Source organism: Culex quinquefasciatus, chromosome 3 (assembly GCF_015732765.1).
Source record: "Culex quinquefasciatus strain JHB chromosome 3, VPISU_Cqui_1.0_pri_paternal, whole genome shotgun sequence".
In the NCBI taxonomy this organism is placed as follows: domain Eukaryota; kingdom Metazoa; phylum Arthropoda; class Insecta; order Diptera; family Culicidae; genus Culex; species Culex quinquefasciatus.
Genome location: NC_051863.1, coordinates 106,501,741 through 106,623,515, shown reverse-complemented (window position 1 = coordinate 106,623,515; position 121,775 = coordinate 106,501,741). Strand labels below are relative to the sequence as shown.

Here is a 121,775-nt window from a genome sequence, read left to right as displayed (position 1 = left end):
CATTTTTCTAAAAACTCCTGGTTTTCAGCGAAATAAAATCCAAAAATTAGTCTTTTGATTGCATTTTGTTGGTTTATAGATGTACTAAATGGAAATTTCATGGATTTGCATTTTATCTTAAGTTAAGTATTTTTTCGAACTAGTGTAAGTTTACCATTTTATTGCGTTGCAACGTCACGAAAAAGGTACAGTTGTTTATGCCAACAAAAAACTAAATATTCAATCATTTTGATATTTCGGATGCTCTTTGTATTTGGAAAGAGCTTTCAAATGCAACCTAGAGCGACTAAATTGGTTGTCTAGATCCAAAGTTACAACAGGTTTAAGTTTGCGTTGCAACGTCACGAAATTTTAAATCATGTTGGTCACATGGCAAAAAAAGTGTATGCGTAGTTGATTGTTGAAGATAAAGGGCTACTAAATATTATATATTTTTTATATAATGTTTCCGAGCATATTTACAGAAGAATTGTACATGGGTCATTCACAAATTCCGTCACTTAAGTTTGTATGCAACTCGAAAAAAGAAGGTATTTTATGAAACTTGTTGAACAAATCAAAATAGACCAATGTTCACAAGGGGGAAAATTCTAAAACTTTCAAAAAGTAATCACGTGGTTACTGGATGGCTCCTTTATGATAAACTGATTTACGTGAGGGTTCATTCTAATACAACGCAACCAATTTGTTTTTATTCCAAACCCTTATGTTGGCCAAATTACAGTGAAATTCACTAAATAATAAAAATCAAGTGATTCTATTGTTTTTTTTACAAATTTTTGTCACTTTGTTGTTGGACGATCCCTTACATAAATAAGTTGTATGCAAAGTTTAGTTTTTCGAAATTAAAAATGTTATGTTGCGCAGATAAACACTGTTACTATTTCCTCAAATTTTATTTAAAAAGCATAAAAGTCAACAAAATAAGTTACGTTGTTTGCAGATCACCCCTTAGGGGCCATCAACAAACGATATGGGCACTTTATTTATAAATTTCAGCCCTCCTGAAAACTTGAAGCTCCTTACCTCCCTTCTAAAACTTCCACGTGTTTTGTGAATTGCTCAAAACTATTAAAATATTAAGGAGCGTTCTTGCATTACGTAACAAAACATTTATATTTTTAGACCCTCCACCCCCTGGTAATACATTTCCGATGCATTTTTTGGTTTAAATCATCGAATCCCCCTCCTCCCCCTTGATATAACGCCGTCACGTAATGCATGGACGTCCCATTACATGGATAGAGGAGGAGGGAGGGGTGTCCTTCGTGATAATGGAATAATACAAATATTTATTTTTACTTTGAAAGCCCTTTGAAAAACATCGTAAATCGTACTACTGCTGTGTGGTATAGAAAGAGGGGGTCTAACATGGGCGGGTCAATCAATTCACATGTCCTTGTACTGTCTAACAATGTCTTATAATAAAATTTTAACGTACAGTTGTTAAAACTAACAAAAACTATGATTTATTTTGAAACTAAAATTTCGTGACGTTGCAACGCAACGAAAAACCCTGTTTTCAAAAACAGAGCGTTGCAACGTCACGAAATGTAAGTGGTCTTTAAAAATCGGGGTTTGATTTTTTCGAAAAACTTATGATTGCATTCGATTTGTTGGCCAATTTTACATTAAAAATGGAAGAAGAACTAAAAATTTGCCGTTTAACAGAGCAGAGTTAATGGCGAAACATGAATTGGGTCAGGATTGTGAAAAAGTCACGCGTTTCAACGTCACGCTACATATTCCTCTCTCAAAAACAGAATATTTGCTTAAAATAATGTTTCAACACTGTTTCTTATAGTAAATTTAATGCCCTTTCCGAATCTGTAATCACATATATACCTTTTTTATGTATTTTTTGAGTTACAGCCGAAATACTGAAAAAAGAAAAGTCAAACCGTTGCAACGTCACGGCGGAATGTGTCTAGTAAACTATCTAAGAGCAAAAAAAACGAGAGGTGTATCGTTTTTTGACCCATAATCACCCCCACTGACGGTACACTATAGATTAAACGGCATCTTTGCAAGAATGCCAACATTATAGTCGATTCAAAGAAAAATGTCCGCACTCTGATAAGAAATCAAGGGTTGGCTTTAGACATTTTTCTCTGAAATGGCAAGAATTTAATGGTCGTTGAATCGTTAAGTAAATTTTTATTAGTGCCACAGTAATACAACTCCATTTTATCATAAAACTTAAGGATCTAATGTTTGCTATTCCAGTGACTTCACCCACCCACGGCAGAAAGGCACTCGATGTGCTTCTTATGCTTGGAAATGTGACACTTTCCAGCAGCTCAAGCAGTTTTCAACGACGACCAAACCAGCCTGCACCAAGCTTCCGGGTGGTTAACACTCTTGGTGGCAAACATAACGAAAACCAATTAATGAGTGAAGTGTGTCTCTATCCTGTCAGCCTCCACAGCGCGTATCCAGTTCTGTGAAGTGTGTACAAATAATGTTCAAAAGTTCGAAACCTCAAATTCCTGGCACATGTTTACGATGCACTTTTTTGCTCTCGACATCCTCGTCACTCGTCGGTTGGTTCAGCCGCTCAAAGATATTCAAAAAAGTATCCTTTCGACGGGATGCGGCAGATTTCCGTTGACAATTGAAGAAGGGATTATGTAAATAGAATGTGTTTTTATGTTTTCTCCCGAATCGGCCGAGTCCTTCCGCTAGAAAGAGAGAAGATTGAGTTTTTTGTTCCACTTGCAGCTGTATCCTTGTTTTGGCCATTCATGGTTCCTGGAAACGAAACTTTGAATCTCCGGCTAATCGGAAACGCTTGCCTAATGTGGCAGTTAATTGGAGATTAAATTAGGATGGACGAGAAACAGATGAAAATGGTATTTCAGGTTGGAACCGTGTCTCGAGTCGCTTCCTGTTCTTAGATGAAAGTCATGTCTGGCAACTCACCATGACTAGCTTTTTCATTGTTAAGCGAAGGAAATCTTCCTTAAATGCATTTTATAGAAATGGCATAATTGAAAAGTTTCTGTTTCTTTTCATTGTACTTTTTCTGCTCAGTCAACTTCGACCAAGTTGACTACAATCTTGAAAAGATGCTGCATCTAAAAATTTCGCCATTTTTTCCTCCAGTCTAATTAAAAATATCCTTGGACCATTCCACAGGAAAGAAATCCAAACAAACCCAAAACGTCCCGCTTTGTTTCCTGTTCCCGGTCGTTTAAGGACGACGAACAAATGAAAGGATATCCTTTACCTTTTTGCTTTCTGCCATCCTTTCTTCACTTGTATTGTTATTATGATAATTTTTACAACTGAATGCTGTGTGCACTGGTTTCATTCATAAAATCACGTCCTTTCTGCGATACGCACAAAAAAACAGGCCTAAACGAACGAACATAAAAACCAGAAGGAACATGGTCTGAGGCCTATTTTCCAGGATACTGAATGTTTATTTTTCGATTTACAGCACCATGCGGTGATTGCTGATTGGTTTCGTTTAGGTTTCGGCCCTTTTATGCCTCCATATGACCGACATCCCTGGGGTGGCTTAGAGCGAAACAATTGAATTGACACTTCCTTCGGGTCTCGAACTCGGAGATGGAAGATCCTGCCAAATTTGCATAAAAACAATACATTCGGGATTTTACCAAAGGTTTTGATTTTTCAGCATTGCCGGAGTTTGTGTGAAATTTACTTCCTCTTTGATTGTGTCTCGTTGCATCGGTATCCATTTAAGGACAAGACCAACTCTGGAAACGGATGCTGATAGAGTATTGAAATATTCAACATGTCCTGTTTCTTTGCGTTCACTTCTTGGCGGCAAATTGAACTGTCACGAAAAGGTCGATTGTTGTAAAAGCTAAACCTTAAAAAGAAATGAAAAAATCTATTCCGACAAATTGATATTGCCGTGGTGAATAAGTCGGAAGTTCTAACACGGGAAGTTGGAATTGAAAAGATCAATTTGGGATTCTATTTTGCTTTGACCATGCCAACAATACATCGGATGGGATCAGTATCTTGAATTGTTAGCTTGGAATGATCGAGGTTGACAAAATTTTAAGGTTTGTTTGATCAGTCGACAGTAAGATTCATTAAATTGCTTGCAGAGATTTTGAAATAAAAAAAACACCTTCTCTAAATTGCAGTTTAAACAGTTGCAGTTTTTTTTTAATTTAATGTATGACATCTAAAGTGGTAAGCAAGCAGAAAGAGGTTTTGTTGTAATTTATGTGATTTTTTCCCAAGGATTAACCAATTGATATTCAAGATTAAATTTGGCAAAAAATGTCTTTGTTCCATTCTGACCAATTTGATAGTCTTTTCAGAATAATTGAATAAAAACAGCATTTTCTTTATTAATAGTTTACCGGCCTCTGTTATCATAGTTTGATTTTTTTTAATACCGAAAATCATCATTAAACTGTTCTTTTTGTTTTACCAAATTGCCAAATCTGCACCGATTTCGATGAAAATTTTACCTGGGCCCTATTTTGATCGCAAAAGAAGCCTACTTTGATCGAAATCTAAAAACTCGGTAAAACACAAAAACGGCTCATAAAGGATTATTTGTTTAAAAAATCATATTAAATACCTTCAAAAAGCGAAAAAATGTAAGAACACCTTTATAAATAAATACAAAAAAAGTTATGCATTACATCGTCGGCTTTCCAAAATTTTAAAAATAATTATAAGATGCCTAGTCAAATGTGCAACCTATAATTACAATTTTTTAGGCATTTGAGAAATTTTTACAATTTTCCTTTTAAGTCTATGTTGATCGACCAGCTGATTACTGAGATAAATACTCATGGATTAAAAATTTGGTTAGGAAGAAGTTTTTCTTAGAGTCACTCAATTAGACCTGATTTTTCTAAAATTGGTTATTTTTCTATTTTAATCTTTATTCTTATGGTACCTAACTTACAATTCTGCCGAGGACACCAATCGATCAACGAATCTCTTCTCAAGATACGGAATCTCGAATATTCACATGCCTATTTTGTATGACAAGTAACGAAATTGTAGAAAAGTCCTGCCTTGTTGGTTACCACATCAAATCAAAATCAAATCAAGTAACAAAATTGTAGGAAAGTGTTTACAAAGAAAAAAATGCGTCAATAAAAAAAAATACTCCATTTTTTGCAGACTGTTGAAAAGTATGAAACTTTTGTACATAATTTGGTGCAATATTTTGTGTTGAAAAGATTTCTCTGTTCATCACTTTTCTAATCTAATCTAATCAGACCCTAGCGCAGCCAATCTTTCGAAGGGATCCTGGAGAGTGCCTTAGGTTAGATGACGCCTGGGTGATGAATAGAGCGAATGCGTAACGTGATTTTCGAATGATCCCACTTTGTTTACATCTACAAAGTAGGGAGATGTTCAAGCACAAGCATGACTTTTTTCTTACTTGTAAATGAGCTGTTTTATAATCAGTTATTTATATTTCATTTTGGCTAGTTTTCAATATTTTTTGCTGGAAAATTGTGTGTGTTTTTTCAAGTTTGGATCGGTTAGAAGAGGTTTTTCTTTTTTACGGATGACGAAGAACTGCGGCAAGAGTGTCATTCTGGGATGTCGCTGATTTTGGATTCCTACAGCTCTTCCTGGTCCAATGAAAAACGGAACGGAATCGACGTAACACCTTATAATGTGGCCCTCTTAAACCTTGCGGTTTCGTCAACGGATCCACAGGCGTGTATCGTTCTTTTTGCGACAAGACTCCGCCTCCCGGGTCTCCTAAGTGTGAAGGTATGGGCACGGGGAGAGGGCACCGAATACCTATATTTACACTTAGAATTTTTTGCGTCCGCCCCGGGATTCGAACCGGCGACCTCTGGATTGTGAGTCCAGTGCGCGGTCCGATTGATCCACACAGGCAGACAACTTGGTCCAATGAAACACATCGCTAATTCTAGTGAAGCTGATCCAACAAACAGAGAAGATTCTCACTAAACCAGTAGGTTTTCAAACGGAATCAAATTAAGATTAGGATAGTTTCTGGATGGATACAATCGCATCGACTCCATAAACAACATCCATTCATAATTATGAAAAAGTCACAATCTCGCCTTCAACTTTTTAAAGATTTCTTGACATCAACTCCAGTTCCTCAATAGCCACAAATTTTTCATTCTTGAAAAAAAAAATTTTTAATGATTGACAACAATACTTGTTACTTTTGGCGAACAGTAAATTGGTTCTACTTTGACAGTTCAAAATTGAGGCCGTTTTGCGAACCACTATTCAGCACCCAGGATGACGCCTAGCACTCTTCTGATCAATTATTAACATTTGTAGTGCGCCATTGCGTTAGAATGCATTGAAACATCACAAGCGTTAAAGTGGCCAGTCCTACTGCGTAAAGTCGTATCGCAGAGACATGATTCGTTTGAAGTGGGTTGAGTTTGAGCACTGAGTGTTCGAACATCAACACAATTCTGAATCGACAGGTGAGGAGCACCACGATACGCTCCGAGATTTGATTGTATTCGTTGGGAGCACCATGCTAAGAAGGTTTGGTACTCCGGGACCCTCTGGGATGGGACATTGTATTTGCACGAATGCCCTGGACACTATTTGCCTTGGTTATAGCGCCAAAGTTCGCTCTCTGTAACAGCATTTCTAATTTCAGTCCACGTTCATAAAGTCGTCATGGCCTAGTGGTTAGCATTTTTGCTTACCAATCCAAAGGACGGAGGATCGAACCCCGCCTCCAGCGACTTAGATTTTGCGTTCATATTCATCATTTCAAATCATTTCAAATCATTTGAATCCGATTGAAGGTGGTGAAAGGAACAAGCAGGAAGAGGAAGAATTAGTGTGATAAATGTTAAATTGTGATAATGTGGAAGCTAATAAAATCATTCAAACAACCAAATTTTGATTTATTCCTGAGACTATCTAAAAAAAAGGTTTTGCAGCATATGGATAGTTTTTATAATCATGTAATTTTACAATCTACAATGTGCACCAAATAAGACGGAATATTACATGACTTTTTCTTAGTTCTTAGAGCAATGCTTTTCTAGCACCAAGGCTAGAAAAGCATTGCAACACAGTTAATGACAACAACAATCCTTCGAATCCTTACAGTTTATCTCAGTCGCACTTCGCAATGGTAGACACATTTCTTCCTTTGTTAACGATATTGATATTTCCTGTTTGAATTACATCCTGTCCGAGACTTCCTGCCAGTTACACAAAAGATACAAAAGAAGGTCTGAAATGACGAACAAACCTTGTCATCAACGTAGCGCGCGTAGGCGTTTTCCCACACTTGTTCCGTTCTTGAAGAAGGTGAAATCCAAAACATTGGATTTCACAGGACACAGTCACTTCAGGAGGACGAATGGATTAAGCGTCATCGTCGGCCCTAAATCAAACCACTTGCGCACGACCGATGCCGATGACGGCCTGAAGAGAAAGGAAAAGAAGGTCTTCCCCATAATCACCGGAGGCATTTGCAGTGCCAACACTCGTTATAATTAGTCGGTTTTCTACCTTTGCCCGATGACATAGGCGAAAAAGGACACAAAAGAAAATTCAGGACTGAAAACGGAAAAGAAAGCACCTTGCCCCGGTAATCATTGTTGTGCGATTATAATTACTATGCTTAAGCCTCGTCGCTCACAATGAGAGAAGGAAACGAGGATTAAACCAGATGAAAAAAATCTCTTCCTGTTATATTTTATTCAAGAAAAAGTTGTACGAACAGGAAAAAACATCCCGTTCCGTTGAATTGTCTTTAAGCCAGCAGCTAATAACCAAAAAGAGGCAAAGGACGATGAAAAGATTATAAACTGCGTCCGTTCCATTCCGTACCCCATACAAAAATAGAGGAAGGAGTGAAAAAAAGTGACGCACATTTTAGATACTTGCTCACTGTTTCAGGAAGAAGAGAGAATGAAACAAGGATGCTCGCTCAGCTTCCAAGTCAGAGCCGCAGAGTGAACACGAGCGTAAAGCATCATGTGCTGTAGGGAAGAACATCATCCTGGATGCATAATCGGCAGAACCCGAGAGGATGCAACATAACAAAACATATCCGGCACACGCTCAACTGCATACATTGGTTTTTTGGGCATGTTGCTGATGCTGAAAGCTGATAGCAATCCAGCCAACACCACGCTGCTGGTGACATGTGCAGAGCACAAAAAAATGTATGACTATTAATTATTCCGGTCCGTTTTTAGCAGGACTTAAGAAGATGATTTGGGGATATTTTTGGGTTTTGGTTTCTGTTCAGAGGATTTCTTTACTTTTTTCAAGCTCGATGACAGATAACAAGGAATAGATTTTAATCGAGATTTCTTGTTTTTTTTCAGCTCCAAAATAGTCAAATAATCTGTTGTGTGCTATTTTGTGACATTTGGAACCATTTAGTACTATTCGAGAAAATCGATTTTTAAAGCTTGATGTTAAATATTTTCAAAACTATGAATGATAGAGCCAAGCTTTTTGAAGCAATTGGTTTGTATACTATCGCTTTACAAACGCTCCAAGTATCAACTAATTTGGGTACACCAGTTAAAAGCTGCAGTAAATTATGTAAACAAAAATCTGAAAAGCACGTGTCACAAGTTTGATTCCAAAGTAAAATTGTACTACGTGTCACAAGTGTGCACAGAATTCCCATACAAACTAAAATAGACTTAAGTCAATAGTTTAACTGACTTAATCAGTATATTTTCAAAATCATTGCCTTTAGAAAGTGTGTATCAACATAAATTTGGTAAAACAAGTAAAAAATGTGTCACAAGTGTGCACGATCATTTTGATGATAAATTGATCTATGCCACAAGCAGCCATGCCAGATATACAGATAAATCATCCTGTAGTTTCTGTTAAGTATAGCAAAACGTCATCATTAACTCATTTCCGACCAAAATGGTCAATGCCACAAGGTAGCACACAGCAGACGACATGTTAGTTATAAGATTGGAAATTACATCAGGTTTAATTTAAATAAATGCTGATAAAAGTCTTGAATTGATAGAGGCACATGATATTTAATGACAATTTTATTTATTTAGACATACTTTTAGACATCTTTATCAATATAACAGAAGAACCTGTCACCCCCACTGACGGTATTATATTTCAGTAAACATACTTTTAAATAGGGTTGACAGATCTGGGTTGACGGATCCGGTTTCCATAAAGTATTTAAATAACACATAAATGCTTGACCTTTTGATTGGGTTGTCAGATCTTCAATCTATTTGACTCATATGAAAGGTCTTTCAAGTGCCTTTCTTAAAATATTAATGGGTTTTTCCACCCATTCAACGTTGTTAACGTTGTCTTTATCCGAGTTTTTTTAGTAATGTTTTTGAAGCACTTGTACTTAAGATGGAACGGGACGCCAGTTCTGAAATCAGTTTCTGAACTCGACAGATTATTTGCTTTCGACAGCATCCATAGCTTTTTGCAGCAATCGTTGGTTTGGGTGCAGTATCAGCATGTAACAAAAATGACTTTTTGGCAGGCATTCAAGGTTTTGTTCCGGTGGGCGTATTGAGCCCAAATCCAAAATATGAGCTTGATTGGACGTAACAGCTTTGAATTTAAAGTTTAAATGAGATTTAACCCGTAAAAAAGATTTTTTTTTTTCAAAAAATCGCTGAGGCATATTGGCCACTGAAGCGTTCATATTCAACATCATTGGCGCCAGATTCTTGCGCATCTTTTGGTATATATGACATTGAAATTTGAAGCAACCTGAAACTCGGTACAGACCTTCAAAGTTTGGCATTTTTTATTCGAAAAATCATTAGTATTGGATAGATAATTCACCAAAAAAAAACCGTGCGTCTCCATTACAAAAATGGAGACGCATGGTGGTTATGGTTGATACCTCTTTAAAACTTTTTTTTCATAAAATTATTTTTATTATGTCCTTTTCGGTACTGGGACCTGGTTAGGACCGAGTCGGCTTTTGTAATTACATTTTTCTTAAAGCTAAGAGTCATTACAAAGGATCTTCTGTGTAAATGTTAGTGGGAGGGGAGCCGATTACCCGCGGCCTATTCGGGGTTAGTAGGGAAGGGGGATTGTGTGGGGGTCTTGGTTGGCACTGCTGGCCTTTGTTTTTGTCCTCAGCCTCAACTCGGTGTTCAGCTGCTGTTCAGCTGACGGCTTTGTGTGAAGGCGAGTTATACTAACTGAAGGAAAACTAACTAGAGAAAAACTAAATGGATATTTTGGAATCTAAGAGGAACTGATAGATCGGATAGAGAACATCAAGGTCTAGTTGAGATAACGTGTCTCGCGTCGGGATTTCTGGTGGTCTTCCTCGGGCCCTGAGGTTATCTTTCGATGTCCTGATAAGTTCGTATCACTCATGTTGATACGGAAACATTAATTATTTCTACCTTGGAAACCTGCGTCATATTCCATTTTTATCACAATACTGTCTGTCATTTTTCTGTTTTAGTTTATTAAGATATTTGATGCTGACAAAGGCCCTGAATTCATCTCTGTCTTTTCATCATCAGCTGTTTCAGCATATGTGTGCTCACAAACAGAACCCGAACGCACCCGAAGCAAACCCGAAACGATCGCCGAACCTTCAACGAGTCGGAGTCTCTTCTTCCTTCAACAAAACCAACCAGCAATCGAATACAGGTTTCAGTCGTGTCGAGACAACCGAACCGGTCAAACTCCTCATTCAGTTCTATAGCGCATCGTTTTTTTTTGAGCTTTTCTGTACAATTCGCGTGCTGCAGCAGCCCCCGTTTAAGGTGAAGGACAGCTGCAAGATTGGTGTCTGCTGCGTGTGTTGGACGCAGGCAACGAAAAGAAGGTCAGCAGATTAGAAGGAGAGGGACTCAAGGAAATCCAACGCATCATCATCAGCCAGCAGCCGTCGTACACGGGGAGAGATCGAGAGGCACACACTCAAATTGGCTGCGGTCTGGTCTCGTGTTACAAAAGATATTGAAACTGGATTTCGTGACATATGGAAGGTCTTCAGTGAGTGATTCAAATTGAAACTGTGTGAGGGAAGATAATCAGTGATACTTTGGAAGTGAATCGGCAAACGACAGATGTTTAGGCCTTAAGTCTCTAGTTGAACTAATTGATTGGCAGTGAATTGAATTATTCATAGCTCTTTGCGTTGTTGTTGAGTGTGCAACGGTTGAGAACGGAATTTGTGAACCAGAGCAGTTCAGCGCGCGCGTTTGGAGCCAGGAAACGCTGAAGGTGATTGCACTCGACTGACTGTGCACGAGAAGAAAAGAGGAATTCCTTTGAATTAATTTAATCGCGCCGGACACTGAATTCGCCAACCCAAAGAGGTGTCTGCTGCTCACCAGAGTGCGTCATAATTACATATTTATTCGTGAAAATTATTAAGCGAAACACCGGAAGCTATAATCAGCTTGTTTTCTCGAGATATTCGAGAACGAAAGAAGAACAACCTCGTCTCTTGAGCAAGGAAGTGTGAAGCAGAGCAAAGCGAACCAGCAAGGCAAGAACATCTGCCCCAGGAAACGTAAACATCGGAGCACACCACCGGAAAAGAGCCAGAGCGCGTCAGTCGGTTTACGACCTACTCTAACAGCGCAGAGCAGAGCAGCGCACGTGTGACGAAACGTCCTCGTCCGTGAGCAAACACACAGTCGAAGGTAAGGATTCATGTTCCACGATTTCAGGCGATATTTATTTACAAATGGGCAGGATTTGAAGGGATGCACCTTCCGTTTCGTTTTTTCGACCAGGTTAGGGTAATGAATTATTCATTTCCTTCTTTTTGTTTGCGGGATCATTGCGGCCCAGCTTGAAGGGTTTCTTGCGTTTCCTGTGTGTTGGTGGGTATCGATCGAATAGATTTTATGCCTTTTTATCACTGCGATAATCAAAGGCTTCCGGGCGTACGTGGTGGATGTTTGTGGAACAATTAGCACGGGTACATACACAATTCAATGGGCTAAAATATTAGGACCAAAGCATTATATATTTCAAAATTTTGAGTTTAAAATTTTAATTCATGGTTCATGAAAACTTGAATTTTAGCTAGGTATAAAGTATATATTGAAAAACGTTTTTTTTTTTGCAATTCCGTCGTGAAACTACTTACTTTTTTGTCATTTTGATCGATGAAAAAGCCTTCTTTTCTGTACCAAAAATAACAGAATCGAATAGTAACACTTTTCAAAATAAATGCTGAAAAGTTGTAATTTTCAGCACTGAAATGGATGCTGTAAAGTTGAACTTTTCAGCACTTGTTTCGAAAAGTAATACTTTTCAACATTATTTTGTTTTAAACGGTTAATTGACAAAATACATGAGCATTTGACTTATAATTCCACTCATAGGGTGTTTTTCGGAATTGCAAAAAATGTTGTATGGAATTCGTTGCAAAAATTGACTTTTTCAGTACTTGTCATATTTACCCAACTCGGTTAACCTCGTTGGATAAATGTATGACTCGTGCTGCAAAAATCTTCTTTTTGCAACTTATTGCATAAACTACTATTTTATGCGTTTTTAGTCAAGTAAGCTTGTTTTTATATTTTACAACATTTTAATCATTGGGACCGTAAATCGGAAACGAATCTTTCATAAATTTATTGATATTTTGTGATTAAAGCATTACTTCTCGATCATAACTCTGAAAAAAGGCTTGAATTTTAAAATTAAGTTTTTTTCCTCCCCCTTGACCTTGACTACAACTGAGGGGCAAAAACTTAAAATTAAATTTGCTTTGTAATCTATAATTGCTTTCATTTTCCAAACCAGACATTAGATTTATATTTTTCAAGCTGTTTGGTTACAAATTAAGCGTACAATCATCTAAAAAAAAAACAATAAATCGCATTTTTCAGCGTTGATAATAGCTTTGAGCATGATTAAAACAGTTTAAAAATATTTCGAAGTGTTTTTTTGAACTCAAAAGACTGGTTTTTTGAAAACTAATGATTGTAAAACAACTGTATCTATGCATTTTACAATATTTTTTCATTGAAATGTAAAAAAATAATCATTCAATTTAAATTTAAATTAGGCTGAAATTCAATATTTTTAAGACACAGTTTACAAATAAATAATACACTTTAAATTACAAAAAGAAAACACCGTTAGTGATCATTGACTTCAGACTGTAAATGACACTAGGGGAGAGTGGGGAGACTTGAATCCCGGGGACACTTGATCCCAAGCCTGTATCTCATCAGCATGTGGGTAAAACAATTAGCTTTCTTCTAGAAAGTTGTGCGAAATTAACTAAAACTCATTGTAGAAAACAAAGAAAAAAATTAAAAAAAAGTTAAGATTGAGTTACACACATTTTTCTAAAACGTGCTGCTAAAAACTTCCAAGAGATCTTTTTTTCTTTTCTGATATGCATAGAAAACACTAAAAAATTATTCAAAAAAATATTTTTTATATATGAATTGTTTGATAAACTTCTCAACTTCAAAACCCTTATGCATTTGATGTTAAATTTATCGTCATACTATTTTTACAATCAATTGTTTAAAAAAGTGCGTTTAGGGAGACTTGATCCCTGCATTTTTACAGTCACTGGAATCAGCCTCAAGATTAATTAATTGGGCTGGGATTTCATCCATAGTTTCCTTTAGTATAGTTGTACATAACTTACTGCAGTTTGAACCTTTTTTCAAAAGTTTTGTAAACAAAAATTTCCAGTTTTGTAAACATGCTTAATTTTGATCTAAAAAATAATATTTTAAGTTTTTAAATATTTTACATACTAAACTTGTTAAATTTCGAACACAAACGTACAGCTTTTATGTGAAATTGCTGTAACTTATAGAAAATTAAAAGTTTGGATGAATAAGAAACATTTTGCTTAAGATTTCTTCAAAATGTTGAAAGGGGGATCAAGTTACCCCTAACATTTTAAAAATGCCGGTTTAAAATATTTTTTTAAAACGCTTGGCATGATTCGAAGAGTTCATCTGATGAAATACCCTTATTAGCCAAACATAGATGAATGTTTAAGCTTTCAATTCATGCAAAAAGTTTATAGTTTTGTGAGTAATTGACAGAGTTATGTGCTATACAAAAAAAGGGGATCAAGTCTCCCCACTCTCCCCTACTCATCTGCTTTGTCATTGAGTAAATGCCCGACTAACGTGTGAACACCGTTTGATTGCACCAATTCCCAACCCAAGGTGAAAAGAAGACCTTTCAGACAAACGCGATGATGCGCTCAGACAAAAGATTAGCCAGACTCAGTTCTTCTGCTCCAGTAAAGCGACGACGCACCCCACCTCACATGGTGCAGCCTCGTACTCGTCGTTCGTTTTTCACACTCCAATTGCTGTCGACAGTCGGCAGTGTTGAGTCGTCAACTCACGACACGCGGCCCGTTGATAGGTGTGTTTCAAAAGAACGCGCCGCCGCCAGCGCACAGTGGGCAAAAACGGGTGAAAAAACGGATCTTTTGATGCCGTCAGTTTCTGCCTGTCAAAAGTATCATTTTTAATGTAAAATTACGAGGAATCGATTGATGGGCAACGATTTGGGAAGTGTCCATTTTACCCCATTTTGCCTTTTAGGTGTTTCTCGAATCCAACTGCCGTAGTTTGCCGCACTTCTAAAGTATCTTATTTTATGTAAAACATCATCGATTGGTGCCACGCAATGACGGCAGGGCCTGCCTCATTTACCCTGTTTTCATATCTTGAATTACTGTATTTCCTGTAGTTTTAAAGTATATTTTATGTAGAAATCATCGATTTGTTCAGTTTTATTGGTGATGCCCCAGTGGGTTTGCGAATATTCGCGATATCATTAGCTTTACTATTTTATGTTAAACATATACACTGGTGGCAACTGCAGCGGGCCCATTTCGCCCATTTTTTCTGTTTTTCGAAATACCTTGAAATTACATTATTCCTTACAGTTTCAACGTATATTATTTTATGTAGAATCACGAGGAATCGATTGGTGGTGTTCTCATAAACGAAAACGACGGCAAAGGCTCGTTTTGCCCCATTTACCCCATTTTATGTATTTTCTTTAATATCTTGAATTGCCGTGGTTTTCCAAACTTTAAATTAATGTTTTTTATGCAGAAAATCACGAGGAATCGATTGAGATCACTCTAATTAGCGGCAAATGGCGACAAGGGCCTATTTTCCCATTTCATGTGTTTTTAGTCAATATATTAAACGTGTCGTGATTTCCAATACAGTTTACAAGAATGTTACTGTAGTATGCACAGTACGTTCAAGATATTCACAAAAAACATCTCAAGAGGGAGTAATTGGGGTAAAATTGGCCCTTGTCGCCATTTGCCGCAATTTAGAGTGTTCTAAATCGATTCCTCGTGATTTTCTGCATAAAATAATATTTATTTAAAGTTGGAAAACCATGGCAATTCAAGATATTAAAGAAAATAGATAAAATGGGGTAAATGGGGTAAAACGAGCCTTTGCCGTCGTTTGCCGCTTATGAGAACGCCGCCAATCGATTCCTCGTGATTTTCTACATAAAATAATATACGTTGAAACTGTAAGAAATAATGTAATTTCAAGGTATTTTCGAAAAAACACATTAGAAAGGGGTTAAATGGGGCGAAATGGGCCCTTGCTGACAGTTGCCACCAATGGGAGTGTCACCAATCGATTTCTCGTGATTTTTAACATAAAATAGTATACTTTCAAAATGTAAAAACAATGGCAATTAAAGATATTCGCGAAAAACACATAAAATGGGGTAACTGGGGCAAAATGGGCCCATGCTGACATTTGCCACCAATAAAAATGTCACAAATCGATTCCTCGTGATTTTCTACATAAAATAACATACTTTAAAACTACAGGAAATTACAGTAATTCAAGATATTAATGAAAAACATATAAATAAGGGGTAAATGGGGCAAAATGGGCCCTTGCCGTCATTTGCCGCTATGGAGAGTATCACCAATCGATTTCTCGTGATGTTTTACATAAAATAAGATACTTTAGAAGTGCGGCAAACTACGGCAGTTGAAGATATTCGAGAAAAACACCCTAAAAAAGGCAAAATGGGGTAAAATGGACCACTTCCCGTCATTTGCCGCTAATGAGAGTACCCCCAATCGATTCCTCGTAATTTTTTACATTAAAAATGATACTTTTGACAGGCAGAAACTGACGGCATCAAAAGATCCGTTTTTTCACCCGTTTTTGCCCACTGTGCAGCGCCTGCAATTGAAACCAGTTTTGAGGTTAGTCAATTCATGTTGGCAGCTCGCACAAACTCAAATTATGAGCAGAGTCTTATTGATTATGGTAATGATCGCCACGACTGCGACGACTTCGACGACGGATCGAATCGAGCAGAACGGTGTCAACCGCTTCTTGCGACAGTTTTCAATCTCTCGCTCTCTTCTCGTTGACTTTCGTGGCGTGGAGACCAGAATTGGGCCGTCGAAACTGGCTTTCGAAAGAGATCATGAAATGCGAAATCTAGGTCAACCCGCAAAAGTAGCCAGCAACGGTAGCGCAGAATGGATGGTTAATTACCAGGCTGGGGAGGTGTGCAGTTTGGGTTAACGATCAGCTGCCGGGAAGTGGCCCGCACTGACCTAACTGAACGTCTGCCGGCCGACCGACCGACAGGAAGTGCACCATCGAGAAAACGGCCAAAGGTTTTTCCCGCTCGTACACATTGTATGCCTGTACGTACTGAACGACGTGTAATTCCACAACTCGCAGGCAGGTGCCTTATCGGCGCGCGCTTGGAACTTACGCAAAAGACAAACTGATAAAGAGCACGTCGAAGGGCATCACGGGTGAACTGAACACGACACACGACGACTTGCGTTGCGGTGGGAGAAGGAGAAGCACTGCTGCGATAGATAATTACCTGAGCACAGGAAGTGTGACTACCGGTGGTCGCGTCTTGACGACAACAATATAGTGGGCAGACGATGACAGTACGGTTTTCGTCAGGTTGTTGGATGATGCTTTGAAGGCAAACCAGAGCTAACTTAGCCTAAGCTAATACCGTGGAGATTTTCCAGCAAGTCAATGTTCTAATGCCCGTTCCATCCGAATGCACTTGCTCGTTCACGTTCTGTAGTCAAGCACGGCAAAGTAGTTCAACTACCTTTCCTCTTGGCTGCTTCTGCCAAGCTCTGTTAAGCTTTTTTGAATGAATCTTAAACAAACGTGTTAAATATTGTAATAATTTGTAAATCGACATGAACTGAAACGGGCAGTTAGAATGAGTCAATGGCAAAATTGCCTTTTGAAAAAAAAATTGAATGCAAATATTTACCTTTTTGCATTGCAGTTGAACGATAAAATCTTTGGTAAATACTAGTCTTATTTGGTTTAAAAGTAATTAAACTATTTAGGAGAAACATAAAAAACATGTCTTCAACAAATCAACTTATTTTACATCTTGCAGTTTTAAAATAGCACAAATAAACTGAAATTTTACGCGCAACTTTTTCAAATGTTTGGCTGGTTTTTTTTCGGAATTCACGTTATTTTCTCTTCAAAGGCACATTAATCACCTTTCATTTGGGTCCAAGACAGCTAAAATCGTTTTTTTAATGTGTTTCTTGCAAAAATTGACGAAAATTGCCATTTTGGGACCACCCTAGCAAGCTAAATGTTAAGCTCGACCGGAGAAGGTTTTTTTCGGTTTAGGCCCTTTTCAAATGGAATTGCTATATATAAATAATGCACTTTCTTGCAATATTTTAACGATCAGGCTAAGTTTTTTCCAGGGGGTAGCGAAGAAGCCACCATCTTGGAAGTTCAGATAACAAACACTAAGTACCATGCAAATGTGTAAAACCAAACTGAAAAATGTGTAATGCCGATTCTTAGTGTACGGGTCCAAAGAAAAAAAAAGTAAACAGAAAAATCACTTTTTCGATAAGAATTTTCAGCCAATATTGGGATGGAATCTCCAAGGATATGATAGAATTTACCATCAGCAACACAATTCACGTGTTTTTTCAGACATTTATCGTTTAAATTGCGGGAAATTTGAAAATCAAAAACCCAAACAATGATTTGTTATGGGCTACCATTTGACAGTTAGTGCTTTTGTTGTGGGCTCTCATTTGACAACCGTGCTAATGTCGACTGTTGTCAGTTTGAAAATTGGCTATAAAATTGTCTAACAGACATTGAACATTGGACCTTGGGTTGCTGAGATAGAGCGGCTTTAAGTACCGTAAACCGGGGTGACTTTGATAGGATTTCAATTTGTTTTTAGAATATTTTCCAACAGGTAAGGTTTTTCTCAAGATTATTATTTTTAAAACATGTACTGGGGTAGACTACACAATGTCCATGCACTGTTTCGGAAAAAAAAGTTTTTTCAATAATGTTTAGAAAAAAAGTTACGTTAAAAATTATTAGTTTTAATTCCGGGGTGACTTTGATAGTCATAGTTTTTCTTGTTAAAATCATATTTAAGATGTTCAAACTTTATTTGTACGCTAAATTTACCATCACAAAGTAGCTGATATAGTTTTTAAGAAAAAAATCAATGTTTATATTTAGTTAACTAAGTGTATAAGCTTTTTAGCAAAATACATATAAAATTTAGGTAAAATTGTTAAAAAGTCGGAATTTTGCCTGAAATTTGTTAAAACTAGTTTTGTTTATAAAATTATCAATTTATATTGCATTTTATACTAAATTCAAAGCCCGAATCACAAGTTTTCACATTTTACATGAAATTTGTTCAACTGAAATTGCCGATAAATTTGGAGATTTTTTTTAATTGTATTTCAAAAACACATATTATTTATTAATTTCAAACTTTTTATGTTTCTTCTAGTGGAAAATTCTCCAAAGAATCCAAAAATGCATTCCGTTTTCCGTTTGAAAATCATGTTCATTGAGAAAATCATGACACTTTGAGAAGTTTAAAATAAGGACTTTCATCAACATTTTCTTAACTATAGTTAACTAACTTTTTAAACTTGTCAAAATTTTATGAAAAGTTCTTCTTGAGGTACTTTGAACACTTCTCTACCACGTTCAGTATGTTTCTAAACCATTCCTTAAGTATTTTAATTGTACTCTTCATTTTGCGGAAAAATTGCAAAGCTATCAAAGTCACCCCGGTTATCAAAGTCACCCCGTTTTACGGTAAACGAAACATGAAAATTGAAGTTTTCTAAATCTCACCAAAACAACCCACCATTTTCTGATGACGATATCTCAGCAACTAATGGTCCGATTTCCAATGTTAATACATGAAACATTCGCAAAATTTTCCGATCTTTTCGAAAAAAATATTTTGAAAAAAAAATCAAAACAAGCATCTTAAATGTGCATAAAATTCAATGTTAGACAAATAATGTCAAACTAGTTTTTGCATAAAACTTCGTTTTTTCCAAAAAATTCTATTTTTTCAAAAATTCATAACTCGGCGGCAGATTTTTTGACCATGTTTCTCTATGGCTCAAAAGTTGCGGATTTTTGTCCCCTAAAACATATAAAAAAAATCTCGAAAATCAAAAATACGTATTTTGAGAAATTGAGTTTTAGTGAAAAAAAAGTTGATTAAAAAATCTGAAATTTTCTTTCCGTGTCCCTATTTTTTTCTCAAAAGTCCTCAACAATACCTACAACTTTGCCGAAGACACCAATATGATCAGAAAATTCACTCAAAAGTTGAAGCTGTTTGAATATTTACATACCATTTTTGTATGGACAGCAGCCAAAATTGTATGGAGACTTGTATGGGTGAACCAATGACACAAAAAAGCTTATTTGGTCATAGGAAAGTTTGAGCCAAATAAAACAAATACAAATAAAATCCACTTCCCGATTTTGGTAGAGAATTGCTCAATATAGTTTTAGAGGAAAGAGTTTATGTGACTTATTAATATCAAAATACGGTCAAGTATCTTTATACTAAAATAGAAATGAAAAAAAGTTTACTTAAATAGGCACGATTTAATCAAATTAAAAATAGTTCATCAGGCATGATCCTCCGTGAAGACTGTTACAGGTCGACGGCCACCCGTGGTCATGCTCCAGTGACCAACGGAACGGGTCATTCGCATTCGCCGAGAGAATTTCCCACCATTGTGCTGGGCTTTTTGAGGCTTCTGTTCCCTTCTCTATCACGTTGAACTACGTTGTCTATTATTTTCTCCCCGCGTACTTCTTCACCAAATCTCACCTGCTCTTCCCGAAGTGACCAACCGTAACAATGGTCCATTGTTTTACCTCTGGATGGGAGGTGCGTGCAGTGGTGGAAGCGTTTGTTTCCCTTTCCGACGAGGAGATTTTCTTTTTTCGCTAATCCACTTCCAGTTAATCATCTGCCCCATCATCATCTTCATCACCATCAGCTGTGAGTGGGATCTAATCGCATATGCGCTCCAGACCGGCGGGAAATGGGAGTCCGGCGGCTCCCATAACAGTACCACGACGCCGGTTTCATTTGAACCATTTCTTCGGAGCTCGCCGCCGCTGCGCTCTGGGAAAGCGGATGGAATTATTAAAAATTTACAGCACGTTGATGCTGCGCGTGGAGAATTCAATTTTTCTTCCCTGCGCTTTTTTTCCACAATCCGGTGGGCGACGGGAAATCTCATTCCGGTTGGGAAAATTCTCTCACCATATTGGGGCGATGCGTTAATTGTTGCACCACCTCGGTATTACCCACTCTCTTTCGCCAGCAGATTGCTCGAGAACATCTGGGAGAAAGCGATCACGATGCGATCTCTACGGAATGTTGGAGAAATGGATACCACTCTGGGAGGGAAGGGAGTTGGGGGCCTAATTTGCCAACGGGGCCCATATTCGCAGATGAGATGGGTCCGAGCCTAAATTGGATTCCCCCAAATAATTGAATTGAATTAGATGCGGATTCCTTCATTCCACGATTGTGAGCGATCTGTTCCGAGGTTCCGTTCGCAGATTCTTCACTCCAAAACGCAGCAATATTTGTGCCTCTACTTGAAACCACCTTGTGCTGATTGATGGTAATGGAGATGGGTTATTAATTCATTCACCCCTTGTCGAGGTACTTTGCAAACGTCTCTCTCGCTCTCTCACACTCTGTGAACGTGGCCCAGCACAGTAATTGAAGTTGGGGCGCCTAACGGTGCCCTGGATTCGTTTTGCTCGGCGTTTCACGTTATGGTCCATAAAGCTTCAGCTTTGGCTGCTATGAAATAGGCCCTGGCTGCTTGCGAGATGGAGTTATTGTTTTGTCAGAGTTTTACACGTCTTGCAATAAAGTTGATAATTCATTAACGATTTCGCAGCGAAGCATTTTTGTGTGATAGCATCTGCGTTTCTTTAAAAAGAAGAACTGTTGGTGCAACATGACTTCTAGAATTGATTTTTTAGATATTGGTAAATTTTCTAAAAATCAAAAGTGAGCATTATCGGCTGTTTAAAAAAAACCAATGAATAATTTCTTTTTTCTGTTAGAAAATAATACCATCAACTATAGAAAATCTTCCCGAAAAAGCACACCTCGCAATTAAAACCAAATAAATCCACTTTCCATCGCCACACGGCCTCTGTCCAATCGGAAGTGACCCCCCGGAAACAACCGGAATGGTTCTCACTGTGGTGGTGACCACCGCCATGATGCGTGCACCAAGAGCCCCAACTACACACAAGATTGCCTCAATTAGCACTTCCCGTACGTCATTCCGGCGTCATCACCATCATCATCAACCTAGTCGACGTGATCTTCGTTTTTCCATCAAACGCGCGAGTTACTCACGAAAGAGACGACGACCCCCAACGGGGTGGGGGACGATTTTCCCAGCATTTGTAGAAAATCTGCTGTGAGAAACAAATTTTCTCCACACGCTACCTCGTTCGACTAGAAAAAAAAACCTAAAATTTCACATCCGAAAAATGGGGAGGAAAAACAGAAGAAAAAAACGACAACAGAGAGTTCAAAATGAGAGGGGGAAAACGAGCGGAACGCGCCATATGTCGGATGACGGCTTCCTCGCCAGCCAGCCTAGCAGAGAGTGCAGCCAGTATTAGTGGCTTAAGCCGGTCGGCTAAGTCATTGATTTTGATGTTTTCTTTCCGTCCGCTGTCGCTTCTTTGCTACGAAGGAAACCGAGGCCGGACGTGCAACCCCGGAAGACGGAGACGGCCCATTGCCGAAAAATTTGTTACAAATGACATCGATTTGGTAATGGTGACAATGGGCTGGGTTATGGTCTAGCACGCACGTAAATGGTAGCGGTAATGATTGTAATCAGTTTGGGTTTTGACATTGAATGAATCACTAACTCGTAACTTACAGGTAAAACATTTTGATACTTGTTTAAAACAAACAAACAAAAATGATTGTGAAGTCGTGACAAAATAGAAATAAAACATTGCATACATTTTCTTTTTTTTTTTCGTCAAATTTTGAGTCAATGCGTTTTTTTATGATTTCTTGAAGTTTTTTAAGCATTTATGAACAACCAACCATTATCGTTTTGTGGTACTATTGAATAAAAAAAAATATATTTAAAAATTAAATAGAAGCCTTAACCTCAACACTTGAATGAAAAAAAATGTTTTAAAATGCATTTTACACCTGCCCAGTTGTTTTGCAAACATTACTTTTTAAAAAATTTAATATTTGACGAAAATAAAAAAAGAGATTTTTTTGCGGTACTGTACATCAAAAATTTACAAAAATCTAAAGAATATTTAACAATCCCATACATACTAAACATGATTTTAAATGCTGGGGAATGCATTTTTAATTGATTTCAGCTGATTGCACCAGACTAAACAAAACTATTAATCCTTACCCTTTTGCAATTTACATTTTAAACAAAGATATTGGAATGTTTATACAGTCTAGACTCGATTCTCCGAAGTTAGATTATACGAAGGTTTGTATAGGACTTTGGATAATCGAATCATGAACAAAAAAGATTTTATTTTCTTGCTTTTAACATCAAATTCGAATTCTGCGACTCCATTTTAGTTAAATTTGTGTAGTTAATTGCCTTAAAAAATTTGGCCGCCATCTTGAATTTTAACATTCTAAACCACTTTAGAGTAGCTACTTAAGCAAAAAAACGAAACTATTGGCACTACGCCCCCCGGGGCATGGCCTTCCTCTAACGTGGGATTTCTGTTCCAGCGCCTCTGACGAGACAGGAGAAACCGGAACCGACGTTTTACTTCACCATCCGATAGAAGCTCAGTGGATAAGGCTGGAATCGAACCCGCGTCTCATAGCATCATCGGGATCGGCAGCCGAAGCCGCTACCCCTGCGCCACGAGACCCACTTAAGCATAGTAATCAAATTAAGACAACGATTAACCGAAGTTCCGAAGTACTTTTCCGAGGCCTTCGGATAATCGAGTCTGGACTATATTTGATTATTTTCAAATGAAATTTTAAGTAATTTAAAACTTTTGGTTATTGAACACTGGTTCAGTTTCCTTAAGAATCAAAATTATGAGAGGTTATTGTTATTAGTTTATATTGTCACTGTAATCTTCAACAATTTGATTTTTTGCCTTCCTTACCTTACTGAGGAAAGGCTTAAAATCACTCAAAAATGAACTTCTTAATTTGACATCCTAGACTCACCTATAAATATCATCTCAGAACTCAACAACTCAGAATCAAAAACTGAACAAATGACTGTGTGTGTGTTTCGATGTGGATTTCAACCGTCTCATTCGATCCACCTTGGGTTTCCATAAGACCATATTGAATATTATGAATTTATATAAAGTATTTCAAAAGACATGCTTAGTATTAAAAAGTGCGGAAGATTTTTGAAAGGGTGTTTTTTGTAAGAAACTCCGTTATGTTATATATTTTCAGAATGGTATTTAAAAGACCTTTCAAAAAGTCCAAAACCTTGACAATCATATCAAAAGTTACAAGCAATTAAAAGTTATTTATTCACTTTTAGAAGCTGGATCTCAAATATTTTGATGAAAACGTTGTCCGGATCTGTCATCCGACCCACAATTTAGATGATTTATGAAAAGACCTTACCAATGCATCCAAAAGATTAAAGATCAGATGAAAGATTGTAAGATGATGCAGTTCTGACTGAAAGTATTCACTATATAAATGTGAGGAAGGCACTTACCACCTTAAGGTGGATTAAGTAACGTTTTTTAAATTAATTTTAATTTTTTTTTCTATGGTTTATATTGTTTTTTTTTTGCTATTTGCTATCATTCTTTAGGTAAGAAATGCGTATTATTTGTGGTTCTGGGAAAGTCGGGAATAAGTATAAAATTTTAATATGGGATTTAAGTGGCCACCCTGACAGGAGTTTCAAAACTTCTTATATGCTACAAATTTGCATAGTTCTATAACTATTATAATCTAAACCAACCTAGAAATTCAATGATTGAGTAAAATTCTGTTAAACTAACTATCCGAATCCACCTATAGGACGGTAATGATTTGCCAAAATAAATCAATTATTTAGTGAGTTGTTTTTCAAAATTAAATGTTTTATTTTCAATGTTTTAACTAATGCCATACCTAAAAATCAGATTTCGTTCGCAAAAAAATAACCTCCTCCCCCAGCTCGTCCCGAGGCAATAAACCAAAGCCAAACCCTCCAGTCATTCGCGGCCAATTCGCGCCGTGACTCCAAAAACATACTTTTGATGAGCCGGAAATCTATTATTAATTTCCGAAACAACCTTACTTACGGCGGGTTTAAAAGCCGCGCGCGCGGATTTCGGTGGTTATTCTCCGATACAAATAATGCTCTCCGGCGGCGGTTGTATTTTTTTTTCTTCTGTTGTGTACATATTATTTTTTCACTTCCCCACATCTCTCTTCTGAATGGTTTGTTTGTTGACTCATTTCCACAACGCATCATCCGCCGCCACCACTACCTCGCGTTTCCGCTGGGTTTACAATGTGCGGGTTTCCCACACCGCCTCCGTCGGTAGTCGTCATCCAAGCAAGCCAAACTGCCACCGAACGTCGCGCGACGCGCCAAAACCTTTGGAAGAGAGTTTTTTTTTTTTGGTTGATGATCGTTTTTCAGTGCTTGCTGCCACTCTTTTTTGGCGGATGTTGTTTGAAGCACCGATTCGGAAGCTTGCGCGGCCTACTGTTATTGTGGGTTGGGTGTACTTGGAGTAGTTGGGCATGCCAAAAAAAATCGTTGATGCCACGTTGACTGTCAGACCGTGTTTGATTGGGGTGTAGAGGTTGACAACAGTTTCATTTTTGAAGATCATCCTTAATAACAGCAATCAATAGTCACCTCAATTTCCTTTATCTGAAATCCGTCAAGTCAACACCTTTTCTGTAATCTTTTCCCGCCATCGGCCACGGAAACCGCCCAAAATCGTCACGCCAGATCCGCCCGGAAAGAAGCCCGGTGGGGGAAATCGATTTCTAATTTCACCGTTTTCTTGAATGAGCGCGCACTTTGGCGGCGCAGTCACCGATCGGTGGCGTCACGAGGAAATTGGATCATTTTCAGCTGGAAACTGTGGAAAATCAATTTCAAAGCCGGCGATTAATCGGCGGCAAGCGAAAGTTTTCGTCAAAGCGGTTTGTTTTGATGGACGAGAAATCGTTTGAATTGAACTTCTAAGAAAGGAACAAAACTCGAGTGAGTTTTCAAAAAGCCGTAAGAGCCACTGTTACCTTCGACACTAATATTCATTTTTATCCAAATTGTTTCAAAATTTGATTTATTTTTAGTTTGGGGCACTTGAAAGACGTGTAGATGAACAATCTTGAGCATATTTGAAATTGGGTTTTCGTAAGTAGGTTGAATATCGATGCAAAAAGGCTTTGTATACTATTGGCTCTTACGTCTTTTTGAAAACTAATCCGAAAATTTTAAAGGCAAAACACAAACACTGCACACAAATTCAGGAAGTGCTAATGCCACGTGATTCATTCCTCCTCCTAAAAATAGACACCGCCAGCGTTGAACCGGGAAAGGTTCATTGCAACATGAGTAATACAAACAGATAAGACCACCAAGGCTCTTATCATTGTCGCTTCGCTTATGTCGTCAGTATCATTCTGATATTTTCGTAATTTTTCAGGTCACGATTTTGCAACGTAACGCGTCTTCCAAGTAAAGATAGCTAAATATATCTACCCGCAATCAATACACGCTCACGAGAAAGTGTATCCATTTCTGAGTTTAAGCTCCTTTTGCTGCATGGGCAGCTTGCACTGGACTGCTTTGATTTGATTTTTCCACCCGCTCTACAAAGTCAAGCGATCGTGAAATCTCGGACGTTCCACTCTCCATTCCCTTAATTCGGAGTAATCTCAGCCGCCCACTCGCGCAGTCTGGTCTATGTCCGACAATTGTCCCATCCCATCGTTGCGAGCCGGAAGCCCAAAGTGGCTCTCTTGGGATCACGCGCGCGGAGAACGGAAGCTCGGCAGAACTTGTAAAGATCGCGTCGCGAGCAATCTCGGCGTGGCAGTGGAGATGTTGGGCTAATAAAATTAAGCAATTAGGGAAACAGGAAATCTAATTTGAATATGACGGCGAGTGTGTGTGCGGTGGATTGAACGCATAAACAAAACACACCGACCGATAATAAGCATCGTGTGATATTAATAACATCTTTCGCATCTTCGCTTCGCACCGAAGAAGATCGGTTCCGTTCTGATGATCTTGGGTGTGTGTGTGCGCGCGCGCTCGAGAATTGATCTTGCGCAGAGCATCGCCAGTAGCGCGTCGTCGTCATCGTCGACTGCATCCGATTTTATCTGTCTACTGTCTCGTCGTCAGGCAGCCAGACCCAGACAGATGATGATCACCTTTAATAGGGCCTGGCTGCTGCATTTGATTTATGGCCGGTATTTTAATAGATTTCCGCCTTTCGACCTAATCGAATCCGGCGTAGCTGGGAAGGAACGAGTTCAAGAAACAACCAGCAGGCTGTGACATCCGGAGATCGTAGTAAGCCACTGTTGTGTTGGACGCACTTCCTCCTGCTAGGAGTTACGATCTAATTCTCGAAGTATGGTCCCGGCGCAATGCATCCGGCACGCCGACATTCTTGTCCAAGGGGGACTTCCAGGAAGATAATTAAAACGCTTATAAATTAGAAAATAAATACACACAAAACCAAGCTGGATTTCCTTATTAACTACTGTATTACTGCCAGCGTCTTTCCCACTTCCTTTGACCGCATTGAGCTGGCATTGTCGTCCGTTCCTTCTTGTTCCTTTTGCCCGCAGACGGGATCTATTGTGCCGGAGTCGTAATTCCCCGTACATGTACAACAAGACTTCGTAGCAGGAGGGGGTTTCATTACAAACAATTATTCCGGTGGGATTCTCCACGGTTGGCCGCCGCGGAATGAATGAGCATTCGGCGTTTCCGCCCGTCGCGCTTCTTCCTCCCGCAGAGAGCGTCTTGGACGGTCGACACCAATGCGGTTGGTTGGGCGGACAGTAGAGCGGAGACGTGCAACGGGGCGGGTAGATTTGCCTGGTTGAAGTGTGAGTGACTTGACATCTATGCTGCTGGCAAAATGTTGATTATGCAAGACCTAAACAGTGATGTCAAATCTACGCCAAACATTTAAACTCATTCATAAAGTCTGCATCGATCCGTTCCAAGTAGGCGAGCGCCAGACCTGTACACTGCGACAGCGATTTCCGCTCCTGCGTTGCGCGATCGCCCGTTGGAAGAAGATCCGTCGATCAAACGTCTTCGCCACAAATTGGCCTACTACGATCAACTTCCACTAGTGTGCTTCTTTTCAATGTTGCGACCATGGGGTTTCCTCTCCGCGGTCGATTCTAAACAGGTCGATCGTTATATAATTATCCTATTAAAAAGCGTCGCTTCCGTACCTATTTTTCTGCTCCTCTTCGGTTGTATCTTTTGGATGTTCTTTCTTCTCCCGATTCTTTGGAGTTTTTTTCCCTTTTCAACCATACAACTCAAAGTATGTTTTCATTCATTTCCTTGTAGTGCTCCCCTCCTCCGCTCCCGCGCGGATTTAGGTGGTTACATTTAGGACGGTATTGGGTTAATTTCATCATATTTTTTATTCAATTTGGTGGTTTCGAGGCTATTAATGTCGGCGTCCTCTGCGTTTTTTTTTGGTTCGCTACCGGATAATCGTTTTGACCAAATTTGGAGGCAGCCTGCTTCGATTCGTTTCGTGACAGACAGGATGTATGCGTTTGAGCGCGTTCAAACTTCAAAGACTTTGGTGAGATCGTCACATCCGCCAAGTTTTTGAATCCAATCATTCATTGCCGCACTCACCGGGTTGTTCATCAGCACTAAAAAACAAGCTGCCTAGAGATGTAATTTCCTGTCTGCGCCAAATGGAGCCAACAACAAACACGCTACTATTTATCCGCGCGACATCGGCAAAACATTTCGGGAAGAACCGAAAATAGCGTGTGCACTTTGCGAGAATTTTCATCTCTGGGGCGCCATGGCGGTTGGCGCGCGGGAAAAAAACACGTTTTCCGGCAACTCTTCAGACCCATCGCAGAAGGCGGGCGCGCATCCCGGCCTACTACGCCGTCACGTGCGCGTTCGTTCAGTTTGGCAGTTTGTGAAGGGGGAAATGATCGAACAAAAACACGAACGAAAAATACAAAAACAAAACGGAAATCCTTTAGAGAGAGAGAGACTCGGTCTTCCCGGAGGTTTGTGTGTTTCGATGCGATAATTTCCCACACAACACAGCAAGAGCACGCCGGGAATGACGGCGGCGGCGATGATCCAGTTTATGTGGCTTCGGATGACGTGATGGCAGTATTGTTCCCACACCGCGTATGACGGTTTTGTGGAACCACCGCCAGATGGAATCTAATTGTTGAATTCCCACTGTGCGTGAGCGACTGTTTTTATTTTCATCTCATTTCATGACACATTGTAAGAACAGGAAAATACTCGCTCAATGAATGGATAAAAGTCCATTCATGTGGGTTTGTTGTGGGTCGGATTGAACTCACGCGGTTTTTGGAAAAAGAAATGATGGTAACGGTCATTGACGAGTTGCATAAATTGAATGTGTGCTATCTTGCCGCACGTGCATTTTGGGCAAAATTAAGTTGATAATTTGTGTAGCTTTCAATGTCATTTTGACATTTTTGATCCTCAAATTTGATTTCAATCCTGACATATTCAATAAGAAAACAAAAAAATGCAAAGTAGACGCTGCAATTGTGACAGCTGGACAAAGGGAATTTTAGTCAGATGCTGTTTTGTCACTCTTGCATGCACGCCTGCTGTTTACTTTTTTTTTGGTTACAACTCGGAACTCCGGCAACCGAATTCAACCAAATTTCAGGAAAATGTATAGAACGATCAGCCTAACAAGGCATGTTTGTTATTGTTTACATTGCGTTCTCTAGTTTTTGTTTACTCAAGGTCAAACATCAAAACGTCCAAATTCAACATTCTACAATATAACACGATCACGTCGTAGATTGTTCACAATATGCCAATCTCAAAATTGCATTGAACTCTATTTCCAAGTATTAAATAATATGTTTCTTGTTCAGGAAATTGAATTTAACAAATTTGACTTTTTCAATCAGCCAAATATAGCAACTTCATTGACCTCTCAGCCAGACAAAGCGATAAAAAAAAGAAGGAAATCCGCAATTTTCTGCAAAGCCAACATCTCTCCGTCCGGAAAACCACGTGGCGTTCGGCGCCCATCGTGATAAAAGAGCTCGCGCCGTTGACATAACGTTCTCGTTCACCGCTATTATTCCACCAGCAGTTTGTGGCCTATACTCTCATCCGGTCACACTAAGCCACCCAGCTTAGCGGCAAGAGCAGTGCTAATTTGGTGGTAAAATGAACAAAAATCGCAATTTTTAGGATCGTATTATGATCAATTTCAAGTCATTACTCAAAAACATGAAAAATAAAGTTTGAGCAAAAAAAATCAAAATAGGTTACATTCTGCCCGTTTTACCCCAACATCCGGGGAAAATGCTTCACATTCAAACAAATAACGGAAAAACTTGCAGTTACAAGGTCGCCGGTTCCGATTGCGCAAAATGTGGATCATTTCAACGAGCGCGCCGCGGTGCACCGGAAATCCCACCGCGATCGGATGTTATAATTTGGCCTCCGGCTGCCACCGCACCACATTCCTAACGGCCACGGCCCGGCGGAAAATTGCGTTCTGCGCGTTGAATAGTGCTTTTCATTTCCGAGCCGATGAAAAATTGAAGCAATTTAATAACGAGTTTTTTCTCTTTCTCTTTTTTCCCTTCCAGATTCCGGCCAAAATTAAAACCACGATGCAGGTAGAAAGCGCAACCAAATGGCGCGTCCCGCCGCTGGATCTGTCCGCGGTCAGTGTGCTGGCCAACGAAAGTGACCGCCGGTGGGCGCACGCCCACGGCCTCCATCACCATCACCACCACAGTCAGAGTCATCATCAGGCGGTGCCCACCACGATGGTCACCCCACCAACGGCGGTTCCCTCCAGCAAGAAGATCCACTACGGTGCCGACGGACTGCCCATCGACCCCCGCGACTGGACCCGCGCCAACGTGTGGACCTGGCTGATCAACCTGGCCCAATCCGAAGGCCTAGACATCAGCCCTGAGCTGGCCCAGAAGTTCCCGATGAACGGCAAGGCACTCTGCCTGATGAGTCTGGACATGTATCTCAGCCGGGTTCCGGTCGGCGGCAAAATGCTCTACCGTGACTTCCGGGTGCGGCTGGCCAGAGCCATGAGCTTGTAGACCCATGCCCCGCCCCCTCTCATTCGATCCTCAATTAGTGCTAGATTATAAGCGAAATTATCAGTTAGCCCAAAACACGTTATACTCTTTTTATAAAAATATATAATTATATATATATATTCAGACAATGCATTATAAAACATAAACCATTTGATTATCTAGTAAAGTAGTTACCACTCTATAGCTGACTTCCAAAGTGTCTCCCCAATGTTGTATTGTTACTTCATCACTCGAACCGACTTAAGCTGGTTCGCCAGCAAACAACAATCGTACCAATCAGAACACAATTCTTAAAATATAGCATTTTTGCGGCAGCGCAGATAGATGAAACAGTATTTCTCACGCTCTCATTTTCCGACTCCTTTCGAGGAAGTGAAGGTTTGGTTGTAGCTTAATTTACCTAGCTTAAGAACGGGATTGTTTTGTGTACATACATTTTTCTTATAGTTTTAAGTTATCTAGTCAATAAATGATTTGAAAATAAAGGCAATTTTGTTTTGAATAGAAAGAAAAGCATCGTAAACGATTCACAGTTTAACACAGTTTTCAATTGATATTTTCTGATTTTTCTTTTTTAATTTCCCCCCGTTTCATTATTGTTAGTCTTGCTTTTCAAGAAATCAGTGGAATATATTTTCCTTGCACCACAAACCATAGATCCAGGACTCAATTAATAAAAAAAAATTGGACGTAGAATCAAATGACGTAGTCAATTTCATAATTGAGAGAAAACCATCGAACCATCCATATCTAGCCGCTTACAATCTCCATCGTAAACCAGGGAATAAAATTAGGGGTTTTGGAAAACGGGACCGGGACTGTGGTGTAGGGGTAATCGTGATTGCCTCTCACCCAGTCGGCCTGGGTTCGATCCCAGACGGTCCCGGTGGCATTTTTCGATACGAGATTTGTCTGATCACGCCTTCGGACTAACCTAAAGATTAGGTCGTTAGCTCAGTCCAGGTGTAGGAGGCTTCTCCCTGGGTCCTCTCTCGGTGGAGTCACTGGTAGGCAGTTGGACTAACAATCCAAAGGTCGTCAGTTCGCATCCCGGGGTGGATGGAAAGCTCAGGTGTAAAAAGAGGTTTGCAATTGCCTCAACAATAAAACCTTCGGACACCTAGTTTCGAGTAGGAATCTCGCAATCGAGAACGCCAAGGCAACGCTGTAGAGCGCATAATTTGATTTTTTTTTTTTTTTTTTTTTTGGAAAACGGGAATTATTGACGCTCTAGTTTTTTAAGAGGATAAGGGAAATTCTCCACGGTATACTCCAATAAGAATCATTTTTCTCAGAAAATTTTACTAGATCTTCTATTTTTTGGTTAAGGTGGTTGGTCTCATTATAGAGTAATTCCAACCCCCTAAAGTGTCCACATGGTTTATGGATAGTCTCTAATGTGATCGCAGCACCAAAGAGGCCATAATAAAAATATGTAATGAGTAAAAACAGACTGCCTGCAGACTTTTTGTCAAGATTGTACATACACCGCCGTGGGAAAATAGATTGAGGTTATGTAAATTCAGAGCATTTTTTAAACTGCTTGTAATTTTAGATAGGTAATTCATATTTTGAAAATTCTTAATCCACAAGGAAGGTTATTTCCGAACCTTTCTAAAAATATATCATGTGGCAGGTTTCCATGCAAAAACCGCCCTTTTTTGCAAACTGTGAAATTTATATGCAGCAGTTTTGTAAGCATAACTTTTGATGTGCTTTACTAAATCTTATAAATTTCAAAAGGGACTTATGGGACGCCAAGATGAATCGAATGAGGCCAATACGGTCAAAATCGGCTCAGTCAGTGACGAGATATTCCAGTGACATTGATTTAGTACACATGTCTACATACAGCCAAACACACAGGCATTTGCTTAGCTGGTGATTTTGAGTCGATATGTATAAATGACGTTAGGTCTAGGAGGTCTAATTGAAAAGTTCATTTCTCGAGTGATTTTATAGCCTTTCCTTAGCAAGGTGAGGACGGCAAACCCATCTTGCTTGCTTGGTTACATGGGCGTCGCGACTAGAGAGCCTATATGGAGAGGCGAAATGTCACTCTCAGGGTTCCAACCGAACTGTCAAAACGGGGTTCCAATCGAGCAACAAGATCATGCAAGAACAAGGTTGGAATCAATTTAAAATAATTTTGGTAAAAAACGAGACTTATAACAATTGGGTACTAAAGCCCTATGTAAATTTTTATGTACAACGGTAAAAAACACGATTAAAAACCATTTCTGATCACTTTCTTTTCATTTTAGTGCAAACAGGTTTTTTGACCAGCCAACATTTTTTCGATGGATCAACTATGGTCCCCTTGGAACGAGCTGTCAAGTAGGAGCTTTTCTGTCAAGAAGGACCATGAGGTTAATTTTCCAAAATTGATTTAAAAATCCATTTTAAACTCTTTGTGGTCGTACAAAGGGTCATTGTACTCAGAGAAATAAGCTTTATCGCTGTAAACAATAATATCAGCAATCTAAGCTTCATTTTAGGACCCAATTACAAGTATTGTAAAACTTTCGTTGATAATAATCTGATAGTATTTATTACGTTTTTGCTTGTTCGGTACAATAAAAGTGCCAGCACCAAAGAAAAACTACAAGTTTTTCAACCTTACATTTGAATGACTTTGGGTGTTTGAAATTTCTCCCAGAACATTTCATTTCCCTATGTAGGTCCCTAGTCGCGACGCCTGCCTCAATCTTTTCTGCAGGGGCAGCAAGTGCAAGACAAGGAAGAAAAAAATGATGTTTTCATCGGCGGTGATAAATTCCGTAACATTTTAAATAGTGGACGAATCTTTTCGCACTCTTCGGCAAAGTTGTTCCCTGGAACACGGTTTATGAGATTTACGATTTTACGGGTTAAATATAATTTAAAATTCAAAGTTAAAGCGCCAGGTCCTATCGCAACCAATCAAGCTCAAATTTGCGATTCGGGCTCAGTACACCTAGGGGATCATGCCCTGAAATGGAAACTTTACGTCTATGTTCCTTTAATAATATCAGACGAGTTTTGTTCTGTCTTTTTTGCTCGTGGACTCGCACTTAAAAGTTATGCAATTTTCGCTATTTTTTCAAAAAATCTCTTGTTTCAAATTGCCATACTGTATAATTCTGGATTAATTTCGTCAGCTTCATCAGATTTCTATTGGAATAAAACTGAAATAACAAAGTTTACATGCAATTTTCTCAATATCTATGCGATTAAATTTAAAATTAAAAGTCATCGTTTTGATCCCCAGACGATTTTACATAATAATCCCTTTTTTTGTTGTTGGGCAAATTGAAATCTATTGAGATAAAAAAAAATCGTTATCTCAAAAGAGTTCAACTTGCTCAACAAGAAAATAAATGTTTCTTATGTAAAATTTTCTGGAGAACACGATGATGGGGATAAATTTTAAATTGAATTTTGTGTACCTATACATATTGAGAAAATTGCATGTAATGTTTTCAATTGCGCAAAATAAACCCATCTTTGACTCATTAGCGTCTTTTTTCCTTAAATTATAGCAGACGAGTTTTGTTCTGTCGTTTTTGTTTTATTTTCCAAAATATGGCCATTTAGAAATAGAAGTTTTAAATTGGCAAAAATCATAAAACTTGAGCGGCATTTTTTTTCTGAACTGGCAAAACTTGCAAAGCTACCGTGGCCGTAAGGTTACGGGTTTCGCCTTGCAGGCGGAAGGTGATGGGTTCGATTCCTGTCTGGCTCGGCAATGTCAGATCCCTTCAAAGAGTAAATCTGCTCACTGGGGTAGGGGACGGGTTTCGACTGGCGGCGTGCTGGATTTCTAATCCAGAGGTCGTGAGTTCGATTCTCGTACCAGGATGAAGTTTTTAACTTTATGTACCAAACGAGATTTCTAAGTACAGCGTGGATTCGCTAGTTCAAATTGGATCAACTAACAGCTGTCAAAAGCACGTGCTCGCGACGCCTGCCTCAATCTTTTCTGCAGGAGTAGCAAGTGCGGACTGTATGTACTCCATCCACGCCTTCTTGGATAACATATTTCCAGATTAATGGAACGTAAAATAATTAAGATTCGGGTTGAATACTGAATACATTTATTTCTGCTCTTATGCTAAAATATCTTATTTTTAATCACACTCACTTTCCCCCCATCGTCCCATTGATCATCCGATAGTACATCAAATATTCACTCTCATACTCGCGATAATTGCGCCCATTGAACAGCTTCTTCGGCGGAACGTACTTCCGCAGCGGATTTGCCAGCACAAAATCGTAGTAAACGCGACTCTTCTCAATGATTTGTCTCGTGTTGCCCGAGATGGCATCGATTTCGTCCAGCTGTTCGCAGATCCGCTCGTGATTTGCCGCCCACAGCCGGCGGTACAGGTCCCCGTCGACGGACGCCGTGTCCAGTTCCGGCTTGGTGTCGCTGGCGAACGATTTGATGTGGTCGTCGAACTTTTGGAGGTTGCGCGCTTCGCGCAGGGACTGTTCGGCGGACGAGAAGCAGCCTGGGAGGAGAGACAGGATCGAGTTGGGTTCGGCGGAGGAGGACGACAGGCAGATGTGCGTTTCGAGGGAGAAGATTGGCATTTTGGAGGATTTGTTGAACTTGAGGAAGGGAGTTTGGGCGAGGAGGGTTAGTTCGTTGGCGTAGGGGAAGGGCTGCGGGGAGTAGACGGGACCGTTTGTGGTTGTGGTGCTGTTTTCGATGCGAGTCATGTTCATTGATTGCTCGCTGAGATTCATCGTCTGGTTGGGGTTTGTCTTTTGACGCATGTTGTGAACGGTGTAACGGCTGAAGCGCTTGAAATAGGAAATCTTCTCTTTGATTTGGTTCAGCTGCTGGATGTCGTCCTGCATGCGCTCGGAGTACGAATCAATTTCGCTGTAAATCTCTCTCAGTTGAGCCAACAACTGCTCGTGGTTGTCGAGCCTTTGAGTTTGTATTTTGATTTCTTGCTTCTTGCGTTCGATTTCCTTAAGCATAAAATCCAACTGACCCTGGTTGAAGTCCTTCGAGGTCGACTGCAGCATGTAATCCTCCAGTACGTCATCCGACTCGTCGTCCATCACATTCAACAGGTTCATTTTGGTCTCCAGCATCTGCGCAAATGGTGTGTACTTGGCCAGATAGTCATCCTTCATGGCTTGAACGGATTTCTTCATCGCCACCAAATCGACAAACTGATTGATGTGCGACCCGCATAGCTTGGCAATGTTGACCTGTAGCATGTCGTGATCGGACAACGTTCCATTCTTCTCCAGCTCGTTCTGCTTGCGATCCGCCTCGGATATTTCAGCCAGCTGTTTCTCCTTAATCTCCATGAGAACACTCCACAGAAGATAGTTTGGGATTCCCTTGACGGCCGATCTCATCGTAGCCCATAGAACCTGCTGGGCCTGTTTGCTACCTTCTTGCTTGAGTTCGCTGAACTTTGCATAAAACTCCTCCAATGCCTTCAAGCACAACTGGATCGCATCTACAGCGTTGGCCTTGGTTTTGGACGATTCGACCATCCGGGCTGGCATCAACTGCTCTATTGTTTGCTTGATTTCTACCTCCTTCTCGGACTGTTTCGTTAGAAAGCCTTCGATTGCTCGATAATAGGCCAGCTTGTCGTTCATCTCATGCAGCTTTTCATTTGTCTGGACCTTTTGAACATCTAAAATAGAAAAAATGTTATTAAAGCTAACGTTTTTCTTTATCTAACTTACTCTTTTCTCTTATTTTGCCCGTAACCGACTCAAGCACATTCTTCGAATTATGAATTCGCTGTTTAGTTTCCGCAATTTTTGCATCCAACTTTCTGACTTTTTGAAACCGCTGCAATTCTTCAGGCATTTGATTCAATTTCGATTTCTAAAAGTTAAAAAAACATAATTAACAAATTCAAGTAAATTTAATCCAAGCAGCCCATTTCAAATCATACCGCCAGCACTCCTCCCAGCTCCTGGAACTGCTGCAGCTTGGCCACGAGAACGTTGTTCCGCATGTGCACGATCTCCTGCCGCGGCCGGACCTGGTCCATAATGTGCCGGAACACGACACTCTGCTTGCCGCGGATGTATCTGGAATGAGGCACCGGGTATTTAATAATCTCAGATTTAAATCAAAAAACTACTCACTTTTTGAGCGTTTCATCGGCCGGAATTTTGTCCAACGGGCAGCCCAGCTTGGAGGCCCACAGTTTGAACTGGGTTATTTCGTCCATTTCGGGCTAGAATAGACACTATTTTGCACAAAAATGATTTTCACTCAACAAAAAACTGTTGGAAACAACTCAAACCAACTGAATTCTGGTCGGTTTCGCAATTCAGCAAACTGTCAGTTTGGGAGCGTTCTTTTATTACGTAACAAAAAAATGGGATTTTTACCCAACTGCGTTACGTAATAAAAGCATGCTCCCATTGTTTTGACCGCTAGATGTCGCTGAGCGCTGGGAAGGGGAGACAATCCCCATGACGATTGTGCTGCCACCTGGAGTCGAATTTTGACTAGGAGAGATGGGTCTATTTTGGAATAAATTTCGTACATAATTTACGCATAAACCTTTTTTTGCTTTTTATGAAAAATACAGGGTGGTTTTGAGGTCTCTATCACTCAAGTATTATTTATTCCCATCCACTTCCCCGTGACCCTACCACTGGTCGTGGCCGGCGCCGGTATTGATCAGCATGATAGGGGCATTTGAGAAGTTGCGAAGCGAGGAAAGATAGCTCTCACTCATCTTCCACGGTTCGTGGATGTAACTTCTGGAGGTCCTGGTCAATAACGGAGTAGCAACTGCGGGTGGGCACCTATGCTTATGCTTATGCTTCAAAATATGGGGTGGTTTTGAGTATCTAATATAATCTAATCTAACCTTAGCGCAGCCAGTCTTTCGAGGGCATCCTGGAAAATGCCTAGCATCCTCTTGTCATTATTAACAATGGCAGTGCCCCAATACAATAAATTACTTTGAAACATCACAAACGTTCAAGCGGCCAGGCCAACTGCGTAAAGTTTACCGCAAAGATGATTCGTTGAAGTGGGTTGAGTTTGAGCATGAATGTTCAAACCACAATACATTTCTGAATCTACAGGGGAGGAAGAAACGTGGGGATCCCCCGCTCACGTTCCTGTTTGTTTGGGCAATTAATCGTTGGGAGCACCATGCTAAAAAGTTTTGGTGCTCCGGGACCCTCGGGGATGGGACATTGTATTGCTACAAATGCCCTGGTCACTATTTTCCGTGGTTATAGCGCCACAACTCGCTACAAATATGGGGTGGTTTTGAGTATACTACCAAATCGAGCCTGCAATTTTGTCCCTTTGATACTAACTTCAATTGAACTTCAATCTCTCTGCTGTCTCGAGTTTCTTTGAGAAACGTGGCTTAGTGTAAATCCTGAAAAATAGAACGGGTTCTACCTCACCACCGTCACGAGATATCGAAATATAGATATCGGATTCGCGATCAAAAGTGTGGCCCACGGATATATGAAAAAGACAAAAGTGTCTTATTTCGGGCGCCTAAATAAGCACTATGGCCCCAGATGCCAGCCTAAAAATTTTGAGCGTATTTGGTTAAACACGTTAACCTTTTGACCTCCTCAGATTTCCAAAATTCGATTTCAATTTAGAGATATTCAACAAAAACCGTTCAACTGGTTCAACTTCAGTGCATTACTGTCACTCTTCATATTGCGCATTTCAGATATTTTGCAACAATCGTGAAAGTTGTAAAAAGCTCTTCAACAAAGTGCACACCTCGAACTACAGCAGCAAAAAAAAAAACAATCTAAGACACACTCACTAGTTTGAACCTGATCTAAAGTTGTCGAAAGCATCAAAGCTCAGTCAAGACACGCACCACTCTAGGCGAGCGGGGGGAGCAGGGGTATGATTTTCGGTGTGCAAATATTGTGTGTGCAGTTATTATTTGCACAGGTGGAGAATTTGGTGCAAAGTTTGCAATATCTTGAAACCCATTTTTTAATTGATGCATTCTGAAGATTTTTCTGGTTAGTTTGCAGTACGTCGTAACAGCCAACGCAACCTCCGAGACATATTTGATTTTTTCTCTGTAACAAGTCAAATTTTCATTGTTTTTCAGTAAAGGGCATTTACAGGACGAGTAGATGAACTATTCAAAGTATTTTTAAATTTGATAATTCCTAAATTGATCGTTCTCAAAAAATTTCTGTGTTTACAACTGGTGCTAAAGTCATAACTAATCCGAGAATTTAAATGTTTCAACTCAGTCAATTGAAACGGCTTTCGTCCAAACCCAACAGCTCGCGACAAAAAATAATGCTTTTATTGTTTTTTTTTAATTTTAAGTTGTGTCATTCATTGTATTTCATTGTATTTTTGGAATTATGAGCAAAAATTGAAATTTCTTTACATAATCACAGAAATTTTGATATTTGGAGGTTCTTAAATAAGGTTTCTGTACAGTTAGATAGGTTGAAAAATGTTATCGGGAGCTATTCTTAAGGTAAACAAACAACAACGAAACCTTCAAATTATTTAGAGGCTTGGTGGTGGAAGTGTTAAATTACAATCCACTTGGGGGCAGAATCGACCACTTTTTTCCTGCCTATTAAAAACTACCAAAAGTTACAAAATTTGAGCCAAATTGATTATTTCACTTCTGGTAGCTTCACAAATCACGTTAAAGGCAACATTAGTTGATTTTTTAGTTGTTTTGATGCTTATTTGTAAAAAAGTGTCTTATTTCAGCATATTAGCACAATATTCAAAAAGGTTTTTTTGGTAAAAGACCTTGTAAAAGACTATTTTTATAAAAGTGGAAACTATGTTGGAATTGAATTTCTTATCACCCTCCAACGTTGTATTAAACGAAATGGCATGTTTTCTAAGGTGGTCTATTCTGCCCCGCACCATGGAAAAGTAGTCGAAAAAACACATTTTTTAAAAAATGCATCAAACATAGTTTAAAGTATTTTTTTCATGAACCAAGCATACAACATTGAAGGGAATATCCCAAAGCATAAGCCTACTACACTGACTTCATAAATTTAAATGTAAGCGGGCCATTCTGCCCCTATTATCTCAGAAGTTTTTCAAACTAATTTTGTTGGTATTTGGGTAGTTTTTAAGTAGTTTGTAAATTAACCAAAAGCTTTCTCGATGAGCCCTAGAATGTGATGTCATTTGTGGATGGCACCTTATAACCCAGGTCTTGAATTGAACTTGAATAAACACACTTTTATTTACTAATTTCAGCGGCAAAAATACGTTTCAAAGATTGGACTTTACTTTGAAACGGTTAAAAACCATTCGTCTCCATAAAAGTTAATTTTTAATTTGCTGGGGGCGTTTAATGCTTGAAACGATTTTTGGAGTGCTCCAACTTCCAAGTATATAAAATTTTTGCTCAGAAATGTTTTTTTTTTTATTTCCTATACTAATAACTTATGACCTGTGAATGATGATAAAATGTGAACATTATATCAAATATCAATGACTACACGATCACTTAAATTACATCGTTTATATTCAATTCAATTCGCTTATTGAAATCATATTGTGCTAATCCAGTTGTGATGAAAATTCACAAATATCTCATTACAAATTGATCAAAGAGTTAAAAAATGTGAATGCCTATTTTTGAATTTCAATTTCTGTCAGAACATTTCAGTTTTTTATAGGTCATTTAAAAAAATGGTTTGATGATGCAAGTTTTTTTTCAGAATTTCAAACACAATTGAGAACGATTCTTACCAGGAACTAAATTTGGCTATCAAAAGCGAATGGTGTCTGGAATAATCTCAACCCTTTTAAAGATCTCCACAGTCCACGCACCTGAAGCTCCCCCGTAAACAGGTCAGAACCCTATTAACATGTATTAACCGTTCTCTTTAGTTCATCCTCTTGTTCGTATTTCTAGTCCTATTTGCGTGCGATGATGATCAGGAAAAATACGCAAAAAATAACGAATAAAAAAACCAAGCCTTCCAACAACCTGTTTCTTCCCTGGATCATTCGCTGCACTTAAATCGATATCCTACGTCAGTCCTGCAAAACCGGGCAGCTTATGAGCATGATATTTTCAATTGCTCTGCCCAATCAACCAACCACCGGCATCGTGACAAAAAAAAACATTAAAGAAGCTGGCGTCGCGATCGCCACCGTTCAGTGCGAGTCGATCAGTCGAGCGCGCAACAGCTCAGCAAGGTGGCTTAAGTCTCTCGTTCATCCAAGAATTGTGACGCGATCGCCAGTGATTATCACACGTGTGTGGGCGTGTGTGTGATTGTAAATTTTAATCAGAATCGTTAATCAGTCTCCAGAGGGGCGGAAAGTTTCATATTGCACAACCGGCAAGATGATCTCGAAGGGATTAGCTGTGGTTTTGGCTGTGACAGTAGTGCTGGCTCAGATTAGCCTGAGCGCGGCGGCTCCCCAGGTAAAAAGTGATAAAATTCTAGCCGTGTCCGTGGTTGAAACTGTTGCCACGAGTGGATTTCGGCGAAATGGCCAGTAAATTATGCAAAAGTGTGATACAAGCAATAGGGAAGAAATTTCAGGACTGATTTAATATTCTGAATTTAATATGTAAAGTTGTGGTGTTGGATAGAAAGTGGAATCGTGAAACATTTGAAGGCGTGAGTGACTTGAAAGCATGTAGGTTGACGAGAAGAAAAAAATCGCGTTTATGAATAATATGTTTAAAACATCAGTTCAATAGAGTGAAGTTAGCAAACTGAATGGAATAATGTCAAGATGATGCATCAGTTTTTAACCGCCGGAACAATCACGCTTGTTTCAGAAACTGTGTGATTCCTACAGAAAGTTTAAGTTTGGAATTGAAGTACCATTAATAGACCGATTTTTAGCAAAGATACAACAAAATGTCACTTTTTCAATTTTCTGTGTGATTTTTAAAATTGAAGTTTTTTTATGAATCAATAGAGCAGTTCTCTCAGATTTCTGTCATTCATTAAATTCTCCATGTAATTTTCCATACAAATTTGGCAGCTGTCCATACAAAAATGATTTATGAAAATTCAAAAATCTGTATCTTTTGAAGGAATTTTTTGATCGTTTTGGTGTCTTCGGCAAAGTTGTAGGTATGGATATGGACTACACTGAAAAAATATGATACACGGTAAAATTTTTATGGTGATTTTTTATTTAACTTTTTGTCACTAAAACTTGATTTGCAAAAACACTATTTTTAATGTTTTTTTTATTTTTTGATATGTTTTAGAGGACATCAAATGCCAACTTTTCAGAAATTTCCAGGTTGTGCAAAAAATCTTTGAGCGAGTTATGAATTTTTGAATCAATACTGATTTTTTCAAAAAAAACGAAATATTGCTCGTAAAAATTTTTCAACTTCATTTTTCGATGTAAAATCAAATTTGCAACCAAAAAGTACTTCAGTGAATTTTTGATAAAGTGCACCGTTTTCAAGTTATATCCATTTTCAAGTGACTTTTTTGAAAATAGTCGCAGTTTTTCATTTTTTTTTTTAATTAGTGCACATGTTTGCCCACTTTTAAAAAAAATATTTTTGAAAAGCTGAGAAAATTCTCAATATTTTGCTTTTTTGAACATTGTTAATACGACCCTTAGTTGATGAGATATTGCCATGCAAGTGTTTAAAAACAGGAAAATTGATGTTTTCTAAGTCTCACCCTAACAGCCCACTATTTTCTAATGTCGATATCTCAGCAACTAATGGTCCGATCTACAATGTTCAAATATGAAACAATCGTGAAATTTTTCGATCTTTTCGAAAAAAATATTTTAAAAAATTTTAAACCAAGACAAACATTTCAAAAGGGCGTAATATTGAATTTTTTACGACCAATATTTTGAATTTTTGGAAAAATTAGTATTGATAAAAAAATCATAATTCGGTCAAAGATTTTTTGCACAACTTGGAAATTTCTGAAAAGTTGGCATTTGATGTCCTCTAAAACATATCAAAAAATAAAAAAAAATAAAAATAGTGTTTTTTTTTGCAAATCAAGTTTTAGTGACAAAAAGTTAAACAAAAAATCACCAAAAATTTTATTACCGTGTATCAGTGTTTTTCAGTGTAGTCCATATCCATACCTACAACTTTGCCGAAGACACCAAATCGATCAAAACATTCCTCCAAAAGATACCGATTTTTCAATTTTCATACATCATTTTTGTATGGACAGCTGCCAAATTTGTATGGAAAATTATATGGAGAATCTAATGATGCAAAATGGCTTTTTTGGTCATACTGAAGGCACCAAAAAAGTTTCAGTCGGATTAAAAAATACAAAAATTAAAATTCCAAAAAAAGGCCGATTTCGTGGAGAATTGCTCAATAGTTGAAATGTGTTTTAAATGCGTTATCTTACTTCAAACGCCAACAATATTGACCAAATGAGAAACGCAAGCCATTGAATGGAAGAGGTGTTGCTCCTTTCGTTGTCTCGCCACGCAAAGAAATGGCTGGTAAAACCTCAAATTTCAACCAATTCGTTCAGTTCAAGGAGCAAAAGAATCGTTTTTGCATTTGTAATAAGACTGGTACAAATTTCGTTTAAAGTTTTTGTCTTTTTGTGTTTGTCTGCCAAATTTCCTCTACTTTCATTTCCCTGACTAAAACTTCGATTCTAAGAATAATTGTGTACAAACAAAGAAAATCTTAAAAACATGGAAACCACCACGTTGTTTTTGTGAACCACAACAGATATTCCTGCAGATGTACGAAGCTAAATTTATATCAAACCATCAAATATTTGAACTTCATAGGTCGAGATAAATTGTGGCGAAACAATACGATATTTATTTTAAAAAACATGAACGTACTGCACTTTCATGGAATCATTTTCAAAAAAAGAAAAATAACAATTTTAATATACCTACCAAAGGAGCTAAATAAAAATAAAACAATCTGACGAATGATGGCAATTTACTACATTTCCTTCCCTTGCCAAATTAATTTTAGAAATAATCAAACACATAATAATGAACTATAGATTTGCAAATCATAGTTGAAGGTAACTCCAAAGCTCTACTAGGTACATCTTTTATGTCAGAAAGATGTGTGATTTTACCACTAACAATGTTTAAGTAATCCTCTTTTCCGGTATAAAGTCCCCTTATCAGTCTTAATTGAGGTGATATTATATCATAAAAGAGGTTATAAAAATGTTCACCTTTCAAAATTTCAATTAATTGAATTGATTTCATTATTTTGCAAACAATAACACGATAAATGTTTTCTATTTGGTATCAGTACTATCTGTAAATCAGGAGACACAAATTTTCATTCAAAAAAAGTAAAATCTTTTTGATTCATAATTTGGTAACTATAAAACAAAGACATCAATTAACATTCTGTATTAAAATATCTTACTCACAGAAATATTTCTAATAAAAAAATCAGAACAAGATAAAGCTGGAGTATTCATCTACCGAAAAAAAGGTTTTGTTTTTTTTCAGCTAGGTTCAGCTAGACAATTATTAAGGAAATACAAGTAATCGTTTCTAGTTAAAGAATAAAATACAGATTATTCGGAACATAAGTTAATTTTTATTTTTCTTAAATTGAAATTGAAATAAACTGTAAATTAAACAGATTATATGTTGAGTCCAACAGTCCAACAATACTTCAAGCTAAATAAAAAGCGCAACCCAAATCAGTTTGCAAAATTCGCAAAAAGATTACCTAAAAAACCGAAAATTTTGGAGAAGTGTTAATTTAAAAGGATACAATCATTGCATTTTTACTTTTTTGCACTGGGAATTTATAAGCAGTGATTGTTGTGAAATGTGGAACGTGTTTCCAAGAGACCACTCAAGTATTTTTGATGATTGTCCACGATCCAAAAATTTTAATGTTGTTGTATGGGAAATTTTTCACAATGATGGGAGGAGGTCTAAAAGTTTCCACGTGATTTGTGGGTCGTCCCTTTATAGCAAATACTCAAAATAATCATTATCTGGAAGGAAACATTATTTGTTTTTTTGTTCTTGTGCATACAAATTTGAAAACAAAAATTTATTATATGGTAGAATTAACTTTGGGACTTACACGAGCCGTATTTCAATAGTTCTCAAGATCTCGAATTTACAAGGTTTAAGTTTCAGAACATACCTACTGCACTATGAATTTCGACCAACAAGCGGGAAAGCTCATTATTGCTTTTAGCTTGTATTGTTAATATATAGAATTGTAGGCCATTAGAGCATAATTTGCAAATTTTGAAATAATTTTTTTCTTATTTTACGGCCCAAAAACAATCTCTTAAATGTCGTTAATAAATCCTTAAGAATAGTTCTAAGACATCAAGCGGCTCCTTCGAATCTCCCTTTGTAAGAATAAAAACAATGGAGGCGCATGGTTTCTTATTAAATTCTTTTTTCCACGAGGATTATTTCCAAAATTTGAGTTTTTAATATTTTTCGGACGGAAATGAACGATCATTTAAACAGTTGTTGACAATGACATTTTGAAGATTATGATCTACTTTTACTCAATTTCTTGAACGATTCTATGACATTTAATGGGCCAGAAATTCCTCATAATTTTACAATCATCGGATTCTTCAATGACAAAAACAAAAATAATGCTGCAAAATACTATTGCCACCCAACCGGATTTTTCTTCCAACTCCTTTTTGTCCTACGTTGTTCAACAAACATGTTTTGCGCATTGTCCAAACGTGCACGAAATGAATATTAATCATACAAATCTTAAGCTTTTGTTCTGAGAGCACTTATAATTGGAATTAACATCGCGTAGTGCGCGTTTTGCGCATTTGACTGCCGGTGGAATATTGAATTTTTGATAACCTCAAAATCGGTTTCATTGTTTGCTTTTGGCCAAAAATAGCCAACTTTCTAATTCTTACTCGCCTTCACGATTTAAAATTATCAAACAAAAACTGCTTCTGTCTGCAACTATTGCTGAGAGTGGTGCAAATTGCTCTCCTCCACACACTCGACCACTCAGATAACGCGGGGGGTAAAAAAACAAGTTCAGTAACAAGTCAATCATGTTGTATGGTTGCAGTCGAGGAAGCAAACACTGAAAGCTACCTCACCAGCTGCAGCAGTTGACATTGAATAGTTGCGATCGCAAAGGGGAATAGTAATGATAAAAAGGGTAATTATCATATAAAGCTAGAGAGAGAGAGAGAAAAACGGCTTGATCAGGTACCAGATTTAACGGAATTGTACCGGCGCCTAAGTCGCCGAGGCGTGACTGAGTCCGGCGGAATTGTTCTAAGGAAAATTTGTATGCTCATCTGCGATTCATCGGCTTACTCACTCGTGACACTCGTGGAATGGCGTTAGAAAACGACATTCCAATTAGCGATAATGGTGCGGCTTTGACTTGTTTGAAATTTCGAACGCTTCAGGAAGCTCTTAGTTAATGACAATTTTGAAGCATCGCCTTGAACTTGACCATCAAACTTCTAACACACACTGATTAAGCAGCGCAAAATGGATTCGACTTTACGACAGCCCTTCAACCTTCAATGTTTACTTAAGTCACACTTCCCTCAACTAATCCACCTTGACTTATTTCTGTTTCCCGCGCAGTTCCTCACCTTTAAGGACGGCAAATTCGGAGTAAACTTTGGCGGTTACCATGCCGAGGCAGGACTTGGTGGTCTACTGACCGGAAATGCCGCCCACGGAGGACTCTCGGCATCGGCCGGAACGCCCCACGGACAGCAGGCCGGCGCAGGCCTCGGTGGAATTCTGGACGGCAACGGTAATGGCTTGGGTGGCTTCCTGGGAGCTTTTGCTAGGTCACCGGGGCGAAAATAATTGGATTTACCCATTTTTTTTTGTTGTGCTCTGCTGACGCAAAACAAACCTCCGATCCATGACTTGCGGAAACTAATCAAAATATCAAAAACAGGATTCACGGCAGCAGAGTTGGTGAAATAAAAACACTCAAAGACGAGAAACGAAAAAAAAACACAACTAACTGCTTCATTGATCATCCCCCTCCCTAACATTCGTTTTTTTTTTTTTTTTTGCTTGGTAACAATTAAGTAATGTGAAGAGTGATGGGTCGGCCCAACTAATTATATGTGCTGCGATCGCCCAAAGGACGGTAGTGATTGCAATTGTGGAGTCTTAATTGTGGCTAATTTCAGACAAACCGGTTTCGCTGTGCATTCTAACGATTTGAGTGACTTCAACAGTGCATAAGGGACGAACCCTGTGAATCGTGCATAATTTGTGAAAATAATGTTTACCAATTCTAAATCAACTGAACTACATAACCTGAAGTGAACATTACTTTATTGAAGAACGTAATCTCGCAAAAAAAAATCAGACATCAATTTTCAAAGCCTAACTTGGAACATTTAGTTCTGTATTATAAAGTCTTCAAAATACGAATAACCCAGAAAGAATAGTTGTGCTTCTTTTTTTTAAGAAAAAGATTCTATTTTCAAGCATCAACAAAAAAAATGTTTCGAAGGTGATTTTATAGCTGTCGGTCACTATTGCTAGTACCAACCACGAAAAAAGTCAATTCTCAAAATCGTGAATTGTGTTCATGAATTTGAGAACCACGATTATATTCACGTTCATAGTGCAAATGCACTATACTCATGAATAAAATCCTTCGTGGTTCTCAAATTCATGAACACAATTCACTATTATGGGAATTATATTTTTTACATAGACTTAGAATTTTAGAGCATCTACCACGGGATTCAAACCAGCGACCTTTATATTGTGAGTTCAAGACACGGTCTGATTGATCCACACGGGTGAGACGAATTGATAACGTAAACGCTACAGTTTCGTCTAGGTATGATAGATTTGGACTCCCTGCACACCGCCTCATTTTTGCATACCGTAATCTGGGGTGAATCGGGACAACAGGAATAGGGACAGCAGTTTTCAGAGCACTTAAAGCATTTAAATTTGGAAATGGATGTACACATTTTGTTGGCCTGAGTCTGTTCTAACCGAAGCCAGCAGAAAAAAATCAAAATATTGTGCTCCAACATGGTAAATCTGCTGTCCCAATTCGCCCCATGTGTCACGATTGACCCCAGTTTACGGTACTCGATACACGAGGGTGCGCATGGTTGGTTGAGATAATTCTGTAGCATTTATGTCTAAAATTTGCAATTTAATTGATTGGCAGGAAATTGTGTTATCAAATCACTCTACCATCAGTGGAAGTGACATGGGCCGTTAACACTTGTAGCCCCAACGGGGTCAAAAAAGTTGGAAATGCATTTTCACCGGCTCATTCAACCGTCTGAAAAAAGTTGGAAATGCCTTTTTTATTATAACTTAGGTAGACGCATCTGTTTTGGATCTACCTTGTTGGAGGTGATTCTTGACATTCTTCCGGACCGAATGCAATAAGAATAATCCAAATCGGTTGAGTTTTCGCCGAGATACAGCCGGATGAAGTTGCATTTCCAACTTTTTTGACCCCCTTGGTGCTTCGCGTAAGTTTTGGCCCCGTTGCAACGCGTTGGTGCTACAAGTGTTAAGACCCCTCGGTGGACGGTCACCCCGTTCGTTTAACAACGATTGGTGTCAAACCATCGGGGTTTCACTGTATATTAGAATCTTATTTATAAAATGGAATTGCTTTCGAGGACAGTTAAAAGAATCTTTATTGAAAATTTGTTTTAACAACAAAAAACCAAAATAAAACAGACTTACTATTATATTTCAAGCCTGAGTTTCAAAGTAGGCAAAACCTGGGTGCTGAATAGTGGTTCGCAAAACGGCCTCAATTTTGAACTGTCAAAGTGGAACCAATTTATTAAAAATTGTTTTTTTTTTTTTTTTTCAAGAATGATAAATTTGTGGATTTTGAGGACCTGGAGTTGATGTCAAGAAATCTATAAAAAGTTGAAGGCGAGATTGTGACTTTTTCATAATTATGAATGGATGTTGTTTATGCATTCGATGCGGTTGTATCCATCCAGAAGCTGTCTTAATCTTAATTTGATTCCGTTTGAAAACCTACTGGTTTAGTGAGAATCTTCTCTGTTTGTTGGATCAGCTTCGCTAGAATTAGTGATGTGTTTCATTGGACCAGGAAGAGCTGTAGGAATCCAAAATCAGCGACATCCGTCATCCGTAAAAAAAGAAAAACCTCTTCTAACCGATCCAAACTTGAAAAAACACACACAATTTTCCAGCAAAAAATATCAAAAACTAGCCAAAATGAAACACAAACAACTGATTATAAAACAGCTCATTTACAAATAAGAAAAAAGTCATGCTTGTGCTTGAACATCTCCCTACTTTGTAGACGTAACCAAAGTGGGATCATTCGAAAATCACGTTACGCATTCGCTCTATTCATCACCCAGGGCAAAACTAACAACAAGCCAAAGAAATTTTTGTGAAATTTCAGAAATTGGGGAAATAAAATTTTGAAGTATGCAATTCAATCAATTGTTGAGTCAATTATCAAAACAACCTATGAATTATGGGTTTCCTGTGCAGATAGTACCTTTTGAAAATTTAATCTAGAATTAGCAATCGTTTCCTATGGTATGTTGAACATGAAAACCATGAATAGCTCAAAATCTCCTATAAGCATTCGGGTAGACCCACTAAACCTTAACCAAATGAGCTTATGTTCTCAGGCGAGCATCTAGGGCCATCGTATTATAAAATTACAGTTGATGCGCTAGAAATGATCAATTTTTGTCCGTTTCATGTTCACGTATTTACCGAATTACATTTTTATCTTTCATAAAAAAAAGTCTAATCAAATCAGCATTTTTGAAAAAGTTTCGTTTTTATCTTTAAAAAATAATTTGGAATTTGAAGTAGTCTAAATTATACATTTCCAGACATAATTACTATTTTTCTATAATTGATTGATTAGTAGTGCATGAAATTTATAATGGTTATGACGTGCATAAGTTTCTAAGTGATTTGAGCATTTAACAAAATTATCATGAAAAAATACACGCAGCAAAATAAGGGATATTTGAATCAAAAAAACGTTTTGTTGATTTGAAAATCAAGCTTTTTGTTGAATCAACGCTAAACGTCAAAGCAATTTTTTCAAAACAACAAAAATTTTTTGTGGAATTGAGAAAATCAAGGTTTGTTTCAACGCAAAATCGGCGTTGATTATATTCAAGAAAAATTTTGTTCAATCAAACCTCGTACAGACTGATTTTACAAAATATTTTTCTGCGTGATACTATTAATACATATAAAAATTAAAACTTTTGTCAAGTCGAAATGCTTAATACAACTTGTTACACTCAAACCCCGATGGTTTGACACCAACTGTTGTCCAACGAAAGGGGTCACTTTTTAGTTTGACATCCCTTTTACACGGAGTTCACACACACTATCAAACGTTTGTTTTGATAGTGCGCGTGAGTGCCATGTAAAAAGTGACAGTTCGTTACTTTTTAGTTTGACTTTGTCCAACCAACGGGGTACAAACTAAAAAAGTGTCAAACAAAAAAGTGACCAACCACCGGGGGTTGAGTGTAACTGATTTCAATGAACAAACGAACAAAAAAATACTTCTTGGAAAACATATTTTCATTCATTAAAAATAATATCATCACTATTTTACTAATCGAGCTTACATTAAAAAAAATATGATTAAAAAATTTGAAACTGGTACGTCAAGGAAAAACTCAAAAACACGGAAGCAGAACTTTATTTTATGTTTAAAAATGGGATCTGTTACAAAATTTGCCATAAAACATGTAATTGGGTACTAAAGCCCTATGTCAATTTTTATGTACAACAGTAAAAAACACGATCAAAAACCATTTCTGATCACTTTTTTTCATTTTAATGCAAAATTTTTTTTTGACAGGACAACATTTTTTCGATGGGTCAACTATGGTCCCCTTGGAACGAGCTGTCAAGTAGGAGCTTTTCTGTCAAGAAGGACCGCGAGGTTCATTTTTCAAAATTGATTTAAAATCCATTTTAAACTCTTTCTGCTCGTACAAAGGGTCATTGTACTCAGAAAAATAAGCTTTATCGCTGTAAACAATAATATCAGCAATCTAAGCTTCATTTTAGGACCCAATTTAGTTTTAAGAAAAAATTAAAAAAAAAACGAAAAAAGGTTTTTATTTACAAACCACTCGAAAACGCTTTCGCTCCAACTTGGTGTCTATGGAAGAAAAGTGAGAAATTGTCCGCTTTTTCGAATGGTAATGGCAAAATTTGAATCAAAGGGTGTATTCAGCCTGATTTTCGAAGAAAATTTAATTTTTGGCTGTTTTTTTTATCGAAAATTAAAGTTTTGGCTTTTGGAAATATTTTTATTGAAAAGAGCGCACAATTTTCGTTAAAACACACATTCGATCGATTTTTTGAACATCTGCTTCAAAAGATATGATTTTTTTCAATTTAAACGTAATTACCAAAAATTTAAAAATTAAAGAATTCCTAAAATTCAAATAGCATTGTAAATTACTAAACTGAGTGCACAGGAGTTGTTGCTTTGAGCAGGACAAACGATCCAGCATGTTTTATTAAGATCGGAAATGGTCCGGCTCAAAATCGTATTTTTAAGGTCGATTTCGCGTGGAAACCGTCATATTTAGTAATTAATTACATTATAAGCTGAATGTTTTGCTTGTCCATGTCCCCTAACAATCCCGTTTGCAATCAACTAACCTGTAAGTAATACCCAAATTTCAATAAATTCGCGGAAATTTGACCATCGAAAATGAAACTCATAAAATTGATAACTTTTGTTACACAGCTCGCACCGCTGGCGGTCTGTACGCTGGGGCGACGGCCGGCAACGGAGTCGGCGCCAGTGCCGCCCTTGGAGGAGGCCTGAACGGCGAAGGTGGAGCAGGTGGAACCGGAGCGGAAGCCCACGCCGGAGGAATCAGCCGGAAGGTGGTCAAGCTGGGTCAAACTAATGGAGCCGCGCCACCGAGTGAGGTAATTTCAAGATGACTTTTGAAGACTTTGAGATATTGAGGACTGGATTAATTTCCAGACTATCCTGGTTCATGAGGTTCCGCCAGCACCCCAATCGATCAACACGCGCTTCAACCACCAGGAGTACGACTCCAACACCAGAACCAAAACCATTGTCAAGGAGGTTCACACCGATCTGGAGGCGCCACCGGCGGTCCAACAGCCCGTCCAAACCCGCACAAAAACCATCTACAAAAAGAAGGTCATCACGCGCCCGCATAAGGTGAGTTGGATATTGAATGATAAGCCACTTTAGCCTTCTGTAGAACAAAAACTAACCGGCTTAAATGTATCTTGTTACTAATGATTAAAAAACACACACCTCACTCACATTAAAACTCACACAACAGGTAGCAGTAGTTGATAGCTCGTACGAACAGGGTGTTCAGGCCGGAGGTTCGGTGTCCAACAGTGTAGATCTGAATCGATTCTTCGATTTCCAAGCTTTCACAAACATTGCTGCAAGCTTTGCACATCCGGCCCCGATTCCGAGCCCATCTTCGTCGGTCTTTGTAGAGCAGGAACATCACCACGATTCCGAAATTCAAAAAGAGGTACAAAATGGCACTTTCATTTAGCAATTATTGGTGATGATCCACTGTAGCTCATAGGATTCAGTGTAAACGTAACTTAAAATCTTTAACTACGACCTCTACAATTCAGGTTCACGTCAAGACCCGCTTCGACTCCAACGGCCACAGCGGAGGAGGATCAACCCAAACCCAAACCTCGACGGTCAACGCCGGCGCCACTCTCAACTCGAACTTCTGGAATGATATCTTCAACGTGAGTCATCTTGCATCCCTTCACTTTTACAAGAACTTGAACCGTTATTGTCCTTTTGCAGATTCCCATCTCGACCTTGAGTGCGGTGAACCAGTTTTTGAACAACAAGTCTGGATCGGGAAGCGGCACCGTCCACGTCCACAAGCACACCGAGGTGCATTGAACCGCGGTGGCCGGTCCCGGCGAAGGAGAGTGATGTTATGCTTTATCGACGAATTTTACAGTGTATTTTCATTCCAGCTGACTCATTATTGTGTAAGAAATTTCGAAACAATTTAGATGATCAACTTTTTTATGGAACACGACATTTTAAAAATAAAATAAATTATTTCTCTAATGCCTGTTTTAATTATCCACATTCACATGATGCAAATTACATAGAAAAATATATAATTGTTCAATTTTCGAATTCGTTAGGGTGGACCATAAAATATACCTTTGCAAATTAGACATTTTCACCTGAAGATAACTCAACACCCAAAATTCAGAATCGAGATAATCGTTCTCTCAAAATTTATTGAGGGCTCAGTGCCAAAATCGATAGAATAATGGTACCAACTCACACCATCATAACAAATGAGTTCATTCGTTAGTTGAATCAATAAATCTTCAACAAGTGTCATACATCGACTTCTGACTTCTCCATGGTCACCAAGCTGTGGTGGCCGAGGCAGCTAAGTCATTGGATTGGTTTGTCAAAGGTCTCTGATTCGATTCCCGTTGTCGACACTTTTGGTTTTTAGTTTGACGGATGAACTTTTTTTGCAAATGAACCTCGAGAGAATAGTTCTATCGCCCATCTCGAGCTGTGTTCTCTGCGTCCGTGAATGGTACCACTATTCTCTCGACTCGAGACCATCATTCTCTCGGACTAGCGCTGCCAGTTTTGGGTGAAGAGATATCTTGAGTTTAAAGAAAAACACCTCTGAGATTAGGAGCTTATTATAATGAGCTCAAGGCTCTCTACAGAAAAGGATTAAAAATTGATTTTTAATTCATTTTAAAAACCCTATCCTGCCCCTGATCGTGTAAATGTTCCATATGCATTTTCATCGCTTTTGAGTTATTGATGCTGTTTGGTTCAAAATCGTTTGCCTTTTCAGAAAAGCCTACAAAGTTTGGATTTTTTTTTTTTGAATTTGAATCTATTTACTTATGTAGCCTTATGTTAGGGACAAACTTCAAATACGATTTTCCCAGTATACTGTTTTTGCATATGGGACACTTTTTTTTTTTTTTTTTCCTTGGATGGCCCACCTCATACCCATACACAGTTTTTGTAGTATGGAAGATTTACGAGCAGATATCTTTCGATAATTCTTCGTTCATGTTTAGAGAGTGTCCTGTAATCTTACTCCACTTCCATGTATGCCCATCCATATCTCTCTTATCTCGTCTCAAGGCGCTCTTACAAATCCTATGTAGAGTCTTTCATCACTCAGATTGCATCAAATTTAGGGTATTGGAACCATTTGCTATTCCACTTACAGTTTTAAATTTGCATCTTTTTTGCCTTAAAGTGACTGTAGCTTTTGACCCTTATGTCCAAATTGACTTATCAAAATACAAAAAAAGCTCTTAAAGTGTCCTGAATAACACTTTTCTCTAAAACTCAACCCTGAATTGCTACTTCCAAAAAAGCCGGATTTTTTAAACACCCAAAACTGGCAGCGCTAGTCCGAGAGAATGATGGTCTCGAGTCGAGAGAATAGTGGTACCATTCACGGACGCAGAGAACACAGCTCGAGATGGGCGATAGAACTATTCTCTCGAGGTTCATTTGCAAAAAAAGTTCATCCGTCAAACAAAAAACCAAAAGTGTCGACAACGGGAATCGAACCAGAGACCTTTGACAAACCAATCCAATGACTTAGCTGCCTCGGTCACCACAGCTTGGTCAAAACAAACGTTTGGTAGTGCGTGTGAACTCCGTGTAATAGGGGTGTCAAACTAAAAAGTGACCCCGTTCGTTTGACAACAGTTGGTGTCAAACCATCGGGGTTTGAGTGTATTTACTGTCAATAAAATCATTACCTTCTTTTACAAAGCATTGCATCTTGTTTATCGATTGTATATCAAGCGGATTACAAATAAGTAGGGTTAGTGAATTTTCACGATTTCGCGGACAGCGTGAAAATCGCGAAATTTGAAGATTTCCGTGAAATCCCGTGAAATTTATCAATTTTCTCAAATCAATCCATAAAAATAACAACATAATAAATATTTCATTCTTAAAGATCTTTAAAGTTAATTTTATTAGATTTGAATTGAAAAGCGTATGAACCATTTGAAGAATTGTTAACAAACAAATATTAACATGAAATTGATACAACATTTACTGAGAAGTGATTGCTGCGAATACTTAAATGATGTTAACAAAAATCAGTCAAAGAAGAAAAATTATTCTCGATTTTTTTTTATAAATTTTGTCTCTTTCAACCAATACTTGTTAAAATTGAATCAACAAGTATATTGTAATTTTTTTTAAAGATTGTACAGATTTTTTGAGTTGTATAAATTTACTTTTAGAAATCAATTAAAAGCAAACATTCATTTAAAAGTAACATTTCGTGAAAATAGTTGTCTTTCCCATTTCTTCCGGTCCAGGAGGAGCAAAAAAAAAAAAAGATTGAAAAAATTGATTCCATCAGAGAAGGGGAAGAAAAATATTGAGAAAATAGATTGCAATTTTCGTGGTACTTTAAACAATAGTTTATCAGTTATTCTTAGGAAACCAGCTGAATTTTACATTTTTTTCATTCGCCGTTATAACAATTTTACTTTAATTTAATTTGAATTTTGAAAGATATAATTTCGAAATATGCTGAAAGATTCAAGCTTGGTTTGTTCAAGTTTAAAAAAATAGTTTTTTTTTTTATTTTAAAAATTTCGTTACAGATTAAATTATTTTTGACTAGTGATTTTTATTTTAGTTTTTGAAAAGTGAGATGAAAACCTTTAAATTATTTTTACTGGGCAAATGTCGCAAAAAAGTTATTTTAATTGTTAGATTGTTTTGTTAATTGTTAGATTGTTTTGTTAAATTTGTTTTTTATATGAAATTCAATAAATTGTAAAATGTTAAATTAGTTGCAAATCAGCGAAAACTGTTTAGCTATATTATTCGAACATTAAAAAAGCAGGTCAATAAATGACAATACACATTTTTTTTTTTCAAAATATTTATAGAGCCCATCCATAAACCAAGTGGATTTTTTAATTAATCAAATTATTTTTTGTGTTACGTTCAAATTAAGTTAAGATTTTTTTAAGTTTATTGAAAAATAATATGTAAAAAAGCATAAAGAGTACTTTCTGTAAGTCTGACATAAAATTTTCATAGTTATTTTAATATTTTTCACGTTCCGCGAAATTTCCGTGAAATTTGGTGTTTTGCAATTAAGGTCCCCGTGAAATTTGCAATTTTTGAGCGTGAAAAATCACTAAGCCTACAAATAAGAGTGACAACATGTTAACCGGGGTGATTAGGGACATATAGGGACAATTATGCGTAGAAACAGGGAAATCGGTTGAAAATTTCAATCGTGTTTTTCTCAGTTGCCTTTTTTTGAACATGGGACAATAGGGTGTTATATGGTTGTATGGAAAAAAATAAAGTTGATCAAATTTAGCGAGCACAGCAACTTTTTAGTTCCTTTTGGGGTTCTAAACAACTTCCCAACGTTTGGGAACGATTGGTTAAGTCTTCACTTCACGCAAAGTGATTCAATTTTCTATGAAAATTTGCATGGGAAAAAAACATTTTTTTTGGATTTTGATATTTATAAAATCCACGTTTCACGCTGTACTAAAACCGGATTCAAATTCGGATGCTCTGGAAGGTGCTCTACAACTTTCCCGAAGAGAGTATGGTGCTAACTTGCTCCTAAAAAAAGTGTTCAAACTCGTCTAAAACGTGTTTTTGCTCGAAAATCACGTTTGAGACGAGTTTTGAAATCGCTGTGTCTTTTTTTAGGAGCAAGTTAGTACTATTTTTTTAGTACCCTACTCTCTTCGGGAAAGATGTAGAGCACTTTCCAGAGCATCCGAATATGAATCCGGTTTTAGTACAGCATGAAACGTGGATTTTACAAATATCAATATCCAAAAAAATATCATTCAACTATATTACACCCTATTTCCCCACTAGGGTGTAATATAGTTGTATGGAAAAAATAAGCTGTCCAAATTTAATTAGCAAAGCACTTTTTCAGTTCCTTTTGGGGTCCTAAACAACTCCCCAAAGTTTGGGAACGATTGGTTTAGTCCGCACTTTAAGTTTGACGTGTATACGGTTTTAATATAGCGTGAAACGTGGATTTTTGACATATCAAAATCCATAAAAGTATTTCCTCCATACTAATTCCTATATAAAATTAAATCGCTTTGCGCAAAGTGAGGACTAAACCAATCGTTCCCAAACTTTGGGTTGTTGTTTAGGACCCCAAAATGAACTGAAAAGTTGCAGTGCTCACTATATTTGGACATTTTTTTTCATGCAATCATATTATTAGCTCATATCTGACAATTATGCGTAGAACGGCAAATGCTCCAAAATTTCAAATTTTTTTGGAAAATCCATTTTCCATTTCATTTAGCGACTTGGACCACTATGCAATGATTGTTTTCGTTTTGACGTCTCACCAATGATGTTTATGTGTTTATCAAGTCAATAATTATAGTTGTCAAAGTGATAAATAAAAATTATCAAAGTGATATTGATCCTTGCACTGTAACTTGGATTTGACCCGCACTTTTATCTCGCACTTTTGACAACAAAATGTCCAAAAACTAGGCAACCGGCAGTTGTTTATTTACATTTCCAGTCGCAGTTTCCACCAAACTGGACATTCGCACTTTAAAATTGCGATTGACAGGTGAGCAACATCGGCTCGCTTTGATCATTTTTTGAGAAAATTAAAATTTCCCAAGCCAGCTTGACAAGTCGCAATAGTGCGATCGATAGCAATAATTTAGTGCGAAGTCCAAGTTAGTGAGAATTGCGCAATAAACAAACTAATCGAATTTGATAAGATAAATTATTGTTTGCCAACCGATAATTTATTATATCGATTTGATATCATTTATTCATCGATTTGATAAATCGGGATTCAATTTCTGCATGTGGTTGATTTGATTTTAAAAGAGTTAGCCGTCTGTTGTCTGTGGTCAAAATTTCCTCATAACCGCAACAGCGACACCTTTTGTCGAATGTTTCCAACAGGTGCCACAATCGCCAATAGATCGCGTTTGCTTTTAGTTCAGACAAAAACCGCCTCCACAATACGAAAGCAGATGTCGCAGCAAGCGTTGCTGAATTGCCAGAAACCTTCAATTTCGTCATGTGTCACTTTGGCAAAGCAAAGAAAAAAGTAAACACGGTGATTAGTGCATGCAAAGAACTTTTTACGTGATTGCAAGAATTTGCGTTTTTGAGTTGTTTTTTTTCCGGATCTCAACAAGTCGCGAGCCAACGATGGACGACCCGACGGAACCACGAGCGAAGATATTCATCAATCCCAACTTCAAAAAGGCCCATTTCAACAGGAATTTTCTGCCCCAGCCTGCTGCGATGCAATCCATTCCAGTTCCGGAGGAAGTGGCCACCCCAACTTCGTCGACAGTCCCGAGGGTTCACTTTAACCCTGCCTTTTTAGAAAAGCTTCACCGTCAACGGGAACAACAGCAGGAGGAACTGTTGCTGCGGGAGCTGACCTTGACCCAGCGTCCAGCGGAAGCAACAGTTGTCCCACCAAGGCCACCACCGAATCCAATCATCAAACACACGATGCGGAAGCTGATTCGTGCTTCGTCGAGCGTGCCTGTTTTGGGGAGTGGTCCTCGTGCACCCTTGTTGGCACCGTTGGTGAAAATAAGCAAAAACAAGCTAGTGCGATCGACTCCGGTTCCGGCGGTTGCTCCAGTGGTGATCTCGACTAAGCCGGCTAGTTATAGGCTTGATCGAAGACCGGGTGTGATGTCGAGGGTGGTTCCCAAGGTTAGGCCGTCGTCGATCCGTCGATACTCGCTCGTGCGGACAACCAACTCGATTAGCCCGCGCAAGGTCGTCGTTACGGACCGGAGGTTGCTCAAGCTGAGGCGGACCAAGTCCGTGGGGAAAAGTTCAGCGGCCCGTACCTTGCCGAGCATTTCGTTTGCGTCGCCTAACAAGAAGCTGGTCATGCTGAATATAAACGGAGTTCTTTACCGATCGTCGACGAACAAGTTGCAGGTTCAGTCGGCCAACCCGGCGCCGTCGCGTTCCGGTGACTGTCGGGAACGCAGTTTGACCATTCGGGGGACGCGGTTTTTGCTCGATTCCAGTGGGACTAAGTTAAGGAAGGTGCCGTCGATGACGGAGGACGCGACGATGGGCGAGGCTCGATTGGGACGGATTGACATCGGAGGACTTACGTACAAACCGGGGAAGGACGGGACGTTCGTGCGGACAGATGTACACCGGACGAGGACTCATTTGAGGTGAGTTGGAAAGATGCAAATTTATAAATGAATCTCATTCTTTTCCTTCTAATTCCAGTTTGGCCAAGCACAAAAGCATTCAAGTGCTCACAAACAAGCTGCGAAAGTGCAACATTCCGTGCCAGATCTATCGCCGCCTGGGCAAGTGTTCCGCCCAACTCAAGGGCAAATGTCCGCGTTTGCACGACCCCAAACACGTCATCATTTGTCCTCGCTTCCTCAAGGGCGAGTGCGCGCTGGCCGCCGGATGCCTTCTCTCGCACGACGTTTCCCTGGAAAAGATGCCCGTCTGTCGGTTCTTCCTCGAGGGTCGCTGCGTCAAAAACGACTGTCCCTACCTGCACAAGAAGGTCAGCGAGACGGAACGGATCTGCGAGGACTTTCTCCGCGGCTACTGTCCGCTCGCCGCTAAGGTAATAACGCAGCGCTCACAGCGCCACCCGTGTTCCGGGTTGTCTAATTTTTCCCTGTTTCTTTCAAGTGCAAACGCCGCCACGAGTTTGTCTGTCCGGAGTACGATCGACTGGGGGTGTGCGATCGGTCCAAGTGTCCCTACCCGCACGGCGGTCGGAGCAAGATGATTGCAAAGAGCAAACCGGTGGAATCCGCGCCGACGAAGGCGGAAAGTTCGCAAGTGCCACCCGTGAAGAGATATTACCTCGATCGGGAGGTTGAAGCTACGGGCGAAAGTGACGAGCTCAGTGCGGAGCAAAAGTCGCAGCTGAAGCGACTGCTCGGCAAGGTGGACAAAATGAAGCAAGGTCACGTGGAAGATGGTGGTGAAGTGATTTCAGGGCCGAGTGAAGTTGGTGCAGCTAAAGAGAATAATAGTGGTGACGTTGAAGACGACGACGACGGAGACCACAGGCCGCCGATCATGAAGCGAGCCAAGCTGGGACCGTTGCCGTCGTTTATACCGATTTGAATTTCTAGTGATGTTGTGATTTGAAATGTGAGCGTGATTGGTTGTCACAAGTGTTTCATTGCTTTTAACATTGTTTTGGCGAAAAATCTAGTTGAAATTTTAATAACCTTGATTAAGACATGATTTGAAAAAAAAAAAACTTTTAGTTTAACCGAAAAAACGAAGTGAATTCAAGAAAATAGAAACCAATAAAAGCGGCTGCAGTTAGTGATTAAGTGAAAACTAAATTAATTAAGTTGATTTCAGTGTAAGCATCATAATTTGGTGCATTGAATAAGTACAATAAAATAGAATTTATTACATTAAATATTCCGTTGCACTCCGGTTTCTTTACAGATTTGGACATCGCTTTCATCAAAATATCAAAATATAGAAAGGACCTTTCCAACGAGCCTAAAAGATTGATGATCTGACAACCCTAGCATAAGTTTTAAGCAATTAAGTGTTATTTTTCACACTTTTTGCAGGCCGGATCTCAGATATTTTGATGAAAACGTTGTCCGGATCTTTCATGCGGCTAACTCTTGAATGGATGATCGAAATATATTTCCAACGAGCCCAAAAATTTAAGGTTATAAATGATCGAGAAATTTGTTCCTGGTGGCACGTCAGCTCATCAGTGTTAGAAGTTCGTTTTTCGAGTGTTTTTACAGATTCCAAACGTGGTCAGATGTGATTTGTTATGGTAACCTTATCAATGTCGACAAGTACGGGAAAAAACCTATTCTTATCAAACATATATCTTCAGAATATTAAGAGTTTCTTGCTTGATTAAAGCTCTAAAATAACTTTTTAGGCCATAAACTTACCAGCAACAATACCACCTCGAGTAAGCACACTAATTTTATGCCATTTTTTTCTTAAAAATATTTATTTGGCTTCTTGTTTACACATTTTTGGTCCAGGTTTAATCTTTGAATCTTTTTTTTCTTTTCCTGAAAGCTTCATGCACAATGCTGGGCAATGTTAGATTTTTTTGTTTGAAGTGGATTTCCTTGATCGTTGCTGTTGTCGATGCTGATGAGCAGTGTAGCTGTGTTTTCAATTCTCTCAAAAAAAGAGAGATCGGGAGTGTTGTCATTGGTGAACTGTTTTGCTGGCTCTGATGTCTTCACGGTGTTATCTTCATCTTCTTCGTCTGATTTGGTGTTGTTGTTTTGTTTACACTCAAAATAATCCACACGTTGATGCTACGTGAAAAATCACGTTACCCCTATTTTTCCCTCCAAAGGCCCGTTTTACGTGACACACGTAAAAATAATGTGAAAATGTTCTGGACAAAAAATGTTTTCACGTTAATGTTACGTGAAAAACCTTATAGTATGTTTCCACTTGGCTTTTTCATGTAGCTTTTATGTGTTTTGAAATGTTACTTCAACGGGATTCGGTGCGCCATTTAGCGATTTTTTTACGTGATTATTTTAGTATGAAAATTGATTGCGTCCGGTTAAGACGTGCTGTGGGACTTTCGCCCGTAAAATTCGATTGAAAATTGAATGGTAAGTTTGAATTAAGTTAGAATTTGTTTATTAATAATTTATAATATTTTTCTGGCAGATCCTTGCGAGCAGCATCTTTTCCCCCGGCGGTCAATGGAATATCAGCCCCCGATTCTACGTAGTGGCCAATTCTACCATGGTGTTTGACGCCAACGAAGATGTCACGGACATGATCTGATCACGTTCGCGGTCGTATTCGGTTTGCTTCGCTCCAACACCCTCCTGCTCGGCTACATGAGCGATGTGGCCAAGCGCAATGCACTTGAATTGGAGCAGTACACGTGGCCATTTTGTGGCAATTTTGTACTTGGCCTAGGGACTCGACTCGAGAGCACGGTTATGCCCCGCGTTCTTTTTAATTTAGTAGCAAACGATGGGATTGTACCAAAAAAAACTATTAGTTAATAAATATAAAGAGTTTTAGCAAATTCATCTTTATGTCTTCTTATTTCTATTCGACAAAAAAGAATCTATTAAAATTATCACCTAAAATCATAAAAATCATATAATATTTACTACAGCAAACACGTAAAAATCGTCAATTAATTCATTTAGCTTTCACGTGTGAAACACGTAGAAACGACGTGAAATTATCTGGCCAAGCAAATTCCGTTTCTACTAAAGTCGCCTCGTAGAAGTTACGTGAAAACTTTAGTGGAAAAATACCACATAGCTTTTCACGTAACTTCAACGTGAATGTTTTTTTGAGTGTAGTAACGTTGCATTTTTGTCCCGCGTGTATTTTTTGCGAACAATAGCGACACGTTTTTATTTGGTCTTTGTGAACAATGTACGCCGACAGACCCTCGATCTGGACGAATGAGGGAATCGGCTTTTTAATTTTCATTCGCGCGACTCTAACCCCGTTCTGGATACCGGGGAAGAAGTCGCGCCATACCTCGTTGTGGATTGAGATTATCTCCCCGTATTGTTGAAGGTGAGCAATTCTCTACGAAATCGGTCTTTTTTCTTCAATTTTAATTTTTGTATTTTTTAATCCGACTGAAACTTTTTTGGTGCCTTCGGTATGCCCAAAGAAGCCATTTTGCATCATTAGTTTGTCCATATAATTTTCCATACAAATTTGGCAGCTGTCCATACAAAAATGATGTATGAAAATTCAAAAATCTGTATCTTTTGAAGGAATTTTATGATCGATTTGGTGTCTTTGGCAAAGTTGTAGGTATGGATACGGACTACACTGGAAAAAAATAATACACGGTAAAAAAAATTTGGTGATTTTTTTATTTAACTTTTTATCACTAAAACTTGATTTACAAAAACACTATTTCTAATTTTTTATTTTTGATATGTTTTAGAGGACATAAAATGCCAACTTTTCAGAAATTTCCAGGTTGTGCAAAAAATCATTGACCGAATTATGAATTTTTTAATCAATACTGATTTTTTTCAAAAAAATCGAAATTTTGGTCGTAAAAATTTTTCAACTTCATTTTTCGATGTAAAATCAAATTTGCAATCAAAAAGTACTTTAGTGAAATTTTGATAAAGTGCACCGTTTTCAAGTTATAGCCATATTTAAGTGACTTTTTGAAAATAGTCGCAGTTTTTATTTTTTAAATTAGTGCACATGTTTGCCCAGTTTTGAAAAAATATTTTTGAAAAGCTGAAAACTCTATATTTTGCTTATTCGGACTTTGTTGATACGACCTTTAGTTGCTGAGATATTGCAATGCAAAGGTTTAAAAACAGGAAAATTGATGTTTTCTAAGTTTCACCCAAACAACCCACCATTTTCTATCGTCAATATCTCAGCAATTAATGGTCCGATTTTCAATGTTAATAGATGAAACAATTGTGAAATTTTCCGATCTTTTCGAAAAAAATATTTTCAAAATTTTCAAATCAAGACTAACATTTTAAAAGGGCGTAATATTGAATGTTTGGCCTTTTTGAAATGTTAGTCTTGATTTGAAAATTTTGAAAATATTTTTTTCGAAAAGATCGGAAAATTTCACAAATGTTTCATATATTAACATTGAAAATCGGACCATTAGTTGCTAAGATATTGACGATAGAAAATGGTGGGTTGTTTGGGTGAGACTTAGAAATCATCAATTTTCCTGTTTTTAAACCTTTGCATTGCAATATCTCAGCAACTAAAGGTCGTATCAACAAAGTTCGAATAAGCAAAATATAGAGAATTTTCTCAGCTTTTCAAAAATATTTTTTTCAAAACTGGGCAAACATGTGCACTAATTTTAAAAAATGAAAAACTGCGACTATTTTCAAAAAAGTCACTTAAATATGGCTATAACTTGAAAACGGTGCACTTTATCAAAATTTCACTAAAGTACTTTTTGATTGCAAATTTAATTTTACATCGAAAATGAAGTTGAAAATTTTACGACCAAAATTTCGATTTTTTGAAAAATCAGTATTGATTAAAAATTCATAACTCGGTCAATGATTTTGCACAACCTGGAAATTTCTGAAAAGTTGGCATTTTATGTCCTCTAAAACATATCAAAAAATAAAAAAAATTAAAAATAGTGTTTTTTTGTAAATCAAGTTTTAGTGACAAAAAGTTAAATAAAAAAATCACCAATTTTTTTTTACCGTGTATTATTTTTTTCTAGTGTAGTCCGTATCTATACCTACAACTTTGCCGAAGACACCAAATCGATCAAAAAATTCCTTCAAAAGATACAGATTTTTGAATTTTCATACATCATTTTTGTATGGACAGCTGCCAAATTTGTATGGAAAATTATATGGACAAACTAATGATGCAAAATGGCTTCTTTGGGCATACCGAAGGCACCAAAAAAGTTTCAGTCGGATTAAAAAATACAAAAAAAAATCGAATGACCGAAATCCTAGAGAACTGCTCAGGTGTTCTTCGATGATGTGATTTGGCATTCGAGGTGGCAGATCGTGGACTTTGACCTCGATGGCGCCATCCTCCACGTAAATGGGAATCAGGAACCGCTTCTTCGCATGCACGATGAAGTGCTTGGAATTGTGGTCCCTGGCGATAGCAAAAGCTTGATCCGGCGTTGTTGTCTCGATGATGACCTGGTCCTCGACACGTTCACCTGCAGGTTACGTACCGACGACAGGTCCAGCTTAATCTGCTGCTGCAGGAAGTGTTGGATTGTCCCCAAATCAGGGACCACTGGCATGACATTGAAGTCAAAAACCAAATGTTTTCATTTCGATTGGCGTGGCGTGCACTTGAAAACGAACGGGGCCTTGGGCCGTAACCGTCTCACAAAAGAATGCGAACAAGACACGAGCGCCAAATGCGACCGCTCTGGCTGAGTGTAGAATAGTGACTCATTTTATGCCATTTACTGACCAGAAAGATAACATTAAATGGCTTTTTGATCATAATTTCTATTTTGCGAGACCACTTCTCATCATTTTGTTTGCTTTACATCCACACATCAAGATGAGAAATTGACCGCTTTAACGAATGTCGCTATCAATATCTTTTCACTTGCGCTAAGGGGTCGTGCATAAACCACGTGGTCTTCTTAGGGGGGGGAGGGGGTCCGAAATCCGACCGAAAAAAACCATGAAAAGCCATGGGGGGGAGGGGGGGGGGTCGACGGCTGACCATGTGGCCTTTAAAAAAATCTTTTCTTAAAAAAAAACAGAAAAAAACGCGCTTTGAATTTATTTATATACATACATTTTTTGTTACACTTCAAAACCATACAATTATTGTGTTTAAAATTATTACTTATATTTCAATGTCATAATATTTTCCAATTCAGTATTGAATGATATATATACATATATATCAATACTTTGAGCCTGTAATTGAATGTACACTTTTTAATACTCATGTAACTACGTTTTGCAAAAGTTTAAAAGCTGTTAAAAAATAAAGTGACATTATCCAAAGTAAATATACCCTAAAAAATGCGTACCAAAATGCAAACACAATTTTTTTTTTGTTGATGGTATCAAGTAGCTAAAAATGTGCTCGCAAATTTGCATTGAAAGTAGATGTAGTTTTCGATAGTTCTATTTTGGAACAACTTAAAAAATAAATATTGCTGACAATTTTATAAGATTTTCGTAACAAGGCAAAAAACTAAATATGTATTATAAATGAAGTGTCTAAAAATGATTCTCTGCGAAAAAAAAAATAATCAAAATCTCAGATCTAAGCTAATTATCGTAGCTGGTCCTATAAGTGATCGAAAAATCTTAATCGAAAGATTTTCTTTTGACACTTAAAGCAAACTCAAGATATCTTGTATCTCCTCTCTCATGCAATATGTTTTTTAGTTCAAAGAAACTAAAAACCCCAATTTCAGGATTATCGCGCAAAATTTCAGTTTCACTACCTCATTTGCAAGTGAAACGTCTAACATTAAAAAATAACCAGTAACGAAAAAACGAACGATACATACATTAAGATTCACCAAAAAATTTGATGAATATTTTGGTCTAAAATATATTCCTTATTTCATGGGTTACTCAATTCGGATTGTTATATTACATAACATTTCATAAAATCGTCAAAGTTGTAGGTATTTTTTTATATTAATAGGGACCATCTCTTGAGCCAAAGAGAAACATGGGCAAACATTTTAGATTTTTAGAGAAAAAAACGAGCTACAAGCAAACATTGTTTTTGTTTCTCAATTAATTTGAAGATTAAAAAAATAGGGGCCAAAGGTTTAAGCTGAGAAAATATACTATACCCTCAACTTCATATTTGAGATAAAACCACTTAAATATATAGACATATTAAAATAATTTAAGTTTTAAAGAGTCACTTAATTTTCAAATGCCGATATCAATTTGTGAAATAAATTTCAATACAATGCCGTCAAGATCAACATAAATAAAATTCATTAAAAAAGATGGAACGATACTTTCAACTCGCTGGTACTCGGTCATAACTCAACCAACCGGGACATTTTTTTTTTTTTTTTGAGTGAATTATAAGGATGTCTAGATGATCCTTAAACTTTGCAGAACACGATATGATCAAATCTGTAATTTATGCGATCAAAAACGTCGTTCCAACTTTTGTTTGCTCTAATAAAAAAATTGCCCGAAAATCCGCGGAGACAAGCCTGAAAACCTGTGAGTTGAAGTTACCGTTCCAACGTTTAGGGAGGCTTTGGCATCCGTGGGACATGCGTTGGGCGTCCCAGTGTTAATAATTTCAAAGATATTGAAAAGATTGAAAAATTAACTTATTTAATTTTTTGTATTTATTTTGAGGTAATATCTCCAAACAAAAGTTGGATCAAAAATCTTAAATCGTAAATAATTGCCTATTTAAACAACTGAAAAAAATGTAAAATAAATTCCAAATTTTAGCTTAATCTTTTTTAAATTTATCAAAACACGTAGTCGATAGCAAAATCAATTTAAAGTAAGAGTAAGACTTAAACAATTTGGCGTTGTCCACAATTTTTCCTAAGACACGAAATCGATTTTCGAGCAATTTTATACAAAATCGGTCTTTATTCTTAATTTTTTTTTTTTGATTTTTTTAATCCGCCTGAAACCTCTTTTGGTGCCCAAGCCATTTTGGGTCATTAGTTTGTCCATATAGTTTTCCATACAAATTTGGCAGCAATGAAAATTAAAAAAATCTGTATCTTTTGAAGGAATTTTTAGTTTGGTGTCTTCGGCAAAGTTGTAGGTATGGATAAGGACTACATTGAAAAAAATGATAAATGGTAATTTACTTTGCTGATTTTTAATTTCACTTTTTGTCACTAAAACATGATTTGCAAAAAAAAAAACACTATTTTTATTTTTTTTAATTTTGCCAACTTTTCAGAAATTTTCAGAACGGGCAAAAAATCGTTGTTTGAGTAATGAATTTTTGAAACAATACTGATTAAAAAAAAATCGAAATATTGACCGCAACTTAATTTCAATTTTATTTTTCGATGTAAAATGAAATTTGCAATCAAAAAGTACCTTAGTGAAATTTTCATAAAGTGCACCGTTTTCAAGTTATAGCTATTTTTAGGTAACTTTTTTTAAAAAATAGTTGCAGTTATTAATTTAAAAAAAATCGTGCCCAAGTTTGCCTAATTTTGAAAAAAAAAAATATTTTTGATATGCTGAGAAAATTCTTTGTTGCTTTGTTTCTAAGATATTGCCATGCAAAGATTTTAAAACAGAAAAATGGATGTTTACTACCCCAAATGAAAATATTTTTTTCCTGAAACAAAACTTTTCTATTTAATTAATTTCGATTTTAAGAAAATATTTTAAAGCGCATTTAAATTAAATTATGAATGCTGTTTATATATCAAAACAGCTTTAATTCTTAAAGCATATTTATTCTGGATGCAATTAATTGCACTGCAATTCCATAATTTTGAATACATATGTTTTAATAAGTTGCTTGTTTTGTTGAGAGTATTTTTTACTTTCTGTACCATTTCAATAAATTTTTTATTACTGGTATTATTTACCTTAAACTTTGTGATATCATACTTTTTTCACACTTTTAAGTGAATTTCTGTTTTTTTTTTATAAATATTATTAAATTGGTTTTAATCGTGTTACAGCACCTACACAAATTAAAATGTTTTCTGTTTGACCCAATGTCATGAATGTCAATGTCACCCCCTCTAAAGGGTGAGTTTGAGTTAATTATAAAACGATTGTCATTTATGATTGGTGTGATTATACTAGCCATATTCTGGGAAAATGTTAATAAATTCAGGAGCATTCCCCAACAATATTTATTTCGATATAATTTGAAATGTTTTTATTGTGTTAAAATAACAACAGTAATATCGTTTTTTGACCAAAAGTCACCACCACTGATGGTACATCATTTGTGGATAAAAATTTTTGAAATCTATACTTATTTTGTTTTTTTTTTAAAGATTTTTCACCTGGGAGGAAAAAGCCACGTGGCCATATAGGGGGGGGGGGGGGGTTGGCGTGAAACCACGAAAAACCATGAGGGGGGGGGGGGGGGTCAAAAATTCTCCAAAAAAAGGCCACGTGGTTTATGCACGACCCCTAACACATAACGCTTAAATTATGAAATTGCTTCCAACTACCGGCAACATGTTCTTTTGCACATGAGTAAGTCACTCACTTGAAAAATAATCACGAAACATGTAATAAATTTGCAAGCGCTATGAAAAAACAAACGCGCCGAGTCACTTGATGTTTAAACCTATTCTAATCGAAGGCTGGAGAAACGCCGAACGAGAGGCGAAGGCAAATAAAGAACAAAGGCTGCCCACCAACACCACCACCAGCGCGAGTCTGCCAGGAAACTTTCTCTATAGAGTTATCTACGTGCGCATGTATTGCGTGTACGTACACGAAAAAGATTGAGGTTAAATTTTGTACCCACCAGCAAAACAAATGGGGTGCTAGTGTGCGTGAGCTCGGGCTTAGATAACTCTATAGAGTTATCTAAGCCCGATCTCACGAACACTAGCACGCCATTTGTTTTGCTGACCGGTACAAAATTTAACCTCAATCTTTTTCGTGTACGTATACGCAATACATGCGCACGTAGATAACTCTATAAATTAAAGTGCCTAATAGAGGTTTCTGCGTGTGCATGTATTGCGTGTACGTACACGAACAAGATTGAGGTTAAATTTTGTCCGGCCAGCGAAATCAAATGGTGCGCTAGTGTGCGTACGCGAAACGTCATAAAGCTCTATAGGCACTTAACTTTAATTTGGATTACATCGATGTTGTTGAAAGTGTCGTTGTTGCGAGGGTCATTCCCGGTGATGGCAATTGCCTTTTTGCCGCTTTAGCGCACCAAATGTTTTTCATCCGGTCGGTAGCGTCGAGCATCGCCTTGCCACCCTATATACGACTGCGATCAGATGTGGTTAGCTTCTACCGTTCCTCCCTAGAGTACTGGATGGAGCCTCTTTGTGCTCAGGCATTGTACACCTACGGTGAGGAATTTGCTGGTTCCATGAGCAGTGTGGAGTTGGTTGATTACTTCTTGACCGAACTCTCGAAACCCGGAGTGTGGGGTGGCGAGGAGTCATTGCGTGCAATTTCCCAATTGCATAATTATGCGATCCATGTTTTCCGCGAGAACTCTGAGAGATCAGAGCTGAATGAGGGGGCGGACGATCGATTGCGGATTATTCACCGTCTGAATGTGGTTGGCGAATACACCCATTATGACAGTGTTCTTGCCTTCCAATCAGGTAAAACCATATTTAAATTGAATTTCCTGGTTATTAATTACATGCCGTTTGTAGGAGTCACTCGCCTTCAGTTCCTGGAGACTTCTCCACCTACACCTGGATGTGACCTTTCACTTTCCAATGGAAATCCCCCATTCCCAGGTGGTGTAACAGCGACTTCCCCGGACTTGCGTGCTGCCGCTCCAGCTTCCTTTGGTTGCTCTACTTCTGGGCGAGTTGGTATGCCATCCGGTTGTAATCGCACGTCATTCCACTAACCTCTTATACCGTCTTCGCCTAGCTTCTCAAACAGTTCCGAATCTACCTTCAGCCGTTCTTCCATAGTCGGGCACCAGCATCCTGTCAACACATCGTGACATCACTCCAGACTTTTGCGAAGCTGTGCCAGAATCACTTGGACCTGCAACCGCCTGTCCAGCGCCCACGCCTACAGGTAACTTCTTGGCCATTAATCTACTGACAATTAATACTGCCGTTTACAGGTTCGTCACCATCTCCTGAACCATCGCCAGCCCATCTACCGATGTCAGGCATACGTGCTATTCAGGAACTCCGTCTCGTCACTTCCGATCCGTACGAGCCTCTTCTCACTCCCGCTTCAGCCATTATCGGTGATACTCCGCCTCCCGCTTCTCGTAACAACATGTTCAGTGTTTGCACCTGGAACGTTTCCGGATGTTCCGGCGAGGCTTTTTGTCGCGTAACCACATACAAGTAGCTTGTCTGCAGGAGACCCGAATGGCCACCTGCACTGCTCGGACTGCCGACTATGACTGGTTCAATTTTAACTCCCTAGTTGACGCGGCACTTCTGTTGTCGTTCGTCGTTCTCAACTGCATGGCTATTTTTTTCGAAGAGTTTCTGCCAATATTTGTTATGTTCGATTGCGAATATTTGATGATGATCTTACTATCTTCACTATCTACGCTCGCTCTTCTTCGGGTTGCGCTAACTCGGAAATAAGCGACTTGATGAACTGTATCGGACGATTCACTCCACGCCAAAAATCCAATGTGATAATTCTTGGAGATATGAACGCTCACGTTGGTTACCGGGATCTGCTTGATGCTGATAAGCGTTATGTTGGACGATATTTGTACCAGCCTTGGAGTAACAGCAACGGGGAGATCTACTCCATTTCTTGGATTATCGCTTGTGCAGCTCATTCGGTCCCAACGAGAGTGTGTTGCACACCTGGAGTCCGGGTAGCAGTTGCTCACAGGTTGTTTATTACTTTTTAACAATGCCCTCCCAACTCCTAGTTTTTGTTTCAGATCGATCATATTGTGATGCCGATCATTCCGCGCTTCGGAAATCCGCAGTGCCGCTGCATTTAGCCAGTTTCAGGTTTCTCTGATCATCGACTTTTGTTGTTGAGAGTTAAACGTCGTTATGTTCGTGTGCCCGTTCCTCCTGCTGTTTTGGCTTCTGAATGTAATTATTATGTTCCAATTACTTAAACCCATTTTAATCCCTTTTTCTTTTTTCTAGCAAATTTATGCCAGAGGTGCACTCGCTAAATCAACGTGAACCTGCTCAAAACTAGCGACGAGGTTAAGAAACGCTACCACCAATTGCTGTCTGTCAAACTGCAAGCACTCAATCAGCCTCGAGATAGTTTGTCTGTCGCAAATCTGCTAGACCATGTCGTCCGTTGCTTTAAGAAGACGCTAGGGAGAGTACCAACTGAAAATGTTAAACCAAAAACTAAGAGATATGTCTCTTTAAGCAATCAATCTTCATCGTGTGCACACTCATTCCACAACATCGAACTCCATTGCCCTGCGCCGCCTGCCCTGGAACGATACCTTCCGTCTCCCATATAAGCGAATGATTAAGTCGTCAATTGACGTTAAGATATTCTTTAGTCACCCCTTCGAGCGAAGAAATTGTAATGCATTACAATAACTTGAAGTTCACATCCGTGTTAGGGAAGCGCTTTTTCGATGGCCAATTTTGTGCATTCTAGATACTTGACCTTTCCGTCGGTGTTTGCTTATAATTACTTCCAAAGTCTCCAATATCTCTCTGCGTTTTGTTAACTTTTACGTTATATTTTCGAGATTATTGAAATAGTAGTTTATGCAACAAGTTGCAAAAAGAAGATTTTTTCAGCACGTGTCGTACATTTATCCAACGAGGTTCACCGAGTTGGATAAATACGACAAGTGCTGAAAAAATCAAGGTTTGCAACGAGTTCCATACAACATTTTTTGCATTTCTGAAAAACACCCATTGAGTGAAATTATAAGTCGAACTCGAAGTCGAATGTTCATGTATTTTGTCAATAAATCGTTTAAATCAAAAAAATGTTGAAAAGTATTACTTCTCAAAACTAGTGCTGAAAAGTTCAACTTTTCAGCATCCATTTCAGTGCTGACAAGTAGAACTTTTCAGCATTTGTTTTGAAATGTGTTTCTATTCGATTCTGTTTTTTTAAGTAGATAAAAAAAGAAGGCTGTTTCGTCACGCGAGAATGACAGGAAAAGTAGGAAGTTTCAAGACGGAATTGCAAAAAGAAACAATCGATGTTTATGCGTCAAACTAAAAAACGCATCAGCCTAGAATATCCGAAACAACTTTTATTTCAAAATAAAACGTTAACATATCGTTTGGAAATATCACCAAAAGCCGCTTGATATAGTCTGGAGTACGCAAAATAAAAAGGTTCACCCCTTTAGAATCCAATTGTTGGGGTGATTGTAGGAAAGCAGGATCGGCAGATGGAGAAAGAGACTGATGTTGTCTTGGTTGATGATTAAGGACACTTCCACCCACTCGTTCAACCACGCGATCATACTTTCGGCGCTCAAATTGGTCGCGTTCAGCCCGCGAAGGAAGCAAGCGTGCTTCAGGGACTCGATTGGCATGTTGTGAACGCCACCCTCGCGCTTGATGGCCAAATCCATGTGATGCACGACGTACGCCCGCTCCGACAGACGATACCGGCGCATAAGACCCGGCCGTAGGTCGTGCAACCGGCAGAGATATTTTAGATGTACGGATGAAAGATGTCGGAGGCCGAAGGGAGCTCTGGTGAACAGGTCCTTGACGTCGAGGATTTCGGCCGAGGTCGGGTGCAGGCCGCTGCCCAGCAGACCGAGAATGTAGCTGCACTTATCAAACTGCGGATCTTTCGTCTTCCGCATCGAGTCCAGTTTTGCCTGCATGCAGCGAAATACGCGCCGATTGTATTGCAGCCTTTGCTTGAGTTCCTGCTGGGCGAAATCTCCCTTTTGCTGGATCGACCAAAAGTGGGACGTCAGAAATGTTCGAGGATACATGTAACTAGAAGCGGAGGAAGAATTAATCGAATCCATTTGTCGAAAGGCTCAATACAACTTACGCCAGTGGAAACACCACATAATTGGCAAACGGAAGCGCCGAAACAAGCAGCACCGGCGCCACCTTCTTCATGTCTCGCGGCATTTGGTAGTAAAGTTCGATCTCCTTCCGCGTCAAACAGCGCAGATCGTTGTCGTGGGAGTAGACAATCTTTGTTATTTTGACTAGCTTTTTCATATCGTTGAAGAATTCCTTCACCCCGACCAGAAACACCCGGTACACGTGCATGGCCGAGGGAAACTGCTTCTCCAACACCTTATCATAGTTCTTAACATAGTCAAAGAACCGGGAAAACACGTATCCCTGTACGTTCCGCTTAACATTCTCCCGGCTGTACTTGACCGCAAGTTTCTCCTTCGCATTCGGCTGCTGTTTGTCGCCGCTGCATCGATAATTAGAAAGTCAACAAATCAGCTGATCGGGTTCGGGATTCAAGGGAGGAGGACACTTACCCGCCGCCGTCGCCGTCACCCTTCGGAACCTGCCCGTGGCAAAACCGGCTGCACACGAGTGCCGGCGCCTGTCTCAGGTTCTGCTGCCGGCAGATGGTCCGCAGCATGGTTAGGGACATTTTCGGGGAACCGGTTGAAACAAAAACTTTGCGTTCGAATTACATCATTTTCACACGGCCACTGTCTGTCGTCGCGCGCGGGTTAATAACAAATCGAGCAGGCCGAGACGAGACGACTATCGAACGATCGGAAAATGTTTTGGTCTGTTTGACGTTTCTTGGATTGATTTTTTTTCTTTTCGAATAATCTGTACGTGTACGCTAAAACGTCTGTTGAATTTTCGTTTTAAAGTCTGTACAGTTACATCGGAGTCTGCGCTGATTTAATTTGGATTTAATGTAAAAAACGTTACTTAATCCACCTTTATGTGGATGATGCCTTCCACTAATTTAAAGGGTGCTATCCAAAATAGACACAAAAGGGCGGTGTTTTTCAGTGTTTTATCAATTTGACTCATTATTCATACCACTAGATTGGGTAGTCAGATCTTCACATTGCAGGGCACTTATGTGCTTACAACTCATGATAGGGTAGTCAAATCTTCAATCCAATCCGTGCTTTATTCTGAGTCGATATGTATACGTGAAGGTGGGTCTACGAGGCCTATTTAAGAAGTTCAGCCTATTTAAGAAGTTCATTTTTCAAATCAGGAAGAAATCTAGTTTTGTCGCGAAAACTTAACACGCAGCCTTAGGTGTAGGACAAACTTCAAATGCGCTTTTCTCAGCTTACTGTTTTTTCATATGGGACATTTATGCGAACATGGGTAGTATCGAGCTGTCAAAACGCAACATGGAGTTGAGTTAAACTTTCTATGCAGTTGCTGTGAAGCTAACCAAGGCTTTTCAAAAAGTTTAACTCCATGTACTCTCACTTTTAATATCTCGATAAGTTTTTTTGAATAGGCTCTATAAACATATGAAACACAATAGCTTATAGGACCTTTCCAAAAAACTCTAAAAATGTTTATAAAACAAAAAAAAACTCTGGATTTTCAAATTGTATGCCTTCCTGAGTAAAAAATCAAGACATCAAAAAATAAGTCTCACAAATACAGTTATGTTTGTTCATGTTATGTCAGTTCCCAAAACAGTGAAAAAGTGTTCATAAAATTAGGAACCAAACCAGTTCAAATTCCGTAGTTGTTGATTCATCAATTTCTGGTAGCTTTAAAACTTCTTGGCCATTCGTTGCAAAATTTTACAGTACGGTTATAAAAACGTATCGTTATTCAACGTACCATGAATGGTTCACAATTCCATTAACGCTTGTTTACGATTTTGGAACCGTAATCTGGGGTGAATCGGGACTACAGTCCAATCCATATCCATCCCTAGGCGTACTACGTGAATATTAGGCGCGTATGATATTTACGCTGATATTTGAAACGACGTTACGCGCGTATGATATGCCATTTGCGATATACTCGAAGTGACTAACCCCTAGCGCTAAAAAAAGTTTTTTTTCCCATGACCCATGAAGAGTATCGGGGCCGCATTTATAAAGCGAAAAATAATATTTTTCCGACTGACTAAAAAGCGTCGGAGAAGCGATTAAAAATCAAAATTTTAATTCATATTTTTTTCAATAACTTGAACTTTTTCACTCCAAATGAGAACCCCTAGTTCTATCCACGACCGTGAGGAGATGCCAGCTACCAACTAAATCCACAATAATTAAAATCAGACAAAAAATTGGAATGCCTTGCTATTGCTCAAATAATAAATTGCGGTTGTTCAACAATTATTGAATGGAAATACGTTTGCATCAATGAAAAATTCAACTCAAAAGATATTTGCGAAATTTCGTTACAAATGAAGATATTATAATAAATCTTTATTTTCAGCTAGTTGCAGAAGTGACTTTTTTAGAAATGTCACTGTTTGATTACTTTGCTAGTCATGTCGTTATCAGAGTCGAGTATTCATAATTATTATGATATTTTTATGATATTCAAGGTTAAAAAAATCCCAGCAACACGATAAGTACATACCGCCACCGACGCCATTTAGCCCAACCGAAAAAAAAATCCATGGTTGAAATAGATACCCGCACCGTATTCACCCCGCTACTCAACATAACGAGACACTTCAAAGTTTCTCAACCAATAAATGTTGAAAAGACAATTAAAAGTTTTCTCTCTGTTCCTACTACAAACTCTACCGTATACACTACACACTTGTTGTTCACAAACTTTTCTAATTAGTACTGCTTAATTTTCTTAACCTGGTTAGTTCGAGGTCGAGTGGTGTGATATTTATACTTCCTTCTCCCGAAGATATGTGGTGTGTACATCATACGCCACATGCAATCGATTAACCACGGTTCTGGTTTTGGCTCGTAAATTGAATCATTAAACGCCAATAAATTCTGCATTTTTGTATCATAAACTACACACAAAGCTCGTGGACCCTCACCTGGTGGGGGCTCGAGCAACAGCGATTCAAGTTCAAAGCTGCTAGTCCTGCTGTTGATACGCTGTGAAGAGAGAGAGTCTTACCTCTAATTGTACAAATACATGTACTCTGTGGTAGTAAACAGGTATCTTTCAAGCTCATCCTTTCAAGTTTTTCCTCTTCTGTTAGTTCTCTCGCTCACATTCTCAGTCGGTGGGAAAGCGATTTTCGCTCTCTCGCTGAGCCAGTGCAGGGCTGTGATGTGGGGGGATTTTGCGCCCTCGAAATATTGCTGTTCGGCCAAATTTGATCTTTTAGGGGGTTTGTGTCTCTCGATCCATCATTTTTTCAAGGCTATACATACATTTCGTTACAACTAAACTTTTGCAAAATCTCGTAGAAACAGTTAAGAAAATTGCGAATAATATTTTATTGCATTTTCAGATCATACATCATTTGCATCACTTTGCAATATTTTTTGCTGCAATATTGTGAAAATTATTCCACGTCAAACTAGTAGGAACCAAACCAAAAGCGCTCCTATTTGGCTAAAATTTAGCATGCGAGGTCCTGAGCCAAAATAATTCCACCAGTTTTTTTTACGATGAGGGTGGTCCAAAAAACCCGATTTAATATCACCAGAGGTGAAATAGAATTTGACCTAAAGCTTCGAATATTTTCGGGCTAAACCTCGAATACCATTATTTTTTTTTAAATTTCAGAGATACATTATGGGTCGCAAAGTATTAAAATTTAATTAAGAAAAACATATTGGATTGATATTATTAGAAAAATATTAAGGGTATTCAGTCTTTAATGTAAGTCTATGATTAACTTATAAAAATATGTATCGCTATTGCACTTTGTCGATCTATTATGAGAAGCCAAAAAGAACACTTTCACGCGCAGCGTAAAACGCGCAAGCGTAAATGTGCTGGCGTTTATGCTTCGATTTGACGACTCTAGAAATACATTTTGGAAAAGCTTCAAATTTTGGGCCCAAGCAGTTAATTGCGCATGTTTTCAAATGGCTTTTTGTTTGAAACTGAATTCTTTTAATTTGATAGTGTTTTCTGTAAAATAGTCCAAAAAATACCTCTGAAAATGGCTTTGACAACATTTATTGGTCGAAAATTGTGAATCGAAAAATAAAATGTTCGTCTCCGACCCCACGGCTACAAATCTGAAATATAAAACATGTGGGTTTTATGAGCGGTTTTCCAATGATGGAAGATTTTTAAGAGCGGATACAGACATCGCTCAAGTATTTCAGAAAAAGAGCTCTCAAAAATCAGACTTTGAGTTCCGGGTTTCGGGCCAAAATTCAATCGAAAGAGCGCATTTAAACCTTCAATTTAGTAATGGAATGTAATGGATTTTTTTTCTGGGACAACTCCTCGCCGCGCACGAATTTTTTAAGATTTCTGAGAAAAGTGTTTTTCCAAAAGCAAACCTTAAACCTTTCTTTTGTAAGAAAGGCAATACGTTTTTATTGGCATATTATAGGCAAATTTAGTTGCAGATTCTTGCGACCAAAGAACTCAAAACTGAATATATTTTTTCACACATTCCGGCGTTGCAAAGTTAAACTTTTTTTCGAAATATATTTCGTATGATGGCAAAACCATTCGGACTGATTCGGATTAGAAATTGAATTTTGTACAAGAACAGACTATTGACTCAAGTTTAGGGTATGACAAACATTTGTCAAAGTTTATCCAGCGGTGATTGATGATTTGACCCATAATTTGATAACTTATGTATATTCAAATGTACGAGCTATCAGCCAAAAACATGTCGCTAAAGAATGTGTCATATGATTTTCGAAAAAAATGGTCGGGTTTTAGCATACACTCAAACCCCGATGGTTTGACACCAACTGTTGTCAAACGAACGGGGTCACTTTTTAGTTTGACACCACTTTCACACGAAGTTCACACACACTACCAAACGTTTGTTTTGATAGTGTGCGTGAGCGCCGTGTAAAAAGTGACAGTTCGTCACTTTTTAGTTTGACTTTGACCAACCAACGGGGTACAAACTAAAAAAGTGTCAAACGAAAAAGTGACCAACCACCGGGGGTTGAGTGTACACTATCAATCGGACTAAAAGTACCATGCTCCTCCATCGAATTGTGTTCCCAGTACATTTAGCTGGAGAAACATGGTGGCCTCATCTGGGTGATTTGGGACACATGGGGCGAAAACAGCAGTTTTAGCAATGTTGCAGTCTAATATTTTGCTTTTTTGAACTGGTTTCGGTTAGACCTGATTCAGAGCAACAGAATGTGTTCATTCATTCCAAAATTTGAAGCTTTTAAGTGCTCTAAAATATGCTGTCCGTCAGTAGTCTTGTCGTAAACTAGAACCAGATCTGCTAATGAATTAGTACACTTCGACCAAATAAACACTGACGCTGTATGGATCTGAGTCTAGAATAAATGCACAGTTGTGTGTTATTAATAAGTCCAAAATGTTCAATTACTCGTATAAGTCCAATTATTTATTTGCGGATAACTACCTAACTTGAATTGAATACAAGATTTAAAGTAACCTATCCGAAAGCTACTTTTATCTCGAATTCCCGAAAATTTATCGAATAGCCAAAATTCTAGTACGTTTCTTTTAAAACCTGTCTGCCATGGCTTCATTAAAAAAAAATAGATAAACAATTCTTATTTTACAAGCCGTGAATTGAAAAAGAAGCGACCATTTGATAGTCAGAATTCCAGTAGATCCTTGATTCGTAACAATGGTCAATACAATCATAATCCAACAACCGTTAGTATTATTTAAAAACTACAAGTTTCAGGAATTGCATGAGGGGAAACGAAAGGCTTCACCATATTGTCACCACAAGTCGAGTTTTAGAAACAATTTTAAGGAAAATACAGTAAACTACGAAGTTCTGTATTTGCTGTGATAAATAGGTCGCTAGCAAGCAATCTACCAAGTTTAGAAATTGATTTGAATTGAACTGAGTTGTTTAATACCTGGCGTCCCATTTCACCATTATTAAAAATGAGCTCAAATCGAAAAATGGACTTTATTGGTTTCTTCGGACAATTTTACCTTATAAATAATTAAAATTAGTTTCTTTGTTACAAGTTTCAAGTGTGATTGAAACAAAATGATTAAATATATCTGAAATTTGTGTCGAACACAGCGAGGAGCGACGTCTCTGACGAAATTTTCCCATCTGCTCTTTGCGTTCTCTCCTTCTCTCTTTTACTCGCAACTCAAGAAAACGCAGTCCTCGGCGAATTTTCCCAGCTCGCACGCGCTTTTTCCTCGCGAGCACCAGCAGCACACCAGTTCACACCGAGACGCCGCGCATTTGAGACGCTTTTCCAGGGAGCAGAAACGAAAATCACGGGCGCGGGCGTTTACCTGCCCCTTTCCTCATTCTTGGCTGGGTGGATTTGTTGCTGCTTCTGGTCCAGCCAAGCAACCACCCACCCACCCGCTAGTCCTTTCATCTTGTTTTTGGTTGGGTTGGTTGGTTGAAGTCGCTGCTACCTTGCCCATCGGTCTGGCCCACCGTCAGTGTCAGTGAGTGAGTTTTCAGAGGCAGAGCAAAGCTACAAGGATTAAGCAGTAGTGGGGGAGTGTTTAGTGGAAGCTGCGGCAGAATCCGGAACCGGAGCTGGATGCCCTTGTACTTGTAATCTGGTTCAATTTCAGTGAGCCCAAAGTGGGACTCGCGGTTAGGGAAAGTGATACTTCTTGGATGCTGCTGCACACCAAAAGATCAATCTCGCAAACCTCCCTCACCCTCTCTCTCTCTGGTGTCGCGACCCCATTCGTAGAGGGTGTGTGTATGTGTGTGTGTGTGTGCTTCGCCAAATATATGTTTATTTACACCGATGATACAGACACACACACACATAGTGACTACCCCCATCTCGTTCAGGAAGTGTGCTCCACCAAGAATGGGACATCAAGTGACGCTGAAAAGCTACACGATACACGAGGAGCAGCCAGGACTACACACGAGACAGGGCTAATTTAGCCATTTAGCTGCCGTGTGCAGGAAGAGAGGATGGGTTCCAGTGTAGGCATAAACACAATACTGATTCACCCTGGGAACTAACTAAACTCCCTCGTAAACTTGGTGTGTTGGTACATGGTGCAGGTGAAAGAAGGAAGACGTGTGTGCAGGCAGGCAGCACAGGAAGAACCTTGAAGCGAATAGTACTTGTCTTCTAAGCTTTTGCTTAGTTTTTCTCTCACCATTTTACTGGCGAAAGCATGCAGTGAAGCGGCACTAACGACCCCAGCAGGAGGAGCACAGCGAGAGGATCCGTTCGCGATGGGGGGCTGTGAAACTGGGATTCGCTTTTTAATGTTTCTTACTAAAATCTTTAGAAAATTACTGTTAAATTGCAAAATTACACAAACTTTTGCGAAGCGAGGTCATTTGAAATATAAGTAGTGAGAATACTACTCAAGCGTCTAGCGTCAAATGTTCAACCAAAATTACTATTCCCAACACCGCAGTTTTGGGTGTAGTTGGTGGAAACTGCTTTCTCCTACTGAGTTTGATGGCGCGTGGTGGTGTCCAGAGCATGCAAGCATTCATTGTTTGCTCCGCAAACATATCATTATCATAATTCTCGAAAAGAAAATAAGACTGCTTAGAAGCTTTAGGCAGAAATTTAAGGACCGGCTTGATGCATGTACCGAATGGTTTAGGATAAAAAGTATTAAGTTTTGAATCAGTAATAAAGCAAGATGTATTAATTTCTTTAATTTATCCGGCTATTTAGGTAGGTACTATTTTATGATTTGTGAATATCAAAAATACTTTTTCTTTTGAGTTTTAATGATATCCCGAAATTCAGATATTTTCAGACTAATTTTCAATTAATAAAACATTTTGAGTTGCTTAAAGCACAGCAACATTTTGCTTGAAGCTTAATACATTGTTATACAGCAATTCCATATAAAAATCAAATCAAAATTTAAAAATGGGACAAAGTTGGCCTTAAAAGTTTTTGGCAAATTTTGCCTTTAGATTTTCTTCTCCAATAGTTTACATTTTTGAAACCAACGTTGTAAAGCTTTAATTATTTGTTTGTTCAAAAAAAATGGTCAATTTTGAACTGTCAAAGTGGGACCAATATACTGTTCGCCAAAAGTAAAGAGTATTATTATCGATCATTAAAAATTGTTGCAAGAATGAAAAATTTGTGGAGAAATGTGTGTTAAAGGACCTGGAGTTGAAATCTGTATCAAATCTTAATAAAGCTGAAGGCGAGATCTTTTTTATTATAATTATGAATAAAAGTTGTTTATGGAGTCGATGCGGTTGCATCCGTCCAGATGCTGACTTTATTGTTTGATTCCGTTTGAAGACCTACTGGTTTAGTAAAAATCTTCTCTGTTAGTTAGATCAGCTTCGCTAGAATTAGCGATGTTTTTCCGCTGGATCAGAAAAAGCTGCAAGACAAAGACAAAACCAGCCAGGGAATTTATCTGCGATATCGCACAATGACACTCTCGTCGTAGTTCTTCGTCACCCGTAAAAAAGGAAAACCTCTTCTAACCGATCGAAACTTGAAAACACACACAATTTGTCAGCAAAAAATTTCAAAAAGTAGACAGTATAAACACATACTACTGATTATTAAACAACTCATTTACCAGTATGAAAAAAAGTCTTGTGCTTGAACAGCCACCTATTTGTAGATATAAACAAAGTGGGATCATTCGAAAATCACGTTACGCATTCTCTCTATTCATAACCCAGGAGAGGACTATTCAGAAAAAATAGTAAACGGAAAAGTCTTTCCAACTGCCAAATTTTTTGCCGCCAAGTTATATTTTTTGAAAAAAGGTGTTTTTTTTGAAAAATGGAAATTTAATCGAAAAAGAAATAATTCAGTTTTTACTGTGAATTTAAATTTACAAATAAAAAGTACTCTACAGATGTTTTTATGTTTTTTTTTAAGTTGAGAAAATTTCCATTGGCATTGAAGATTGACCAATGAAAATAAAAGAAAAAGAAACAATAGACACATTGTCCAACGACAAAATCGACACATTTTGGATGATAGTTCGAACATTTGATATATTTATTCGGTTTGTTATTGGTCCAGTTGCCAATTTCTCCTGGATTAACAATGGCAAATGATTATCTTGATTTAAATATGAATTATTAATTTGTAAGAAACATAAAAACAATTATTTAAAAAAAAAAACTAGTTTAATCCACCTATGTGGTTGGAGCCTTCTTCACTCATTACCAACAATGGCTGTACACAACATTCACCTTTCTGTTAGACCCGGAATAAAAAAAAGTACAAAAATATCACTTAAGTGGCCATACCTTGAGACAGGGTTGCCAGATCTTCAATGTTTTGGACTCGTTGGAAAGGTCTTTTGATAATCTAACCAATCGGATGGTTGAATCAATCAAGAGTTTTTGTTTTTAAAAAGGTACTTGAGTTCATTTTTAAAATATTGTTTTCGAAAGGATCAGAAAATTTCACAATGGTTCATATTTTTACATTGAAAATAGGTCCGTTTCAAAATTATTATATATTAATAAAAGATGTATATTATAGTTATTTTTATATTGTGAAAAAAAACTTGACTCAAACATCGGCAGTTTTTAAATATCTCTACACAATTTCTTTATGAATAGTCCACATAAATACATATTTTTTATGGACATCTGCCAACATTGTATGGGTAAACCAATTAAATCCAGGAAACCTAATCAAATTATAATGAATCAAGAATCGAAGGAATAAAAGTTAATGACTTGGGAAAATATTTTGGGAAGAGTCTCAACGTAAAATGAGTGCAGTTTAGCTGATTTTTTTTTTGATTTTGGGATTGCAATAAGTCGACTTCGTCGCTTCGTCGGGTTCTATCTCTCCTACTAACACTTAGTCCAAAACCTCCCTAAAAAAATCTATACCACTAAGGTGACGCAGGGATCCTTGCGCACTTTAGATAGGTGTTTACTAACATTCCTTACGTTTCCCAAAGTTTAGCTTGGACCCGGCAAGGATCCACTTATACCCTGGGTAGTATTACACACTCATCAAAAGATGAAGACATGGTTTCTCCCGTGTTGGATTATTATTCCGGATGAGGGCCTAATACAACCGCATCAAGCGTTGTGGAGCCATCCGTCGATAGGGCGTCCTAAAATGCTGATGCTAATGCTAATTTTGGGGTTGCAATAAGTATAACATCTTAAAACATATTCTGTCAACTCGGGCAAATCGTGACTGTTTTTGGCATCGAGACAGTTGTTTTAAAATCTTATCTTTAACATAACTCAGCAACGCTTTGACACCAATTTTGAGTTTAAATAGAATCCATATTTAATTTTTTTATGCTCAAGCAACACACAGAAACTCTTACTAAGTATTAATAATAGTAGTTTAACACCAGTTGACATATCAGCAGGAAAGTTGTAAATTTATTCTAAATAACACTTTGAGACGAAGGAAGAGCGTTCGGAAGAGCGCAAAAAGAAGAAGAGTTGTGGGTAGAAATTTTGGGTTGAATAGATGTTCTTGCTCAAAATAACGCCTTTTTTATTCGCCTTCAGCGACCAAGTTGGGAAGAAAGATTCTGTTGTTACAACGGTTCTACTCAGTCGAAGCACTAAATGTTGCCACAACCAAAATTCATGTGCATCTCGTTGAACACCACGCGTCTCCATTATTGCAAGAAACCTCTTTTGCGTGCTGTGGTTGTAATGGTTATACTTTTAACATCTTTTCAAGTTTTTAACAGTTGTTCAATCAACACTTCAATAAACAATATATCCAAACGAAACCATAGGATATTGCAGCATGAAATATATATTTTCCAAATGCATGTTTGATCTCCAGCATACTCAATCAAGCTGAAATGATGTAGTTCCGACGTTTCTACGACAGTTTTTTTTGTGCTTTCCCCAAATTTACCTCTTTCCGAATAGCACAGCAAAAAAATAAAATAAAAATAAAATAAATCGCCTCGATTAACAGCACACCGCCAATATTCAGAGAGGTATAAATAAGCAATGTAAACACGGCTGGAAGCTCATAAATTGAACTGCGCCAGTGCCAGATCGTGCCGAGAGAGCAACAAAAAAGAAAAGAAGCGAAAATGCATTCGAAATCGGCGTCGATATTGATGTTGCCCGTGCCAGATGCTGCCGTTGATGCTGGTCCAGGTCGGTTCGTGCCACGGGAAAAGTGATGCCAAACGAAACCACGGGTGGAAGATTCTAGTCGAAGGTGCTAGCCGTTGTAGTGGGTAGTGTGTGTGTGGAGAAGAACGACCCTGAACCAGTTTGGGGACGGGGAAGGAAAAAACCGGAAGTTGGCATCGGACCAAGTGTGCGTGGGCGGAACGGACCGACGAATTGGGCAAGTGCTTTTAGTGAAATTTGGCTGCCGAATTGCTCACCGTTGAATGCCAGAATTAGCGATGGCCGTGCACATTCTGGACGTGGATCACTTTGCGATCAGTGCGATCGTGACGGTTTCGATGCAAATCATATTCTTCCTGATCGCGGCGATCTTCCAGCTGGACAAACTGACGGATTTCGCCGGTGGAGTAAACTTTATTATCATTGCCTTGCTGACCTTCTTCCTGGGTCAGATTGATAGAACACTAAAGGTGAGTTTCAGTCTATTATATCTGTTTTATTTGCATATTCTATCGTCGTAAATAAAGTGAAAGCATCAAATTTTGGCATTGAATGTGAAATTGTCTTGTCACAAAAAAAAACTATATCAAAACGTTTAAATAAGGATGTTAAAACTAAGTATCAATATTGACAATTTTCGGGCATTGATCTGTTGTACGAATTGAGCTCAAATATATGCACTCAGATTCAACAACTAAAAACTACTACTCTACTACAATTTTCTCCTAGGATTAATGAAAATGGAACGGTTTGATCTGCTTACCATTCAAGATAGGTGGCTAGATACAGTTCATTGAATCTATTTCGCTGTTCAAGCATTACTTGTGTGAAATTACTACTCTAAGCTGAGATCTGGATCACCTTTCAACAGCTGATTAATTCAAACTTAGGGACATAATTTTCGGGTTCTCAAAGAATCGAGTACATCTACTTCAAAGTGTGTGAATATTGTAATAGGTTAGATACATCAAAGCATCGTATAAAGTTATGTAGCAGTAGTAGATTAGTTTGGAATAGCGCAAAATCAACTGTAACTAGAAAACTAGACTTAGACATTGTAGACCCTGAGGAGTTGCAAGGAAAAACATTTAAAAATAAAAAAGAAAAAATAGGTTTGTGGCTAGTAGTTGAAGCAATAGCAGATTTTGAATGTTAGGATGAAACGATGTAACAACAAGAAATTTTATGACAGAGTTTTTGGAAAATGGATTTGTTATATTTGAAGATCATCAATAAATAAACAGCCTTAAAACCAAAAAAAAGGTTACCTTACAGGAAAAATACAGGAGAAAAATAAACACAATCTATTGATTTGGTTTAACATCTTGTGCTCCTACAGAAAAACAAAAAATATCCAGTACAGTCCAGACTCGATAATTCGAAGCCTCATTTGGATTCTATTTCGATTATCCGAAGTTCGATTTTCCGATGGTTTGTATGAGGCTTCGGACAATCGAATCATGAAAAAATCAAGGGAGGGGGAATATGAGAAAACAAAAAAGTGTCCACGTGGTTTATCGATGGCTGATTTTGATAGCTGATTATTCACCTGCCAAACACATTTTATAGAAGGCCCTAAAGAAATTGTGGGTCAAAACCAAATGTCTCACAAGTTATATAATTTTTTGCAACAATCATTGACTTCCAGGTTGACATTCATTGCTTAATTATGAATTTTATAATAGGAAAGAAGAGGAAAGTCGACTCTCTGGCAGTAAATCTTCTCGAGATCAATATGGGGATGGAGCAACTGTCAATTAATTTTTGAAAATTGAATTTTGTGAAGAAACAATTTTGTTGAACAACGCAGAGTGCTAGGAACTGATCCCAAAAAGAGGTTATTTTTAAAGCATATTTTGAAATTTTTCCGAAAAAAGAAAACTCCAAAAAACATTCTGTATCTTTTCGGGATCAATTTCTAGCACTTTGTGACGTTCTACAAAGTTGATCCCCAGAACCTATAAGAAATCTCTTAGACGAGAACATTTTATCCTTTTGTCTTTTTCATGTATCCACGAATCACGCTATTAGGGAAACTAATGCTGTAAAATAGCTTTTTGCAATTCCGCCGTGAAACTATTTACTTTTCCTGTCATTCTTGAACGACGAAATAGCCTACTTTTCTGTACCAAAAATAACAGAATCGAATAGCAATACTTTTCAAAATAAATGCTGAAAAGTTCTTCTTTTCAGCACTCAAATGGGTGCTGAAAAGTTGAACTTTTCAGCACTTGTTTCGAAAAGTAACACTTTTCAACATTTTTTTGATTTTAACGATTTATTGACAAAATACATGAAAATTTGACATAAAATTTGTTTTTCGGAATTGCAAAAAATGTTGTATGAAACTTGATTTTTTCAGCACTCTTCGTATTCATCCAACTCGGTGAACCTCGTTGGATAAATGTACGACTCGTGCTGAAAAAATCCTCTTTTTGCAACTTGTTGCATAAACTAGGTACTATTTTGGTCATTCGAAAAGAAATAGCCAAATAAAAAAAATCATGTAATCGCCCAATTTCGTGGAAAATTAATCGGTTTAAATTTATACACATTTGTTAAAGTTCTGGCTCAGGTAATCAAAGATTAGTATCGGTATCTAATCACTGCACTAACCAAAACGGCCCACATTTAGATGAAACAGAAAGAAATTTAAAAAAAGTAAACTTAAAAAAGTCACGTGGTCACTTTAGGACTCTTATTTACTCTTACGCTTTAGGAAACTTTCAAGATAGTATAAAGTAAATTTTTCCTATGACCTATGAAGGGTATCGGGCGGATTTAGTAGCTATTTCTTAACTTAATGTTAACATTCCATAGGTCGCCTTCCCTTAGGTATCGTGATAAGGTCCAGCTTGTGATGATACACTACCTTCCCTTCGATAAGCAATCGAATGCAGAAAGGAAAAGATCATAGTCTACTCTAATGGATATTAGTTTGTCTTCTATTTAATAGACACATTTTCGGTTTGTTTGGCTTATTATCCGGATATCCGTGGTTTTAGTATTGTTATAAATTTTCCACACAAAAGCTCTCAAAATAGGGTCAGCTAACTAATACTAACCGCACTCAAGCTCCACTCTATTTTGTGGTACCAAAAGATAATAAACTTATGGTCGCCCAGTTTTTTTTCCTTTCTCCCTTTCTGACTTTATAATGAAATTTGCTTCCTATTTGCACACCACAGGCAAAAAAAAGAATGGTTCTCCATTGTTGGTGAGGAATTCATTTATTAGTCTAAAGCTCTTCTAGCCCGAAAGATATTACTCTTCTCGGCGTGGAAGTGATATTTGTGTGAATCTTCACGCGGCAACAAAAACGTTCGCTTTTGTTTTGCACTTTTTTTTTAGCCCACGCGCACTTTCGTCGTCCATTTCCCGTCCCATCCATCCATTCTTTCTTTCTTTTTTGGTCGACGGAAGTCACAGTCACAGGCGAGAGGGAAAACGATGGTGGTTTTCCCCAGGGCTCGTGGAAGCTTTTTTGTTGTTTTCTCGTTTAGATTTGAAATTTTAATTCTTCTCGCAGCAGCTGCCTTCCAGTCTGGGAACAAATCTGCCACTCTGCTGACACTGAAGGGGGAAGAGACTGAGTGCCTTTACTTCGAGAAGCTTAGAGCAGCCAGCAGCCGGCAGATAGAGATGGATTTAATATTTATTCAGAAGGGGATGCATCAATTTTCATACATAGCAAAGTCATGAGGAAAGGCAGCCTTAGGGCAATGAAAGAAAGCAAGGCAGGGAGAAAAAAAAAGCTCGCAAAAGTTGAACGAATGTGCATTCTGCGCCACGAGACAGACTAGACTGGACGGACGGTGAACGCCGAGAAGAACATGGAGAGGGGTTGTGTGGGGCATCCCTCAAGTCGAGTGCGGTTTTCTCTTGATGGGTTACCTCCCCCAGCATTCCGTAGTATTAGATGAGTTTTTTTGCATTTGATGATGACGAACAGTATAAAAAATCAAAGAAATAAATGATATTGAAGGGTCCGTCGAGAGCGGGAGTTATCAAATTATAGAACAAAAAATCAAACAATCTATTTGAAGGGACTGACAAATTTATTGACAGCTGGAGCAATATTGATATCGAGAAGATCGACAGCCAGAGAGTCCACTGTATTTCTCAAAGGAAAGGTTGAGCAATTCTATTATTTTTGTTGTTGTATTTTTTGATTTGGCTCAAGCTTTGTGGGGGCATTCCCCATCGCCAAAGAAGCCATTTCGTGTCATTGGTTTACCCATACAAATTTCCATACAATCATTGTTTTTAAAAAATCTTTTTATATGTTTCAGGGGACAAAACCCCCATCTCCAAAGCCATTCAAAAGTATGGACCAAAATTTTGCCGACGAGTTATAATTTGAAAGTACATTACATTTTGTTTGATTACAGTTTTCAATATACAGCCATTCAAAATTAAATTTTATCCGAAAAATTCCGGTTTTTTGATTTTAATAAAATAGTGTCCATGAATGTCCATTACTGAAAATATTTTTTTTTCATGTTCAGAAAATTTCCTACAATTTTGTCTAAGAAACAATGATGATTGGACCACTACAACTGGTTGCTAAGATATTCCTACCGATTTCTAGAACAACGTACTGGTTTACTGATTTTTGCAGATTCAAAGCACCCAGTACGAAATCTATGACATTTCCCCGAAATCCACGTTCCCGAAAAGACATTTCCCCGAATGCCACATCCCCGAAAAGACACATATACCCGAAAATCTTTTCCCCGAATAATCCCTTTTCCTGAAAGACCGCATCCCCGAGTGGCGATTTCCGCTAAAAACCATTTTCCGAATGGCCACTTCCTCTAATTTGCCATATCCCTGAAAATCATTTTCCAAAAAGACCATATCGAATGACCACTTCCCCGAACCCGGTCAGGCGGGTATACCCGTTGCCCAGAAGCGCGCGCGGTTCGGCTTGGTCCCAAATCGCCGAATCCCACTTTCCCTAAACCCATATCCCCGAAAATTCCACATCCCCGAATGTGCCATTTCCCCGAAAGTGTCACTTCAAATGTGAAAAAAAGTTAACTGTTTAAGCGGAACGCTGCTTTTTAGATTTGTCAATAAGAAATATGTAGGGTATTTGTCCCTATTTTGGGCCTAGTACCTATTTTGGGTCTACCAAACTTAATTCAACGAAATTGAGCATTTCACCAAATCTGGCAGGAATCTGCCACTTGATAATGATACGTGCAATCATTATCTTCATTTTGGTGGACAAAAATAATTTACTTTTTCCGTCTAAATTAGAAATTAAGCAATAAAAATAGCACTCTTCACTTTTTTCTTGGCAAATCGCTATTTGCCCATTAGGGCGAAAATTTTCACAACATTTGTTTACCGCTTGTTGACACTCAGCACCCGACTTTCATCGCTCAGCACACGAATGAGAGCCGTCCCCCGAATCTCCAAGCACCGGCAATATGTTTTTTTTTTGGTGGGGTACACAATCCCTTTGAAAAAACTATCATCAAACTGCCACCAAATCAATAAAATAACTGATTAATAACTTCTTTCATTTTGGAGAGAATGGCTCTATATTCGGTCCATTTGACACTTCTACAAATTGTGACAGTGTGTGTGCACTTTTCACAAGTTACAGTGTTTCTTGCATATTACGGGCTTGTTGTTTGGCTACGCAATAAATGTGTTATTATGTTTAAAACTCGTAAAGAATGATATAAATCATGTCCAAGCTAATTATGCACATAATGCAAGTGAAATCAATCGTTCTAATTGTGGTTGATTTGTGGTTAAATACACCACAATGATTGAGCATGTTAGTCGACCGGATTTGTGCGGCTGTACTGTACGAGCTGGGGCTGAACCGTACGTCAAAAAAGTTCGCCACGTGCTTCGAGATTTCAACCAATCCGAAGGTAAACCGAAAATATGTACAAAAAAGGTCGTATGCTAGAAGCAATTTCCCCAAAATAGGGACAAAAAATGTTTCAGTTTCTCGGGCTTATACAGAAATATAAAGTATTTTCGTCAAAAATGTGATTTAGTAAGAGCATTAGCTTTAAAAAAAACCAACTTATTCATGTAACAAAAGCAAGGCTGCCTATAGCAGCCTTTGAGAATAGGGGAGTTTGGGGTGATATGGACAGTGGGGGTAAAATGGACACCCCTTTAAAAATCATGTTTTCTTCGGATATAAAGTGAAAACGGCAATTTAAGTGATAAGGCTAGTACTAGTAATGGCCTAGGAGTATGTACAAACCAAAAAAGTTGGAATAGGTTAAGTAGTTTTGGTATAATATTTAAAAGTTTTCTAAGGGTGGTTGGCACTGCCTTAAATTCTAATATTTGAAGGTTTGGAAATAAGGTTTTGCAGGAGTTGTATGGCAAAAAAGTGGACCTTTTTGTGTTTAAAGGGGATGCTTGGACGATGCCTGAGATATGTACGTATAAAAATTTTGCATACTATCCATTTTTATCATCAAAAATCGCAATTTATGATAGAATATGCTATGGGGGTAATTTGGACATGGCTTGTGGGGTAATTTGGACATACCTGAAAGTGTACCTGTCAGGCAACAAAAATGTAACTTTCATGGTTGGATGAGTTTTTATAGGGATTTAGATAAATTTAGAGGGATTTAATATGTCAAAACAATCAAAAATGAATGTGAGCAATTAGAACTTTCACAAAACCCCTATTTTTTAATTTGGGTAAATAAACAATCAGTCCCAATACTGAACAACATTTTTTAATTTAGATAAATTTATTCCAATATTCGAATTGATGAAAATCTGATTACTGTACATTTGGCGTTCAACAAGACTCTAATGTTGATTGCTTTTAATTAATTTCTTGGACATTTCTAATTTCTATGCTGGTTTACAATAATATTTAAATTTGAAGGGCTACAGAATGTAAAATTAAAAAAATATGATATTTTCTGGCTAACAAATTCTATATAAAGATTGATTTATATAAACATAAACGATACCTTAATCACTAAAAACAAGTATGTTCAAATCATTTCAGTATTAATGATTAAATTATGTATACTACACTAAACTATTTGTTATCTTCCTATTGAATTATGGTTCTATCACAAAATCATTATTTAAACCTTTGATGAAATATTGTGAGCAATACTTCAAAATATAAAGCAATTACTAAACCAGGTTGAAGGATAAAAAACATGCTCAAAAAATCTAATGTTAAACTTATTCTTCAACATGTGTCCAAAATACCCCACAAAAGGTGTTCATATTACCCCACAAGGTATGTCCAAATTACCCCACAAGGCATGTCCAAATTACCCCATAGGGGTGTTCATATTACCCCCACACAAAAATGTGGGGGTAATTTGGACACCTTTTAACATTTGCGATAAAAATGGGGTTTTCATCAAAATTTATCGAAATGAATGACATTTTTCCATCAAATATGGTCTCTATTATACTCTGGTGTCATCCACATTCCTTTAAAATATCCATACAGCCCGTAACAGAGCAATTTCCTTAGGGTGTCCAAATTACCCCACACTCCCCTACATCAAATAAAAAGTGCGCTCGGCTTAGTAGGCCCAAAATAGGCACAAATACCCTATTTGCTCATGATGTTCACCCTCTCTACATAATTATTTTTGGAAATGAAGTCAGAGTTGAAGTTTTTGTTGTATTCGTTGGAGTCAGTTCTTTTTGAAGAGTTGGATAGCAGTTAGAGTCACTAAATCTCAGAAACCGGAGTCAGAGTCTTTATAACTCCAAAAACTCCAAATATTCTAAATTCGATTTAAGCTGGAATAAACTGAATTTTTGATCGTTCAATTGTGGACATGATACTTCATTGATCGCCACTTTCCCGAACCCGGTTATCCAGAACCGCGCGCGCATATTAGGGAAAAATGTTTTTTTTGGGGAAATCGCCATTCGGGGAGGTCTTTCAGAGAAATGGATTCTTCGGTGAAATGGTTTTCGGGTATATGACATTTCGGGGAAGTGTCATGTCGGGAAAGTGGGTTACGGGGAAATTTCGTAGATTCACGTTGGGCAACCCTGCATTTACATTAAAATCTGAATCGAATCAAAATCGAAAACAAAAGTTTAAATTATTTTCCTGCCCACTTCAAACATTTTCACTGTGCACATGCGTGTGACCTTCCGTTGAAGTAAACAACAGTGGAAATAAAGCAAGAGGAAAATCTCCTCGGCCGTGTCGCATTCGCCCGCAGTTATCTGTCGCATGAGCCCCATCCCTCCTGCTGGGGGGTGGTCTCGTAATAAGATTTTTGTCATGTTGTGACTGTGTCTTCTTTCTTGACACCCATCAAACGGAGGGTTTCAGAGCAAAAGGGTAGAGGGGCGAGGGTGGCCTAATAAAGTGGGTGTTTCCATAAACGCAGCCCAAAACGAAAAGAGAGAGAGGTCGACGAAGACGATGACGACGGTGACGACGTCAGAGTAAAATTACATTTCTGTAGCGTGTAGCATAAATTAAAGATTGACAGCGCCATTGACCCAGTTTTCATCTCGATTCGACCGTCATCATGATGTCCCCGGAATCGGTCGTCCCGCCCGAGTCGAACCTGCTCCGTAGACGTGGAGGCTTTTTCCTCAACAATAATCATAAAGTGCTTCATTTTTGGAACGAGTGAAGATGGGAACAAAGGTCGAATGGAATGGAGAGCACTTAAAATGCGATGGCGTAGTCACGTAAAAGGTTACCATCAGACAGTTTTGCTTCCGATCACAAATTCAATTTAGTGAGTGGGTGTGCGTGTGAGTGTGTGTTTGCTGGTTCTATACAAGTTGGGATCTAAATTTGATCGATTTTGACTTATTTTTTCTGTAACATGAAGAAAGTTTAACCAGAACGAATAGAAGGCACGTGTGTCTGTCAGCGTGAAAATGTTGCTAAAAATGTTTTTTTTAGCTTTGTATGGTTTATGCTCTACTTTAAAGCTGAGGAATAAAGAAGAGAGCGAAATATTCTTTATCCAAACCATTTTGTCTTTTCCTCTGAGAAATATAAGCCTGCTCGGAAATAACATTCTAAGGACTCAGAAAGAAACACTGAACAAATTATTGACTTCGCTCGAATACAATTCTACATCGAGTTAAAATCGAGTCAAAACGTGAGGCATTGGAAGCTGCACAAAATGGTGTCTCAAACACAATATAGCCAAAATAACAAGTATGAGCAAAGATTTTATTGAAATTTTCACCAACATCATAGTAGGCTTAGAGTAGAGTAGCTATGTGTCCCGATTTGCCCCACTTCCTGTTGACGACAACCATAACATTGCCTTGTTCGTGGACTCGCTCTTAAAAATCTAAGTTTTGCAACTTTGTCGCAAAAGCCATCTGTCGTTCCACCGTAAACTGCAAACGGAGACCCAATTAAAATCAAAGAAGCAAAATAGCTTATTGATTTTGAAAAATTATTTTTAGCCCATCAAACCGGACGTTTCCCATGTGCTCACGGCAGTAGAGATGCCAGAGCAAGAGTCATTTTTTTCGCGTGATTGCTTCTCGACGATGTCGTACATGGTCGGCTAGAGGCTTTTCAGTAACAATGTAACGAGCCTTGTAGGACACGTGTTTGCGTTTGCCCTTCCGGCAACGTGGTCACGTATTCCGTGGTACGCCGCGCCACGCGTCAGATCGTTGCTGGCTCAAGTGCCGAGGGAGGATTAAAAAGCGAAAGGTCACCCGATAGGTACTTGAGCGACGAGCCTTTTTATTTCACTCTGGTAAGGAGAGGCCCAATGAAAAGTGTGAAACAATAAAGCGAAATTGAACACGGTCGGTCGGTCATTTGATGATGTGCTACATCAGCAGCAGCAGGACGACCGACAGTGATAGAGTGGCAGATTATAATCTGTTGCGCCACGGAAAGAAAGTGAACGTGTGTGTGTGTGTCGTGAAAATCAGTACCGACAGCAAGTGTCCGATTGCGTCAATCTTCGTCAGCACAGATGACGGTGCTGGATGAAAGTTATGGTTTTGTATTTTACATTATTTGTTACAATAGCCGAACGCTAAACGGATAAATTAACAAGATTTCAAAAATATCATTACCAATTCTATGACTCCATATTAAAACAAAGTTTGTGCAACAAGGTGCAAAAATAATATTTCTTTAGCACGAGTTGTACATTTAACCAACGAGGCTCTGCCAAGCAATATGGGTGTATGAGTTCACAATTTTCAACAACAAGTCAACTTATGATGTCCAATATCATTTTTTTGGTTTTGCCTTTCTTACTAAAGAATGGTATAGGTTTTACTTTATGGCTGGACATCATTTTCATCTTCGTAAATAAGACGATTCAGTATGAATTTTAGTCGGAAAAATTTATTTATTTTTTTATTTATTTATTTAATCTGGTAGCGTAAGGTTTGCACCTTTTCAATTGCTACCTCCGGTATCATCTGTGTTTGCTGACTAAAAATCGCTAAAAAATCACACTGCATCGATTTTCAACGCTCTATCGATTAATCTTGACAGAACTCGTCTATCTCCAACCCTCGAATTTTGAGAAAATAAATTCCGTGTAGATCGAGTGATGCTCCCCTGAATCCGATTTTGATTCTTCTGAATGCAAATGAAAGCCAGTGTGCTGAACCTGGGCGAGTTGCCGCTCAAATTTCAAAATATCCATCTGTTTTCAGATGTGATAAGACTTTCCAACGAATTATACAGTTTCCAAATAAAATTTGGTCATTTTTTTTCATTTTCTTATCTTTTATTTGTCTCAAAAATTGCATTTTTCGAGTTTTTTTTCTTTCTACATTCATAATACATGAGTGAGCATCTGAAATAAATTTGACATCTATCGGCAAATTTTAGAACGATTTACTTTTTGCCTTTTTACCAAAGAAAGGTATGGGATTTACTTTATGGCTGGACATCATTTTCATCTTCGTAAATAAGATTCAGCATGAATTTTAATCGGAAAAATCGCTAAATAATTACACTGCATCGATTTTCGACGCTTCGTCGCCAAGTCGACAAGTTGTCAAGTTGTGCTTCGAATACTGGTGCTAAAATGCTGGCGCATATATTTTGTGGCTCGAGATATACTCGTTTGTACTAGCTTGTCTACCGATGTTTCCTACAACATGTAAGATATCGTAGCTTTTCGGTTTCTTTTGCACTGTCCGTTTTTGCATAACTGTCCAATGTTTATGCAAAAACTTTTGTGACATAGAACATTCATCCGGCTACAATCAATTGGTTTCCCGTGCGCTTCTAAAATCGCCTAAAAGTAGGCTTAATTTTTTCGTGATTTTGTAAGTTTATTAAACAAGTTTCGTTGAATTCCATTGCGTTTTCAATTTCAATTGAAAAACACATCATTTATAATACCTTGCTTTCATCATAAGATTTTTTGTATCATATCACTTTCTTTTGTGCTGACGTTATAAATAAACAAAGTCGATGTTATGAATAGAAAGAAGTTATATTCTTTAGTAAGAAAGGCTCTATCTCACCCCAGGTGGGATTAAATCGGGTTTTATGAATTATTTTGCAAGGAAGCGTCCATAACCAAAGCCCGTGGCTCATTGATGACTACTCTACCCTTCTTTATGCTTAAAATGGTGAACTTTGACACCCATATTGCTTGAACATTTTTTTTAATAGAATAACTGCGTAGTTGGCCATATTCCTGGTTTGATCGGGGTATAGCTTTTAATCTTATTTGATTTAATCTAACAAAAGTGGGTACACTGGTGTACAAGAGGGGTAATGCTATAAAATTTGAATAAAATGTTTGCTCTGGTTAACTTGATGAATAACATCAGGGTAATTCTCTACCAACTCACACGGAATCGGGAAAAGTTGCCCCGATCCCTCTTCGATTTGCGTAAAACTTTGTCCTAAGGGGTAACTTTTGTCCCTGATCTGAGGTCCGTTTTTTGATATCTCGTGACGTAGGGGCGGTACCCCTTCCATTTTTGAACATGCGAACATATTTTTCAATAATTTGCAGTCTGAAATGGTGATGAGATGGTGTCAGAGAGACTTAAATAAAGAATTCCGAAAAAACGTATTTTTCATTACAAAAAGTTTAATCTATAAACATAAGGGGTTTGCTTACAAACATTACCAGTTATCGCGATTTTACGAAAAAAAGTTTTGCAAAAGTTGAAATGACATGTTCCAATTCTTTCACAGTTAAGTAACGGAAAATGGCAGAGCTTTCAAAAACATTTTAGTGTTTTTTTCGATAAAAAATACTTTTTTTCGAATTCCCTTGAAAGTCCCTTTGACACCAAATTTCTATCTCATCACAGTTTTATGCTGCAAATAATTGAAAAACACGTCTTTTTTCGCATGTTCAAAAATTGAACGCCCCTCCGTTACGAGATATCAAAAAACGGACCTCGGATTCGTGATCAGGGACAAAATTGACCCCTAAAGACAAAATTTCACGCAAATCGAAGAGGGGTCGGTGTAACTGCTGTGTGGGTTGGCGGAGAATTACCCATCAATAAAACCGAATTGAAATGAATTTATTGGATTGGACTACATATGTTCTGAGAAAACGCGTTTTACTAAGTTACTTCACAAAATCTGCTTCAAATCAATTTCACAATATAAGTTGTTCTGGGTTTTACAACGGTGGGCCAAACTGTTGTAAGCATATTATTATTAAAACAGTTAACTAAGAGGATTCTGAAATATTTGAAAATATTTCTGTCCTGATGGAGTCGTTTACTCCCAACTTACAAATACGATAATTGAACTGCTGAAAATTTTCATGGAACTGCCATCTAAGAAAAAAAAACACGCCCTATATATCAACTCTATAACAACTTGAGGTTGCTGAGCTGTGCTTCCAGTAGGGTAGAACTAAACACGGGTTGGGACTCTACAATTACACTCAGGATCGGCATGACGCTCGAGATTTCCTAAGCCAAGAAAACACTGTGTTGCCTAATGGAAACTACAGTTTATTTCCAGTTTCAGTCGACAAGTTTATTCAGGGATCCCTTCCTCTCCTCTAGCACTCGTTTCCCGTCCCACGTCCTTACATACTATCTCCTACCTCACTCGTCCTTCTTCTTTCTTCCTTTACACTTCCGGTGCACCGTTGACTCGTTCGGGGCCCCGGATTGCCGCTCTGCTGTAGTCGCTGCTCCTTCCTGCTGACGTAGACGCTCCTCCTGCAGTTCGCCAATGGGGGTGGCCTCTTGTCAGTCGGATGGACCCTCCGACGCTTTGGCTGCAGCCTTCGAGGACCCTCGCCTGCCGTCCGCGCCCTTCCTGTGCTTGGTAACGGGCAACAGGCTTCGACGGTGTCCAAGGACTCCGTCGGTACAGTCCGGGTTTCGGGTCGCGGAGTTGACGGTCACGGCCAGGCGCACGAACAGTGTCAAACGGGGACGGTTCGTAGTTCGTAGGGTGGTTCACCGGTCCGGAAATAGCACGGCCAGGGTGAAACCCACAAGTGTTCACAAAGTGAACCGTGAAACACAAAGGGGTCCTACGCGGGACAAAATGGCGGTTAGATTGCTAATGCTGGGGATCTGGGCTCGTATTGGGATGCTTCTGGGATGGCACATTCCTACCTGGATGTCCAAAACACACGAGTAGCTCCTGCTCTCGTCTCTCCTCGGAACATAGCGAGTTCCGGGCGCTGTCCTGATGGTATCAGGTTCCACTGGTCCGTCCAACGGACACTCTACCAACGCTGGTATTGCGGGTTGGTACTCACTTGGTTGCGGACAACCGTTCGCAACTTGATCACCGGACTTTCTGATCCAGCAATCGCGATGGTGGTTCCCAGAAGCCCCTTTAACCTTCACGTGCCAACTCATATCACCCGTCATTGCATCCTTCGAACATTCACCACCCCCAATGGCCGCCCATGCGATGTTCTTTAGCGGCGACATCTGGTGGTGACTAGCGGCATCAACGCACGGTGTGGGACGTGCAGCTACGGGTTGCTGCCTTGTTGAGAGACTTCCTCGTTCCCCGTCGACAAACACAACGTCTTCTTGGCAATATTTACACAAAAAAACTATACAAAACGCGACGATTCACACCGATATTTAACACTACAAACACACTGGTTACAACTCCAACCCCACTCCTTGTAAGTAGATTTTGGTGTGATTATGTTTGCCAAAAACCCGCATCCCAACTCAGCTGGTAGGTACTCACATTCTCCGTCACGGTTCTTTGCCGGGTTCCAAATCAGCACGTTCCAAGTCACCCGTTTAATATGTCGTAAATATTCAATTAAATATACCCGTAATTTTCCGCAACCTGTTACAGTCAAGTTTTGAGTTTTATTTCGCTCCATCTGCTCCGTCGGAAGGCTAAGTGGCACGACGACGCCGCTGTCCCTTTCGTATTATACTTTGCTGACTGTGCTCGATGTGCTCGGCTGCGGCATCCGTTCTGGTATCTCATGCCTTTCTTTGGTGGTGGCTGCCGTACATACTGTAACGTACGGGAACCGGAAGAAACATTACCACAAACATTTTCGGAAATGCTAATAGTGACGGAAGTGCCATTACTTTGTGCTGTAGGAAATCGTCGTATTTCAACTGAACTCGACAGATGAAAAAGTTTGTTTTCCAGAAATTATTATCTTTTATTGCCCGATCCGTCAACTGGAGTTAATCATAACGACAGTCTAAACAGGGAGTCGTTAGTCAGAATTTACCCCAGTTGACGGTACTTATGCCAATTTTGCAATTTTGTTTGAAGTAACATGTTGCCTCATATGGTACAGTGCCCATGTGTTTCATATTTTTTCGAACAGCAGTGTCTGCTCTTAGTGGTTTGCTATACCATCAGCTGGCAGTGGAATACATAATTAATCGAATGAAAATTTCAACTCTGCTTCTAATTTTCCTGCCATGTGTCTGCTTGAGAGGTTCTTCCAGGTCCAATAGGTTCCCATTTTCTTTTCAAAATTGAACACAAACAAGCAAACTTTCTGCGCCGAGAACTTTTAGTACGAGCTTAACGATGTGCGAGACTCATAAGGGACCAACATTAATATTGTTTTGCAGAGGAAAACTTTTGCTTCCCTACCCACCTCATGCAATGAAGGAGTCGGCAGGAGCAAGAGAAGTATTTGAATTGGAGCTTGTTTAATTTTAATAAACTCTGTCCAGAAATAAACCTCGTGAACTTTGACCACCTGTTGGCAAATAAATATGAAACATTGCGATCAACAATGTTGCCCTCAAAAAACTGTTTATTTTATCAATTTTTGCACGATTCAGGTACAAAACTCTACAAATAAGCCTGCCGCTCAAACAAGTGAAACGGATATTTCAAAGTGAAAAAAAAAGTTTCCCACGTGCATCTCAATTTGGTGTCAATCTTTTACTTTTTTTTCGACCCAACCGTACGTGGGCCGGGAAGACGCGTGACGTGCATTCTAAAGTGGGGGAGGATGCAATTTCCGAGTGCCAAGCGGAAGTGATGGAAAGAAGAAAGAATGATGATGGTGTACCGCCAAAACGACCCGATAAAAACCCGACCACGAGAAGAGGATGGAAATAATTTTGAGTGGAATATATTAGGCGAGTCGTCGTCGTCGTCGTCTAGCATCTTGGCCACGGTCCAAATAGTGGCTCGGTTCGTGGCCAAAGTGATGTTGGCTTGGCGGTTCCGAACAACGCTCGATGATTGCATGATCCATTTTTGCCTGGTGGCGGGCGTGTTCCTCTTTAGGGTCATCCATAAGTGATACCACTTTTAGTGATGGAATATTCTGGTTTATTCAATTCTTGCCGACATTCTATAAAAAAATTAACTTAGCAGTGTACTTAAATAATTCCAGTATGTATTTCGAGAAACAAATAGTTAAAGCTGAGGAAAGAAGACCACCACGGCGTGTTTTCTAGAACAACCTTATCAGGAAAAAATAGTCATCGCTACTTTCGAATTTGTCTTATAGGAAATTTTCTCAGCTTTCCAATGCTACTAAGAGCGAAATGTTTCATCGTAAAATTTCTGAGATATCATTATTTTAAGTTTTTTGTTCAAAAATCCTTTATCATTTATTGAAAACTTTTTAATAACAGTTCAGAAAACTAGTCAAATGATGTGTTTTATGTGTCTTTTACTCATCTTGCCTATTTTGATATAATAAGACAAGAAACAAATTTGTAGAATGTTGCAAACCGATAAACATTTTTAAAATTATATTTTAACTAAATTTTGAGCTTGTGGAATTTATTCAGTAATTAGAATTATAAAACCGTATTTAAATGAAAATTTTACTACAATTAATTATTATTACAAAATATATCACGTTTCTGCTCTGATTTAGCTGATACTACCAATTTTTTGCAGGTGTATGATTGTTATTGCATTTTTATGAATAAATATTATATTTCCTTTGTTTAAGAAAATATCACCAGGATTCCATTATTTACCACGAACATAGATACAAAACATGATTTAGAATAGGAAATGTACTACAAATTACTGTTGCATGCTTCAAAAGTCATATTTTCATTGGTATAAAGTAAATATATATATATTTTTTATTTTTTTTTACTGTTGAAAGTATCATTAAAATGTTGTGATTCATCTGAGAATGTTGAAAACACCTTTTTGCAATTCCGTCGTGAAACTACTTACTTTTCTTGTCATTCTTGAACGACGAAATAGCCTACTTTTCTGTACCAAAAATAACAGAATCGAATAACAACCCTTTTCAAAATAAATGCTGAAAAGTTCTACTTTTCAGCACTCAAATGGGTGCTGAAAAGTTGAACTTTTCAACATTTTTTTGATTTAAACGATTTATTGACAAAATACATGAAAATTTGACATAAAATTTCACTCAGTGTGTTTTTTGGAATTGCAAAAAATGTTGTATGGAACTCGTTGCAAAACTTGATTTTTTCAGCACTCGGTGAACCTCGTTGGATAAATGTACGACTCGTGCTGAAAAAATCCTCTTTTGGCAACGTGTTGCATAAACTACTATTATAACATTTTTTTTGGTTGAAACAAAAATAAAGTATTAATTTTAACAAATAAATCAAACAGATGCCTCCATTACAAGCTATTTGAACAAAACTCAAGATACTTGTAAAACGTTTTTAAAACAGATAAGACTTCTATAACATTGCTGATTACTTGATCATTTCATACAAAAAAAATCTTTCATACTCAAGAAAAGTATTTCTCCTGAAACTCTACACAGTAATTTGTAGTTCAATTTCAAGTAAATAACATGTTTTGGTATCCATGCAACTGGTTTATGTTTGGTTAAGGAAATATGATATTTATTCATGAAAATCTAAATACCCTTAACAATCTCAAACCTGCAAAAATTTCGATTGAATCAACTAAATCCAAGCTAAATCAGAGCAGACGGCTGATATTTGTACACAAACATTTTGTAATAATCTATTAATTCTTGTAAACATATATTCAAATACGGTTTTCTGATTTTAATTTCTAAATAAATCCCGTATATTCAGAAACTCAAATAAAACTTAATTTTTAAAATATTTAGCAATTTGCAACCTTTAACAAAGTTGTTTATTGTATAATTTTGCACATTTTTATGAGTAAATGACACATATAACACTTCATTTGACAAGTTTCCTAAACTGTTATTAAAAAGTTTCCAATAAATGATGAAGGATTTTAAAACAAGAAACTTAAAATAATGATTTCTCAGAAATTTCTCGATGAAACATTTCGCTCTTAGAAGCATTGGAAAGCTGAGAAAATTTCCTATAAGACACATTTGTAAGTAGCGATGACTATTTTTCTCCTTAAGGTTGCCCAGAAAACACATTTTGCCACATTTACTAAATTACCAAAAAGAAACGTTCCATTAGTAGGTAGTAAGCAACTTTTAAAAATGTTTAAGCTTTTCTCCCAGAACTCGAACTAATTTTTAACATTTCAATTAGTGTGATCCATAACACCGATCAATAAAATTACTGCGCAGGCAAAACTCAAGGCGTTGCTTGTACTTTGAGGTCCCCAGAGGCACTTGCACTTAATTTTATTAATATTTAGACAGGGCCGAATGGTTTTTCTCCAAAGTTTCCAAAGTATGGAGAGTGGGTGCAGTTCGCTTTTTCTTTTCGATGCCTTAGTTTCTATATCCCAAGTTCGATTATCCGAAGGTTTGTATGGGTGCTCGGATAATGGAAGCACGAAAAAATAATATTTTTTTCGTTTTTTTTCTTGCTTTAAACATCAAATTCGAGTTCTGCAACCCTATTTTAGTTAAATTTGAATAGTATATTGCCTATTAAATAATAAACTGCACTTTTACAATATTTCGTCACCACCCTACAGGCCACCATCTTGGATTTAAATTTTTTAAATCACTTTAGCATAGCTTAGAAGTCATACTTAAACTTGGCAATCCAAAATTAAACAACGAATAAAAAAAACCGTGATTCGATTATCCGAGGTAATTTAATCGAGTCTGGACTGTTACACAAACGATGAATCGGCCAGGCCTACTGCGTAAAATTAATCACAGAGATGATTCATTCATGTAGGTTGAGTTTGAGCACAGAGTGTTCAAACAACAACACATTTCTTAACATACAGGGGAGGAACACATCACCATACGCTCCGAGTTGCGTAGTTTGCGTTGCATTTCTACAAATGCCCAGGAAACTTTTCTGTGTCAGATATCTACATTAGCCCTTAAAATAAATACCACTTCAATTTTGATTATATGATTATGATTATATTAGAGTTTTTAACTCAAAAACCAAACATATAACTGGAAAAAAAAGTTTAGATACAAGTCGACGCTGTCGTGCTATCATGTCGTACGTTGCTTTTTGACGTTCCGAGAAAAAACGCGTTCTAATGTTTGACCTTGAATAAACAAAAACGAGAGCACGCAATGTAAACAATAACAAACACGAAACAATCGTTGGCCATTTGGTGCATTGCCCCGAAGTTTGGTTGAATTGGGTTGCCGGAGTCCCGAGTTATAATTGCAAATGTTTACGGTACACAGCAAAAAAAAATCATGATAATATTACATCTGGGAAGGGGTACATCTTTTATGTCAGAAAAAAGTGTAATTTTACAACTTTTCTGGTGTAATGTCACTTTTTCAGTCTTAATCGAGGTAAAATTTCTTCATAAAAGATGTAATATTCAAGCATCTAAAATTACACCTTCCAAATTAACACAATTTTTTGCTGTGTTGTCTAACTTGTACGTGCGTCAAACGCGTTCTGACCTGAAATCCTCTTGCCCAGCTGTCGCACTTACATCAATTTCAGGCTGTGTCAAGATAGCACGACAAGGTTGAAACTTCTTTCATATGAAAAGTGGCAAACATTCGTGGAGCTTTTTGGTTTTTATTGAATATCTCAGGATTGAAATCGAATTTTGGGGATCTGTGAAGGTCAAAAGGTGAGGCACACAGTAAAAAATAATGTAAATTTGGAAGCTGTAATTTTGGATGGTTGAATATAACCTCTTTTATAATGTAATTTTACCTCAATTTTGACTCAAAAAGTGACATTACACCAGAAAAGTGGTAAAATTACACATTTCCAGAGGTAAAATTACACCTTATTTCTGACATAAAAGATGTACCCATTCCCAGATGTAATATTACCATGAATTTTTTCTATGTAGATTTCAGTAAAATGTTAGTTCCCGGCTTGAAATTTATTTGCCGTTAAGTGAAGCGTCATTCTCCTCACCGAAATCATAACAAGTTGAGGAGATTTGTTTGCCTTTGTTGCAAAATTGTACGATTGAGCACAATCGCAGAACGTCTACATTATTTTTGTCACGTTCCTTAGCGAATGATTAAAGGATGGATCTTACCTCGATGGTGGTACGATAAAATATGCCCATATTTCATCCCATTATTATCGTCGAGAAAATACAAAACTGTGGAGGCAATTTATTCCACTGTGATTACCTTTCATCCTGTTGAAATAAGCAACTTTATACAATTTTAAGGAGAGGTTCTGTTGATACGATGTAAACTACAAAGAAAGTCGGTTTTAGCAAGTTAATACTAATTGTAGCTTCACTTCAAATGTGTCAAAAATAGATGCATTCACCCTCTTAACCATGGACGATATTTGTCTTCCGGTTATTCATATAACGTGATCGTCTTGTTCTTTCTTTACGAGCAAAGACTAGACAGTATTCTATTGAAAAGCCTTCCGCCGAGGGTGTGGAGACAGCGCAAATCTATATAAAAAAAATGTGTATTTTTTTCTTCTCCTTTTCAGCCTTACGATAGTCGACAGCTCATGGTGACGGTGTTTGTGTGCTTATGGGGTGCGAGGCTGTCGGGATATCTGTTCTATCGGATTGTGAAAATCGGACGCGACAAACAGTTTGAGGACAACCGCCGGAACGTCATCCGGTTTGCCGTGTTCTGGACCTTCCAGGTATGTAACATGAATCCAAATCGTTGGAGGTGCTTTGCTAAAATTGTGGGTTTGCTTTTGAAAACAACATGTTATCAGTAGCTAACAATTTGAAGCTAGTGTGTTATTTTGTGACATTTTCAAACGAAAATCAACCAACGCACGTCCTCACCTGTTTACAATTTTATCACATCCGTAGGGTACATCCGATGAGTTGATGCAAAGTTTATTGACAGGCCGTTGTAACACTCCCACGGTCCTTTGGGATCCAATTAAATCCGCCTCCAAAACTGCCTCACAACGAGGGGGGCACCATAACGCCCAAGCGGAAACAAAATGCGATACTTTTTTTATTTTACTGGTTTTATAGACCTACAACTAGTGGATTCAAGTTGAAATTTTGATTAAATTTTGAAGAATATAGCCTTTGAATATAACAGATGGGTATCTTGCCGTCCCATCTGTGTCCAAGTTAAGGGGTAAAATGGGCAATTTACATACCCCATTGTGGAATGTAAATTAGACATGATCCGGCTCTTGAGTCAAAAAACACACAAACATACAAACACACACAACTTTGGTGTTGCTTTAAGCAAGGGAGTATGAATACAAAAACACACACACACACAACCATACTGTAAACCACGCGGCGAATGTGATCCTTAATGGCTTTCATAAAGTCGACGACGATGGAGGCTCGCTTCACGTTTATGACGGGGAAGCAAGCACAACCGCACGTGCAAGTCAGGTGTGGTGTTTGGTTTAACACCGCTGCTGCCGGATGCAGCCCCACTCCGCCCCACGTGGCCAATTTGAAGGTGTCCGTCCCCACCCCTCTGTTTGGCTGCATAATGTTGTTTCTCTAACCTGCTCGTAAGGGAGACCGACGCGTTAGAGCTTTAAAAGTATCAACCGAATCAACCCGATGCACTCTGAGCAGCAGTACAGGATGATGTGCTTTAAATATGCACTCCAAAAGAAATCCACCATGCGGCTCCATCGAACTGTTTAAGCCGAACAAGTTTGAAGGAGACGCATGGTTCAATGACCATAGTCACTTTCATTTGCATTCAATCGAATTGTTGAAGAACGGTAAAATTGTTAACGAAGTGCTATAAAAATATTTGTGATAATGTTGTCAACAAGTTGCGAAATTTCATTTACACAATTTAAATGACTTTCATTAAAAATAATAGATCACATCTTTGCTACCAATATTTGGACCAATAGCCTGTCCAATTTTGAGGTCATGTCGAAGAATTTCAGGTGCTCTCTTCCTAAATGATAGATTATGATGTCAGAAACAATGTTTTCTTAGACAAGAAAAAATAATAAAATATTTTCTCGCACCCCCTATTCGATTTACTGACAAAAGTCACTTTTTTGAACAAATTTTCTAAAATCGCTTGGAATCAATACAAAAACTCCTTCGATCAGGTGTGTATTATCTTCAAACGATAGGTTGTTGTCCAGAAATTAAGATGCACTATCAATATTGGACCAAAATTTATGTTTTTGGACTATCCCAGGCGGATTTATGTCGAAAAAATCGCATTTTTTCGAAACTTTTCTCAAAAATGCTCATTTAATTTAGGGTAGCCTATTTTTTACCAGCAAAACCAATGCATGCAGCTTGTAGGAAATTTCATGGCGAACATTTTTCCTTCAGAGAAAATTCAATGTCGACACTCAAGTGGTGAGATATTTAAGGTTTAGTTAGAAAAAAAGTGAAAATTGTCAAAATTTCTCAGAATACAGAAGCAAGGCCTACTAATTACACGACGTTGCAAGAATATGTCTTAAAGGTCAGGGTATGCTTTCTTTTAGTAATTTTGGCCGCTGAATCCGAATCTGGAATCTAATTTTGTGTAAACAGTGATATTTTGGAGCTACGCCCTTTTGGAATGTTATTTGCGTGTATTAGATGCCATTTAAATCTCTTGCAAGTTCGGTCATATCTCGGTTTTCATTCCATTTTGATTGATGTTTTACTCACAGAACTATTTTAGTTTAAAGTTTTCTTATGTTCCGATTATCTTAAGAATATTGTATAATCGCATTTTGTGATTTGGCAAATATGGGTATTCTCACTAAAACTCAAATATTTCGGCTCTGGAGTGTCGAAATTGAATTTTCTAAGAGGGAAAAATGTTCGCCATGAAATTTCCTACAAGATGCATGCATTTGTTTTACTGAGAAAAATAGGCTACCCTAAATAAAATGAGCATTTCTAAAGAAAAAAATCGAAAAAATGCGATTTTTTCGACATAAATCCGCCTGGGAAGGTCCAAAAACTTACATTTTGGTCCGATATTAATCGTGCATCTAAATCTCTGGGCAAAAACCTTTCGTTTAAAGATAGAACACACCTGATCGAAACAGTTTTTGTATTGATTCCAAGCGATTTAAGAAAATTTGTTCAAAAAAGTGACTTTTTTCAGTAAATCGAATAAGGGGTGCGAGAAAGTATTTTATTATTTTTTTTTCTTGTCAAAGAAAACATTGTTCCTCACATCAAAATCTGTCATTTAAGAAGAGAGCACCTGAAATTCCTCGACATGACTTCAAAATGGGACAGGCTGTTGGACCAACGTTGGCAAATGAAACGGAATATTTTCTGGAAAAAGTAGTAGGGTAGAGTAGTCATCAATGAGACACGGGGAACAATGATAAAATGGCTCTCACAAGTCGTAGTTTTAACCAATCAGGCTCATATTTGGGGGAAAGGTGTGTCTACTGGATACACGTCTGCCATATAAGTGACTTCGGTTATGGACGCTCCCTTGAAAAGTAATTCATAAATGTTTGATTCTGGGGTGTAAAAGTAAATCATGGACAAAAAATACTTTTTCGCTCGTAGGCTGCCATTTACACCAAAACTAATATTTCTTCAAATGTCTTTCGACGTTCCATAGGGATTAAGTTGGGCTACAATGTCCTTTCATTAGATTTGGCCAAAATTTAGAAAACACCCAGAATCCAGGACTGTCTCATTGTTCCCCACTCTTTTCAGCCCATGGGTAACAATGAGACACTTTGATTTTTCTTCAATAAACTTTTCAAAATCGATGGAAATCTTTCAAAACATGAATTAAAAGTGATTTTTGGCATATTTATAGAGTTTAAACTTCATTTAACCAAAAATACAAAGTTATTTGGTATTATATGGATTTTATAAAATTAAAATACTTTTTAGTGAAACTTTTGTTATTAAAAGTTTCATGTTGACAAAATTGCTCTAAAATGTTCAAGGCAAGTCACCTGCAATGGAACAATACAAAAACATGATGTTTTGCTAGAAAAATGTTGATTTTCGTAGAGTGTCTCATTGTTCCCCAGCTGTCTCATTGTTCCTGCCAAGTGCGTCTACAATGAGACAGTTGAATAACTCTGGCTGTAGATGTCGGATCGATCCCATATTTTGGTCAATGATAGAACACATTAAAAGAAAGATAATGCAGCTAAAAGCTCATTAAGACATGCTGATGAAAAAATTAGAAAAATCGTTGAAAGTAGAAAACCAAAAGTGTCTCATTGATGACTACTCTACCCTACTTAAATTGAAACGGTAGTTTTTAGACAACTTCTGTTCAACAAAAATCAGAGTTCATAATTGTCAAAGGGAGCGCGTGGTCGTAAAAATATTCGGAGTGAAAAGTGATATTTTTTTTTTGCGTGTGCCTTTTGTTTCGCATTTTTGTCGTGTATTGTGTGCTGCGAGGAGAAAATTGCCCTCTGAAAATGCAGCGTCATCAGTTCATAATTGACAAAGGGAGCGCGTGGTCGTAAAAATATTCGGAGTGAAAAGTGATTTTTTTTTTTTGCGTGTGCCTTTTGTTTCGCATTTTTGTCGTGTATTGTGTGCTGCGAGGAGAAAATTGCCCTCTGAAAATGCAGCGTCATCAGTGCATAATTGACAAAGGGAGCGCGTGGTCGTAAACATATTCAGAGTGAAAAGTGATTTCTTTTTGTGTGCCTTTTGTTTCGCATTTTTGTCGTGTATTGTGTGCTGCGAGGAGATTTGAAATTTGCTCGCGTTATCTAAATTGTAGAAACAGTAAAATATACTGATAAGTCCAGCCCATAGCACTAATGCTCGGTTGGCACGCGTTCGATTAAAAAAACTTTCTAAATCATCACTAGTTTATCTTTCCGCAGCCGGCTGCCTAAGATTTAAAAATTTCAACCGATAAACAAAATGCTCATGGTCACATCACTGCCACTCGTGAATCCTGACCTCATACCCATCTACTAACCCCCTCAAAACTCATGTGATACTTTGTCGGAGAAGCAGTCGATTGGGCGGTCTCTATCACTCAAGTATCGGACTAACATTCCCATCCACTTCCCCGTGACTCTACCACTGGTCGTGGCCGGCGCCGGTATTGATCAGCATGATAGGGGCCTTTGAGAAGTTGCGAAGCGAGGAAAGATAGCACCCACTCATCTTCCACGGCTCGTGGATGTAGCTTCTGGAGGTCCTGGTCAATAACGGAGTAGCAACTGCGGGTGGGCACCTATGCTTATGCTTATGCTTATGCTTAACTTCTGTTCAACAAAAATCAATTTTAATTTTTTTATTAAAAATGTATAACTATGTTTAATAATCTATTTTAAACAAAGAACAGAAATAGCAATAGTAACAAATGGAGATATGTTCAAATACTCGCAATAGACATGAACAAAAATTCATAAACCCAAGAAAGCATTTTGTCTGAAAACATGAGAAATTCAATTGAAATCATGGAACAAATTTTAGCGTAATTTTGATATTGAAAAATAATTAAATCAAACATTTTTGAAAAAAAAAAGTTATATTTGGTTTACCCTGTGATTTATACGTAAAATAGACATCGTCGTGCTATCTTGTCGCACCCACCATTTTGACGTTCCGAGAAAAACGCGTTTTAATGTTTGACCTTGAATAAACAAAAATGAGAGCAATGTGAACAATAACAAACACGTTTTGTTTGGCTGACCATTCTGTGCATTGTCCCGAAGTTTGGTTGAAATGGTTGCTGGAGTCCCGAGTTATAATTACACATGTTTACGGTAGTCTAGCTTGTACGTGCGACAAACGCATCCTGACTTGAAATCCCTTTGGCCTTTTGTCGCACTTACATCAATTTTCAGGGAGTGACAAGATAGCACGACAAGATTGAAACTACTTTTATATGTTGTTGTTTATTTTATTAACGTGACTTTAACCTAGAGAGGCAATTCGTCACTTACTTTTATATGAAAAGTGACAACAAATTTCGGAGCTTTTTTGGTTTTCATTGAATATCTTAGGATTGAAATCGAATTTTGGGGATCTGTGAAGGTCAAAAGAGGCATTGTGAGATGCACAAAATGGCAACTAAATGATGAATCAAATATCTGTTTTACCCCTAATCTGACAAAATGCTAAAAAATATTTTAATTCATTCTAAATGACATTTTTAAAATCAAATTAACAACTTTTTACCTTCAAACTTACGTGAAATTCCTAAGGAATCCAAATATATAATAATTTTGACCAAAAGTGCCGTCTCCTTGGGCTACAGGGCAAAAGTTAACGATGTAAAAAGTTTGTTAGAGAAAATCGTAAATCTATGAGAAAAACTGCGATTGGCCAAAAAGTTAATTCTGTAGGCTTATAGTCCATGAAATCCCTAAATTTTGACCTAAAGGAGTATGGGTGTTGGAGGCTGTTGCAAAACAATATTAAGGTTTAAAAAAATCAATTTTTAACAGTAATTTGCAAAAGCTATGAGAAAAAGTTAAACCAATCCTGGATGTTTATGGCACATTTTAAAGTGCTTCAAAAGTCCTTTAAAATGCATCTAAGAGAATTGGAATTGGTGATTTTTTACGGAAATGCGAGCAATTTTAAGATTTTTCATGGTTTTTGGACCTCCAACCAGTTTTACCCCACTTCCCTTTGTCGTAGAGGGCTCATGTTTGACATGAGTTCATCTCATGTATAGACAAACAAACGCTGAACTGCCGCTCCAATCTAGTCCGTCCCATATGTATTTTTGTCAAAAATGAGATAAACTTAACAACAGTCTTGTTTTCACATGTTCTTTTAGCCTATTGAATAAAAAAATAATGTTTGTTCTAATAATTCCAAAATAAATATGACTTTCACGCTGTCCCACATGCAAAATAAAGGCAAGTCAGTTCCTCATATAGAAATGTCTCGCAAATCGTTTGAGTGGATGCAGAATTGTTTAAATTTTACAGAGTATTTCATTCAGAATACGTAAAGCTTGAAAATATCATTATCTGATCGTTTCTGGAAATATTTCAATATTAAAAGTGAAATAATTCAAAGATTTTTGCTTTTTCTTGTGCAAGGGAAAACCACGGAAAGAAAAAAATAAAAATCATACCGTTATGGCTAATGCCCACAACATACAATTAGGTATATTTTGTCTTGAATGAATAGGCTTGATCCAGATTCTGGAAGAGCTCCCTCCTCCGACAAGCGGAGTTTTTGAAATTAATTTCATGGGTTCAACAGTTAAGATTTGCAGTCACATGTCATTCGCCTCTGAAGTATTTGCACAATTTTTGGTGTCGTTGCTGGTCATATTTTGATATCTAGATATTATATCAAAATCTGAAAAAAAAAACATTTTTTTATCATTTGGTGATCAATATTCATACATGGGAAACTACCAAAACAAACTTGGAAATGACAGTTGAACCAGGTTGAACCTCTGGTGTAAATGTTCAAGCCTACCTTGATACCATGACTGACCTGCCTTTATTTATGGACAAATAAAGTCAAGTCGGTCCTTTGTTGAAATTTTCACAAATTTACCTCCAAATTGTTAGTTTTTAAAACAAATTTATGATAGTGGTGTTTATTAGACTGATGTTGAAATAACTGTATGAAAAACTGTATAGAAATTGTTGATTTAGAATGAGAAATATGGTTAAACTTTTTTGGGTTTCAAACAGCATTATCTCAGCACTCACTTTTTACATATGGGACGGACTAGATTGGAGCGGCAGTGAAAGTTTCATCCAAATCGGAGCACCTCGATACGACCTCTAGAACAAACTGAGCAATATTTACAAAAAACTGCCTCTTAAGATGCTTTGTTTATCGTTGCTAATACCAAAATACCGAAGAAGTATTTTAAGATTGTGAGTGTTCTTTAAATGTGGGATGACTGCATTCTAATAATTTGAAAATACAAACGCAAATGTATTGTTACATGATTACTGATGAACGATGAACAATCTTAATTAAACAACTAAAAACTCAAAAAGTAATTCAAGATGGGCTCAAATCTACCAAGAATTCAGTTTTAAGGTGAAAAATGTTTTTTTTATTGGTTCAAATTGATTTTTTAAAATTTTAAACTATTTAAAAAAATGTGTGTACTCGAACATCCCAGAACATTTTTTATCATAAACATTTGTGTCATAAGAACAACATTTTTTAGATAAGTTTCCAACTTTATTTCAACACCTGACGGCACCTGCTGCTCGAAGACCCATCGAAAATGCAAATTAAGGAGTCGATAAAATGAAACTACCTGACCTTAATTTAAACTAATATAACTTATGACACCCGCACATGCAAACCCACCTCTATAGAAGAAGAAACTTACTCCCCGACTGCAGAGCTTTCCCAGGAAGCTTCTTATCATACAACCCCGTGTTTTTGCTCTTGTCTTTCCGAACCCGCAGGCCGTCTGGGTGTTTGTCGTATCGCTGCCAGTTATTATCATCAATTCCCCGCGGCACTCGATACCGCACGCGCCCCGCACGATGACCACGCTGGACTCGGCCGGGACCGGAATGTTCATCACGGGGCTGTTGGCCGAAACGTACGCCGACCTGCAAAAGTTTTCGTTCCGCCAGGACCCGGTTAATCAGGGCAAATTCTGCAACGATGGTGAGTATTGTGGCTATTTTTTTTTAAAGCGAGATGTTACAATTTGATTGCTTATAGCACATACGCATAATAATGGTTCAAATTAGGAATTTCATCGTCCATTGAAGTGCTGAATTTTCTGTGCTGAATTGTAGGGGTTCAGTTCTGTGAGACTTCGGACAATGATTTTTCATTCGATTAAACTTTTCTTTTCTTATACAAAAAAGAAGACATCATTAGTTCATCCATTCAACATTTTGGGCAAAGTTTCAGGTAGACTTTTCAGAAAAAAGTTACATTAGAAAAAACCAGTTTATTATGCGAAAAGTCTAATTAAAAGAATTAACATCCAGATACCGATTAAAAAAACTGTTCAGAAACATACATAAAGGTGGTATCCGAGAACATTGTCCTTAAAAAAACTAACTTAATCCACCTATGTGGTTGATGCCTTCCTCACTTTTTACCAACAATGGATAATATGAGTGGTTTGGACACATATTTCAGCTATTTTTTTAGATCCAGAAAAATAAGTACACAGATCGTCGCCATCGTGCTAACTTGTCGTACGTGCAACGAAACTATTGGCACTACGCCCCCCGGGGCATGGCCTTCCTCTAACGTGGGATTTCTGCTCCAGCGCCTCTGACGAGACAGGAGAAACCGGGACCGACGTTTTACTTCACCATCCGATAGAAGCTCAGTGGATAAGGCGGGAATCGAACCCGCGTCTCATAGCATCATCGGGATCGGCAGCCGAAGCCGCTACCCCTGCGCCACGAGACCCACTGTCGTACGTGCATTTTGGGCCAAATTGAGTTAAGAACGCCATTTTGTGCAGCTCACAATGCCTCACCTTTTGACCTTCACAGATCCCCAAAATTCGATTTCAATCCTGAGATATTCAACAAAAACCGAAAAAAACTCCGTGCATTTTTGTCACTTTACATATGATAGTAGTTTCAATCTTGTCGTGCTATCTTGTCACTCCATGAAAATTGATGTAAGTGCGACAAAAGGCCAAAGGGATTTCAGGCCAGGAAAGTCAGGATGCGTTTGTCGCACGTACAAGCTAGACTACCGTAAACATTTGTAATTATAACTCGGGACTCAAGCAACCAACTTCAACTAAACTTTGGGACAATGAACAGAATGGTGAGCCAAACAAAACGTGTTTGTTATTGTTTACATTGCGTGCTCTCGTTTTTGAATATTCAAGGAAAAACATTAAAACGCGTTTTTCTCGGAACGTCAAAATGGCGGGTGCGACAAGATAGCACGACGACGTCGAGATATAACTTTTTAGTGGTCATAACTCGAGACAGGGTGGCCAGATTATCAATGGTGTAGACTCGTTGGAAAGGTCTCTCAATTACCTAACCAACGATGGGTCGGATGATGGATCCGGATATCGTTTACATGCATTTAAATGAGATCCGGATATATGTAAAAACACATTTTTATACATAACTTTTGAACTAGTTATCGAAACTTCAAACAATTCAATAGCTATGTATGGGACCCTATACCAAGTCGATTGCAACTGGTTTGGTCAAAATCGGTTCAGCCAGTGATGAGAAAACTCAGTGAGAATTTTGGTCACATACATACATACATACACACACACACATACACACACAGACATTTGTTCAGTTTTCGATTCTGAGTCGATATGTATACATGAAGGTGGGTCTTCGAGCTTTTAATAAAAAGTTCATTTTTAGAGCAGGATTATAGCCTTACCTCAGTGAGAAGGCAATAACAATATATCTGGGTAATCCTTCACCAACTCACAAGAAATCGCACGAAAGTTGAACCGACCTCAATTTGCGTGAAACTTTGTCCTAGTGGGTAATTTTTGTCTCTGATCACGAATCCAAGCTCCATTTTTCGGTATCTCGTTGCGGTGAGGCGGTACAACCCCTTCCAATTTTGTACATTTGAAAAATACGTATTTTTCAACAAAAAAAAATCAGCCTAAAACGGTGATGGTGATAGCTTGAAAAATTGTGTCATTTTTCATGACTCAACTGTATAAAAAATTCGCACATGAAATCATATGGAAAATTGAATGTACTTTTCGAACCTGCAATAACCCAGAAGGATGATTTTTCCATTTAGAACAAAAAATTTCATTTAAAAATGTCTTGTTTTTTAACTTTGCAGGGTTATTTTTTAGAGTGTAATAATGTTTACAAAGTTGTAGAGTAGACAATTTCAATCAAGGTGTTTGCTTGTAACCATCACGAGTTATCGCGCATTTAAGATAAAAAAAAAAACAATATTTACTATTTAGTACTGGGATTGTAAATGAAACTGACAAATATGTCTTCACGTTTTTTTGGTTCCAACTTACCCACATTTTTTTGCTGCTGTCAACGTTGCACAACAAAATATTTTTGTTCTATTTTTAGTTTTGATGTCCTTCGCTTTTTGCCCAACCCGCCCATGATGGGACGTAAGTCATAACATTTTGCTGCCTTCATTAACATTGCCTTTATGTGTCATTGTCATCATCTTGGCTAATGTCAATCATTAATCTTATCACATCTTCTCGTTGGAAGTCCAACCAAAGAACAGCAGCAGCAGCATTCGTTCTTTGCCCCAGTTTTTCTTTACATCATTTAGTGGTTGCTTTTTTTGCTGGCTCAAATTTCTTGCACGCAATTTGGCGTATTCTTTCTCGATTCTTCCGGCGGAAGAAATGTTGATGGATGTTTATGGGTTGGTATTATTATACAATTTCATAACCACCAAATGGAGGCTAGCTTATGACTGACAGCTTGTAAAGTGCAGAATCATTTTGGGTAATTTTTGGCCTCAGTTCAAATTTACAATACATTATTGATCATCTTATCTTTCTTTGATTCAGAACTTTTATTTTGTCAGGCTTTTTTTAATTAAAAATATTCAAAAACTATCGCTAAGAGTTCCAAATCTAGCAACAATCAACCTCCTTCCACCAGTGTACCGACAAAGAACGAATGCTTGCTCTTTGATCCGCTACAATATTTATCTTTCAATTCGTAATCGGATTATTTGGACCAACTGTTTTCCAACTGAAGCGTGTGCTATTTAGTAGCTGTATAAACGCTGAGCACGTGGGCAGAAAGGAGGGAAGGGGTATTTGATAACTCACAAATCGCATGAGTGGGCCCCCTCGATTGTAGCCATGAATGGGAGAAATCAGACTGGAAAGTGCTTCCTTGCTGCTGTTTTGATGCTCTCATTGTTTGTTTGTTTGTTTGGTTTGCAATCCCGGAAAGGAGCAGCTCAGCTTTCCGGAAAGACAGTCGAAATCTTTTCTTCCTCTTTATTTTTTCGCTCTCTTACGTTCAAGAACATATTTCCGTGCGCTACAGTGCTCTCCAATTTGCAATGTTTGGCTTGAGAGTGGCACTATTTCCCTCTTTTGATATTTGAAGTTTAAAGTTCAGTTGTTAGTTTTGCAATCAACAATTTCCACCCGTCTGATTCAGAATGGCAAACAAATTTTCTTTCAACAAGACATCACAATTCGACAGCAACAATGTTGCAAAAATATCATGGGAGGGTTCAGCACGATACGGTAACGTGACAAACGACATCATTATTCCAAAGAGATAGCAGGGTGACCACTCAAATCCCATTTTCAAATTCCCGATTTTTCCCGACTTTTTCCAGACATTTCCAGAATGCTCAAATAATACGCATTTCTTATCTAAAGAATGATTTCAAACAAAAACTTTCTATAAGAAAAGTCAATATTAATTACCGAAAAAAATTTAAATGAATTTAAAAATAATTCAAATATAGGGCTTTTGTAAATACAGAAACTAAACAACAATTGAAAAAAAAACTTCACAAATGAAACTTCATTATTATGATTCAGAGTAGAAACACAAACAATTGGTCTTTGAAAAAATTATCGAAAGTTCAACAATACTTATAACAATCATTTTTTAAATTGGCAAAAGTATAGTTTTTGATACTTAGTTTCAACTGGAAATGACAAAAAGTTTAAGATAGCTGAACTTAAAATTTCGTTCCTATTTTTTTTAGCTAAATTTTAAATCAAAGAATGATTAAAACATAATTGCTGAAATTATTCATTCAAAGAATTTAGAAAAATGCCAAGAAATTCATAAAAAATTTTGCCTGGTTCCCTTTTAAATTTGTAATTTTTGATATTGTTTTTTAAATCAATGTTTATCTAGTGGTCAGTATTTAACTGTATTTTTTTTTTTTTCAAGGAACATTCAGTTAGATATGATTTTATGTTTTTCCACTTATTTTAAGCAAAATGTTTGAAAAGACAATTTTTTAAACACTTTTGCAATAACTCTAAATTTCTTAGATTATTTTTTAGCAATTTCAAAATTTTCTTTATGTTTTCAAAACGTAAAAAAGTTTTTATATTTTGGATTTTATTCCATATTTAAGTTTTCCGAAAACTGAAAATCAAGCTTTATATATAGTAGTAATTTAACCATACTCACAAAAAAGTATAACGGCAACATTTAAAAAAACATATTTTAATTACTTAATGAATTTAGTTAAACAATTAAAAATATTTACCAAAAAACCATTGCCAAACTCAAGTTGGAATCTGTTTTCAAATATTCAATCTATGTGACAAAATGAAATAGAATCATAATTCTAAGCTGGCCATTAGGCTCTATTTTTATATTAGTTTTTCATTAACTTTACCTCTTGTATAATAAACAAAAATTTATAGAGATCATATGATTCATGAAAAATATTATGAAGATCTGTGTCAAAGACTCCAATATTAATTTGGATTTTGAATGTCTTAAACAGCTTTTCCATACTTACATATATTGAAATAGTGAAAAGAACCTTAAATTTAAAGTAAGTTATTAAAGCAGAATTGAGTGAATTCAATTCGAGAATTGTACAAAATATTACAAAATTATTCAAGAGTTAAAAAATAATTTTCAATCAAGCATGCTTATAATTCCCGACTTTTCCCGACTTTTTGACAAAACATCATAAATTCCCGACTTTTTCCCGATTTTTTGCGGATTTTGGCGAATTTCCGACTTTTTCCCGACTTTCCCGATTTCCCGACTTGAGTGGCCACCCTGAGATAGTGATGCTCTTGAGATGAATAAGAGTGACAATTGATTGCAGAGCATTCACAAGAGTCTCTTCTCCACTTACAAACTTACAAGCTGACCTTTCTCCACCCGAACTGTGCTTTCTCGTTACACGAACCTTTACGGGTGAAGAAGTTGTGAGCAAATCTCTGCCAAATTCGAAATCATCAATTGAAGATTTTTTTTTTTTAATTCCGCATAAAATATGTCGTACATATTTTCTATTTATTATATGACTTGGCTAATGTTAAAAAAAACTTTTTTAGGGCTATTTTTTTTAACTTGCAAAACTTTGGCTGTGTTTTTTTACTACAAATCGTGGGACGGTTCTTCAACATTTATATTCTACTTTATCACCAGATCGAGATGCATTTTTTTTTAAAACCATTTATTTTTTTATGTTTCATGAATATCTATGAGAAATCTAGACACCAAACGGACAATTTTTGCGAATTCGATCTAACGAAGCATGAAGCCCGCCTTGAGTGAATCCTCAATTGGGATAAATTTTTAATATGTCAATCCAACCAGCCCATCCGAAAAGTTATCCAAATCGCAAACATCCCTTCTTTCCCGTTTTCACAGCCCAAAGTGTGGCAAACCACACATAAAGATGTGATGTTTATTGAATTTTTATAGCACTTTTACAGTTGGCAGAGCGCGCGCTTTCGCTTATTTTCACACGTACACACGAATCGATGATTTATTCATAAATTTGATTACCGAATATGGCTCGTGGCTCGTCTCGGCTTCAGCACTCGGAAGAGTTTATCTCTCAATAATGTGCGCGCCATCTCGTTCTGACACTTTCGTTCTCTTTCTCTCTTTCCCTCACCCTGCCGCTATCGACACACACAAAAAACAGGACTCTGGCGGATGTCGAGGCATCCCAACTATTTCGGCGAGATCGTTATTTGGTGGGGAATCTTCGTCATCTCGCTGAACGTCATCGACGGCATCGAGTGGGTGGCAATTATGTCGCCAATTTTCACCACCCTCATCATCCTGTTCCTGTCCGGCATCCCCGTGCGGGAACGGTCCGCGGACGAAAAGTACCGAGAGTAAGTTTGCAATTTAATGGCATGTTATTTTTTTTATCATTATTGCGTATAGAAAAAAAAAGTTTGACTATAGGTAAAATGGTTTTGTGTATCGAAGCTTTTGTGTGACTGTTTATTTATTGATGGTTTTAACGGATTTATCGGCTTCATGGACCGATCTGACGCAGTTGCGAAATGTTAATTTGATGAAGAGGTTCAACCTACTAAATCTGTTTTTTTTGCCAGTATTTTGTCTTCAACTAAGGCGTCATCTATAAAGTAAAAAGCAAAGCAATCCACTTTAACGACCCCCGGGTCTTTTGTGGGCTCTGTTGCAAGTTTCTACTCATTTCTAGGCGTCCGAAGGTTATGTGTGGTGAGTCACCCAAAACCTCTTTTACGCAAATGGACCGACGTTTTACTTCCCCATCCGATAGAAGGCGAAATCTATAAAGTATGTCACGCTAAAATCGGCCTAAATCTGTCTGTTTCAAGCAAACAATCTGTCGAGTTCAGCCATTGATTAAAGTTGAACAAAAATTGTCCAAGAAACAGTGTCCCGTTTCACCTTGATGATTGCCGATGAAATCGGCTGCTGGGCAGAGTAACTGTCTCAGGGAGCATGAAACGAATAATTTTCGCAGGCATGGCATACTTTGCGAAACTTTTTATAATTGGTTTTTCAAACTGTTGCACCCATCAACAGCTGGAAGCGAAAACCAATCAGAAAATTGTATAGCTCCGTCGAGTTCCACGTCTCATCATATGGGGAGGTCGTAATTAGTTTAGCATTTCACTTACTACCCAATAACACGACACCCCCAGCTACAGCTATAGCGATTGATTGACCTGACATGTTGCCTACTCTCTATCCACTTTTTCCCTTCCACAGTGACCTGGAATATCGAAAGTATAAAGCGTGCACGTCGCCGCTGATTCCGATCCCACCGGCCATCTACTCCGAGGTTCCCCGGGCGCTCAAGTTCATCCTGTGCTGCGAGTTTCCGCTGTACGACTCGCTGGACAAGCGACGCAAGGAGGACGGCCCATTTGCCATGACTACCTCTATATCAGTGGCCCATTCGCATTCGACCCACACCTAGCAATCGGGAGGCGGACATTACCACAATTATCCCGTGTCGTCCTCGTCGTCATCGTACCACCACCATAACCAACAGAACTCCCACCACGTCCAAGGCCAACAGCAGCAGCAGCAGCAGGTTAGTGGTGGTTCAACCTCCAAAGATAGAAACAACTCCGTTGGACGAGCTGCCAGCTATTCGTCCAGCCACCGGAGTGGCAGCGATCGGCGAGGTGGTGGGGAGAAATCCTACTACGGGAGCCACGACTTTGAGGAGGACATTGTCCCGGAACGAATTACCTGCATTGCCAGCGGGGACGGTAACTACATCACCGGGTCGGCACAGATTACTACCATTTTGTGATCTCGTTCACAGATGTTCAATGTTAACTACGGCTATACTCATCACGGTATACATAGGAGAAAAAGCAAATGTAAAATGTTATCAAACGCTGTGTTTAGATTTTTTATAGTTTAATGATTGCTAAAAGGCGCGTTGAACTCGATTTAAGACAAAGTTTAAGAAAACAAATGCCAATTTTGAATTGCCAACGCTTGATTCGGTACAATATTGCCACAAACACGCTAGAATCACGGGAAAAAGTTAACATCTTAAGGAGATTCAAACACTCGTACAAACAAATTAAATGCACCTCTCGCGCTACAAATCGTTGCTATCACCTTTCCAAAAACAACAACCAACAAAAAAAAAACAATAAATTGGCTTTGGTCATGCAATGTCTCCCAAAAACGTATAATCAGAAAGAAGTAAATTCAACACCTTTCGCTAACAAGAAATAATTGGCAGTCGACCGCAGGTTTTCCCGTTTTATGTGCACGATTGCACTTGGCTCTCTCACTCTCTTGTTATTCCGTAGCCTTTCAGGAAGATTAGATTTCAAAGGGAGTAAACCTCACACATTTGCTCCGATTTGGTTTAGACTAGTTGGTTTGGGGCTGCAGAAATGGCATCGCAGTAACGATTTATTGAAGTCATCGACCACTATTGCACTGGTTACCGGTGGTCCCAGCATTTATTTGAGCCAACTTTACCATTCTTGGTCATTTGATGCCTCCACCATGATGGAGTTTCATCCAAGTAGTCAAGTTGGTCGTTTTTCAGATAGAGACATGGCAGATTTTTGAATGACTAACTGAAAAAAAACAAACAATTATCTGCTTCTTCCAGACTATGTTAATTTAATGTATGTTGTTTATTTTGTGAAGCTATACTGCCGTTCTACGCATAATTGTCCCATGTTCAAAAAAGTGCAACTGAGAAAAACGCGATCGAGAAAATGTCCCAAATTGCCCCAGTTAGCACTTTATCACTCTTATTTGTAATCCTCTTGCTATACAATAGGTAAACAAGACACAATGCTTCGTCAAATCAATGATTCCGTGAATGAAAATACGTGGTGGGACAATTATGCGTAGAATTGTAACGATTAGACCAGCGTTTCTCAACCGGTGAGGAATTCCCCCCTGGGGGGGAATTTGACCAATTTTTAGGGGGAATGAGGATGCAAAAGAAATCCGATGTCTTCATACAGGCGTGCAGAAAAATTGTTCTTATCTGACGTTCTTTAAAAGTTTCATGATCAGAGTACACAAAAAAAAATCGCGATTCAACCACTTATTTTTATTCGTTTTTACGAAGTTGACTTTATAGCTGTCGGCCGCTATTGCTAGTGCCAACCACTAGTGTCTTCCTTTTAATTACAAGGACTTCGCCGACGGCGCCGGATACCCATTTTTACACTTTGAACTTGAGAGCGCCCGCCGCGGGATTTGAACCAGCAACCTCTGGATTGTGAGTCCAGTGCGCGGTCCGATTGATCCACACGGACGGGACAATTCATTATTCGTTTTTGCAGTTTTTTGAATTGAAAAGTTTCACTTCTGTAAGTTTTAACATGGTTGCATTCATGAGTTGTTCTTAAAAATATTTGTCAAAGAATTTCCTGGATTTTTTTTTCGATGGGTTTTTCATAAAAATATGTTTTAATAATTTCGATGTGTTTTGTATATTTTCATTCGTTGAACCAGAACGCTTAAAAAAAGCAAATTTAATCATTTTTTTATGTTTTTACTATTCATTTTGTTTGTGGATTATTGAGCTTTTTGATAAGGTTTAGAAATTTTTTTAATTAGCAGTTAATATTTAATATAACATTACCAGATGAACAAATGCATAAATTTTCAAAAGTAATAATCACTTGAAAAAAAAATGAGCTCAGTCCAATTGATATCTGTCGGATTTGTAACTGTGAGACTGAAACATCAAAACATTTGATTTGCGAATGCAGCGATTTCATCCTAGAAATCTTGCCAAACTAGGGTACATCGCAGTGTCAGCCAATGACCGTAACCCTAAATGGTAACTTGTCATCCTGAAATTTGCGATAACAAAATGGGTATACCGCAATAGATCAACTCAATGGTCGCAGTGGTTCTAAACCAAAAAAAAAACTAATAATTTATTTATGTAATGAAATTTCTTTGACTTCAGAAGTTTACAGAAGCTTAAGTTACTGCCATTACAGAGAAAAATGTCTCA

At 37.9% G+C, this 121,775-nt stretch overlaps 6 protein-coding genes and 1 long non-coding RNA gene across 16 annotated transcripts; 5 read left to right on the top strand and 2 right to left on the bottom strand.

Moving 5' to 3' along the window:
• Positions 1 to 10,461: 10,461 nt before the first annotated feature.
• On the top strand, positions 10,462 to 31,094 carry LOC6030790. The gene is made up of 2 exons (XM_038260080.1): positions 10,462 to 11,612; positions 30,136 to 31,094. The coding sequence occupies exon 2, from the start codon at positions 30,160 to 30,162 to the stop codon at positions 30,607 to 30,609; it is 450 nt and encodes a 149-aa protein (XP_038116008.1). The 5' UTR covers positions 10,462 to 11,612; positions 30,136 to 30,159; the 3' UTR covers positions 30,610 to 31,094.
• Positions 31,095 to 34,662: 3,568 nt separating this feature from the next.
• On the bottom strand, positions 34,663 to 36,892 carry LOC6030787 (augmin complex subunit dgt5). Its single transcript, XM_038260058.1, has 4 exons — positions 36,721 to 36,892; positions 36,525 to 36,663; positions 36,310 to 36,454; positions 34,663 to 36,257 (listed from the first exon to the last, which is right to left on the bottom strand). Exons 1-4 carry the CDS (start codon positions 36,804 to 36,806, stop codon positions 34,729 to 34,731), a joined length of 1,899 nt encoding a protein of 632 aa, XP_038115986.1. The 5' UTR covers positions 36,807 to 36,892; the 3' UTR covers positions 34,663 to 34,728.
• A 3,826-nt stretch (positions 36,893 to 40,718) lies between these two features.
• Positions 40,719 to 52,643, top strand: LOC6030788 (keratin, type II cytoskeletal 1). 2 transcript variants are annotated; one of them, XM_038260066.1, is made up of 7 exons: positions 40,719 to 41,009; positions 46,142 to 46,316; positions 51,294 to 51,481; positions 51,540 to 51,743; positions 51,871 to 52,074; positions 52,184 to 52,306; positions 52,368 to 52,643. In XM_038260066.1, the coding sequence occupies exons 1-7, from the start codon at positions 40,929 to 40,931 to the stop codon at positions 52,467 to 52,469; spliced, it is 1,077 nt and encodes a 358-aa protein (XP_038115994.1). In that variant the 5' UTR covers positions 40,719 to 40,928; the 3' UTR covers positions 52,470 to 52,643. The 2 variants fall into 2 exon arrangements, with proteins under 2 accessions (XP_038115994.1, XP_038115995.1); XM_038260067.1 differs by lacking the exon at positions 51,871 to 52,074 and having other exon boundaries at positions 40,720 to 41,009; positions 52,368 to 52,641.
• Positions 52,644 to 57,648: 5,005 nt separating this feature from the next.
• Positions 57,649 to 60,018, top strand: LOC6030819 (zinc finger CCCH domain-containing protein 3). The gene is made up of 3 exons (XM_001841635.2): positions 57,649 to 58,786; positions 58,845 to 59,199; positions 59,268 to 60,018. Exons 1-3 carry the CDS (start codon positions 57,699 to 57,701, stop codon positions 59,709 to 59,711), a joined length of 1,887 nt encoding a protein of 628 aa, XP_001841687.2. The 5' UTR covers positions 57,649 to 57,698; the 3' UTR covers positions 59,712 to 60,018.
• A 10,237-nt stretch (positions 60,019 to 70,255) lies between these two features.
• LOC119768811 lies at positions 70,256 to 71,041 on the top strand. Its single transcript, XR_005278234.1, has 3 exons — positions 70,256 to 70,585; positions 70,638 to 70,797; positions 70,855 to 71,041. It is a non-coding gene; the product is annotated as an uncharacterized LOC119768811 (long non-coding RNA).
• An 853-nt stretch (positions 71,042 to 71,894) lies between these two features.
• Positions 71,895 to 73,436, bottom strand: LOC6030835 (LETM1 domain-containing protein 1). Its single transcript, XM_001841637.2, has 3 exons — positions 73,161 to 73,436; positions 72,710 to 73,090; positions 71,895 to 72,651 (listed from the first exon to the last, which is right to left on the bottom strand). Exons 1-3 carry the CDS (start codon positions 73,277 to 73,279, stop codon positions 72,033 to 72,035), a joined length of 1,119 nt encoding a protein of 372 aa, XP_001841689.1. The 5' UTR covers positions 73,280 to 73,436; the 3' UTR covers positions 71,895 to 72,032.
• A 5,480-nt stretch (positions 73,437 to 78,916) lies between these two features.
• On the top strand, positions 78,917 to 120,948 carry LOC6030825. Of its 9 annotated transcripts, none has more exons than XM_038260076.1 (6): positions 78,917 to 79,167; positions 83,610 to 84,246; positions 103,979 to 104,140; positions 111,809 to 112,016; positions 117,960 to 118,155; positions 119,027 to 120,948. In XM_038260076.1, exons 2-6 carry the CDS (start codon positions 84,040 to 84,042, stop codon positions 119,235 to 119,237), a joined length of 984 nt encoding a protein of 327 aa, XP_038116004.1. In that variant the 5' UTR covers positions 78,917 to 79,167; positions 83,610 to 84,039; the 3' UTR covers positions 119,238 to 120,948. The 9 variants fall into 9 exon arrangements, with proteins under 9 accessions (XP_038116004.1, XP_038116000.1, XP_038115998.1 ...); XM_038260072.1 differs by having other exon boundaries at positions 83,561 to 84,246; XM_038260070.1 differs by having other exon boundaries at positions 78,917 to 79,171.
• Positions 120,949 to 121,775: the final 827 nt, after the last annotated feature.

Bases quoted from the DNA above. Each gene is read 5' to 3' on its own strand.
- LOC6030790 (XM_038260080.1), top strand. From the start codon at position 30,160: ATGCAGGTAGAAAGCGCAACCAAATGGCGCGTCCCGCCGCTGGATCTG.
- LOC6030787 (XM_038260058.1), bottom strand. From the start codon at position 36,806: ATGGACGAAATAACCCAGTTCAAACTGTGGGCCTCCAAGCTGGGCTGC. The intron at 36,664-36,720 runs GTGAGTAGTTTT...GCCTCATTCCAG, and splicing joins GCCGATGAAACGCTCAAAAA to ATACATCCGCGGCAAGCAGA. The intron at 36,258-36,309 runs GTAAGTTAGATA...TTTCTATTTTAG, and splicing joins GGGCAAAATAAGAGAAAAGA to ATGTTCAAAAGGTCCAGACA.
- LOC6030788 (XM_038260066.1), top strand. From the start codon at position 40,929: ATGATCTCGAAGGGATTAGCTGTGGTTTTGGCTGTGACAGTAGTGCTG. The intron at 52,075-52,183 runs GTACAAAATGGC...TCTACAATTCAG, and splicing joins ATTCCGAAATTCAAAAAGAG to GTTCACGTCAAGACCCGCTT. The intron at 52,307-52,367 runs GTGAGTCATCTT...GTCCTTTTGCAG, and splicing joins TCTGGAATGATATCTTCAAC to ATTCCCATCTCGACCTTGAG.
- LOC6030819 (XM_001841635.2), top strand. From the start codon at position 57,699: ATGCAAAGAACTTTTTACGTGATTGCAAGAATTTGCGTTTTTGAGTTG. The intron at 58,787-58,844 runs GTGAGTTGGAAA...TTCTAATTCCAG, and splicing joins CGGACGAGGACTCATTTGAG to TTTGGCCAAGCACAAAAGCA. The intron at 59,200-59,267 runs GTAATAACGCAG...GTTTCTTTCAAG, and splicing joins ACTGTCCGCTCGCCGCTAAG to TGCAAACGCCGCCACGAGTT.
- LOC6030835 (XM_001841637.2), bottom strand. From the start codon at position 73,279: ATGTCCCTAACCATGCTGCGGACCATCTGCCGGCAGCAGAACCTGAGA. The intron at 73,091-73,160 runs GTAAGTGTCCTC...TTATCGATGCAG, and splicing joins GGTGACGGCGACGGCGGCGG to CGGCGACAAACAGCAGCCGA. The intron at 72,652-72,709 runs GTAAGTTGTATT...CTCCGCTTCTAG, and splicing joins TATGTGGTGTTTCCACTGGC to TTACATGTATCCTCGAACAT.
- LOC6030825 (XM_038260076.1), top strand. From the start codon at position 84,040: ATGCCAGAATTAGCGATGGCCGTGCACATTCTGGACGTGGATCACTTT. The intron at 84,247-103,978 runs GTGAGTTTCAGT...TCTCCTTTTCAG, and splicing joins AGATTGATAGAACACTAAAG to CCTTACGATAGTCGACAGCT. The intron at 112,017-117,959 runs GTGAGTATTGTG...CACAAAAAACAG, and splicing joins GGGCAAATTCTGCAACGATG to GACTCTGGCGGATGTCGAGG.